Below are 126,578 nucleotides of genomic sequence, written 5' to 3'. Positions count from 1 at the left end.
GACAGTCTCCCATCGCAGCACGCCACTTGATTGGAAGATTGCAGGTTCAGACGAAAACGATGAACGTAACAAGACACCTCGATTATCGAATACCCCACATATCGAAGCGTATATCACGTGTACACTGCTGCCACCTTTGGTCAAGCGCGGAACCAAAATAAACCGGAATTTTGTAATAAAAAATGTGTATTTATTTTTAGGTGTTACAAATTTGATCTCCTTCAAAGTACTGTCCATTTGATGCACGTGTTTTCCACTATTCGAAACAGTCCTGAAACTCTTGCAAGGTGATACATTTTAATGCCTCCAGTCGTTTTTTCTTCACCTCTTCTACATCCGCAAAACGATTTCCATTGAGGATTTTTTCATTCGGAGGAATAAAAAGAAGAACGCGATAGGATGAATGTGGCTGGTGGATAAGCTGGATTATGCTGTTTTTGGTTAAAAATTGGTTCACACTCAAATTCAAATTCAAATTCTTTATTTGCGTGGGCGAGGTTCAGCCTGAGGCTGTTCTGCCACCTAACCCGTGTCATGGATTACATTTAAATTTACATGTCTTAAACATATGTTATTACAGTATTAATACAGTGTACACTATACTGTATGATTTAGTTACAAAATCTATTGATACAGTAATTGTAATAAATGTATGAATAAAATGATACAAAAATTGTGAAAATACAACAACATAGAAATAAAATAAAATGAATAAGAAATAAATTTTAGAAAAAGATTTAGACAAAATACGAGCGTACATATCATTAACATACAAGTTACATCATAGTATTTGAACACAATCTCTGCTCTGCCAAAAGAAAATTCTTTACTTCATTTCGAAAAGATTCTATTTTAGATATGCTCGACATGGTGTTAGGTAGGGCACTCCATATTTTTGCAGCAAAATATGAAAACAACGACTGATATGCCTGTGTGTTGCAGAGTGGAAGGTTAAATTAGAAATTATTTCTTGTATGGTGGCTGTGAATACTGGTGCGAGGGATCAACATGTCTGCCAGATACGACGGCTTGCCAGATGTAATAATTTTATGTATAAGACAATATGTATGTAGTAGTTGCCTACGGTACATATTGAGGATATTCTTATTATTTATTGAAGGTAAAATATGTTCACGCCTCGGGATGCAAAATATGAACCGCATGCACGCATTTTGTCATTTTTGAATTTTTGCATGTAGAGTTTTATTTATTCTACCAGAGTACACTACGTTCGAGGCTTTGTGCGTTGGAGCGTTGTCGTGGTGAAGCCACCACTCCGCATTTTGCCACAACTCTGAGCGTTTCCGTCTCACTGCGTCATGCGAAGTTTCAGAACTTGTAGGTAAAACACCTGGTTAACAATTTGACCGTTAGGAACGACTTCTGAGTGAACAATGCCGTTTGCATTTAAATATACATACATATATATATATATATATATATATATATATATATATATATATATATATATATATATATATATGTATGTATGTATATAATTCCGCATCGTCTTTACATGACGCCCTGAGCGAGGTTGATCTATAAGTAATAATTCATCATTCCTGAAGTGAAAAACCACTCGTAAACTGGTGTCTTCCCCAGAGCAGCTTCCTTGTAAGCTGTTTCAAACATTACAACTGTTTCCTGTGGCGTTTTCCCTAACATTAAACAGAATTTCACAGCCGCATTACAATGCCTTGAATAACGTAGTGTGGAAAACGGCACTGTTCTGGGCGCTCTGGCTGGTTCCACTCGAATATGATACCGCTAGAGGCGCTGGTGTCGGTACAGCTGCATGGTATTCTTCTGCTTATAATGGAAGTAAATGGAGTTTTCGCTGCAACGGCCGATTCTTTTACATGAAGCATTTCTATGAATGTGATACTTCCTATGATATTTGGTACAGTGGTCGCGAAGATATTAACGAACATTCTAGACAGTCGACGACGTCCTGTTATCGTTATACTTTCATTAATAATACGGGACAAAATACAACGCGTGAAATTCTCTTGGTAACGAAATTTTTGTGTATGAATTAGGTTCATTATTATTATCATCATCATAATTTGTTTTAAAGAAATACACACTGAAGCATTTGTATTTTTGGTCTCTTTTCTTCCGCTTTAAACTAATCGCGGCGATGATGATAATGATGATTGCACGAAACGACAAGGGAAAACCCACAAAACCAACCCACAGACCAATGGGTCAAGCGAAACGGGATGTTCACACATGTGACTAGTGACACAGACACTTCCAGACTGTAAAATAGCATTCATTGCGCATGAGGGTCCAAACAGCAAACGACACGTTCATGTGGCGTATTCGCATGCTACATGTTACTTCAGTCTGAAAGCTCCTTAAAGGAAGGGTGCTCAGACCGAGGCGACGCGCCACAGTGAGAGTTCCCAAGTGACAAGCGACATGGTACCTTTAGTCTATTAGCAAGCGTTTTCTGATAATTATGCGAACAGCAGATCTAGTCGACATGATAAACCGCATGTTACAACAACAGATCTAGGCGACACGATAAGCCACACGTGTTGCTTTGTCGCTTGCGTGTCGCTCATAGCTGGGCCCTTATCCTCAATAGCTTGCAACGTGTTGTCGTGGTTTGTTGTTCGCGCATGTGCGATGCAATGAGTGTCTTGCTTTAGGGAGATTGAACACCAAAGCGACAAGCAACACGCGACGTTTATCGTTTGGGGATTTCACCAACCGAACGCTGGCTTGTGCTGTCCGTCATGCCGCTACGATGTGAAATGTTGCTCTTGATTGGCTCGTTTCCAAGTGACATGTGTCGCTTTTCGCTTCGGTATGGAAGTTGCCTTGGACAGAAGAACCCGTGTCGCTTTGATGTGAAATCCCCGTGTCGTTTGTCGCGTGTCACTTTGATCTAAAATATCCTTGAGAAAACGGTGCAGTCAGAGCTTGTGTCCGTACGGTTCGAAATGCTCGCTTCCAAGTGATACTTGTGATTTGTCGCCTCCAATGAAATATATCTCAGGGTACTATTTATATTGTAATAACATAGAAAAATAAACTCTAGTACACAATCCAACACCTGACGTTCGGAATCACATTGCGATGTTTCTTCTTGCGTTACGCATGCTATTTATTTATTAATTTTATTTTACTTTTCTTTCCAAATTAATGCTATTTCGTGACTGCAAATCTCTCCACAAATATAACTGTTTCCATCAATTCACGTACCGCCTTTCAAGACAAACAAATCTACACAATATATTCCAAAAACGAACTAAGCTGCATTACTTGCATAAGAAAATTAGCAGTTGTGCTGATCGCACTGCCATCTATGTTGTCATCCGTCTCGGGAACAAGTTTCTTGAGTCGTTTTCCACACTACGTTATTCAAGGCGCTGTAGCCGCACGTCATTCGAACTTTTCAACCATCACAAAAATCGACAAACAACCGAGGGGCGATTAACAAGAAAATTTACTACGTGGCACCACGACTTCACTCGACGACGCCGGTCTGCAATCTGATGCAGAAGAGGCATCTAGCGGCGGAAGCATGCTACAACGAGCCTGCCCACCAGAGAACGATTCCGGTTTCGTAATTCCACGCACTTCGCGGGAGGCTGCTTCCGATTTACTCAAACCTTTTAATTGTGATTGGCTGATACCTTTTATCAAGACGGTATGACTTCCCCACGTAATTTTCCTCTATGTGGGAAGCAAGTTACGTCCGAAAATCTTACTACGCACAGGATAAACGAACTGGGCCCCCATTTTCCTACAGCCATAAAACTACGTATCTTAGTACTGAGAACCGTAGACCTCAGAAAATAATTATAAATTACAAGCAAATGTGTCTTTTCAATTTCAAGTTTATTACAACCAAAGCCGTAACTAGTAGCTAATAGCAAGAATTCTAATATGACTAACATTTAGATAAATAACCAGTAAATAACTATAACCGATGTACCAATTACCAGTTGCCATTACCATCGGTCTTCCTACGCATTCCCCCCAAGATTTCACTTTTCTGCTCTCTGAGAAAAGACAGCTGTCCCAAGAAACCAGCATTCTTTCCCATGAAGCCCCGCATATATCACCGCACCTACTTCGAGATAAAGAAACCAGAATGTTCCCGGAATAAACTCTCATATCCATCCAGTCCACACGGCTCACGTCAACATAAATTCAAGCTCAGCCTGATGGCTGAAATCTAGAGATGCAGCTAATCACGGAACTTCAGGCATTTTAAAATTTAAAACCCTAAAGGAGACTCTCGCCCTCGTCCCAAACAAGGACTCTCTGTTCTCAAGGGAGTTCACAGCTGGTCAGGCTCAGAATCGAGACAATTGCTCTACACATAGCAGGCTTGAAGGGACGTCATAACTTCTACGATCGCGCCGACCAGTCTGGCTCAGTGACAGTGAAGTGACAAGGGTAAATAATATGGAATCTTGAACTACAACCCTGCCCGAAAATATCTCTTCGTATCTCTTCGCCTCAGTGAAGTTTAGACAGCCACAGGAGGCATAACTTTAAGGAAGTGTCCGAGTTATGAGCAATAAAAAATAATTAGAAGCATGTACTTTTCGTTCTCGAGATCAGCTCTCAAACAAGGTGTTATTGTGTTTTTGTGCTACGCGATTATCACCCTCCACGCCCTTCAGAGTATGCGATTCTCACCCCTTCAGTGTAAACATGACCACGTGTGGGAGGAGTTAAAAGTTCGACGACCAATAGAGAAAAGGAACAATTCTTCCGGGAACAGGAACTCGAAGGAAAAGGAAGAAGTAAGAACTTGAGAGACACAGTTTAGAACATTCACAGTTTAGAGACACACAGTGCAACATTCACAGTTCAACATTGAGATTCAGACTCTCGTTTCAGCATCTTTGCAGGTCGGAGAGGAAATTGTTTTTCTCCTCTCTTGAAAAGTCTAGATTCTTAGCTTTGAGATTTCAACCTTAACTTTTAACTTGATAGACAATGGTGCTCGAGTAAAGTGTTTACGTGCAACGTCGACCATCAGCGGTCTGCGCTGCTAACTTGTTCCGACACAGAGACTTATGGGTCGTCGATAGTGTTTTGTCTATAATGGTGCTTGTGTAGGCGAGCGACAAGGTGTTGTAAGTATGTCAACAGCAGTGCATTAAATACTATGTCATAACATGTTTCAGTGTTCAGTGTCTTGATTTCTGATTTCTGATTCCTTCTTGTAGTAATCATTTTGGCTCGTAAATGAAGACCAATGTATTGGGAATGTATGCGTCCCAATCCATCGGCCGAACTCTTGGACCGTCGACACGACGTACAATAGCGTGTCTAATCATTGTGGTACATTTATTTTTATTTACATAACTGAACATCCATGCTTAATAATTACGTAAGACCCAATTCGAACCGGTACGCGCTCCCCATACTTTGTTTTATTTCTATTATATAACCTTGACTTGGCATGTAAATTGTCTGTACCCCTTGTATATGTTGAATAGTCATAGGACGATCTTAATTCTTTACTTTACCACACGTAACATTATCGGCCATAGAAAAGTTGGAAGTTTAATTTTTTTTTAAATAAAAAATAAACCCCCCATTTTAAGTAGGTTATTATTAGCCCTAATGGCCGATATGTAGACTAACGCTAATTAGGTAATTGATTAATTCATAGGTTAGTTAGAATACTTAACTGCAGTAAAATTTACCCAGTGTGTTTGTAACTTCGCTATCCGAGACCAAGTGGTCGAGCGATTCTCCTTGCTCGGACACTACACCTCGAGATTACGTAGTGTGACGTCAGAGCATGTAATGAGAGTCGGGCCACAATGGCCGCTACTGCGAAAGGACTAGGAAAGATGCTCTATGTCGTATGTTAACAGGCACGGCATATTGGCAATTAACGTTTTACATTTTTGTGCTTAATACCAGTTTCAAAACAGTTCGAAACGGATATCGTAGAATAACAGAACTTCCATACTACGTATGTTATTCCAGCAAAACTCATGTCCTGTGGTTTTTCACTTAAGAAAAAAATAAAGAACTTTGAAAAAAAGAAATTCAAATTTTGATTTTTAATTTTAGACTTGAATAAGGTTTCATAAATAAACGTTTTGGAAATACTTGAACAAGTTTTTAAATAAAGGAAACCTCAAGTCTTTATCATTTTCGGTTTTAGATTTATAGTGGTTTGAAAATTGCATTCTTTTTCTTGAGTAACATTTTTTACAAAATACCGTGTTTCTTGTGAGCCTTCAACATTGTAACAAATCAACAGAAAAGGAAAATATTTTATTTTTCGTCATGTGCCATTTTTGGACATGATCTGTATGATCTGAGATGAAATTAACCAACATGCTTCCTGCATATTTTTCATTCACTTTTCTTTCGCTCTAACGCGTATTAACTTTGCTATACTGTTAAAAGTGAAACTAATAAACTTTTTTTGTTTTATAAATAATGCAAATAAAAAGCTTTGTGCTTTTTTGTAACCTGAAATGAACTATGTCATTTTTCAATGCGAGTCGACGGATCAGTTCAACCCTTCACTCCCAACGTCCATGGCTTGTTCGTAGCTCTTGTAGTTTACACACGCTATAATGTTGTGTATCAGGGAAAGCCTTTTTGATCACCCTGTACTTCGAATTATTTTATGATTGTGTATTATATACATAAGGAAAGCATCACTTCAAAAGTTTTACTCACTTTAGATTTTCTTTCAAGATAATTTATTTTACAAAATACATTTACATATTTTCAAAGTATTCTACATTTATATTTTATAATAGCAACCCAACTTTTGCAGTTCTTGTATTCCTTCATTGAGGATGTGTATCTATTACATCCTAAAAGTTGAACAAAACAAATAAATCTAGCTACTGCAAAAAAGGAAACTCAACTAATTAATACATGGTGACCCAGAGATGTATACCCATTTTGGAATGAACATTACACAGTTAATTGTACACCAAACTGTATTATTTTTTGTTGTATAATATGTGTGATGTATTGCCATTTATTTTACACTTATTTATTTAATTATTGCAGTTACCATGGAGTTGTGGTCGGTGGAAAATCACGTGTTCATGTATGATGCCTATGTTGCAGCTCAGAGGTTCAGCACCTGGTGGTGCTTTTGGAGTTACAGTGCCTGTACTTCGAAACTGCTTAACCCATTTTAAGATTGTTTTGCATGTTGGAACTGATCCATGCCGCCTTACGTGGAAGTGCCGGCGGAATAACCTCTGAGCTGCAACCACTGAGTCGCCGTTCCTCACATAGGCATCATACGTGAACACGCGATGTTCCACCGACAACGACTCCATGGTGACTGTAATAAATAAATAAATAAATAAATGTAAAATAAATGGCAATATATCACACACATTATACAACAAAAATAATAGAGTTTGGTGTACAATTAACTGTGTAATGTTCATTCCAAAATGGGTATACATCTCTGGGTCACCCTGTATTATTTGTCATTGAAATAGTACAAAAATAATTCACAGTAAAACAAGCTCCTAGGATGGAAGTATATACAAGGTGGCGTCATCACCTGATTTTCTTAGCCTATAGATTGGGTTTTAAATTTAACAAAGTAGGTTTTTTTGTGTTAAATTTTTATTGACACTTGTAAGTTTTATGTCCTCAATTTTTAAAGATAACATCCAATAAATTACCACCATTCGAATTGATACAAATTTGGGCTCTTTTTATTGCGTTGGTGATGTTGGAAAGAATCTGCGGGGAAATGTTTTCAATTTCATGCTGAATATTGTCATTTAGTTGCTGTAACGTCTCTTGCTTATTCACATAAACCAATGACTTCAAATATCCCCAAAGGAAAAAATCTGGAGCGGGCAAATCGGGGGACCTGGCCGGCCATGGCAAATCACCAAAAGGGGATCTTACTCTGCCCGGAAAATTGTCACGCAAAAGAGCTAATGTTTCGCGGGCTGTGGGTGGGGTATACTTATTCATTTTCGCACACAATAAATTTCGTGAGTATCTTCTATTTAACTGACAAAACACTACTGATTTAAACAACAACATGTCAAAGTAAAGGCCAGTTCAAATATGTTGTTTCCATAACTGCTTAGAAGAGCAAAATGTATTTTGATAGCTTTACAAAATTACGAATAAGTTCGTATGATTGTTACAATATTTTCTTATGTATGCCCTATTACGTTTCACATTTATTACGTTGCACATAAATTCTGAGAGCTGCCATCCTGTTTTCAAATAAACATGTAACTGTCTTATGTACTGCTTGTGTTATCCCAGTTTAATAATTCTGCAAAGCATCCTTTCTCATTATATGTTAAAACATAGTAGTCTAAGCTGTATGGTGGATCAGCTTGGGGCAGGTTCGTACAGCGGAACGTGAAGGTGTAGATTCCAAGCAAACCTTCGTCCATGCCTGGCCCGTCGCAAATCAACGGACTCCCTAGGTCTCCCTGGAATCAAAAGAATTTCCACCGTTCACAAAACACATACACAATTAACATGTATTATTATTATAACTCGCTTTGGTAACTCTTTCTGTTCTATACACATTTAATTTAGCGTTGACATGTTTTACGTTTCATTTACATTTCTGCAACTTCAAGAATATTTCTTATCATGTAAACTTACAATCTCAAAGCAGAAAATGTAGAAGACTGTAAATGGGCATTCGCCTGTTTGTGTTCAACAAATTCATAAACAAATAAAGAAGTTCCATTTTCAGTCAATTACAGTAAAGTCTCGTTAATCCGGACTAATGACCGGTTTAACGAAAGCCCGGATTAACTGAAATAACCTAAAAGAACAGTAGAAAGTGCATTAAATCTCCGTTTATAGCAACAAAACACGTTTATTATGGTGTATTTAAAGGGCATAGGCCTAAATACACTATACAGTACAATACAAAGTCTGCGGGAAACAGAATTTCGTCAGTGGTTGATTGCCTTTTCTTCGGGAAGTTCTCTTGTTGACTTCTAGCCACATTTCAAACCTTTCATTCTTTTTTTTTTTTTTTTTTGCCTTTTGCCTGTCAAGATTAAGCGAAGCCTGGCTTATCGGGGCCCGTATTAACGAGGTTTTACTGTAAATATACTACAAGGTTAATTGCTGGATTCGAACCCGGCGTGGACTTTCATCTCGAGTCTCAACATTTAGATACAAAATTGTGAACAATATTCTTTAAAACAAAGTAAAAATATAAGTTTCTGCGTAGTAATCAACACATTTCAGTCTGACCCAAGACTCTTTGGAGCAATTCCGAGTGTAAGGGCAGAGAAGGATAGAAAGCGAGGGGGCGGGTCAAACCGGCTGGTAGCTGCAGTCGCATATTCCCCTCCATGCACTCAGTCCTCCTCTAACACCTTCATCAGTCGAGCCCCCTCTAGTCACCACCTGCGCAGAGAACTTATTTCGTTCGCTTCCTCCACAGACTTCTGGAACAGACCGTGACTTGGCTTATCTTAAGAAATCGCATAGCAAATTTTGATTATGTGCAAATTTTTCATTTTGTCTACTTGTAAAAATATTTTCTCTTAACGAGTTTATACTCTATCCCGGGAATTTGTGGAGCAAGGCCGAGCATAACGGTAGATAAGGGGAGAAAGCGAGAGGATGGTGCGTAGCAGTACACGCTTCTGCAAACGACTCGCTTCCCTTCTCATGATTTCGTTGGTCGAGCCCTCTACTTGCGGAGAGACTTACTTTCGTTCGCTCGCTCCAGAAATACCCGGGACAGAGTATAGTGACTAGGTGAACTTTTTATCCTTACCAGGCCAGCCCCTCTCCTCGGGGGTATGGGTTTGTCTTCCACGCTCGCATTGTAGATTTCAGCCAAATTTCCCACGCACAGTACGGGAGCGGCTTTGTCGTCGCAGATCGAGCAGTTAGGGAATATAGGCACGTCCACATAGTGCAAATATCGGGATATACCGTCACCTTCCTGTTAAAGAGAAACAGAATTGATAAAACCACCGTGCATCAAGTACAGAGGCCGATTATAGGCTGATGTGCCACACTACGTTCGTGTTACGACTGTGTTGCATCTAGGGATGGACGATATCGGAAATTGGATATTGATATATGTCGTCAAGAAAATATCGTCACACGATACGATACGATATTTTTTCAGTATCGTGATATCGGCGATATATCGTCTCCATGATATACATCGCCAAATATCGTGAAGAGATATCACCGACACGATATATATCGCCAAATATCGTGACGATATATCGCCGACACGATATATATCGCCAAATATCGTGACGATATATCGTCGACACGATATATATCGCAATAATATCGTGACCATATATCGTCTAGTTGATATCGCCTGGACGATATATGTTTTCAATATCGCGATATATCGTCTGGATGATAACCTATATCGCCCAGCACTAAGGTCTAAATCACCATCCCTGAGACCTTCTGTAAACAAACGGTCTCACCGATTCGATGTATCACTCCACGTCAGCTGATCCATGACCGCAATCATCTGCTGTTACACTCATAGTTCGCCGCACCTATTCGTTTTATATAAGAGCCTCTGAATGTGAGAACCCGTTCTCAAAACATCAGACGAATATGCAGCCGCATACATTGTTACTCTCCCGGTCATTCTCTCTTTCATAACCCTTAAAACTGCAGACACTGACACACCACTGCACTGGGATACCAACTTAACCACTTCATTTACTGGTTTCTCAGGATACTACTGACAGAACGTTACATAAATATTGAGTAGAATCTGTTTCTCGCCCCTTTTCAAAGGCTGTCCTTGCTGGTGTTTTGAAAACAAGCTCGGAGTAAACGGAGACTTTCCCTCAGGCATAGAACTCGGCATGTTATTTTTCTAAGGCTAAGTCAGGCAATATTACTAAGTTGCACCACTTCCTTGCTGTTCACATGATTATTTTTAGAAAATAACCAATGTTATAAAATATCATTATGTACACAAATCTCTAAGCTCATTGAAAGTTATATGACTACAAAATGTTCACACTTATCTTGCCTTGCCATGTCACCAAGTTATTTTACGAAGTGCACTATATTTGGCGGAACAAAAATCGTTATTAGGATGCTTGTCAAAGTTTCGAACCTGCGACCTCCTGGTGTCGTAGCACTCTGTGTTAACCACTGCGCAGAGCGACGTCTTGAACACCAGGGTAGGGCCCCTCCGATGGCACAGTGGTAATTTCGTCGCCTTGTAATCAAGGAGTCCCCGATTCGATACCTGGTGGAGGCACATAGCGGTTCGGATCCCACTGTAGGCCCAGTCCCGATTAACCTTACTGTGCCTAAAGTGGACTTGAAACACCAATTCAATCAAAACCACCATGGCGCATAATTTCAAAGATAACATTTATACAAAGACAAGTGAACAAGAAATATGGATTCGCTAATAGTTGTCTTACCTGAACACCTCCCCAACCTACAAGGGTGCAATTTACTAGAGTCACGTTGTCCGGAGGACTTTCGACTATTGATACATTACTTATACTTCCATCGTAAACAAATGGTGGGTCTACCTGTTAGCAAACAATTAAAAAATATATATAATTACTTCAGTCAATTTATTTTTCACATTTTGTGTCTTCCAGTTTCATTTTATAGCATTTAAATATTTTAAAATGAATTTACTTTTGCACTTTGACGTAAATCTAATACAGCTGAACAATTTTATTTACTCATTTTAGATTATAATTTAACTTTGTTTTTAGTATGTGTATAAAATCAGATTTTGGACAAATATAAGAACTCAAAAAGACATTGAAACACCAAAGACAGTTATTATTAAAATATGTATTTAAAAAAAAAGTTATTTTGTTGAATAATGAACTACTACAATGTTATAATTAAATTAACATATTTGATGTAAAACCTTACAAGTCTGTAATTTTTCAGCTCCAAATTTTTGGTTCCTCTATGGGGAGCAGAAGAATCGTATAATTTGTAATAAGCTGTCATGTTTTTGCTACGAAATTGCTACGAATTTCAATCTATCACACTTTATATGTCAAACCACACAAACGTGCGTTTATCTGTGGTCAAATTCTAGTAATGTTTGTTAGTTGCCCCTAAAATATATGACTGCTAGTATTTATTGACAATTGTTCATAATTCGCTATTGTTGTCGCTACTGCAATTATTATTTCTGGATATTATCAATTAAATCGTTGAATTTGACTGAAAATGAGAATAATTATTGAAATATGTTGGGCAAGCATGTGTTTATGATAGTAAGTGCTAGAATCAATAAAGCGGGGAAATTGTATTACTGGGACGTTTTGATTAAAATATAGAAAAATACATAAAAATAAAACTGAAGATATTTATTACCAGAGAAGTTTACTTTTAAATTCGTAGCGGATTGTTTATTTTCAAGAGTTGAATTTAAGCTGTGAAGTGTTTTTATTATCAAATCCAGCACACATTGTTGTTTTCTCCTATCTTCTACGCTTCATTAACTTTGTATAAAATGCTGTAAAAGTATCATTAATTTTCTAGTTTTGTGACTTTTGTAACAAAAGAATAACTATTTGTATTGCCATCTATGAAATAAAAATACCAGCTTGATATTTTTGCGACGTAATATAATCTCAACAAAGATCGGATTAATGGATATTTTGAACGGCAATGGTGTGTAGTATAGGAAAGGTACTCACCTTCATTAATACAATGTCAGCCATGTATTCATGTTCCAGTGGGAATGGTGGCAAACATAGTTGTAGCTCATCTATAGTAGGATATCTGAAGTTAGTTACTTTTTTTCTCTCAGCACTGGAGCCATATTCTAAATCAGTAACTCCTGCTACCACAGATAGTTTTTCCATCTCGTTTTCAAATCTATTGAAAAATTAAACATTGAAAATTCTCGGCAGCCGCCGTTGCTAGATATTTTGGCGCACTACCCCGCACTACCAAGTACCGACATTTATGACATGTTTTGCGATATTAACATCCTACAAATGTTAATGAAGAAAGAAAGAAAAACTCAATATAGGTTATATTTAAAGATTGATAGTGCGAATTTTTTTATTTTAAAAAAGTTTAGCAAATTTAAGAATATTTCACTTAGGTCTAAGTGTCTGAAGAATCCTTAAAAAAATTACTATTAAAACTACATTGAGAAACAGAAAATTCTAGCAGTGTGTTTCCAGAACATAAGCCTACTAGTAATAGAAGAAAAAAGTTAAGATTAATAATTAAAATGAATAACACATTGTACAGTATGTTCTCGGTAAAGAAATTGTAATTTAAAATTTTTCAACTATGCTTAAAAAAACATTGTTATAAACCACGTATTACATGTTATTCTAAGTAAAATTTACAAAATATTTTTGAAACCCGTCTAATATCTCAGAATAAAAATAGTTAGAATTTAACTTTTCTTCGTTTCAATGAAGCAAAATCGCCCAATTATCCTTTCAAAATTGACCATATTTGCCACTTCTTTTTCAACAGATGCAATGCTACGTGTAACCACTCGTAACTCCAGGGTATGGAGATCCGAATTGGCAACACACCGCTCCTTGCTCCGGCTGGTCAGTTGGGAGCACCAGTTCTCACCCAGGGATCGGGATTAAGACGATCCACCCTTCCTCCAGGAAGGAAACCACCGAATTGCGACACGTGACAGTAAATAAAATTCCAAATACTTTATAATTAAAATGTCCAAAATCTTTAATCACGAATCGCGCGCGTACATACTGATTCGCACAATTTAAAAGTTATAATTTGTTGGGTCATGCACGCTCGCAGGCAGTGATAAGCAATTTACTAAACACGAAAGTCCGCGCACCGCCTTCACAGTTAATAGCAAGACCTCAACTGCCTACCTCAAGCGCGAGGCGCAGCATAGCAGATTGTTCTAACTTACAATACAAATTCATAACATAAAATAACACAAGAAAAACTGATAATTTATATAACACATCAATGTTAATTAGCGATAGTAAGCTAAAGTTATGGTTGGCAACAATTAAAAATGCCAACGTGGAAGTTTTTACATCGCCAAGAACACGAAGCGTGGTTCCCCCACTTCTTACATAAACACCCAATAGGAAAACGATATTTTATTGAAAACGAGGGAGAAATACTTTGCTATAATATTACAATATTAAACTATATAGAAATAACTAAATTGATTTTATCAAATAAATCATTTGCTCTTGCACATAAAAATGATTAAATAAAGATTTAGTTTATAACGAAGGTAAATTACTTCAATCTTGTACATTGTTGAACAAAACTCGATATTAAAAGCAATGTATTTAACTTGTGCTTGAAAAACAATGAAAACGTTGCATATATTATTTGGGATAATTATTAGCCTATAAATTCTGAATGTTGCAAAAATACGCGAATAATATTATAACGTAAGATAAAACGTAAATATATACATGAATTATAAAAATAATTAAGTATAAATAATTTAATGCAAGTTCTTAACTTGAAAGTATACGAATAAGATAAATGCTAATATACGACTGAAATCTGCCTAACATGGCGGTCGTTACACAGACAATACTTAAATTTGAATTTTTGTTTTGACGAGTCCACTTTAAGCACTTTAACTTTTATATGTAACAATATCTAAAATATGTCCTAAAAGCTAATACATGTAAAATTACGAAAAATATTAAAAGTGGGTGTTTCATAAAGTGCGCAGTTTTTAAATTGCTTGTCATTTTTTTGAAGGTTGGCAACACTGTTCTTATCATTTTCGTAATCTCTGATCACTCCGATTATGTCATTTGTTCAGTTCAGTTGCCACGGAGCGGTTCACTATCGAGGAACGTGGCGTTATCTTGAAAACACATTACAGAAGTCTTATGCACAGACAGTTCGTAATCTTCGCGCGATCTTCGGACGTAACTATGCCCCCACTGTAACAACAGTTAGGAGGTTGGTGAAGAAATTCGAGATATCCCAGTCAGTTGCAACCATAAATTCGCCTGGGCGAAAACGTAGTCGTCGAACAGATGAAAACATTGTAGTAGTGCAAGACAGTGTGAATGTTAGTCCCGGGAAGTTACTCGCCGTCGTTCACAACAGTTGGGGATGTCAGTATCCTCAGTGCAAAGAATACTGAAAGAACCCTTACAAGGTTCAGTTGACGCAAGAGATCAAATCAACTGATCATGCGAAACGAAGAAATATGCCATATGGACATATGCCAGACATCCTTTTTTAACTTTTAAATCGCATACGGGCATATGCTGGACACTTTTCAAGTAGTATAAAAGTATATAGGATGAGGACACTTATAGCGTAGAAAAGAAGAGCTCATATGATTAAACAGCCCGATTTGCCCACACTTAAAATTATGCCAAGATGCCTATAAGCCCCAATTCTTCAAGTGTGATATGCTCTTAATCCTAAGAATTTTGAATCCTAGTGTAGAAAAGAAGAACCCTCCTCAGACAGATTTGCCCACACTTAAAATTATGTCAAGTACCCATATGATTTTATTGTTTATAGTGTGTTATTCTGTCAAAATCCCAAGAATCTTGAATTCTAGTGTAGAAATGAAGAACCCCCCTCAGACAGATTTGCATATGTGTGTAAAAGCTGCATCTGCCAGATTGTTGTCCATAAACTTGTCAAAAATATGCCCCCCTCTTGATATTGTTTTGGTTACACTTAAAATTAAGGCAAAAAGCTTATATTCCCATGCTCTGGAACTTACAGATCAATACAATGTTTCATGTTCTTTCTAATCTTTGATCAGTTTCATGTCCCGGCCAGCAATAAATTATGCATGCCTGGGAGATTTTATATGCTAGCATGCAAGAGATTTAATCTACACAGCTAAAAGGGGAAATTATTGTGCATGTATGGGCTTTCATGCCATTGACTCCAATTCTGTATTAGCCTCTTGCATGTTGCATGCCTGAACCCAATTCAGGTTTTGCCTTGTTCTGTTAATATATACACGAGTCAGATATTGAGAATATTTATTGCGCAGTTAAAATCCAATTTTGACTGTATTTAGCTGATATATAGCTTATAATTCCTGGGTTTGAGGCCTGGTAAAATGTGAGGTCTCCTCTGATGGCAAAGTGTTAATATTGTTGCCTTGTAAACAAGAGCTCTGGGTTTGAGCCCTGGTAAAATGTGAGGTCTCCTCTGATGGCAAAGTGTTAATATTGTTGCCTTGTAAACAAGAGCTCTGGGTTTGAGTCCTGATAAAATATGTAAGATTGAAATACATGTGGCAAAATAATATCTCCACACGTGAGATTTTGAGAATATTTACTGCTAGCTGATATACAGCTGAGGTTTGAAACCTGGTAAAGTGTGTTGTACAACAGCATAAAAGAGCAAAACTATTTTATATTGGGGATCACCAGAGCCTAGTTATTGCTGTTGTCTGGGTATAAAAGCACCAGCTCAGCCACTAGCTGCTGTTATAATTGTTTTGGCATATTGTCCATAGTTCTGTTTTTTTTGCACAAAAAAATTTATATAAATAAACAATAAAAATGCCAAATCAAAAATATTGCAATCAGTGTAATAAAAATATATCTAGTTCTAATTGGTCTAGACACCGGCATATTTGTGACCCTAAGAAATGCAGAAAGGCCACAAAAATGTGTCCAAGATGCCATAAAATATTAAGCAAGGCTTATTACAAATGGCATAAGTGTATTTGTTATGAACAGTCATCAACATTGCCCCCACAACCATCTACATCTGGTCTGAATAGGAAGCATGAAACACCTGTTAATGCTGGACCGGCAAAGCAGCCATGCTATGCACCACCTATCCATAGCAGTTTTAATGGCTAACTTAGGGATTACCGGTTTGTATCAGAGCCAAAATGTGACATTAAGAATTTTTTGAACAGTATAAATTCTGATGTGCAGGCAATTCTAAATGCACAAAATGGCTCTTATAAGCTGTCCCTCAAATTGTTTACACAATATAAGAAGCCAAATGGCACAAAATTTACACAGCACCACATAACAGAAACTGTACCTGTATATTCAAATGCAAATTCAGACAAAATAATAAGCAGTTTGATAGATCAATTGAATATTAAACACTCTGAATTTGCTGGAAAAGAGTCTGGATGGAGCCTATGCGGATCTCCACACAAGATCTATGTTAATATTTCTGAATTCAGCCCATTACAAGGATCTACATATTTGCCATTACCTGCCAATATTAAAAACAAACAAGCCGTGGTTAATATAAAAAATAATGATGAGAAATGCTTTTTGTGGTGTATTTTAGCTGCTTTGTATCCAGTTTCAAGGCATCCTGAGCGAATAAGTTATTATAAACAACATGAAAATGATTTTGATGAAGCAATGGAGGGTTTAGAATATCCAATGTCTGTTCAGAATATTGATAAATTTGAAAAAAAGGCCAGGAATATCAATGGTAAACAATTATCTATTAATGTATTTATTTGTTCTACTGGCCGTGGCAATTGCTTGATAGCACCTCTCAGAATCAGTACATTTGATGATGATTCTGCTGTTCCGATTGATCTGCTCTTAATTGAAGGGGATGATACACACCATTATACTCTGATACGCAGTCTTGAAGCTTTAGTCAGAAAACAACTAGGCAAATCCAATACAATATTCAAGTTGTGCAGAAGATGTTTAACTGTATTTGATGGTAAAAAAATAATAAATGGGGTTTGTGAAGTGAATGCAGAAATTGCTAAAAACAAGTTAATTGAGCATCTGAAATACTGTGGCAACCATAAACCTGTTCATATGGTGATGCCTAATCCAAGTGAAAATGCCAAATTCAAAAAATTTGAAGCCTTGTTGGAACACCCAGCATATATAGTCTGTGATTTTGAATCAAATCTCAAACCTCTTGCATTCTGTAGCCCAGATCCTGAGGAATCTTCAATTACACCATACCAGTTACATGAACCTTCTAGTTTTTATTATGTTGTTGTACAGGATGGTGTTGTTAGTAAAGAATATTTATACATGGGACCAGATGCCATCAAAGAATTTGCACATAGAATAGAAAATGAGTGCCATGACATAGCATCTAATATCTTATTAAAATCAAAACCCATGTTGCCTTTAACAGAGAAACAGATTAAAGATTTCAACAATGCAGAAAAATGCCCGGTATGTGATTCTGAATTTTCAGATACAAATATCAAGGTACATCACCATTCTCATACAGATGGTAAATTCTTAATGGCCCTGTGTAATAGCTGTAATATTAAGATCCAGAGACCAAAATTTGTCCCCATATTTTGCCATGGTGCATCCAATTATGATTTTCATCATTTGATCAGGTACGAGGGGTTTGACAAGCAGAATTTAAATATTTTAGCTGAAAATAATGAGAAATATATTGCCATTAGCAAAATAATTAAAGTTAATGGTGTTCCTATTCACTTAAAATTTCTTGATTCATACAGAATTCTGTCTGCTAGCCTGGCTACACTGGCCACTCAATTATCTGATGATCAATTCAAAATCACATGTGCTTTGTTTCCAAATCAGGAGCTGAAATTAATTAAGCGGAAGGGTGTATATCCATATGATTATGTTACAGATTTTTCTAAATTTGATGAGTGTTCTCTGCCACAACAACAAGAGTTTTACAGCAAAATCAGAGGATCTGGAATCACTGATGAAGATTATCACCATGCCCAATTGATGTGGAACAATTTAAAATGCCAGACATTTGGTGATTATCACAAGGCATATTTAAAACTTGATGTGACCCTCTTAGCTGATATACTTCAGGCATTTAGAAAATCTTCCATGCAAAATTATAAGCTGGATCCAATGTATTTTTACAGTGCTCCGGGCCTAGCATGGTCTGCAATGTTTTTAAACACTAAAATGCAATTGGATCTGATCCAGGATCAAGATATGTATCTGTTTATGGAACAATGTATAAGAGGAGGCATGGTGCAATGTTCTCAGAGATATGCCAGAGCAAATAACAAATATATTCCTGATTATGATCCAGCACTGCCATCAAATTATATACTGTATGTAGATGCCAATAGTCTCTATGGTTATGCTATGATGAAAAAACTGCCATATGCAGGGCTTGAGTGGGTTGAAGATTTCAATATTGAAGATCTTAAGGATTTTGATGACAGTAACTATGGCCTGTTCTTAGAGGTTGATCTGACAATTCTTGATGATTTACACAACACATTTTCTGATCTGCCCCCAATTCCTGAGGTTGAGTGCTCACCTGGCTCTAAACAAAAGAAATTGATGATGACTCTAGAGCCAAAACAGGGTTATGTCTTATATTACAAAAACCTCCAGTTCGTAATAAATCATGGTGTCCAAGTGACCAAAGTTGGAAAAGTTTTGAGGTTCAGGCACTCAAGATGGTTGAAACCATATATTGATACAAACACAGAGCTTCGAACATCTGCAATGAGCCAATTTGATAAGACTTTGTTTAAATTGATGGTCAATTCTGTGTATGGCAAAACAATAGAAAATGTCAGAAAACATACTGATGTTAAATTAATTACTGACCCCAGCCGGAGCAAAAAATTGATTGCAAAGCCCAACTTCAATTACAGAAGAATTTATGATGAAAATATGGCACTTTTCAACATGAAAAAAACAAAGATTAAGTTTGATAAGCCTATTTATGTAGGGGCTGTGATATTGGAATTGGCCAAATTACACATGTTAAAATTGTTTTATAATGTGTTGAAGCCTTTTTATAAGGATCGTGTAAAACTGATGTACATGGACACAGATAGTTTTGTTCTTGATATTCAAACAGAAGATGTTTATCAAGATATAGCACAGCCTGAATTGTTTAAATATTTTGATACCACTGAACATTCAAAAATTAAACACCACAACAAAAGGTGCCTGGCAAGTTAAAAGATGAGACACTTGGTGATGTTATTGTGGCATTTGCTGGGTTAAGGGCCAAGATGTACACTTTTGAAACATGTAGTGGCGCTGTTGCCAAAAAGGTCAAGGGCATTGGCAGAGTGACTGTAGACAAAGAGCTTGAATTTGAAGATTACAAAAATTGCCTCAAATTATGTAGCACAATCAGAACATCAGAATCCAGAATTCAGAGTGTGGATCACTTGTTGACTACAAATATTGTAAGAAAAGTGGCTCTGGATCCACACGATGATAAGAGATGCATTTTGTCATGTGGCATACATACTCTACCATGGGGTCATTGTGATTTGAAAAGTGGTAATCAATGCCCAATTACAGAGCATGATTTGAAATAAATAAACATGCCTATGAACTTATTTGGGTTCAAAAAACAGGCTATTATGGACCTGCCAACACCACAACCCTCTTCTGATATGATATCTAAACTAAGTGCTTTGTTAATTATTCATCTGAACAGCATACTTACAGATGTTGATGATGAAACAGGTAAAACATTGTACATATTTAACAATAATTTAAATCATTACCAATTACCTGTAGGTGGTCAATTGCAATTTATTATAACCCCTGAGGGTAATGTCAAGATTTCAGTAGGGAGAAATATTTATATAATTAAGCACTCAAACATGATTTCTGGCACTGTATATACTGTTTCTGCTGGTGACTGCTTATATATTGAGGTCCCGGGATCCTATGACAAGCTTATACCTTTTTTATAGAATTAAGAATTAGATATTCAATAATAAATAACCACTAAAACAAAAATGCCTAATGATATATTTGGCATGAAGATCACAGTGATGAGATTCTGATGCTTGATGTCAGAGTCAAAAAATTAAGAAGTGATTTGCAAGCTTTACAAACCACACTGAATGCCAGTCTTCAACTAGAAATTACAAATTTGCAATCACAATGCATGGACTCTCTTCTTAAAATTGATTCTGAACTCAAATTGCTGCTTCAAAAATATACTGACTTGGCCACATTGGATAATTTTCAAAGTTCTCAAATTTCTCTTAAAATATTAAGAGAGCAGTTTAGAAGAAGCTGTAGCAGCTCTTCAAACCAAATTTAAGACCCAGGCCACCAACTCTGAGCAATTGAAACAGCAATTGGAAGAGCAGATAAATAATGTCCAGACACAGCTCCAAACAATTGTCAAAAGCATAAAATCACAAGAAAATTTTGATCTAGTGATTTCCACTCTAAAGGAACAGATTCAATCACTCCAGATACCTAATCTGGACCCCTTGAACAATGCCATAGCCGAGGTTAAAGAAAAAATTGAGACACTTGAAAATTTTATGAACAACTTGCCATCTTCTGATGCTTTGAGTGCAATAACTCGGAGTGTTGCCAACATTAAGCTGCAACTTGAAACATATGAAGATTTTGGAAAAATTCAAAGTACCATAACCCATCTTGAGGGTACAATAGCAGCAGTGCAAAGTGATTTGACAAATGTACAAGAATCTCTAGAATACCGCCTGCCTGCTATTGTAGACACACTTGTCAGTGTCCAGCAACAGATCACAAAGCTTGAAAACCTCAACACTGAATCTGAGCTATCTCATTTTCATCACTTGATCGATGATATCCAAACAAAACTTGAAATTTTACAAGAATCAACACCCACTCAGGCAGATATAGCCCTGCTCCAAAATGCTATGCAAAATGTGGCTGATGCTTCTGAATTAAATAATGTGAAATTGGCACTTGAATCCTTGCAAAATACTGTAACAAATCTGCCTACATCACAGGAACTTAAAAATATTAAGAGAGCAGTGAATCGCATATTGAAATCAGAAGATATCAAGAATATCCAGACAGAGATCAAACAACTTACTCAGGCACTGGCCACTCTACCAACTAATCAACATATTAATGAACTGCATGCCCTGTTTGAGGATATCAGAAGACAGGTCCATGATCTTACTGCTCAAAATTCAAAATTGGCAGTTATTGAAAATTTGCAACAAATTGTAGCTAATATCAAGCAACAGCTAGGGACCATGGAATCCAATCAAGCAAATGCTCTGTCTGTTTTTACCACCCAGCTTCAAGAGATTGTGCAACAATACAAGAAACTTGTTGTGGACATAAAAATCAAGCCAGGCCATGATGATGTTGTTAGGACCATCAATGAGCACCTTGAATCTGTAACAAGCAGATTGCTTACAGCAGAAAAAGAAATAACAGGCATAATCGAGAATCCTAAACATACAGTAATTCTTGAATTGTACAGCATCCCCAACAAAGAATATGATTCACCATTTACACCAGGTGGCAAAATATATATGTTGTCCCCTGCACAATTTTATTACCAGTTTTTTGTTGGGGGCACACTGAGACCAATCAAGATCAAATATTGGCTTCAACCACAGGCAAACCACTACCCTACCTTATCAATAACAAATGCTGACAACAAACCAAAAATCACCAGTGTAGAGGTAGAGGATTTTACAGATCCCAATACATTAGAAACATCTTATGCTGAAGATGATGGCTCTCTGGAATTTCATATACAAATAGGAGACAAATTATATTTAGAAAATCCTGTAGTATCAGCTGCTGAACACCCCATAGTTGCAATATTCCTTTTTAAATATTATGTCTAGACAAATTATTGTTGATGAATTACACAGACAAGCCAGACATAATTATAAGAGACTGCCAGTAGTTACAAAAGGCATAGATGATTTATGGCAGAGCGACTTGATTGAGATGGCAAGTGGACAGCTGAAAAACTTAAACAAAATCAACAAGGGCTATAAGTATCTACTTACTGTAATAGACACATTTTCAAAATTTGCGTGGGCTGTGCCACTCAAATCCAAGACTGGAAAATGTGTTACAGAAGCCTTCAGGACAATCATCAATCAGAGTGGAATATCACCGCGCTATTTGCAAACAGATAATGGCAAAGAATTTTAAAATTCTGTGTTCCAACAATTTATTAAAAGCCAGTCAATACAACATTATTCGAGTTACAGTGATCTCAAGGCCTCAATTGTAGAGAGATTCAACAGAACCCTAAAAAATCTTATGTATAAACAATTTACACTTCAAGGTAATTATAAATGGCTTAATATTCTTCCAGAACTTCTACATAAATATAACAACTCGGTCCATTCCACAATCAACATGAAACCCTCTGAAGTAACTTCATCTGATGAGCAAAAATTGATCAGGACTGTTTATTATCCTAGATACCAGCCAACAACAAGAAAAGCCAAATACAAGGTGGGTGATCAAGTAAGAATCAGCAAATATAAGCACTTATTCAAAAGAGGCTTTACAAGAAACTGGAGCACTGAATTATTTACAGTGGTTCAAATTAAACCTGGGACCCTTAACACATATATAATAAAAGACCACCGAGGAGAAATTCTCAAAGGCCGGTTCTATGAAGAAGAACTCAACAAAACTAAACAGCCTGACACATATCTCATAGAAAAAATCATCCGCAGAAAAGGCAACAAGTCATTTGTCAAATGGCTAGGACTTCCAGAACACAGCTGGATCGATGCAGACAAAGTGATAATAGGAGCACCTGGGATGTTATAAAAAGGCTGCCAGAACCTGAACAGCAGATTAAGAGAAATGGCAAGTTGCTGCCTGATAATATTAGATGTCTTATTGTTGGGCCATCAGCTTGTGGTAAAACTACACTAATGATTGATAATTTTTTATTGGCACCCAACTGGTTAGACTGGAAAAACAGGCACTTGTATGTTTTCTCTAAGAGCTTGGAACAATTAAAATATCAGCAGCTGACGAAGCTATATGATGGACTGGATATTGCCACTTTTGAATCAGATGTTAAGCCACTTCATGAATGTCTCGATAATTCTGTTGTTGTGTTTGATGACATTATACTGGATAATCAAAACAAGGTTAGAAATTTCTTTACACAGGGCCGACACAAAAACATTGATTGCTTCTACCTGGCACAGACTTTTTCTAAAATACCGAAGCAGCTGATCCGAAACAACAGCAATTTTATATGTGTGTTTCATCAAGATCATACCAACCTCAAACACATACATGATGAATATGTAGGTGGGGACTTGAGCTACAATGATTTTTCCAAGTTTTGCAGTAGGTGCTGGAATCAAAACAGTTATGGGTTTGTCACAATTGATATGACAAGAAAACCCAATAGTGGCAAATACAGAAATAAAATCAACAATTTTCTAGACATTGAAACATATATAAATAACCATGAAAGGGCCAATCATTGATGATCTTAAATTAAGAGATTATCTTGTAAAAAGATTTAAGGGATGGAAATCAGAGAACCGAGGAATTTATGAACAACACAAACAAACAGAACAGCCTATTATTTATGCTATTAGTGAATTAGGTAAAAATATCAAAACTGTTACAGAGCAAAATCAAAATTTGATCACAGAGCTTGTACCTGTAGCTGCAAGGAACATATTAGATTATCCAATCACCCCACTTTCCAGTATTCATGCACCTAGTCCTGTTGCTCCTCGAAGAATTGAAGCTAGTCAGGATCCTATTGAATTGGGTCTTCTTGCTCAAAAATATTTAAGCACACCTAAAGACAACAAAGATGAGGTCTTTGGCTTATATGCTGACACAGAGCGTGATGGTAGCATCATACATAGAATTGGCAATTTCAGAGTAACATTTATGGGAGATGATATAATTGTATATTCAGAATCTCATCTTGGAGAAAGAGGTGCTTTTGTTAAATATCCCGGCACACCTGGATTGTGGGAACTGATGACTAGGAAGAGACCTGGCAACTATACAGATCAAGATTATGAGCATTACAAAGAAATATTAATAAAATCACATGCTCTATACCAGAACAATGATCCCACACAAAAAAAGAGTCAAGTCTAGCAGTGGAGCAAAATGTAACAACTTAATCAAGCCCATATGGTCACAGATCAAGACTGGCAGTGGAATCAAACAATACAACACCCTGCCTAAAGAATTTGTCTGGGTTGATGATGTCAGGAAACTTGTAGATAGGTTATTGATGATAGCTGTGGAGGAAAATGCTGGCAACCACAATTTTTACAATGAAAAGGTTGGAATTATGGACATGATAAGCACAAAATTGTCTAATTTTATAGTGAATGACACTAAGGGGATTGGATATCTTATAAAAATTATTAATACTCTACCACCTAAATTTTGGAATATTTCTGAGGGTCGGGGGTTGGTTAGTGACATTATAAACAAGCTGCCATTTGAACTACACATTCCAGGCTATCAGTATTGTGGTCCAGGCACAAAATTGGAGCATAGAGTAAACAGAGGTGATCCTGGTGTTAATCCCCTAGATGCTGCTTGTAGAGACCATGACATAGCATACAACACACATTCTGATCTTGACAAGAGACATGTTGCAGACAAAAAATTAGAAGAGGCTGCATTTGGTAGATTTGTAAGCAAAGATGCTTCTTTGAGTGAGAGAATAGCAGCATTGGGAACCACCATAGCTATGAACACCAAACAAAAACTGGGGTGGAGGTTGTGAATATATATATAATAAACCTAGGATGAAGGCCAAGGGTGTTATGTATCAAATACCTTATGCAGGTCTTAAATCTCTTAAAACTATTGATAGCCTTTTAACCAAAAAGCAGCGCAAGAAAAAAATTCTTGTATTGCCAAGGGCCATGGTATGAAATTGTTGCTTAGTACCCCCCAATTAAAAAAATTACAACAATCTAGAAAAAAATCACATGTGGGGGGTTTCATATTTACTATCCCGGCCATCTTAGCAGCACTTGGGGCTGTTGGGAGCTTGGCTGGGGGATCAGCTGCCATAGCAAAAACAGTAATAGATGCCAAGAAAAATAGGGCGGAATTAGATGAATTGAAGCGCCATAACCTGGCCATGGAGAAACAAGGCAAAGGTGTTAAGAGAGCCATGAATAAGTTTTAAAAAAACAAGAGCCGCTTACAAACCAAGATATTGAAGCTTTAATCAAGCCACTGGGCATCAAAAATTTTAGAGGTGTGTACATGTCTGATTCTTTACCAGAACAACCACTCAACAAAGAGTGTGGCATTGTTAATTTGGATAAGTACAAAAATCAGGGCACTCACTGGATTTGTTATCTTAAATATTTAAACAATGAGGCATTTGTGTTTGATTCATTTGGAGGTATTCCACCTGAAAATTTAGTAAAATATCTAAAATCAACTAATCTTTATTACAATAATGCCCGTGTTCAAAACTTCAAAGATGTTAATTGTGGACATTTGTGTTTATCTGTTCTTAGATATATGTCTCAAATAAATAAACCATAAATTGAAAATTTTCAAAAGGCCATGTGGTATTTAAAACATCATGGGGGTATTCCATCTCACCAGCCAAAATTCAAAATTGAAACTCAAATTACATGATGATATAGTGTATCCCAAAACAATAGCTCTCAGAGCATTTTATGGCATGTACTTGATCCCTAATATTACACACCACAACAACAAAATTGCAGTAGGGGATCAAAAAATTGTCATCACTCCAGGGCAATATAATCTGTCCACGCTAAATGCTCAATTACCCAGAGGTATAGTATTAACTCAAAATTCTGTCACTCACAGAGTAGAGATTGTATCTGCTACAGAAACAGTGGATCTGGGTACTATAGGAGAGCTGTTAGGCTTTGAGAACAACACAAAACTTGAACCAGCCATCAAACACACTGCTATTAATATACCTAAATTCTTAGCCATAGAGACTCTGAATATTCACTGTAATGTGGCCGAGAGTATGATCACCAAATCAAATGGCATAGGCACTCACAAACAAACTGGCATCATTGCAACATTCAAACCTAACTCTGAATTTATGGAGCCAATCATCTACACTCCATCCCCAACATTATATTTTCCTGTGTGCCATAATAGAATAGATTATATTGAGTTGATGGTCACTAATGAAAAAGAAGAATTAGTTGATTTTCCGGGAGCCACAACAACTGCTATCATAGAGATTAATATTTAAATAAAAATACATACAAAAAAAATGGAAAATATTGAGAGTTATGAGCTACAATCATTCACCCCAAACAGGAGACATTTGCAAATTTAAATCAACCCAACACAGAAATTGAGGTTGATCTTGATGTAGGGGATGGCTTTATACTCCCCTACAGAGCAGATCTATACATCAAATTTGATGTTGTAAAGCTCGATGGAACAGATTATCCGGCAAATTCAAATATAAGATTGGTAGACAATTTTGTGCCGCATCTGTTCTCTGAAATTGAGATCAGAAAACATGGTGTTGTTATAAACAGAGTGGATTATCCCGGCATTACCTCCACAGCTTTGGCCACACTAAAATTATCCAAAACCGAGGCTTCTTACTACAAAATAGGTGGATTTGAGGCTGGTGATAAAATTATATCTAAGAGCCTCACAGTGCTGTTCCCTATGCGCCTGTTGCCAGGATTCTTCTCAGATTACAAAGATATTATGTGGAAGGGTGGTTTAAGAATCACATTTATAAGAGCTGCCAATGATAATAATGCTTTGATGAGGTACAGTTCATTAAACTCTACAGAGGAAGCTCTGCCTAATACCCTACCTGATGAAGGCAAATGCTTTATTCAGACTATGGAGCTAAGAATCCCGGTTGTTGAATATGAAGCCAGTTATGCTCTTAAATACAAAGCTGATATAATAAAAAATCCACAGATTCCTTTACGATTTTATACATATCAATGTGTACAGAAGCCTGCCGCTGGTACTTATTATGAGTTTGATGCTACAAATTCATTCTCCAGTATACAATATGACATGCCAGATTTTGTGGTGGTACTGTTTCAAACTGGAAGAAACAATAATCAGGAAAAAAATTCAAGTAAATTTGATAACTGCAACATCAAGAACATATATCTTAAAAATGGCAGAAATGAGGTATTTCCTAGAGAAAATTATAATTTAGACATGTCCAAGGATGATTTTCTGAAATTATATGAAGCATTTACAGCATACAAAAGGGTCACTACTGGCAATACTGACATGTATTACACTCCAGATGAATTCAAAGCACAGAGACCCATGTTTGTCATCAACACTTCCAAAAGGAAACAAGTTGTGGTTAATGACAGGACAAACATTAAAATTATCTGTGAATTCCACGATACACTCCCTGATGACACCACATGTAGTGTTATTCTTATAGGTGAAAAATCATATGTTTATGATGTAAGAAATGAGAGAGTCACAGAGCAATTCTAGAAGATTTTTGCATATTACCGGACCGGAAATAAATATAAATGAGTGTGGGTGGGTGAGAGTGGCTTTTTGCCTTAGTTTTAAGTGTAGCCAAAACAAAATCAAGGGGGGGGATATTTTTGACAAGTTTATGGATAACAATCTGGCAGATGCAGCTTTTACACACATATGCAAATCTGTCTGAGGGGGGTTCTTCATTTCTACACTAGAATTCAAGATTCTTGGGATTTTGACAGAATAACACACTATAAACAATAAAATCATATGGGTACTTGACATAATTTTAAGTGTGGGCAAATCTGTCTGAGGGGGTTCTTCTTTTCTACACTAGGATTCAAAATTCTTAGGATTAGGAGCATATCACACTTGAAGAATTGGGGCTTATAGGCATCTTGGCATAATTTTAAGTGTGGACAAATCGGGCTGTTTAATCATATGAGCTCTTCTTTTCTACGCTATAAGTGTCCTCATCCTATATACTTTTATACTACTTTTTCACTTTTCAATTATTAAATCGTAGTGAATGTGTAAAATAATAAAAATAAAAATGTCAACTTTCATGCAATTTTGGCTTAGTTATTGCATTTTCAAAAACTGCGCACTTTATGAAACACCCTTATTTGTCGACCTTATATACCACGATTCGCAAAGATAATACCAAACTACGTTGATTTTATCATATGAAGATTTGTATTTGCATACAAATCCTTTCCCTGCTGATCGCAAACGAAACACACACCGATTAAAAAATAATTACATTTTTCATTGTGGGTAAATATATCGCCCAGCAGTCTTGTGTAACCATTATGCAACTTATGTATTTGTTCACTTACACATACCAATTAAAAACTAATGCTATTTTTCAATATTGGTAAACATATAGCCTGATATGACAGTCTTACGTAATCATTCTACAGCCAATGCGTTCTTTTACTCCCAATTATGTGTTGAAAACGAGAAATCAAAAAAGACTAATCACGAAGATACTGTTGCTCTACACCACTAAATACAAGAATAAGAGCTATTGGCTAATAGTTAGGGCTCTAAATTTTCAAGATTGGGGTAATTCACTTAACGACTTCCCTTCCTTGTCGTCTGTTGGGGAGAGCAAAGGACTCTGTGTCCCCAGTTCGTCATGTGTCGCCCTGTAAAATGACGTGGGCAAAATGACAGTGCTATCGAACATGCAGATCAAAAATCTGGAAGTTGACATGGAGTTCCCCACGTGGGTTACACACAGAACCCGAAACGTGTTCACACTGACTCCGAAAACACATTAACGTGCATAAACTGCAAATGATGCACTTTTTAGTGTCAAAATTAATGCATAAAAGGGGAATTTTATCAGATTCTGCTCCGTGTGATGCACCAAAATGCATTAATTGGAAAGATCACACACGATCTTCCAAAAGATAACAATAGATAAGATAAAGATAACAAAATAACATAGTGTCAATTGATGCAATGAAAGTACATCAACCTTAATTTGATGCAATTCGAGTTCTGTGTGTTACACCTAAAAAAAAGGGCTATTTTCTCACGGGAAGCCTCATTAAAATTACCGAAATATGCAATAATCACTGAAGATTTACGCAATAATAATAAAAATATGATGCATGTTATAGTAGTAGAAATTGATAATGATGGAGACAGCAATTTGTTTTCGGTTAAAAGACAACAAATTGAGAGAAATCAAATAGGAATGAAATATAATGAGAGCTTTCTGCCTCTATTGTCCACTCTCTCTATCTATCTATATATATATATATATATATATATATATATATATATATATATATATATATATATATATATATATATATATATATATATATATATACTCTCTTGCATATATCTATACACACACACACACACACATACATATGTATTCTTTCAAATGAAATCAATATTGTGACAGAGAAACAACTGTTACTATTACAAGAGTGAATGAAATTAAATAAAAAATATGGTGTAAGAAACCAATAACATGAATTACCTATTACAAATAAATTTAATATCAGTCTATACTTACTCAGTACCGCATCGTTTAGCAGTGATCACCGAGTTTTCATCGAGAATCGTAAGTGTACACAAATGACCCAAGACTTCATGTCGCAGCGACGCCTGCAATGTGGAAACTTATGTTGTTATTAACTATACATGCGCACAGTCCTCTAAGGACCAGGGCTTGCTTCAGCGGCTTTTTCTTTGAACACGTGGGTCAGCGCATCGAGCACCATCGCTGCTGCTTTCTGGCCTTCAAGATAGAATCCCAGTAGTAGTTGAATACGATAGTGGATGTTGCTATTTAATATTCGCAATTCATTTGTATGTACTTATAACTAATTTGCACGTACTTAGAACTAATTTGCACGTACTTAGAACTCATTTGCATGTACTTAGAGTACTTTACATTTATGTATTTGCATGTTTATAACTTTTTATGAATATATATTTATTTATTTTATGAAAAATATGTATATAGAAGGTAATTAGAGGTACTAAACGCTATGCATATGGTTTTATATTCATTACTGCAAAGTATGTAATGTATAAAATGTTAATATTAATGTTTATAATATTGAAAATAAGTTTTCTATGGTTTATGAACCGCTATGAACGGTGGTAATGGCTGTAGGTACAGGTCCAATTACGATTGGGGACGGTCCCGGTACTCGAACCCGCGATATGCAACGTTAATAATTAGTACTATGTAATAATGTATGTTATTATGGTATGAAACAGATGGTACGAGATGCTGGACACAATACTGTCTCAGAATCTCGACTCGGCGCAGGTAGAGGAGAAAGGAATTTGGGGGAAGTGCGTTCAAGGTCAAATGACGTCACAACGTCAGAACAAACAAAGAACCCGATTGACCAATCAGAACCGGTTTTTTTCAAGGTTAACCAGTACGCAAGAACAGGGGAAAGCTATGCAATACTGTAGGGCAGGGGAGGGATTCAACCAGACAACAAAGAATGTCTGGAAATGCGCAGCAAGGGTCAAATCTCTGAAGCTATGCGTCGCTTGTAGAACCGGTTTCCGCCGCCAATTAATATTCCGCTCAGGTTTGCCTTCAAGGCACAGGACGCTTTAGCGCAGGTTTTTTTTATCTGTACTATGAAGAAGGGAGAGCTATTAGGGACGGGGCCTACAGTTTTCACCATTTGCTTTTATCACGGGGTAACGAACCTAGGACCCTTTGATTATTGATTTAGGTAGTAAATGTATGTTACTGTGTGCTATTTAATTTAATTTTGAGTTTATTTTTTACCAAACTTTGACTTTATGTCAAACATTTTCACAGCTTATTTTTATTTTTACAAAAATAACACTATTTGTACTATTCAGGCAACATTTTTTATTAAATTTTGGACTCGCAAAGATATTTTTTCTACGTTTAACTTATTATTTTACAACTTTATATTAATTTTTTTACCAAAATAACACTATTTGTACTAATCAGGCAATATTTTTTATTAAATTTTGGACTCACAAAGACATTTTTTCAACTTTTAACTTATTATTTTACAACTTTATGTTAATTTTTACCAAAATAACACTATTTGTACTATTCAGGCAACATTTTTTATTAAATTTTGTATTTACAAAGAGATTTTTTCAACTTTTAATTTATTATTTACAAGTTTATGCCTATTTTTTTACTCAAATAACACAATTCTATCTGTTCAGGAAAGACTTTTAGTTACATTTTCGACACACAAAGTGTGTGTTCTCAACTTCTATCTGTTTATTTCACAAGTTTAGGCTTATTATTACCAAAATAACACAATTCAATCTGTTCAGGAAAGACTTTTAGTTATATTTTCGACACACAGAGTGTGTGATCTCAATTTCTATCTGTTTATTTCACAAGTTTAGGCTTATTATTACCAAAATAATACAATTCAATCTGTTCAGGAAAGACTTTTAGTCGCATTTTCGACACACAGAGTGTGTGATCTCAACTTCTATCTGTTTATTTCACAAGTTTAGGCTTATTATTACCAAAATAATACAATTCAATCTGTTCAGGAAAGACTTTTAGTCGCATTTTCGACACACAAAGTGTGTGTTCTCAACTTCTATCTGTTTATTTCACAAGTTTAGGCTTATTATTACTCAAATAACACAATTCTATCTGTTCAGGAAAGATTTTTAGTTACATTTTCGACACACAAAGTGTGTGTTCTCAACTTTTATTTGTTTATTTTACAAGTTTAGCCTAATATTTACTCAAATGACACTATTTATATTATTCAGGCACCATTTTTATTACATTTTGGACTCTCAAAGACACACACACACACACACACACACACACACACACACACACACACATACACACACACACACACAGAGAGAGAGAGAGAGAGAGAGAGAGAGAGAGAGAGAGAGAGAGATATTTTTTCCAAGTTTACAGGATTATTCTCTAGTTTACTCAAATAACACAATTTAGATGTGTTTTGAATTATATTTTGGATGCAAAAGTAGGTTTTGACAAGTTCTACCCTTTTATTTTACAAGTTTAGGCTTATTATTACTCAAATAACACAATTTAATCCAATCAGGAAGGATTTGTATTATATTTTGGATGCACAAAGAGAGGTTTTGAACTTTTTTATTGATTTTTTGCAGGGTATGTATTAATTTTTATTTATTTTGTTTTGTATCATATATACATTTACAAATTTTTAACTTAGAGTTTAGTATTTATTTAATTTTTTCAAAAACACTAAAAAAAAGTATATTTAGCTAAAATGTAAGCCACAGAATATATTATTATTATTATTAGGGTTTACTGATTTCTACTATGCTATTTTTGGTTCTGTATTTCTATATGTATTTATTTAGGGCAGGTTACGCCTGCCACGTAGGAAAGTTTGTTTATTTTAGAGTTTGCTGAGTATTTTGTTACTGCTATACTAGGTAAAAGTTTTCTAAATATACCAGATAGAGCTCTATATACTTTTGTTTTTGCTATTTTGGAGATGATGCGATCAGCACCACTCTCCATTTGCTTTTTATTTTATGTACCCAATATTATTTTGAGGCTTAGTGAATTCTAGAGCCTATTTATGCAGGAGAGAGGAGAGAGGACTTGAAAATTTTGATCTCAGACAACCCACAACTATTTGTCAGAGTATTTTAAAGGATATTTTATACTTATTATGTGCCACTAGAATATCAAAGCTTGCTTAATTTTTATGTCTGTAACGCATTTATTGTATTTCTAGCTAAGGCTTACTGGATAAAGTACACGAAATGTTTAACATTTCAACTATTTGCTTTTATACGAGGGAAATTTTTTAGTGTAACGAAAATTATGATGTGTCTATGAGGTCTGAAACCCCTTTACCGAGGGACGCTTACTAATATTGTTCCTTTTTTTAAAAAATATATATAACCATTTAACAATATAATTACAATACGAAGTTAACAGACGGCTTAGGGGCCTAGGTCCACTTTCCAAACTTTTTTACTATTCTAGAAGAATTATTTAGCTTTATAGCTTTTTTCAAGGTATTTTTGAAGTATTACTGGTGTTTGGGTGCATCAACATTTGGGTTATTTCCATTTGGTTTATTATACGAGGCTACAATCACTAGCTGAACACTGAAATCCTCAGATTGAAACTTAAAGCTTAGGCTGTAACTAGGGACTTAGTATGTATATCGACAATTTATAGGACAACACGAACCTTACAAAGGATTGTAGGTGACGTAGGACCAGACGCCAGAGCTTTGTTAATCTGCAAGAAGCACTTACAGCTAATATTACGAGGAAATGAGGTTGATTTTTACTGTTTCACAAGAATGCTATCTTTTATACACCCAATATTTGCTTTTTCAAGTAACTACATGTGCCAGAAGCACTTACAGGCCAACTCTAACTAGACTTCGACTTATTTTATATCAGGTGCTAAATTTATAAAGAACTATGATTGTGTATATTTCTGAGGAAGTACGCAAAAGCAGATTACCCGATTAAAGTATCTGAAAAACAGATTTTTCTATGTAAGTATATTTTAATGACTGGATTATTTAACAGATCAAACAGGAAGACTGCAAAATTCATTAAATGTAGTTCTATCGTATAGGTGGTTTCAGAGATATGAAAAGAACAAATATAAGATTTCGCTTTTTTTGCTTCTGAGGCTAATCGCGACGCTAAGGGTAAATGGCGAGGAAACGTAACGGAGGAGAAACAGTCCCAAAAGTTATGGGCTGCATGTAAGTTAATACCACAGAGATATTACAGTAGGTGTAGGTTCTACCACCAGAACATTTCTATCATAATAATACTGGTTATGCTGTACTGTTAGCTAAAGATGCTGATATTTGAGAAACTTAAAAGCTTATTTGCAAAATTTTAGATAAATAATAATCTGTTAGACTGTAAACATATTTTATATCCATTCTGCAAAAGATCCGATGACAAAATCTAAAATTGTAACAACCCTGCCAGGGACTTGAACCCTGGACAGATAGGTTAAAAGCCTAGCGCTATACAAACTAAGCTACCTGCATTTTTAAAATGTTAGTTATGTTAAGAAATATATTGAAACACCCGAGAACACTCTTGGTCTGGTTCGACAGAGAAGGAGACAACATTTCCAAATTTTTACAGACTGGGTGTATTTTTCCACTATAGAGGCCTCACTATATGTAATTCGAAACGCTAAAGTTCAGCTGGCTTCCAAAATTGAGGCAAAGATTGTGTTTGACGAGATTAACAAGTTACAATTATATCCAGTTACGGACAAATAAAGCTAAAACTCTCAGATTTACTGTACTAGCCAAGTTTTAGTAACATTTTCTTCACTTTAGTACAAATACCAAAGAAATAGGTATATTTTATTTATAATTTGACAAAATGTACTAGTATTTAATTCACAAAGTTAGGTAAAAAACAGTATTTTTTAAAAAATATTGTTACTGCCCTCAAATTTTATGTTATTTAGCCACTAACAACTGGTTTACACTGTTTGGCATCCTTTAAATAAGAAAATAAGGAATTATTTGTTTAGTATTTTTACTACTTTATATTTATTTAAGAAAACAATTCTACAGTTTAACTTAATTTTTAACAAATTGTTACTAATTTATATATCAAAGTTATGTTATTTAGAGTGTATGAAGGCGTATAAAGTTAATATTTGCACTTATCAGCGCAACTAACAATTATATTTTACACAAAAGATAATGTTTACAGTTAAATTACTTGAATCAGAGAATAATATTTTACAGTAATTGATTCATTCAGCACTAGTCAGTACTTTTATGCATCAGAAAGTTTTCTTAATTTTCTATTACGCATGCTATTTTGGGCTATTCTTAAAATGTATTTCTAAGGCAAACTGGTTTAATTTTCTGCTTATAATGCAAAGTTGACATAGTTTTCGCACAATGCATTGTACATTTGTTATATTCTCTACTTACAATCCAAATATTATGCTTATTTAATGTATAACTAACTAACTCTCTAGCCTTTATAAACCCGAATGTTCATGGCTGCAGCAACACATGCCTTTCATCTGTCCCTGTCCTGAGCAAGATCTATATACTCCTTTCCTTCCCTACCAATTTCCTTTAGGTCCATCTCTACATTATCCCTCCATCTTTGTTTTGGTCTTCCTATTGTTTTTTTTCCATCAGGTTTCTCAACAAGAATTCTGTATACTCTTCTTTCCTCTCCCATTCGTACCACATGATCTACACACCTAAGTCTTCTTGATTTAATCATTCTAATAATATCTGGACATGAATACAAATTACGTACTTCCAATTTATGTAACCTTCTCCACTTATCTGTCTCCTCATCTGTTTTAGGCCCAAATATTTTCCTAAGGATTTTATTTTCAAATACTTTCAATTTATGTTCTTTTTTCAATGTAAGGGACCAAGTTTATTTACTGTATTTAACTTTTATTTTTTGTAATTAACAAAAATTAAAAGCGTATACTGTAGTTATTATATTTTTTTCTATCAGCTTATTTTGAAATTAATATTATTAGGTATAGTCTTTGATTTATAACTATATGGCTTTTTATCAATTTATCTAAGAGTACACGCAGACAAACACATGTGTACACACTTTTATGTAAATAGATATGCCTTTTTTCAATATTTTAGTATGAAGATTGCACTTAGCTATTTAAGCAAGGGTAGGAAAAGTAGGATTTCTGAGAATTTGTTGCAGGATTTTGTTGTCCAAGTATAGATGAGAACTGAGCTGGGAGACTGTTTTGAACCTTTTCATGAGAGTTTGCATGTGAACTGTATGCAAATTGAGCACTATTGACTGTGCATGCTTCTAAGTTTTGCTGTTATTTTACATCAACTCTGTGAGACTGTAGTCAGTTTTCCCATTTCAAGTAGTTTTTATTGATTGTATTTGTATATGTTGTGGGGACTTAGCAGTTTTATGTTATGAGGCACTTTGTTGTAGAATATGTTTACATGATTGTTTTGAGATATTGTGTATCTGCTGTTTTACTTGTAATTATTTTCCTTCTTGTGTTGTGTATTTGACTATATTTTGTCCAAGTTCGTATTATTTAGAATAATTGTTATTGACTTGTAGATGTAGGGAGTAATAATCCTTTGCAAGATGCCCTATACTTTAGTCTGAACATTATTCTTAGTGTTCACTTTTGAAGCCTTAGTATTCTGGTAGTATTATTAATGTAGAGGTAAATTAGGCTGAAACGTAGGCATTTTTTCTGATAAATTATACTCACTTAGTTGTTTCAGCAGGTAGAAGTTGCATGATGGTTTACTGCTGATGATGTTTATTTGCTCTTCTTATGTACTACGTATGATGTAGCTTACTTGAGTAACTGGAATTTTCTACTGAAAAAAGGATTGTTTGTCTATTTTATTCCTATGTTGTTGAGTTTGTCCATAAGCAAGCCATGTTTTTACTCTATTCTATGCCTTGGAAGAATCTAGATATATTGTGTTTGCAGTTTTATGCTTCTCTAAGGTTTCAGCTATGTAGTTTTTTAAACTGTGCTATGGCTTAACTATTGATTTCTTTTTCTGGATGCCATGTTGGTTCTGTGTATTCCTTTTGCTGCTTGAATTTGACTTAGGTTGTTTGCTTTTTTTCTTAGATATTTATTTGTTTATTTGTTCAGTATTTTTTATTTTTTAATATTTTTTTTTACATGAAAAATTGAAAGTACATTGTTAAAGTCGAAGTGTGTTAAAATTTAATTTTTCAAAGTTAAAGTTTTAAAAATACAATTTTCTAAAATTAAAAGTTATAATAGTATATTTTTGTTAGTAGAAGTTTTTATACTAGAGCAAATTATTTTGTTGTTAATTTAAAATTTGTTAGTTAATGTAAAATTAAAGTAATTAAAAATCAATTTTTCAAAGTTAAAGTTTTAAAAATACAATTTTCTAAAATTAAAAGTTATAATAGTACATTTTTGTTAGAAGAAGTTTTTATACTAGAGTAAATTCTTTTGTTGTTAAAGTAAAATATGTTAGTTAATGTAAAATTAAAGTAATTAAAATTCAAAAGAAATAAAAAATTAAATGTAAAATTAAAGTAATTAAAATTAAAAAAAATAAAAAATACTGAACAAATAAACAAATAAATATCTAAGAAAAAAAGCAAACAACCTAAGTCAAATTCAAGCAGCAAAAGGAATACACAGAACCAACATGGCATCCAGAAAAAGAAATCAATAGTTAAGCCATAGCACAGTTTAAAAAACTACATAGCTGAAACCTTAGAGAAGCATAAAACTGCCAAACACAATATATCTAGATTCTTCCAAGGCATAGAATAGAGTAAAAACATGGCTTGCTTATGGACAAACTCAACAACATAGGAATAAAATAGACAAACAATCCTTTTTTCAGTAGAAAATTCCAGTTACTCAAGTAAGCTACATCATACGTAGTACATAAGAAGAGCAAATAAACATCATCAGCAGTAAACCATCATGCAACTTCTACCTGCTGAAACAACTAAGTGAGTATAATTTATCAGAAAAAATGCCTACGTTTCAGCCTAATTTACCTCTACATTAATAATACTACCAGAATACTAAGGCTTCAAAAGTGAACACTAAGAATAATGTTCAGACTAAAGTATAGGGCATCTTGCAAAGGATTATTACTCCCTACATCTACAAGTCAATAACAATTATTCTAAATAATACGAACTTGGACAAAATATAGTCAAATACACAACACAAGAAGGAAAATAATTACAAGTAAAACAGCAGATACACAATATCTCAAAACAATCATGTAAACATATTCTACAACAAAGTGCCTCATAACATAAAACTGCTAAGTCCCCACAACATATACAAATACAATCAATAAAAACTACTTGAAATGGGAAAACTGACTACAGTCTCACAGAGTTGATGTAAAATAACAGCAAAACTTAGAAGCATGCACAGTCAATAGTGCTCAATTTGCATACAGTTCACATGCAAACTCTCATGAAAAGGTTCAAAACAGTCTCCCAGCTCAGTTCTCATCTATACTTGGACAACAAAATCCTGCAACAAATTCTCAGAAATCCTACTTTTCCTACCCTTGCTTAAATAGCTAAGTGCAATCTTCATACTAAAATATTGAAAAAAGGCATATCTATTTACATAAAAGTGTGTACACATGTGTTTGTCTGCGTGTACTCTTAGATAAATTGATAAAAAGCCATATAGTTATAAATCAAAGACTATACCTAATAATATTAATTTCAAAATAAGCTGATAGAAAAAAATATAATAACTACAGTATACGCTTTTAATTTTTGTTAATTACAAAAAATAAAAGTTAAATACAGTAAATAAACTTGGTCCCTTACATTGAAAAAAGAACATAAATTGAAAGTATTTGAAAATAAAATCCTTAGGAAAATATTTGGGCCTAAAACAGATGAGGAGACAGATAAGTGGAGAAGGTTACATAAATTGGAAGTACGTAATTTGTATTCATGTCCAGATATTATTAGAATGATTAAATCAAGAAGACTTAGGTGTGTAGATCATGTGGTACGAATGGGAGAGGAAAGAAGAGTATACAGAATTCTTGTTGAGAAACCTGATGGAAAAAAAACAATAGGAAGACCAAAACAAAGATGGAGGGATAATGTAGAGATGGACCTAAAGGAAATTGGTAGGGAAGGAAAGGAGTATATAGATCTTGCTCAGGACAGGGACAGATGAAAGGCATGTGTTGCTGCAGCCATGAACATTCGGGTTTATAAAGGCTAGAGAGTTAGTTAGTTATACATTAAATAAGCATAATATTTGGATTGTAAGTAGAGAATATAACAAATGTACAATGCATTGTGCGAAAACTATGTCAACTTTGCATTATAAGCAGAAAATTAAACCAGTTTGCCTTAGAAATACATTTTAAGAATAGCCCAAAATAGCATGCGTAATAGAAAATTAAGAAAACTTTCTGATGCATAAAAGTACTGACTAGTGCTGAATGAATCAATTACTGTAAAATATTATTCTCTGATTCAAGTAATTTAACTGTAAACATTATCTTTTGTGTAAAATATAATTGTTAGTTGCGCTGATAAGTGCAAATATTAACTTTATACGCCTTCATACACTCTAAATAACATAACTTTGATATATAAATTAGTAACAATTTGTTAAAAATTAAGTTAAACTGTAGAATTGTTTTCTTAAATAAATATAAAGTAGTAAAAATACTAAACAAATAATTCCTTATTTTCTTATTTAAAGGATGCCAAACAGTGTAAACCAGTTGTTAGTGGCTAAATAACATAAAATTTGAAGGCAGTAACAATATTTTTTTAAAAAATACTGTTTTTTACCTAACTTTGTGAATTAAATACTAGTACATTTTGTCAAATTATAAATAAAATATACCTATTTCTTTGGTATTTGTACTAAAGTGAAGAAAATGTTACTAAAACTTGGCTAGTACAGTAAATCTGAGAGTTTTAGCTTTATTTGTCCGTAACTGGATATAATTGTAACTTGTTAATCTCGTCAAACACAATCTTTGCCTCAATTTTGGAAGCCAGCTGAACTTTAGCGTTTCGAATTACATATAGTGAGGCCTCTATAGTGGAAAAATACACCCAGTCTGTAAAAATTTGGAAATGTTGTCTCCTTCTCTGTCGAACCAGACCAAGAGTGTTCTCAGGTGTTTCAATATATTTCTTAACATAACTAACATTTTAAAAATGCAGGTAGCTTAGTTTGTATAGCGCTAGGCTTTTAACCTATCTGTCCAGGGTTCAAGTCCCTGGCAGGGTTGTTACAATTTTAGATTTTGTCATCGGATCTTTTGCAGAATGGATATAAAATATGTTTACAGTCTAACAGATTATTATTTATCTAAAATTTTGCAAATAAGCTTTTAAGTTTCTCAAATATCAGCATCTTTAGCTAACAGTACAGCATAACCAGTATTATTATGATAGAAATGTTCTGGTGGTAGAACCTACACCTACTGTAATATCTCTGTGGTATTAACTTACATGCAGCCCATAACTTTTGGGACTGTTTCTCCTCCGTTACGTTTCCTCGCCATTTACCCTTAGCGTCGCGATTAGCCTCAGAAGCAAAAAAAGCGAAATCTTATATTTGTTCTTTTCATATCTCTGAAACCACCTATACGATAGAACTACATTTAATGAATTTTGCAGTCTTCCTGTTTGATCTGTTAAATAATCCAGTCATTAAAATATACTTACATAGAAAAATCTGTTTTTCAGATACTTTAATCGGGTAATCTGCTTTTGCGTACTTCCTCAGAAATATACACAATCATAGTTCTTTATAAATTTAGCACCTGATATAAAATAAGTCGAAGTCTAGTTAGAGTTGGCCTGTAAGTGCTTCTGGCACATGTAGTTACTTGAAAAAGCAAATATTGGGTGTATAAAAGATAGCATTCTTGTGAAACAGTAAAAATCAACCTCATTTCCTCGTAAAATTAGCTGTAAGTGCTTCTTGCAGATTAACAAAGCTCTGGCGTCTGGTCCTACGTCACCTACAATCCTTTGTAAGGTTCGTGTTGTCCTATAAATTGTCGATATACATACTAAGTCCCTAGTTACAGCCTAAGCTTTAAGTTTCAATCTGAGGAATTCAGTGTTCAGCTAGTGATTGTAGCCTCGTATAATAAACCAAATGGAAATAACCCAAATGTTGATGCACCCAAACACCAGTAATACTTCAAAAATACCTTGAAAAAAGCTATAAAGCTAAATAATTCTTCTAGAATAGTAAAAAAGTTTGGAAAGTGGACCTAGGCCCCTAAGCCGTCTGTTAACTTCGTATTGTAATTATATTGTTAAATGGTTATATATATTTTTTAAAAAAAGGAATAATATTAGTAAGCGTCCCTCGGTAAAGGGGTTTCAGACCTCATAGACACATCATAATTTTCGTTACACTAAAAAATTTCCCTCGTATAAAAGCAAATAGTTGAAATGTTAAACATTTCGTGTACTTTATCCAGTAAGCCTTAGCTAGAAATACAATAAATGCGTTACAGACATAAAAATTAAGCAAGCTTTGATATTCTAGTGGCACATAATAAGTATAAAATATCCTTTAAAATACTCTGACAAATAGTTGTGGGTTGTCTGAGATCAAAATTTTCAAGTCCTCTCTCCTCTCTCCTGCATAAATAGGCTCTAGAATTCACTAAGCCTCAAAATAATATTGGGTACATAAAATAAAAAGCAAATGGAGAGTGGTGCTGATCGCATCATCTCCAAAATAGCAAAAACAAAAGTATATAGAGCTCTATCTGGTATATTTAGAAAACTTTTACCTAGTATAGCAGTAACAAAATACTCAGCAAACTCTAAAATAAACAAACTTTCCTACGTGGCAGGCGTAACCTGCCCTAAATAAATACATATAGAAATACAGAACCAAAAATAGCATAGTAGAAATCAGTAAACCCTAATAATAATAATAATATATTCTGTGGCTTACATTTTAGCTAAATATACTTTTTTTTAGTGTTTTTGAAAAAATTAAATAAATACTAAACTCTAAGTTAAAAATTTGTAAATGTATATATGATACAAAACAAAATAAATAAAAATTAATACATACCCTGCAAAAAATCAATAAAAAAGTTCAAAACCTCTCTTTGTGCATCCAAAATATAATACAAATCCTTCCTGACTGGATTAAATTGTGTTATTTGAGTAATAATAAGCCTAAACTTGTAAAATAAAAGGGTAGAACTTGTCAAAACCTACTTTTGCATCCAAAATATAATTCAAAACACATCTAAATTGTGTTATTTGAGTAAACTAGAGAATAATCCTGTAAACTTGGAAAAAATATCTCTCTCTCTCTCTCTCTCTCTCTCTCTCTCTCTCTCTCTCTGTGTGTGTGTGTGTGTGTATGTGTGTGTGTGTGTGTGTGTGTGTGTGTGTGTGTGTGTGTGTGTCTTTGAGAGTCCAAAATGTAATAAAAATGGTGCCTGAATAATATAAATAGTGTCATTTGAGTAAATATTAGGCTAAACTTGTAAAATAAACAAATAAAAGTTGAGAACACACACTTTGTGTGTCGAAAATGTAACTAAAAATCTTTCCTGAACAGATAGAATTGTGTTATTTGAGTAATAATAAGCCTAAACTTGTGAAATAAACAGATAGAAGTTGAGAACACACACTTTGTGTGTCGAAAATGCGACTAAAAGTCTTTCCTGAACAGATTGAATTGTATTATTTTGGTAATAATAAGCCTAAACTTGTGAAATAAACAGATAGAAGTTGAGATCACACACTCTGTGTGTCGAAAATGCGACTAAAAGTCTTTCCTGAACAGATTGAATTGTATTATTTTGGTAATAATAAGCCTAAACTTGTGAAATAAACAGATAGAAATCGAGATCACACACTCTGTGTGTCGAAAATATAACTAAAAGTCTTTCCTGAACAGATTGAATTGTGTTATTTTGGTAATAATAAGCCTAAACTTGTGAAATAAACAGATAGAAGTTGAGAACACACACTTTGTGTGTCGAAAATGTAACTAAAAGTCTTTCCTGAACAGATAGAATTGTGTTATTTGAGTAAAAAAATAGGCATAAACTTGTAAATAATAAATTAAAAGTTGAAAAAATCTCTTTGTAAATACAAAATTTAATAAAAAATGTTGCCTGAATAGTACAAATAGTGTTATTTTGGTAAAAATTAACATAAAGTTGTAAAATAATAAGTTAAAAGTTGAAAAAATGTCTTTGTGAGTCCAAAATTTAATAAAAAATATTGCCTGATTAGTACAAATAGTGTTATTTTGGTAAAAAAATTAATATAAAGTTGTAAAATAATATGTTAAACGTAGAAAAAATATCTTTGCGAGTCCAAAATTTAATAAAAAATGTTGCCTGAATAGTACAAATAGTGTTATTTTTGTAAAAATAAAAATAAGCTGTGAAAATGTTTGACATAAAGTCAAAGTTTGGTAAAAAATAAACTCAAAATTAAATTAAATAGCACACAGTAACATACATTTACTACCTAAATCAATAATCAAAGGGTCCTAGGTTCGTTACCCCGTGATAAAAGCAAATGGTGAAAACTGTAGGCCCCGTCCCTAATAGCTCTCCCTTCTTCATAGTACAGATAAAAAAAACCTGCGCTAAAGCGTCCTGTGCCTTGAAGGCAAACCTGAGCGGAATATTAATTGGCGGCGGAAACCGGTTCTACAAGCGACGCATAGCTTCAGAGATTTGACCCTTGCTGCGCATTTCCAGACATTCTTTGTTGTCTGGTTGAATCCCTCCCCTGCCCTACAGTATTGCATAGCTTTCCCCTGTTCTTGCGTACTGGTTAACCTTGAAAAAAACCGGTTCTGATTGGTCAATCGGGTTCTTTGTTTGTTCTGACGTTGTGACGTCATTTGACCTTGAACGCACTTCCCCCAAATTCCTTTCTCCTCTACCTGCGCCGAGTCGAGATTCTGAGACAGTATTGTGTCCAGCATCTCGTACCATCGTGTTTCATACCATAATAACATACATTATTACATAGTACTAATTATTAACGTTGCATATCGCGGGTTCGAGTACCGGGACCGTCCCCAATCGTAATTGGACCTGTACCTACAGCCATTACCACCGTTCATAGCGGTTCATAAACCATAGAAAACTTATTTTCAATATTATAAACATTAATATTAACATTTTATACATTACATACTTTGCAGTAATGAATATAAAACCATATGCATAGCGTTTAGTACCTCTAATTACCTTCTATATACATATTTTTCATAAAATAAATAAATATATATTCATAAAAAGTTATAAACATGCAAATACATAAATGTAAAGTACTCTAAGTACATGCAAATGAGTTCTAAGTACGTGCAAATTAGTTCTAAGTACGTGCAAATTAGTTATAAGTACATACAAATGAATTGCGAATATTAAATAGCAACATCCACTATCGTATTCAACTACTACTAATCCCGCTACTTCTCCTATTAAAGTTTTCCTTATTGTACGGACAATACAAACATTTAAGCCCTAGCCAGGATTCGAACCTGGCACCCCTGGCTTGGTAGCGCGCTACGCTAATCACTCCGCCACGGAGGCCGACTACCATTCGGCTACCCAGGAATCGATATGTTAATATACAGGGTGATTCAGAATCCCTATTACACACTTCTAGGGGTTGTAAAGGGGTCTTAGTAGATCAAGTTTTGATAAGGAACCCTTGTCCGGAAACGTACCGTTTTGGTACTATGCAAATGACAATATCACAGAATTTCACATCTCCCGCTTCACGGTAGGCAGCTCACATTGACGGAGGGCGACGTCTTCAGTCACCTGACGTCATGTGTGCTGCTTCCAACGTCCTCTGTTTACAATCCGGTGTGCTTCGGCCTTTACGTCAGTTGCTAGTCAGTCTTTGCGGAAGACAGTAAAGTATGGTTGAATACACGTTTGCCGAGAACACCGTCATGTTGTTAATTTACGGCGAAGCTGGAAGTAATGGTAGAACTGCGCAACGTCTGTATGCAGAGCGTTTTCCGCATCGTGTCACTCCATCACATACCATTTTTGCCCGATTAGAGCAACGGCTGCGAGAAACAGGTAACTTCAAAGTTAACTGTGGTGCTCCACGGACATGTCACACTCTCTCTCAACGTTGAAAAGGAGGTCCTTCATCGAACTGACGAGAACCCGTCGACGAGTACTCGCACCATTGCAGGTCACATGAATGTGTCTCAGAGAAGCGCGTCTGGCTTATTCTTTATAACCAGCAGCTTCACCCGTACCACCCCCAAAGGGTACAGACAATGGTCCCGGCAGATTTTGTACCACGTGTCAATTACTGTGCATGGTTTCTACACCGTTGTGTGGAAGTTCCCGAGTTCCCGAGTTCCCTCGGCTTGTTCCTTTTACGGATGAAACGCATTTCACCAGGGAAGGTGTTTTGAACAGTCGGAACAGCCACATTTGGGATGACGAAAATCCTCGTGCCTTATATTCTCATCGATTTCAGCAACGGTTTGGCATCATTGTATGGGCTGGTATAATCGATAGTCGTCTGATTGGGCCGTACCTTCTTCCGGGCCGCCTAACGGGTCCGAGGTACTTGACCTTCCTGCAAGAAGTATTGGCGCAGTTCTTGGACGATTTGCGGCTGCACATGCGGTTCCAACATGATAGCGCACCAGCACACTTTTCCCATGATGTCCGACAACATATCAATCAAACATACGGGGACAGGTGTATAAGTCGCGGTGGACCAACTCCTTGGCCACCACGATCGCAGGATCTAACTCATCTTGACTTTTTCGTATGGGGCCACATGAAGAGACACGATTCAGCACACACCAGGTATTTTTGAGCGTGTGTATTCAAACATCCTTCGGAGGTACACTGTTTACAACCAACTTCAGGGTCGCCACATCGAGCAGCTCTTGTAGTGACGCAGGTAAAGCGGGAGATGTGAAATGATGTGATCTTGTCACCTGTTTAGTACCAAAACGGTACGTTTCCGAACATGTGTACCTGATCTACTAAGTCCCCTCTACAACCTCTAGAAGTGTGTAATAGGAATTCTGAATCACTTTGTATATATGTTTCAGTCTTGCTATATATAATTGATTCTTCACATTACAACCCTCCATTATTCATATGTACACTACTAAAAACATTTTCTCAAATTTTATGGAACAGTAGAAGCTGATGTTATAGATGTTATATACAAAGCTCATCTTTATCTATATCTGCCCGAAAAGCGTGGAATGCACCACCAACCAATATTAAATCTATAATAAGTAACAATAGCTTCAAATATGAACTGAAATAAATGCTTCTGCAGGAATAGCAGCCGAACATTGGCGTATTAGTAAACTGACACTCAACAAACATCTTAACACTATATTCTATAACGTAGCTACTTTTATTTTGTTACTATCTTTATATTACGTATTTTCTTTTATTTAAAGGCAACCTTTCCCCTAAGTTCTACTCACATTTTTGCACATTTGTAATTTTTTAATTTTAAATTTTCTATTTGTTCTCTCGCATTTGTGTTATTTTGTGACTTACTATTACGATTTTGTTGTTGATTTGTTGTTTTAAGTCCACTTTATGCACAGTAAGGCTAATCGGGACTGGACCTACAGTTTAAAGTGGGATCCGAACCACTTGTGCCTCCACCGGGTATCGAACCCAGGACCCCTTGATTACAAGGCGACGACGCTACCACTGCGCCATCGGGGAGGCCCATTTACTATTACGAGAATATTTGTAATGGAGGTACATGTGAAATTCTTTATTTCTCTTTAGTTTGAGTCATTTTTTCTATCTGCATTCATGTAATATTTTATTACATTTACAGTAAAACCTCGTTAATCCGGACCCCGATAAGCTGGACTTAGCTTAATCCGGACAGACAAATGCCCCCCCAAAAAAAAGAAGCAGAATGAAAGCTTTTAAATGTGGCTAGAAGTCAACAAGAGAACTTCCCAAAGAAGAGGCAGTCAAACACTGATGAAATTCTGTTTCCCGCAGACTTTGTACTGTACTGTATGGTGCACTTAGGCCTATGCCCTTCAAATACACCATAATAAACGTGTTTTGTTGCTATAAACTGAATTTTAATGCACTTTCTACTGTTATTTTAGGTTATTTCAGTTAATCCGGGCTTTCGTTAAACCGCTCAACTTATCCCCCCCATTAGTCACGACCGGATGAAGAAAGTGTGGGGCGTTACCCCCACACCCACTATACGCCTTCATGGCGTGGTGCTAAGCACAGGGGAACACTTTACCTTTTTATCTTTTTACCCCATTAGTCCGGATTATCGGGGTTTTACTGTACTTATATCTTCTTATGTAGCTGATGACAACGATTAGGTGCTAGAGTAGCTAGCCTACCGCTGAACCTCGCCCGCTAAATAAAGGAATTATTATTATCATTATTATTATTATTTTAATTGTTACAACTGAACTATTGTCTTTGGGGTTTTATTTGAAAATAACCCATTTGCATTATATGAGAACCCCATGAAGCTGAGGTCATCGGGCGATTGCCCCAACTCCCAAAGAAGTGCTGGCTCGGATAATGTCACAGAATACTCACAACATAACGAAACTGTTCTTGTGTGGCTTCTGTTCCCTCCAATACTCTTGGATCTCTTATGGGAACGCTGTCTTTTATGGTGAGTTTTCCTGAAATAATACATGAAATTATGAACGCATATAAGGTTACACCCATTATCATTATCACCAGAATGTAGCAAATTTTACGGAGATGCGAAATTTGTATCTGTATTACGTAAGGATCAAATTAATTGGTACTCTATAAGTATGGGTATATCGATGCATCGATAAAATTGTCGATATGCCCTTAAATATTCTGTAATTTAGTTCAAAATTCTGCCATTTCGTTTTATTTCTATGAATTTATACATATAATTCATGTGCTCCAGTTATGTAAAGTACATGTCTAAGTACGCAGTAACTTTTGCAAAGCAAACCATAATGTTCTCACTCTGTTACACACATTAATTAAGGAGCTGCATAAATCATTTTTGGTCTTCAAGGAACATTTTCAATTTATTACTGGATCGGTTTAAACTATTGGTTAGTGGTATCGATATATCATTAATTCAAAGTATTCGAAGATAAAAATATTCATAAATAAAATGGCATTAAAAATTGAACATTAAATTGGTTTTGAATTTTGAGGCTTGCACATGTATGATAATGATTCATTAATATTTTCCAAACATAATTGAAATTCTTGTGTTTTAGGGTAAGGGAGCTTTCTGGAACATGCCAAATACATGGGGGTGTTATTATAGTTCCAGCAAGGGCATCGTTACTTGGAAAATAAAATGAAATTTGGCTGAAATACAGGGTTATTAAAAAAGAACGAGCAGATTTCAAATGTTCATTTCTCACGAACTATAAAATATAGAAACACTTTATTGTTGAAAGTTCTTATGTATGCATTCAACATGAGCACCGTGTGTTGCCCAACAAACTTCAAAACGGTACTCCATTTCTTGCCACACACGAATTGACTGGCCTCTAGTTATTGAATTGATAGCTACAACAATTCGATGTGTATTGAATGGAACTAATATGCAGGATTATAAAATTTTGAACCTTCATCTATCCATTGATGTATGGCACGTGTTACTATCTTTTATAGTTCGTGAGGAATAAACATTTGAAATCTGCTTTTTCTTTTTGAATAACCCTGTAAATTGATAAGATATACCGGTTTCTTCGGAAGCCATCATGAAATTGCTGTGCCTAATTACTTCATATTAGTTGATGAATGCATGTTGGTTTGCAAATGCCGCACAGTCATAATTTCATCACTGGTATCAGTGATGGAGACCACCGCAGTTTGCCGCTTCAATCAGGCACAGACAGACAATTATGAATGAAAAAAAACATGGCGTCATTTATGGAAACGTTTGCATGTAAAAGCTCTATCATTTGGTCGCTACAATAAAAGCAAGTTTCATGTAGCTACTTTTGTGAAAAATAAGAATTATCCTAATTTTTGAACTTCTCTAACAGCATTAACCCATTTACGTCATGTTTAAATACCTTCGGAGTTGACCAAGACAAACGTATTTAAATTCCGCAGTGCGGCAGTTTGGAGTGCAAAAATAAATTAAAATAAATTGCCTACATAAAAGTTGAAAGAAGTTTTCAAAGTTTTCCATAAAAACCAAACTTCGGATCAAAGGTTTGAAATGTGAGAATATATAAGCTTTATTGGCTCAGAACTGTGTAGTAATCCAATATTTTTCTGAAAATTATCTCTGGTTTGGGATGTGTAGAAAACGAGTTTGAAAGGAATATTAGCATTGAACCAGATTCCACGAAAAATCGAGTTTTGATCCTAGTGGCGAAATAAAAGATTATATGCGTTTTGAGAGGTTAAATTTGCATAAAAACTCGAAAATGACTTATACATTTAAATTGGTTACTAAACTGGGGAAAATGCGAAATGTTGATGCCATAATGGCAGCTGAGGAGAGCGGCATACGATAAAGAAATGTTCTTTTCCTTACTCAACACACATCAAGTGGCACCAAACTGAAGGAATTTCAAACATCACATATCTGGACTTCGTTTTAGAATGAATACAAGTGACATCTATGAGCTACGCACTGAATTATGTGAATTTCTATCAAGCAGTGTCGTATGGCGAGCTGAGCTCGTCATACGACTTATGTGTCATAACAGGTTCATACGAGTCCTGACGCGAATGGGTTAACGACGATAACAGAACCTCTTTGGAACAGCCCTACCCAGCGGCGGCAATTGGATTCCATAACTGGGGAGGGGACAAGGTGCCAAAACTAAAGGAGAGTTTACTTTCTCTTGGTAGATAAGGTTTAGCATAGTGCGGAAGCAAAAGTGGCAAAAAGTGGGGGACAACTGCCTCCCCTCGCCCCCCCAATCGCCGCCACTGGCCTACGTGTAAAACCTTGGTGCCGTCTTGCGAAGGAATAAAGCTCAATATTATTGATGGCTTTCGTGTGGCAGTCGGCTTCTGCTGTGTAATTTACAAGCGAGTCCCACCGGAAAATTGAACGAACGCAATTTATCATGTGAAGGTCCTTGTTTGTGAAACTATCTATACATATGAATATAATCATCAAGAGCTACTTCAATCTATATAGAATCCAGGAAGTTGTCATTAAAGTGGGTTTGTTTGTTTTGGGTACTTTTTCTAAAAAGAAAATTACTTCGCTAATTGCGAAGATGAGTATGAGTGACGATAAAATCAAAGTGATGACAATCACAAACACACATGGACAGGACAGAACGCAGATCTTACAGATGATTACACTGGCTCTAGATCAAGACGTCAGAGCCTAGTTAGCCTGCATTTTCAGTTCCAGCGGTACACTAACATGGAAGAGAGATCGGCATTTGAGTGTCCAAATACTACTACTCTACTGTGTTTCAAAGGCAACAGATCCCGTTGCGGTAGCACCCACTGGCAGAGACGATTCCACGCAGATAGAACAGCGATAGCGAAAAATCAGGCAAGGCCAGGCCGGCTCGGTAGCTCAGTGGTTAGAGCAATGGCACGGTATGCCAGAGACCAGGCTTCGAGTCCTGGTCGAGCCTGCATTTTTCGCTGAAAATTTCTACGTAATATTATTGTAGTGTATGTTATGGTCATATGAGGATCTCACAGCGAAGTTCTTTGTTTCCAGGTTGAGTCTAGGAAGGGTAAATGTTTTAATCTGCTACAAGAGGTTTGTGTGCAGTGGTAAGCACAATTATTGCTCGGCAAATTGTCCACATCTTCTTTTTCTCTTTTGAATTTAATTTCTCTGTTGCATCCTACTCGTTTTTATGGAATACATTTTTACATATGTTGGTGCAAAGGTTGTCAGCGGCTTGTTTGTAATTTTGTTTCAATTTTTGAATCTCTCAGTTTGTAAGAACAAATAGAATAAACATTGTAATGGACAATTTGCTTGGTAATATTTATACATCCCACTGTACATAGAATCGATTACGTAGACGTATGAAATAAAATTCTATGTACAGTCACGAACGCTTCTGGGTTGTAACAATCCATTGACTTGGGCTCATTATAACCCACAAGTGTCCGTGACTGTACCGGGGCCTTCGAGGTAATCGAAGACCTCGACTGTACAGTGGGATCCATGAGTATTATTGTGCAAATTGTCCATCACTATGCTCATTAATTTTTCTCTTGCATCGTATGTGTTTTAAGATATGAATTTTTATGTAAGCTGGTGCAGAAGTTGTCAACAGCTTGTTTTAAATTTTCTTTTAATTCTTGAAGCTTTCATTGGGTCAAATAAAGTACACGAACATGGTGATGGACAATTTGTACGGTGATACTCATGGATCCCACTGTACATTACTGAAGCATTGGAAGTATGGGTTTTAGACAAGACAGATTTTAAAGTGGTTCACTTCCACATTTTCCACAAACTAATGCTATAAGTATCTACATAATTGAGCTACCTTAAGGAAAAAGTTACTAAAAAAACACCTCTTGCTTCTTGTTAATTAGGGGAGTAACTTTTAATCTACGTGACTTACGAATATAGCCGAAAGTTTCGAACATACCAAGTGCCTGATTGCGTCATCCTATATACACTCGCCTTGTCGTAACAATGTAGACAGTGAAAAAGAGAACTTACCCTGTAAACCGACGGTTAAAACTCCTAAAATTAGACACTGGACAAGAACACAAGTGTTTCGAAGCGCCATGTTGTATGCACCCTGCTTTCTGCAGTTCTGAATCAGGATATGCTAGATAAGGAGCCTTATCTTCTTCCTATCAATATGACGTTCATTATTTCTAGATAAAAGATGACATATTGGAAATTGAACATTTCTGCGAAAGCTTGTTTGAATCATTGGGTGAAAAATATGTTGCAACTCAAATTATGATGTGGTAGTTGACTAATAATGTTTATATCAAGAATTTAAACAAAACACCAAATAATCTGACACCAGCAACGTGGGATACTCGAGAAATATTATTAAAATAAACCTAGGACAATTTGTACACAAATATCTTGTGGCATTTTAAAAGGGCTACCTTTCCACATTACTCAAGTTGTATTGGTTGAAATGTATGGCCTAGCAAAGAAAAAAGGGAATATAATTAAGCCTTGTTTCCATATTAAAAATACTAAAGTTGCCGACCAAGGCAGTTTATTAAAATTTGAAAACACTTTACATGTTAACGTTTCTACCCTCTATCAGGGTGTTTTTAGATTTTAATAAACTACCTTGGTCAGCAACTTTAGTGGGTTTTCTTTTAAGAAAGCTTTCTTTTTTAAAAAAGCAAAGGTGTTATTCTCGCAAAGTTAGGAAGAATTTGATCTAATAAATCTGTGTAAGATGTCGATCGATACTCTCTGCCCCGGGTGACGACTTAGGTGGGGGGTGAGAGGGCCATGACACTTTGTGCCCCCTTCTCAATAGGGATAGTTATTATATGGATATACTATACATATATACATAGAGTAGAGAAGGATAAGACTGCGCGTCGGGTAAGACTGCGAACTGTTTTTTTCTTAGGTGAAAATCTCACACGATTGGCAACACTGATCCACCGTCACTTCGCCAAGATGGAAGCTAGCCGTGGATGTTAGTCAAGACATGCTGGTAGTTCGTTGTGCTGAGAGTGGAAAGACAGAAGAATTTTAAGGTGTTTACTATTTGTTTCGATACTAAGTTTTCTTATAATTTCTTCACTGTAAATGTAGAGAATAACACGATGTTGATTCATAGAGGCAGCTGTGTTAATGCCGAGTCCACCTGTGTATTAGTTTCCATTGCATTGTGAAATGGTTCGACAGCATCACGTGCTTTGTTCCGATTGCAGCACGTGGCAAGACTGCGCAATGAATTCCAGGTGAAGAGATATTTTACAAATCTGCAGTAATTATTGGATAGGTATAAATTTCAACCATACCGTGTATTTAATATGAATGAATCTTGTATCGGCAAAGTTCCTTGGAAACCTCCGAAGGTGACAAGTGTGAAGGGGAAAGGATCGGTTAAGGAAGTTGTTAGTGGACAAACCATCATTGCTGTATGCCGTATGAGCGCGTCAGGAAGTTTCATCCCTCCTGCATTCATCTTTCCCCGGAAGAGAAAGAAAGCAGAGCTACTTGATGGGGTACCGCCATCTGCTATTGGTATGATGATGAAAACGAACATCCTCGCTGAAGAAGACGTATCAAGCTGGCAACGTCAAAAGACAAGAGTTACAGTTGCCCTGGTTGTGATGAGAAGTATAGTGAACTCCCAGTCGAAGATTGGATTCAGTGTGCCAAATGTGACGAATGGTGGCACCAAAACTGCACCTCGTATGAAACAGGAACCTTCATTTGTGATTTGCGTTAGCGATCCCCCAGCCGAGGACGTTGATTCAGTGTGCTACATGTGAGGATGGCACGACAAATGCTTCTCATAAGAAAGAGGAACTCTCTTTAGTGATGTGTGTTGTTTTTTATAGAATCTTCAAACGAATGTGACTCTGTTTAGAAAGTGTTAGTACGATGCGCATTCTAACCCGAACGTGATCGCAGTCTTACCCCGGGGTGCGGGTAAGAATGCGCACATGCATGGTCATGCTTTTCGTTTGTTTTTTGCTGAAATATTGTTTACTGGTCTTTCGGAAATTTACTGTATGTTGACAAAGGATAGTGCATTCTGTGTAACTTTTTCCGTATGTTACTATAGATTCATAACTTCAATAAAACATAATGAACATAAATTGCGCAGTCTTGCCCCATCTTACTCTACATACATACACACATACACACACACACACACACACACACATACGACCCTCGTGGTGGAGTGGTTAGCACATTGCGCTACGACACCAGGGGTCCCGGATTCGAATCGTGGCCTGGGTTTGCATGTTTGTGAGTGTCCATTCTAAATTTAATCATATCATCACTCATCCCCATCTTCGCAAATTAGCCAAAAGTGGCACAAGAATCGAAGTAAAATAAAGCAAATCAATCAAGCAGTATACACACGATTGATTGATTGATTTAGTTTATTTTACTTCGCGTTTTGTGCCTCTTGGCTAATTTGCGAAGATGGGGATGAGTGATGAAATGATGAAATTGATGAATGGACATTCACAAACAACAAGCCCGACCGGGATTCGAACCCGGGACCCTTGCCGTCGCAGCGCGATGTGCTAACCACTTTTTTTTTATTGTCTCATTCTGATATACAAGTTATGGAATTACATTGTTTTTGACATAAGTGTATTATTGCTATTACAATTTGTTTTCTATCTGGTTAACCTTTACAATTTTGTTTGGCCTAAATTAAGTATAAAGCACTAATAAGAAATTTGCATACCATTTCTTCCTTGCTTGGAGAGGAATTTTTTCATATTGTTCTTGCAAGAAGATACTGAATTGTTTCGGAAAACTGCTCTCGTCATTGTGAAATATATATAATAAGTATTCTGTTATCAACCATTGTACTGCTCGTTGTTTTGTTGGTGGAAAAAAATTGAAATCAGCAAAAACTATATCTGTATCCGTAAACTTTGTTAATGAGGTGCGGCATATACGACTGAGCATTGTTCGCAATTTGTTCCACGCCGTGGAGGAGTTGCGACACTTGGTTATCCTGTGGGCTAAAGAGTCAGGCACGTTGCATGATATACAGTTAGGAGAGTCACTGATTCCATATTGGTATGTCCTATCTCTTGTCACTATAACACGATGAACCACTTTGTACCATATTGATTGGGCAGCTTTGAAAGGTGTTTGGCGGAGACATTTTCCCATATTTGTGGCCAATTATGTGTATTGAAATCCCTGACTATTCGTGGTACTGTGTGCTTGAAACTATTGATTTCACTATATAACTTGTTAACAGATGGTGTAATTGTCTCATGTCGTAATAACTGGTAGCATACATGTAAAGCGATGTCCTTATAAAACGAAAATCTTTTGGGGATACTTTGGATATCGATGGGAGCTTCTAATGGAATGTTCCGTATTATCGTCTGTATACATGCTTGGGTCGTTGACTCGTGCAGTGAGAAAGCTGTTTGAAGGCCAGTCTGTACAAACAATGCTCTTGCCTGTGTGTTCACGTGTATTAGTGCCAACCCACCTGTCTTCTCTGATAACGTGACCTCATTTATTGCCACCCGGAAAATTGTATCGTGCCACAAAAAGCAGCCAACAGCTTTGTTGACCTTCGCTAAGTGCTGTGTTTTGAAGGGCAGGATTTTTGCTACATACCAAAGTTTAGAGAGAGCAAAAACGTTGATAAATCTTACTCGTGCTTTTAAACTCAGAGAGCGCATCTTGTTCACTCTGAGGACGTAGATTGCCCTCTCGCACGTGAGGTTACTATTGGCTTTGATCGTTTCATCGATATTTGCATAGAAGTTTATACCTAAAACTTTTATTTTCTTGTCTACAGGGATCTCCGTATTGTTTGTGAAAGGATTCTCCTTGCCAAGGGGCATCAGGAATGACTTTCGATTGTTTAGTTTTGCTCCTGATGTGAGCTCAAAAGTATGTATTTGGCTTTTAACACTGTACAGATCCCTTTCATCCTTGAGAAAAATCGTGACGTCGTCCATGAAACTGCCAACTTGTATTGTGGTGGAAGCCATAGAAATGCCCTGTAAATGATGCTGGATACTAAACAAAAAGGGGCTATTGTGAGAACGTACAATGTGCTACTCAAGGGACTACCTTGTAGTACACCTCGTCGCATTTTAAAACTTGTTGTCAAGAAACCATTTATTTTTAGTTTTAGCAGCATATGATTATATAATGTTTTTATCCAATTAATAAAAGTGTTTCCGAAACCATATGCTTTTAAGACTTTGTACAGATATTCGTGGCTCACTCTGTCATATGCTTGGGAAAAGTCTAAAGATAGAATTGCCTCTGATGCATTCTTATTTTGTTTGGTAATAATTACGTCTGTTATCGTTTGTAGCAAGTGATGTATACTTTGAGACGTATTACAAGCGAACTGTAAATTGCCAATAAGTTTAACCATATATTTTTTTAAACGCTGATTTATGCACCTACTTATAAGTTTAATGTCGCTACTCAATATATAAATTGGCCTAAAATCTGTGACGAACTTTGGATTTGCCTTTTTGAGAACTAACACTATAACTCCCGTGCTACTGGTCTTCCCTATTGTTCCTGTTGTCAACACTTCGTTGACCCATTCCGTTAATTCGTCTCCTATTAGATCCCAGAAACATTGATAGAATTCTGATGGTAATCCATCTTCGGCTGTAGTTTTATTCCTCGGAGCTTTGAATACTGCATCATGAACCTCCTTTTTACTAAACGGTTGTGTGAGCTCAGTTCTTTCATTTTCTGTCAGTGGCGCAGGGAGGTAGTTCAAAAAATTGCATTGCGTTTCTGTTGGATTAAAGGCTTGAACAAAAAGATTTTTATAGTATTGCAAAAACCTGTCGTGTATACTATGAGGGCTGGTGACAACTTCACCGGAATCTAAAGTTAATTTATGAATAACGTGACTCCTGGCGTGTTTATGTTCTTGAAGAATGTGACTTAGTGTGGCTTGCTCGTCTGGGTCTATAGGAAGAATCTTGCTCTTTATTATTGCTGCAGATTTTCGTTTCCTATGTATAGCAAGTAATTGCGCTTTTATTTCATTTGCATAGGGACGATCGAAATTACCTTGCAGTGCTAAACGATGGAGATCATTCAAGACTGCATACAAAAAATTATATTTGTTTCATTGATCTCTACTAACCTCTGCACTGAAGAATTTACTGACCTGACGAAATTTAGGCTTAACTCGAGTTTCCCACCACTCGATTAGGGTCTTTTGTACTGGCCGAGAGGCCTTGAGTTCGTTCCACGTTTCCCTGATTAGCTGGACATAACTACCATTGCGTAATAATGTGCTATTTAAAAGCCAGTATCCGCTACCTTGTCGGGGTTTGATCAAATCTAAATTTATTTTGAGAATTGGAACACTATGGTCACTAAAGCATACTGGAAAATTTTGAACACTAATTATATATTCCTGAAATCTGGGTGCGACATAAAACCTATCGATCCTTGACGCACTATTGGAGGTGATATGTGTGTAACCTTGACTTTCGCCGTTTGTGTGTATCCAAGCGTCACGCAGTTGTAACCTCTGCGTTAATTCATAGAGCGCACGTGAGAAGTTGTATCCTGGATTTTGATCTTGTGAACGAATTACGCAGTTAAAATCTCCCACTAGTATAGTGTCTAGTGTGTGGGATGTCAACTCGGGCCCTACAACCGTTGAAAAAAAAAATTCTCTTTCCCGTCTGTTTTGGCTTCCCCACGGAGCATACACATTACAGAGAAACACTGAGCCTAATTTGGCACTTATTTGTCTGCCCGTGGGATGGGGCACTACATTACGTAAATCCAAGTGTCTCCTACATGCTATGGCAGTCCCTTGTGCAAAAGGAGTAAAATTGTTGTATACTTTAAAAATGCTCAGTACAGAAAAATCGTCTATGGCTACCTCTTGTAAGAGAGCCACATCAATAGACGATTTAATGAGAAAGTCATTGAGAGCAATTAGTTTGGTCTTACTTCGCATTTGATTCAAATTTATAGATGCCAAGGTAAATGTTTGCATGATTATAACTGTCCACAAAAGAAAACTAAACTTACTTACTTTCTTCAACATTACTAAACTCTAATTTCTGCCTATAATGCATTAACTATGCTTTCCACTAAATAAATCTGGGGTAAGTTTGTTACTCGTCGAAGGTTTCTCTTTAGTTACATTTGCTGAATTACTTGTTAAACTAGCCTTTGAAACATCTTGTTTTGGGGTACCAGGTTCTACTCTAAATTCGTTATGAACTATTGTGGAACTTACGCATTCATTATTTTTCTTCTTCTTTCTACGTAGCACCATGGACTCTTCCGCCACTGACCGTAACCTTGATACAGATCTTGACCGTGATTTCCTAGGAGAGGTAACTACGGGGAATTCTGCCTCCGCGAACAAGGCACTTGGGGGTGGGGGCGGGGGTATGTGATGCATCTCCTCTGAAGTGGTCAATGTTGGCTGTTCCAGCTCTTCCCTTCCTGTTGGTGCATTCTTCACACTAACTTCCTGTCTGGTACCTGTCTCCTCGTCGGTGATTCTGGGGCTATCCGTGTTCCCTCCATTGTTATCTCCTGACGCAGGGACTTCTGCAACTGATGGAGCTGAATCTCTTGGTTTAGTCCGTACGGGTAGCACAGTTGGTTCATATACCATCGGGACATTGTCAGCGGGTATATTAACCGGCCCCCGGCGGGGCTGGTTTCCAGAGGATCGACGCTTAGGACACTGTGCGACTACGTGACCCTCTTCGGAGCACGCTATGCAGGTACGCACCTGCTCAGGGTATGTTACCCAATAGGAGTATCCATTCATGTTTACATATGAGGGTATGGGTTTACGTAGTACCATTTTCATCAAGACACGTCCAGTTCGAGTGGGGTAAATGTGATCTGCAGAGTATGTCTCATCTTCGATTTTCAACACTTCCCCATAAGACCTCATGACACGACTTATCACTTCTGCACTTAATTCAGTTGGGACTACATGGATTCTGACAATTACATGTCGCTGGTGGGCCCATTCTACTTCAACCTTATGGTCACCATCTACGTCACTTTAAATTACCTCAGCACCAAAATCATTTAGTAACCGTTCTCCTACCACTTTTGACGCAAATTTCACGTACAAACACTTACGAAAGTAATCTATTTCAAAACTGAGCACTTGGTTCGTAGGCACTTGGTAGACATCATGAAACCATCGATGAAAATCCAATGACGTAGGTCGCGTTTTGACATCACTAAAAACAAATTTCAAGGTGTTTTCTCTTTGTGTATTCATCGTGAACTATTTCATCGTATCTTCACTGGCTCACGGTAATTGTAGCCAAAACCTCGCTTGCACTCCAAGGGGGGAAAAAAAACTAACACTACACTAGCAAACCGTTTACGGCCCTAGCTAACTCGGACAGTTCGATCACTAAGCCTTCTCACGCGAAGAGCGGAGCTCGCTACGAACTGCTTCGTGCACGATTTTCAGGCAGACACCACTCGGCCACAGGGTCGGGCAATATACACACGAAATATTAATCTTGCCTCTTAACATCTTTCCTAATTTATTATTATTGCTCTTGTTATTAAGATCTTGCTAAATGGAGTTACCTCAGAATTCGTGTTTGGTAACACCAAGTCTAGTTAGAAATTTGTTGTGTGGTAAGCATGGGCAAAGCTGAATACAAACAATCCCAAAGATTTGTAGAAAATAGTATATTGCATTAAAATATACACAGGAAATACAAGTAGTGATGACATCAGGCCCCTGAAATGCTTCTGATCCAGTCCCTGTATGCGGACACTTCGGTATAAACGCCAGGGTAGCCAGATCGTGCACATCCACGACCCCAGGAGACGATTCCAGCCAAGTAGCCATTTGCAATGAGAGGTCCTCCTGAGTCTCCCTGAAAGATTTAAAGTTGTATGTATGAATACATATATGTGTGTGTGTGTGTGTGTGTGTGTGCATACGTATATATGCTTATGTATACGTATATATATAGATATATATATATAAAAACATACACATACACACACACATATATAAATTTTAATATATATATACACACACACACACACACACACACACATATATATATATATATACATATATATATAAATATATATATATATATATATATATATATATATATATATATATATATATATATATATATAAACAGAGACAGACAGACAGAGAGACATACAAGTGAACCTTATCCGAATTGCAGTCCAAGATTATATTGGAATTTTTCTTGAAGAAATGAAAAATTATCATCTTAATATAAGTTACAAATTCTTCTTCCTGCGCTAAGACGTCCCGGGTTCGAATTCCGTCCTGAACATGAGTGTTCTTTCACTAATTTCATCATGCACTCATCCTCATCATCACAATTATTCAGAACTGGCAGAAATGTGACTCGAAATAACAAAAATGCATTTACAAATAGAATCTTCTTCCTAGTTAAACGTTTAATTCTGCATAGTGACTTCCCTTGGTGATGCATATAGTGTTACCATTGATTCATACGTAATATGATAGTGCTAGTATTATTATTATTTTGCTGAAAGCTTATTTAAAATGTTTAATTGGATGCAGACTCAACCTCCACTTCTTCTTGTTACAGGAGAGAGTACTGTACAATTGAATTTATCTTAATTCCGCAACTGATGTAAAATAATGTAGAAGTTAATTTATTTATGTAAAACTATATGCACTACGTCATTTAATTGTGGTCATAACTAGAGAAGTATTCATGATAGAGATTGTTGGTTAAAAATTCTCTGAATGTTAGTGACAATGGTTCTACATTATCATGCAATGTTAATTGGGCATTATCCATTGCATAGTGCTTTAAACCCCATACAAGCTAGCAAAGAACAACTACATAAATGAAAGCGGGCAAGCTTACATAGGAGAATCAGGACGGTCTCTACACAAAAGAATAGATGAACACAAAGCAGTACACATGCAAAGGCAATACAAATAGGTTAAATTAGCCGAGCATGTACTTATGGAGCGAGTCACATAGAATTCAGTGGAGCAACGTAACAGTCTACACTAAGCAGGGTGCGAAATCCTGGGGGGAACGGGGGGATTTCCCCCCACCAACAATCTTGGCCTCAAAAATACCCCCAGCAAAAAATTCCGGGGAGAGAGTGTTTGTTATAACAAACAAAAGATAAGGAATTATTTTTAATTTCATATATATACTATACTAAGAATAATATCGAAACACACAAATTAGTGTAGTTGTGAGTATTGAATGCTTTCTCTCTCAAAAGATCATCAACAAATCTACATCAATACGCACAATGAAAGTAAAACAAGAATGCAAATCAATAATAACTATGAAATCTAATTGATTTATATTAACATAAAGCCCAAACTAAACAAAAACTTACACATAATAAAAACCACTTCAACTATTTCATAATTTATTAACATATTTAACCAGTTAGTGAAGGAATTAGTTAGCTGCTATACAATATCTGATATGTATAAAAGTAACATATTAATTTCCTTTATGTAATTAATAATAATAATATATTTTTGATTGAGTAGTTGATTTTTACTTTCAATAACATTACAAATATGTATATCATATAATTTACACATATGTTTGTGGGGAGGGGAGTTTGAAGTTTAAGAACTTTTACCCCACACCAGTTTCCAATGATTTCGCACCCTGACACTAAGAACCAATGGAAACTAAGGAAAATCAAGAAGCAGCCTTCATAGCAATGGTCCAAAACTCTGTAAGTCATCCCAGTGTAGAATTCAAACAAATATGGTCCCCTGTCCTCAAAGATTAGAAATAGTAGCATAATGGAGCAAACATTACGCTAATAAGCATAGTTTATACACTACACAATGAATAATGCCCAATTAACATTGCATGTTAGATATTGTTGTTTCCTATAGGAAGTATACTAGAATCTAACGTTCTAATTTACAACTCACGTTCCTCCTTATCGGAACAGAGTTTCTCACCTGGCAAGAATCTTTTCCTCCTCCGGGATATCCTGCACATATGGCTGTGTCTGGGATCCCTCCATATTCCACATACGCCATACTACACTCCAGTTTACTCACTATCGGAACATCTACTTTGCGTAGTAATCCGTCTGTCACATAGATACCTTCCTACAGACGATACAAATGAAACAAGATAAATATTAATAATTATAACTTTTAATTTGTACACATACTTAATTCTTATTTGTACTTCTACACAGTGGCGTCGCTAGGCCCTTTTGTGGGGGCTTCAGCCCCCCCAATCCCTCGATAAATCCCCACAATTTTTAGCTATTATTACTTACAGTATTTCGAGAAAACATATTTGAACAATTGTTAAAGCAGGAACATACCTCTAGATACATATTCTGGGAAAGAATCGTTTCGTTGTGACATAGTTTTTTTTTAAACCACGATCTTACATCTGACACTTCATGTCTTTTGCTGGCAACAGTGCAAACGATCGCCGTCATTTGTTCTATTTTCACAACGGTTGCTACGCGAGGAAACGGTAGTGGTGCGTTTTGTGTTACGGAGTTTGTGATATTGTGTGTTTGTTAACAAAGCTTTTTGTGACATTTACTGTTGTTCGTACAACAATGGATACATTTATTATTCGAATTAAGCACCTGAAATCGGAAGCTTTAAGCACAGCCACATATTGTCTCGATGAAGATAAGGTACCTCTGCTTCAACTGCACCAGCTGAATCGGAAACATGTCCTCCCACTCCAAGTTCATCTACAAAAGAAGTAGAGAGTTTCATCACTTCAGATTTAGGCAGTAAAAGCGAAGGGCCTAAACAACCGTTTCTTTCCAGATTTCCAGGTAGTGTTTTCGGTAACCAGAATAGGTGTTTTAATGAAGTATGGTACAAAAGTTTCCGGTGGATTGAGTACAGTGTTAATCACGATGCAGCCTTTTGTTTTCCCTTAGACATTTCGTAGGCCAGACAGGTAAGGCAGATCCTGCATTTACCAGTATTGGTGTTCGTAACTGGAAAAAGGCTATACACAAATTTAAAGATCACGAAAAATATGCTTCTCATGTAATAGCAACTGAAAAATGACTGACGTTCCAAAGTACAGAAAAATTGGGGACAGTAGTTAATCGTTTGACAAATGCCAGTGTGAATGAAATAAAAAACGCCGTTCTTATCTTCATCGCGTTGTTGAAGTGTTATTGCTCACAGGTAGGCAGTGCATAGCGGAATGAGGCCATGATGAAAGTGAAGAAAGTTTCAATCAAGGAAATGTGCGTGAAATTCTGAAGACATTAGGGAAGTTTGATACTGATTTTAGTGTAACATTTCAAAACGTTATGCCAAAGAATGCCACGTATCTTTCTCCAGACTCCCAGAACGTTCTGCTGGAATGTAGTGCAGCTTTGCTGAGAAAAAATATTAACGGAGGTAAATGAAAGTGGCTATTTTGCAGTTATTGCAGACGATACAAGGGACATAGGTAAGGTTGAACAAATGAGCGTGTGTCTTCGCTATTTTATTTATAACAAACTTAATGAGAGGTTTTTGTGTTTTTTTAATGTTAAAGATTTAAGTGCAATGGGACTAAAGGCACGACTGTTAAAAAAGCTGTCTGAATATGATATAAAAAATGCAATATGTGTTGGTCAGGGGTATGATGGTGCCGCTGTCATGAGTGGCCAAAATAGTGGTGTTTAGGGGAGAACATCCCTTTGCAATATATGTTCATTGCTATGCTCACAGGTTAAATTTGGTTCTAGTTAACATTTGTTCAGATATTCCTGAAGTTGGAAATTTTTTGATATCCTCAAGTGCTTGTATACCTACTTTTCTACGTCCGGAATAGCTCATACACGGTTTGTAGAAATACAGACAGAGTTAAATGTTCGTGCAGAACTAAAAAATCTAAGTAGCACTAGATGGGCTTGCCAAATAAGGTCTCTACTTGCGGTGAGAAAAACTTATGATGCTCTTTTGAAATATCTGAGGAAACCATCAGATTCAGCAGATAAATGTACAGCCCTACGCCTTTATGATTTTTTTAGAAAATTCTCAACCATGACGTCTCTATTTTCATTGAGCTTCTGTCCATAACATAAATTCTCAATAACAGGTTGCAATCACCAAGCTTTGATATTGCGGAGGCAATTGCAGGTGTTAATACAGTGCTTGATACTTTACGCGGTATGCGAAATGAAGAATATTTTAACTATGTATACAAAGAGGCAGAGTCATTTGCGAAACAGAAGGTAACTCTCAATGAAGCAAGTGTTGAATATTATTCAAAAGTTCACAAACGTGTTCACACATTACCATCATCACTGAAAGACCACGTTGTAAATGAAACCCTGGGGCACAAAACTGATACCGATAAACCTGTTGTTTGAAGAGAATCAAGAAATTTTGCGTAATAGTGGGCCAAGACAGACTTTCCTCACTTGAAATAGTGGCCATAGAAAAGGAAGTGTCATGAATTGTGTGTGGATTGTTATTAATAATTTTGCAAGAAATTCGAACCGCAGAGTACAGCTGATACATAAAGACATAGTTCACCAATATTAGAAAAACAGAACAAGAATATCCATCTGTTTTCATAAAAATTAATGCATTAAGTCTATGTTAGTTTTAATTCCTTATGCTTGTTATATATTATTGTCTTATTAATCACTTTGCTATTTTCAAACATTAAAAATATTTACAATAGTAGTAAGTCATGTATCTGGTTGCAGCCCCCCCTCCCAAAGCAGATGGCCTAGCGACGCCACTGCTGCTACAGTTACAGAAATTATGACGTACCCGTGAATTTGATAAGCAGACAAGGGAAGGTGGCGCAGTGGTTAGCACATCGCTTGGAAAATGTTAGGGAATTTGTTTTGCTCAAGTTAGCGGGAAATGGAAATCTTATATTGCTAATAGGTTCATTACCAGCACGAATCCTCTTGGGTTTGCACTGTCCACGGATTCACCGTCTCCAAAATGATATGTATGTCCATGAATTTAGTCACAATTCACCCAGAAAGGTAGAGAATTGGCTTATAATAACCACCAATAGAAATAAGTAATGGTTTTAATTTGTGTACAGTCACTAACACTTGTGATTTACACGATCCACGCGGGTCAGTGACGGTACAATGCGCTTACCATAATTGTTCCCCAACCTGTGACGGTCGCCATGGTCCCGGCTGGTGTTTGCTGGCCTTGCGATGGCAGTTGAACCGGTGCGACTTTGTTTGAAAATTTCATTGGCGTGTTCACCTGCGGAGAAGCAAACATGCACGTCACAACCTACGTTACTTGTCGAGAAGATCGTAAAAGCAACGTTTCTCAACCTTTCATTTAACACGGACATTCTTTAAATACCTTATATACTATTATTGTTTATCCCGGGATTTGAATTTAATATTTGAAAGCCTGTAATAATCTTTTGTAGCTATTCACATAAACTATGAAATACGCACGTGTGTGTTTGTATTGATTACATTTAAGAAACATTGAATTCAAGTTGTCATAAACATAAGTGCTTACTTGATTGAGATAGTAAAATTATAATGAATTACACAAAATTAGGAGTCTCTACATATTTTTATGCAACTACTCAACAACAGATAATCGAGAAGTAGTACTTGCCATGACTATAGCAATGTCGTTAACAACAGTTTCGCTATCATATCGTGGATGGGCGAAAATGAACACCACTCTGTGTTCGGTCCCGCCGAAATTTCTGAAGTTTGTTCCAACCAAGAGGCTCAGCTCGTTTTCGGGAACCCTGGAAGTACATCAAAATAAAATTTATGATCTTTGTTTTGTGCGTACATGATGCAGAAGTGCTTTCTGCTAAGTGCTAAGTGATAACACCCAGGGATGCCCACAGGGGCGCCATCCAAATTTTGGGAGGGAGGGTATTTTTAAAATTAAAATAATATAAAATTCAACATTTGCATATGTAAAAATAAAGTTTCCATCTTAGGTTTAGGGAAGGGGTGACCACAGGTGGGTTTGTGGGCACACGTTAGATCCAGGAAGGAGGCTGTGATGGAAAATTGACTGAGTGAACAGTACAGCATTGGGCACAAGTTGAGTTCTTTGAAGGAGGCACTTTATTATATTCTCGCCCCTCCCTAAGGAGTTTCTAGCTATGGGTCTGTATATGTTTTGAATCCGGTTGAGGTTTCTTGTTCTCCACCGTTTTTGGTTAGGACACGAGTCGTGACAGTACAGGTGTGCATCGGAGCAGTTTCCGTTCACGAAAGGAACCGTTCGAATGAACGGATCCATCGACGCGATATATGTTTAAAATATTATAATAGAAAGTAATATAAAAGCGAATTGGCAAACATTTTCTCCCTAGTGGTTACATTAAAGCATGCGTCTGGTAGTTCCCACGGAAAACTTACAGTATATATTACGTTCACCTAGAAATTAAGTAGCTACTATCTAAAATGTTTTAAGATTTTGTGAGAACATTTACCTGGAAACGCAGTGGGCTGCTGTGACTGCAAAGTACTGGTTTACTATAGAAGCCCCACACATATGCCGACCTTGTAATCTGAGTGAAACCTAGAAATAAATAAACTTGTACAACATATGTAAATTGCCCTGTATATGGAACACTAAAAATACAGGGTGTCCATATTGTTACTTTCTTTGGCAAAATATTTCACAAGATCCACAGTTTGTGCTTCTTTAGTCACACCACTTCAAATTTCAATCTCTTTTATGACACTCAAGATATCCAGACGAAGATCAATTTCGACCCATATACGAACTAGCATGTCGTAATATCATGTATCGGGGTTTTGTACAGGCAGTCTTTGGTGCATCCCATAACGAAATTAATGGGGTGATATCTGTGGGGACCAGACGATTGAACCAGCACCTCCGAACCATCTTCCAAGAAATGCTTGATCCAGAACATAATCTAGCATGAGGACATGCGCCATCTTGTTGGAAGTTTGTTTTTTTGCTGCCTCTCCTGTGCCTGGGGAAACACGTAATGTTCCATCATGTAACAGTATATGCTTCCGAAATGCTTCTTCTGGAAGCACCTTGTTGTGCACGAGCTCACACCAACATTTACCTTCGGATTATCATTAATGCTTTCACGTATTTAGTGTGGTTTTTAAAACCACAATATCCCTACATTATGATAATTAACATGTGACCATACACGTGAAAAGTAAATTCATCTGAGATATTTTTTTTCCAGGTAGTCATTGTCAGCGTTTAACATCACCCATTGAAATCCTGCAGTAAAGAAGTTATATTAATAGTGGAAATTTTGTGCCTAAACATTTCCCAAATCCACACCGTTCTATCATATACAATTCGTGGATAATAACAATTTGTAATGGTATTACGACTTTATGGACACCCTGTACTACTTTCATAAAATTCTTCATGATTTCAGTTGAGAATGTCCGCTGTTGTACTAAAAAAAATATGTACCTCTTTTTACATTACTTTTGATTGTTTCTGTATTTTGTGCACAAAAGATGTCTCAGAAATTTCGAGGATAATACATTATGTTGTCTTTTTGGTGCATTAATAGTTTTCAGGAAATATTTGAGTTATTTTCACCATTGCACAGTGAAGAAATGAAGGGGCAAGGACAGTTTACTTTTCCTTGGTGGATAAGGTGTAGCATAGTGAGGTGGCAAAATGTGGTGGTACAACTGTCCCCCACGCCCTCTCTAATCGCCGCCACTGATCACATGTGATTTGATTTTACTGGAATACCACCCATTTGCAGCTTGACGTGTGACCGGGACATGCAGGGAGATTACACAATATTAATATTGGATAAGTTATATTTCTCTCCTGTTTTGGCAATTTGTAATACTCATTACTATTCCGAGAGTCCCTGCCTGGTCAAGGGTGTTCTGTGTGAACGCCCCTTCATCAATTTGATCATATCATCACTCATCCTCATCGTCGCGATTTATCGAAAGTTGCAGTAAAGCGAAGTAAAATAAAGCAAACTAATCAACCATTGAATGCTTTCAAACCCGGAACTAACAAATCAAAACATCCTCTCCAGTCAATAATTTTTGCCCAAGGAATTAAGAGTGAGGCACATTTTTTCAAGCACTTATTGAATTTTAAATCAGTCCTACTCGCACTCAGCGGAGCAGCACCTATAACCAAAATATTTTATATGGATTTGAGAGTTATGAACAAAAATCTTTGTTTCTTAGCTTGAAGCACGCGCCCTAAATAGTGGCAATACTATGTGTAGTGCACTTTCGACGTGGCCTTTGGCCACATCTCGTGCGCTCGCCGACGTGGTTCGCTTATTTGAATAATTTTGAACGTAACGTTATGTGTGTAATATGATACAAATATTGTCTGTTTTCTTAATAATAAACTGGTTAAGCAAAAATAGTTTCAATATAAGTTAGTTAGATGTCTTATGTAAACGAATTCAATGGCGTCACTATATTGGAAAAGCAATATTTACGTCTTTTGTCATTTTCACATTTTTAAATGTAATTGAAAAATAATTGTTTTCCGTCATTCCCCTCAAATTCCTACCTCTCCTCTGCAATAAATTCTGATGCTCATAATTATTTTGAAATTCGAAAAGTCTAGCATAATTCCCTTACAGTGGTAAACTTTCTTTAAGTTCCCTAGCAACGTCCGTTTCCATGGACAACAACAAGCACTGCAAGCTCTAAAGAATTGCTTGCTATTATACCCCTAAACATTTAGTTGAAACAAGCACGATGTAGATATTTTCGCATTTAGTATACCAATCATTATATGCGTAATTGTACTGGACTGAATCTTCTTCTTATGTAGATGGCACCTTTTCAAAACCAGGAATTCATTCATCTGTGTGCCATTGATCTGTGAGAAATATAATGTAGCTTGACAATGAAGACATGGATCAAACAATGTGTGCAAAAGAAATGCCCGTGGAAACGGTTGAAAAGGACATGAAAAAAGGGCATTTTCACCCTTAAAAAAGGGCCGATTGAGTGATTTTTTAAAAATTTTCTCGGCCTTTTGGGACGATTTCATGGGGGGTCGTAATCGGGTATTTTTCGCCTCCGGGGCTTCCTTCATGGAGATCATTTATGTCAGTGAGTGAGTCAGTCAGTGGTGGAATTGGGGCTTAATATATATTGGATTATCAAAATATAATTATTTACCTATAAAGATGTAAGGATGGTAGTCGCATGGCTAAATGGTAAAATTTTTCTATCACATCTTTCTTGTTTCGTAACATCATAGTGTCATGATGTATTTACAGCGTAGTTTGCTGTGGTTTAAGTAATCTCTGATATATTTTTAAAGTGTATCAGACTAATTCATCTTTTTCAAAGTTTATATAACTTATGTTGAAAATATAAATACTAATTTGCACCATAAATATTTCTTCTAATTTTTCAAAATCCCACTGGCCTGGAAGGAGGGAGAGTAACTCTGAAGTTTGGCGTCTGGAGAGAGGGCCCCCAATTGCCCCCTCTCCCTGGTCAAATTTACCCCAATGGCCAATTAAACTCAGGGTAATGAAATTATGGAGCTGGTAGAATTTACGCCGTTGTCACATCACCGCTCGTAATTTAATTTGTTCCGAAGTTTTGGATATCTATTTTTTCAGTCATGTTTAATGTTTGTGATGCAAAAATGGCATCATTTGTTGGAAAGGTTAAGGGTGAAATGGTCTGTATCCCTTTAGCGAGAGGGTTGACGCTTGAAGTTGGCAACGCTGCATGGTGGACGTTGCCACATCGTGTGCGGGAACCATGGATTCTTCTTCCACTCTAGCTTCGTCTTTTTCATATATGGCATCACTACACTTTTGCCCAGATGTCTTATTTTGTGCAGCTAGTATAGTTTAACCAATAACATGAAACATCAAGGAATCAGCTATAGTTAGTTTATTACTTCGAAATGTAGAAATACAAGGAAACACATTTACCTGATACGGAAATTCTCCATCGCGGGCCAAAGTCCCTCCTACTATCCTGTTGTGATCCGTTTCATTCAATCCTATAATTTGTGTTTAGATTAGAAAATATTGTACATATAAACTATACATAGAAGAACACTCAGATTTTTTACTTACTGAATACACTACATTTTACCATTTTATAACGTTATATGGATTAATATTAACTGGGAAAATATACAGGGTGTCATAAGTAATAGCGCAAACTGACACAGTTGAAAGTACACACTAATAAAAGCAATAAGGTCTCAGTAAACATGGGTCTGCAAAGGAGCCGTTTTCGAGATAATTGCGAATGTGTGGTTACAAGCCGCCACTGACTTCATTGTTTGTAAACGTCGTCCTAGTTGGTAAAATGCTAATAATGTGTTCGAATGTGTGGTTAGAAGCCGTCACTGATTGCCTTTTGTAAACACCGAGTGCTTTACTCCTTGCGCGTTTCGAGGTTTGCTCTTTGTTTACAAAACAGAACATTTCCGAGAGGTGGCGTTCTAATCAAACAGAATGGATACAATCAGTACACAGTCTAATCGTACTTGGGAGACACGTCAGTTGTGCTGTATTGCGTAGTGAAAATGGAACCGCACAGCAACGAAGAGTATGAACACTTTGAACACATCCCTTAACAAATACGAGTGTACAGTAATTGTAATATGTAACACACTAACGTAGTACTGTAAGTAATTTAAGTAAGTAGAATGTTCAATAAAAGCAATTAGATTACCAATAACTTTTCTTACTGTATTATTAGCATTTTACCAACTAGAACGACGTTTACAAACAATGAAGTCAGTGGCGGCTTGTAACCACACATTCGCAATTATCCCGAAAACGGCTCGTTTGCAGACCCATGTTTACTGAGACCTTTTTGCTTCTATTATCGTGTACTTTCAACTGTGTCAATTTGCACTATTACTTATGATTCACCCTTTATACACCTGAATTCGAATGACGTAGATCTCTCTAGACAATTTTTTCCTAAAAATGTAGAAAATGCAGGAACAGATGGCAAAAATTATGTCTACTAAAAGGAGAGAAGAAGGTTTCGAAATTCATGGTATGACACTGCTTGAAACTCTCCATGGTTGCTATAACTCATTATTACATAACATTCCGTAGTGCGATAGTGTTGTAAAAGATAACCACAATGGTAGATAGGCCGTGCTCTTGTTCACAATTGAACTAGAACCCTTTGGTACGAAAGGATAAAATTAATCACTACTTTGGCGTGGTTACCAAAGATAGAGCACGATAAATTTGATAATCTATTTATTTTCCACGCCTCATGTAAAACAATATGAAAGATTTTCAATGAATAATGAAGTTAAGGTTGAGTAGAAAGTGGAAATCTGCAGTAGTAAGATAACTGGCGGATCAACGAATACTACTTCTTACAAGCTTTCCACTGCTACTTTCTGTCATTTGCATATCCCAATTTTATTTACATCTGGAAAATGTTATGAAGCAACCCCTTCCCTCCTCTCCGGTTAGTATCAAACCCCAAAATTCTCGAATGTTAAAGTAATATGGATTCTATAATATGTAAGCAGTAAATATGTATTAGATGCATACATAGTGATATCTTTATGGGTGGGCTAAGGTTTATTATTGTTTATTTGTTTTGTGATTCGCCCTTCTTCAATTTCTCATAATGTATCCTCATATATGAAACAAACCACGAAAACATTGTACGTATTCAGGCTTACTTTAGATGTTATGAAGAATGAAGTTCAGCTATTAATCAACACTGAACTAAACATAAATGTGTTTTTACAACAAAAAATGGAGAAAACAGAAATTAACCACTACCCTAGGGTTGCCATATTTATTTTTTATGCCAATACAAGATACACACTGAACGGAAATGTAAAAACCAACTTTTATACACTAACATAGAAGAGGAATATGTATACTAATGTCCAAAATTAAAGCAACAAACGGAAATTATTTCCCGTGTGTCCATTTGACCACATAATACGATCAGGTGATAGTAATATTTATGATGCCAGCCATAGACAAGTGGTTTAAGATAGAAAATAAACTAACCTTAATGTGCCAGGATTTATAAAACCAAAAAATCACGATAGCAACATGTTAAACTTCTCAAATTTATATATAAAAAAAATCACACGAGGAAAGGATTTATGTTTGTTGCTTTAATTTTGGACACTAGTGTAGTTCAAATATTCTAATACGCATTATATACTTTCACGTGACATAAAACAGATTGTAGAATACATGCTCTCCTGTAGTAACAAGACATCTGGCAACCTTGTCTTACCCAGAATAATGTCAAATCGAAGAACCTAAATTAACATACCTTGACCAGCTGAAATGAACAAGACCAACACAAGAAGTTGGAGCATACTTTTTCGAGACATCAAAAATTGTGAAGTAAGGAGAACCTCGTTTCTACCCCAGACTTTTATATAACAACAAACCAATCACTTCTTTTCAGTGATAAGAGAAAATCGTGTGGTGTTTACGGACTTTATTTATCTCCTAAAACATATAAACAAACGTTTTAAATCTCCGTACGTTTCAATGCGATTGGATGAAACCGGATGACTGTGTCAAGTTCACTCCTTGTTCCATTTACTTCTGTCATAGTAATGAATCGACCAATCTATTATTATAGGAAATTTAATGAACCTAACTGAACACCCAGTAGAGTTTTTACTAAGTTATTGTTTATACATTCTTAATTTTTGGAATTAGCACAAAATACTTTACATCGGTCACGCAACGTAGGGGTTTTTCCCTTGTACCTTGAAAGTCGTGAAATTACAAAGTTAATCAATGATGACCACTGGCGTATGCAGAGGAGGGCTGAAGTGCTACAGCCCCTTCCGAAATTCTGAGGAGATCAAAATTTTGAAATGAAGGCAGTAAATAACTTGGGAAAAACCATAGGGATAACTGAAAATGACTCCCGATTTTTTGTCTTTGAACAATCTTCAAGACGAAGATTAAACATGATAATTATGAAATATTTTATAGCGTATTCCCTCCCGCAGAACGCAGGCATTTTATATTAACCTTTACACTTCCACTTCCCTCCGATAAAAAATCCTGCATACACCAATGATGGTGACATTACGAGGATTAAAATAATTTACTGAGAGGGTCGTTGGAACTAATAAATTCATGTTGCGTTGGGCAGATTAAAGTTTTTCTTTCACTATTGTTCTCAGTAATAGATATATAGATAATCTTCCATTGCAACTAGAATAGAATAGAACCTTTACAGCTGCAGCTGCTGATAGGATAACTAAACGAACGGCAATGGAATTTGGTGGGTGGCAGAAGTTCGCGCTGTTGCCACGTCGGAGCACAACCCCGCGTGTTCGGAGGTTTAAAAGAATGAAAGATCTCGTTGTAGAGTTGGTCTTTATAATCCACGTGATACAAACTGACAGTATTTGCTCGAAAGGTCAGGGATGGCACAAAAGTGCCCCGAGAGAGTACTAGGCAACGCTGCCCGGTTGACGTTGCCACACAGTGGGCGGAAACCAGCGATTTTTGTCCCGCTCTTACTTTGCTTTACCCATATGTGGCACCAGCGCAACTCTGCCCAGCCGTCTAATTTCATGGCTTACTTTGTAGTAAAATATACCTAAAGAGATTTTGGTAAATTTCAACAGTCAACGCAAAGCAATCTGGCTCGAGAGCGCTTGTTGCGCGTGAGAATAGGTTTCTAGATTAAAAGATACAATCTCAAATAACTCAGATTATGGGAAATAACTTTATTGATTGAAAATTTACAACATATTTGCGAATAATAAATACAATGAAAAGTTACAGAAATGATTTATAGTCTTTGTTAAAGTCTTTTGTTTTGTGGCCTCCCCGATGGCGCAGTCGTAGCGACGTCGCCTTGTAATCAAGGGGTCCCGGGTTCGATACCCGGTGGAGGCACATAGTGGTTCGGATTCCACTTTGAACTGTAGGTTCAGTCCCGATTAGACTTACTGTGCATAAAGTGGACTTAAAACACTAAACCAGTGGCGTATGCTGGTTCTAACGAGTGGGTAATCTCCGACCCTTGATCCTCAAACTCCAAAAGTTTCCGTGCAATTTATGTCAGGATCCATATTGGATTTAGGAATATTGTGTCGGAATGTTTGCCTTATTGCTACGACCACAATCAATTAATTCTCGTTATTTGCAGTTTAATATACGTGTAGAATTTCAAATAATAAAACAAGACAGTATTATAAAGCTATAAAAAAAACAACCTGTGAAATATAAAATGAAAGACGTGCACTAGTGAAATAAAAACCCGCAATATTAATTTAAGTGCAAAATTCAACTTACTCAAGGACCCGATTACTTGTGCCGTACCACATCCAAAGTACGCTGTTTGTCCAGTTGCACGTCAATACGTGTCTGTGCGTAAGATTGCAGCTTAACAAATGAAGTTATGTGACTTTTGGATTTTTCATGTTTGGCACAAGTGTTGCAAAGATTACAGTATCCGCCACGCGTCCATACATTCTTTTCAGCCCCGAAAAGTAAGCACGGCCAACAAAAAAAGCAAAGCTTATTAACACTTATACTTCCTGTCAACCATGGTGTTTTGTCATAATTTGTTTGCGAAAATGCCTCATATATTCCCGATTTTTGTCTTTGTGTGTAGAAATAAGTTCAAGCGATGACACTGGACTACCTGTATTAACAATTTGCAACTTCTCCTGAAGAGATCTTGTTCCAAAAGGTTTCACCAGCAAATCTTGTATCACATCCATTATCCTTTAACACAGCACTATCACGACAAACACTAACACCTAAATAAATAATAAACACGAAGCACAGCACGAAGCCAACGACTACACGCATTCAGTTTCACGCGCCAAACTTCTGTTGTTGTGTTCCTGGCTCAGAATGAAATTCCCTATGAATGATAAAAAAAAATCCCTTTCCGAGCTCGAAATGACAGGTTTTAAAAGTTCGAATCATTGCAGGCCAGAGCCAGAATTTTATTTCGGGATGGGGATCATCCCTTATTAGCAGCCGCCCATAAAGTTGAAACAGTGGGGTTAGAAGTCCTGAAGATGAATTTCAGATTATTACAACGTATTATGCAAGGTGTTTAATCCTGCTAATGAAGTAAAATTAATTACCATTATACACTTTTTAAATTAGATATTTGTAGGATTTCGGGGAGGGGGGTTTCAGCCCCCCGAGTTCTCCACCTGGCTACGTGTCTGATGTGTTTTTTCGTTTTATGTTTAATTCGTTCATCTTCATCACTATTAATCTAAAGAGGCGGAATATAGCAACTTAAATTAACTAATATATATATATATATATATATAATTTATTTTTGATATATTTCCCTTTAAAAATATTCGGTTCCTTGAAAGAAGTATTCTCGCTGGTTTTGAAGATTAGAGAAACAATCACTATTTTTGTAAATACAAGGATGGGGGGAGTCAGCATATAGGTGCTTTAATTGCTTAAGCTTTGAATTTTAATTTAGTTTGCTTCATCTTCAATATTTAAGCTTTTTCCTTTTGATACATTTATGTTCAAGTAACAGAAATCAGCAAGACAGAAGCAAATGTAAAGTGAAAATTAGCGTAGAATTGGTTTGCCCATGTTATTCAATTTTCCTGTTCTTCACACTCTACCGGGTATGTTTTCCCTAGTTCAGCGGAGGGAAAGGGAAATGCTCTGAAGGTTGAGAGTGCGACCGGTGGACTCTCACAAAAAGGAGCTTACCCTGGGCACGGAATCACCGCGCCTGAGAAGCAGTGTTTCCTCCCCCTCTTTCCTCTCCTCCCTCCTCGCCAAGGGTTGTAAGGGAAGCGGGAGGGAGGAATGACGTCAGGGTGAGATTCCCTGAAGTCATTCCACCGGCTGGAGAAAGGTTCCCGGACATTCAGCGGCAAACGGTTGGAAGCATTCGCGCGCTGGAAGCAAAGAAATGTATGCATCGAAATTGGTTTGGAAGAATATTGCGAAGAAATGTATATATATATATATATATTTAAAAAAATAAATACAGCCGGGTCATCTGCGATTACCTAGATGACCCAGAGAATACGCCGCTGCACTAAACAACCATCTTTTGTTTTGTGAAAGGGCAAATGATCCAAGGAATGAGAATTTGAAGTTCCTTAGTGGACTGTTGAAGAATGCTGGTGCTACATTACAACCAATAGGTCATTTCCGATTTGAAGTAAAATTTGCTGCTCCATTGTGAAGCGCCATTCTGTTGTTACGTTGGATGGTCTTTAACTGAGGAGTTTACTTGTAGGAAATTTAGACTCCGGTCTTTCCCTTGATCCAGTCCCTGTAGGTGGACACTTGAGTGTAGACGCCAGGGTATGATGGTTCGGCACAGCCATAGCCCCAGGAAACGATTCCAACTTGGACGCCATCAGCCACCAGAGGGCCGCCAGAATCGCCCTGAAGAAACAAAACGATAAGTACAAGCATAAAAGTGAAGAGATATGCCAATGTCAAAGTTAAGACAGTTTAAGAAATATTGTATGGTTAACATCTGTGAATATTCAAATTGCAGTAATGGTTGCCAACCTTGAACACACTGTGGTTTATCAAGACCACGGCCTACTAATATTATTGAAGGAAAGAAACGACCTTCTGTCGTAAAGAAATGGATATTGAGATTCAGAAATGCTGATGTACTTATTACGCGAGTATTTATGCACCGTATCAAGTACTATGTTCCTTTTTTTGAGCGTATTCTTTACTTCAACTCAGGTGATACATTTCTGTCATTGACCAACATATTTTGCAAACAGATTTACTGCATTTGAGTGTGTTCGACAAGCAAACGTAACTAATGGCAAAGTTGTTTACGTACCTGGCAGGAATCCTTTCCCCCTTGCTCAACTCCTGCGCAGATTTCTGCGTCTGGGTCGACTTGATTATCATAGGAGTTGTTGCAACTTTCGTCATCGACAATTGGCACCTCTACCTTCTGCAGAATGTCGGAAATGTCGCCACCCTCCTGTAAAAGAACAGTGAGACACGTTTCTTAATGCGCTGTGAGTAAGGCATGTAACGCACCTAATTGGAAGATATAGAAAATCCGAGTAACAAAATGTGCACAAAAGTTTTGTTTCAAATTCAATTTATGCACAGACAGACAAAGTATGTCTGGCCTTACAACTTAAAGCAGAATCCAATCTACTAACATACGCTGTCATCAATAATTATTACTATTAGATGTACAGTCGAAGATATTGTTGAAAACAATTACTTGAAATGTGAATATATTGCTCTCACTATGTTATTCTTCATCCTACCATGTATCTTTTCCGTGTAATTTTGTACTTTTTTACTTACTTAAAGTTCAAATCACAAACCCTGAGACCTTCTGTAAACAAAACCACCTGCATGCAGAAAGCATTGCAAACTCATAGAAGTAAAATAATCCACACGAAAATCCAGCGTTTTTACAGGATTCATTACGTAAGGTAAAACAATCGCCAATTTGTAGTATGGGATACGCTGCCGCAAATGACGTCTTACTTTAAACCCAATGCTCTTTCTTTTTTTACTTATTGCTTCACCTTTATGGTTAACTCTTTTCACCAGTAATCATTTCCCATAAATTTGGCTTCTTTCTTGCATGTGAATTGAATATATTTTACTTGCATTTTTTTAGACATAATTATATAACATGGCAATGTATATTTCTAAGGATGATATAGATAGGAGTGTATTTGAAATTTGTTTGTAGATTTTATGTAAATTGTATCTTATGTAAATAAAATATATAATGGGCATAAACAGCCATATGCATTGCTGTAAGTCCAATAAATATATTGATGATGATGATCAAAACAAGACAAAGTTCGTAAATTTATTGCGGTTGGAAACTTTGACAAGCATCCTAATAACGATTTTTGTTCCGCCAAATATAGTGCACTTCGTAAAATAACTTGGTAACATGGCAAGGCAAGATAAGTGTGAACATTTTGTAGGAATATTCATTGTAACTTTCAATGAGCTTAGAGATTTGTGTACATATTGATATTTTATAACATTGGTTATTTTCTAAAAATAATCATGTGATGTGAACAGCAAGGAAGTAGTGCACTTAGTAATATTACCTGGCTTGTCCTTAGAAAAATAACATTGCGAGTTCTATGCCTGCGGGAAGGTCTCCGTGTTCTCCGAGCTTGTTTTCAAAACACCAGCAAGGACAGCCTTTGAAAAGGGGTGAGAAACAGATTCTACTCAATATTTATGTAACGTTCTGTCAGTGGTATCCTGAGAAACCAGTAAAAGAAGTGGTTAAGTTGGTATCCCAGTGCAGTGGTGTGTCAGTGTCTGCAGTTTTAAGGGTTATGAAAGAGAGAATGACCGGGAGAGTAACAATGTATGCGGCTGCATATTCGTCTGATGTTTGGAGAGCGGGTTCTCACATTCAGAGGCTCTTATATAAAATGAATAGGTGCGGCGAATTATGAGTGTAACAGCAGATGATTGCGGTCATGAATCAGCTGACGCGGAGTGATACGTCGAATCGGTGAGACTGTTTGTTTACAGAAGGTCTCAGGGTTGGTGATTTACACTTTAGTGTTGCATTAGGTTTTATATTGTGTTCAGCACTTAAATATAATAATAGTTTATTTTATCATTATCATCTAGACTCATACTAAGGAATCACTTATTATATCCAAAATGCAGTTGAACCGGGTAGTCGATCGGCCGCCCTCCATGAAAATTCGCATGGTTAATTTCCAATTTTATAATAAAACAAGAAAAATGTAATTTTGTTGGTCGATAGGAGAAATAAAGTTAATTGGTATTGAAGCCGAAAATCAAAGGTAAAAAGATCTCCGAAGAACCGAGTGTAAAATGCAGGATCTATTTTAGAACTTCAAGTTTTTACTTAATCCAACTAATAAATAATTGCATTAATTCTAAATGAAGATTTACATTGTGTGACCTCTCAAGCACAAGGAAAATTTTCACGTGAGAGGCCACACAATGTAATCTTCATAGCTAAAATTTGTCCCTAAATTTTAAAGTTTTGTCTTGATAGAAGTGCGTAAAAGTTATTAACTGTGTATTCCGGTATTATAATGGTATGAAATGCGAGAAAATAAGAAAAGAAAAAACAATTGTGTAAATTTCTCTCATCCGGTCTATCGGGTAGAAGAATCTCTCCAGGATATAATGATAATAAATTGATAACATTTTATTGTTATTATTTATTATTATTGCGGTCACGGGTTCGATTCTCGGTGGGAACTCCCAAAATTTCGGATTTTACCCAGCGTCTTGAGGAGAATTGGGAAGCTACATGAAAAGAAGGAATTGCGGGCTCAGGAAAACCAGAAAAGCAGCGCCGATGGGATCCGATGCGTTGACCACGCGTCACCCAAATGATAAACCGCTCTGGCAGGCGCTGGCCTATCGAGGGCTGTTGCGCGCGGAGAGAAAGAGATTTATTATTACTAATTAATAATAAAATTTGTATTATTGTTCTTACTTATATGAATTATTATCGACCCTCACTTGTAACAAGTAGTGATGAATAGATAATTTATTCTTGCCCATATGCAACTTTAAATTTATCCTAAGCATTATAACGCATAGCTAATTATACTATGCGACATTTTTATCAAATAATTTTCTTATCACATTTTCTGTAGATTCTTTACGTAAGCATACAAGATTTTCAAAGTGTATTTTCTTTTTAAATGGCTGTTACTTTCGTAAACTATAAAGATTAACTAAATTATTTTAACTTCTTATGCTACATTTTGAGGTGAAAGAGACTTAATTTTCGAGAAACTATATTTGATATCAGTTACAAGAAGTAATTACGAGTCAAATGATGACTTTGCAGCAATGGTATTTTGCTACAATACATGTTCTAAATAATTGTGGAATAAACAAGAATAAACAAAATATCCATGAAGTTATTTATTAATTTGTTCGTCGTGAGAAAAAAATCGTTAACTTATTATCAAGCCATTACGAGAAAATAATTTCACTGAATTCCTTCACTCTTAATTTATTTACTTCAACATCATCAACAAATTTTATTGGACTTGTATACGCCCAGTATACATTTTAAGTACATATTGTTTACTTCATGAAATTGTCAGATATTGGAAACCAAGGAACATGCATAACAGGTGAGTTAATCAGGCTTTTACTGCATTTCCAAACTTTCGACTGCGTTTCTTATTTTTATAATATACTGGATATATATTCATAATTAGCAAGTTACGAGAGTTCAGAACCTTATTTTGATACCACATTTCTCTTTTAATTCTTCGGGGTAAGTCAATTCACATGTGATAAATTTCCTAACGCATACTTCAAGGAAACATTATTTCTTGTCAGTCAATTTCCACTCACTACACTGACACACCTGTTATCTACTCACTTGGGTTCAAAGTAAAGAAATTATAAACTTACAGTTGTTGTACCCCATCCTGAGACAACGGCTGGAGTACCTCCTGCGGTTACCTGGTCTTGTTCAGGCAAATCCACTGCTGCAACATTGCCACCCAACTGGAATGGTTCGTTGACCTGAAAACAAAATGGAACTCGCTTTATTATTACACGAAAATACAGTAATATGTGGTATTACAAACAAGTCCTAAGCAATCCACTCTGTTAGTTCAAAATTTTCCATGATTTTGTTGAGATTAGCCAAACTTTATATTGAATTTAGTGTCACATTTATTTGCATTCTCGAGTTAGGATGAAGTAGAACATTTAAAACTTACATTTCCATCAGGTTATAAGGTTGGAATGTATGTTGAAAATATGGTATTACAATATTAAAGTGAATGTTTAAAGTTAACTACAATGAAATTATGGGAATATAGTTCCAAAGCTTGACTTGTGTGCTATTTGCACTTAGAATAACTACAAAATCACTAAGTTTTTTCTGATTTTATAATCACATGTATATGTATACTCACTCTGAGGACAGCTAAGTCATTGACGTTATAATAGTCTTCATGGACAATTATCTCTGCCACTGAGTGAGACGATCCTCCTTGGCCAGAGAGGTTGATGCTTCCAGCGATCACAGTCAATGAATCTGGAGAGGCTCTGTAGATTTGTGAGAATGAGAATAAATGTATGTTCCTCATAATTCTACAATTTCAATGTTAATACCTAGTATTGCTCTGTGGCAAAGTATTGCATATTCTTCGAACCTAACCAAAATGAAATCGATTGTTATTACCACAGTAAATTTTGCTGGTTCGTCTACGCTGCAGCATAATAGGCTACAAATCTATTTTATGTCCAGGTGTAATGTGTTCATTCATCTGATCAAGAGACTTATGGATGCCAAATGATAAAACTGATCTCAACTCTACGAGGGCAAATTATATTGGCTACAGTAATCGTCTCATTGTATTGTTCGGAGTATCACAATTACAGCAATCTAAGCAATATGTGCTAAACAATAACTCACCCATCGACGCAGTGAGCAGCTGTCAAAGCCCAGTTCTCGCTGATGATAGAAGCTCCACACATCAGGGAACCATAATATTGGAGTTGAAGCTACAAGAAAAAGAGAAGCTGTAAATATGGATCATAGGGACACTTATTCGACACATTTCAACTATGATAAGATTGACTATAAACTTTAACACAGCTGGTTTCACAAATGAAGAATTGTTCTTTCGAATTAATGTCCAGGGAAGTTCTACAGATGATACCAAGATTTCGCGAGTTAATGTCAAACATCAAGTTGAAATTTGTCCAGTTGGTGCTCTCGAAAGCTAAGGATCTCTTGAAAAACACAACTCGGTAATTGACCCGAGAAAATTTCTTCAGAAAATATCTAATAGTTGATCTAATATTTAACAGGGAAAATTTCTATTCAGCAACAAGTCCTCTCAATAAAAAAATCAATGAATGGATAATTTATGAATTTTCACCAGCCTTACAAATGTCATTATACAAGTAAGAAATAAGAATTCGAACTAGAATTGATTTCAAAATACTAAATTGCGAAAAAAGTTCCCCAACATACTTTTCATAACCTCCCTTTGAACAATATTTGCAAATTTCCACTTCTCCCTCTGGCCATTGCCGTTGCTGTGCTTCCAATGTCATTTTAGAGTTTTTGTTGACGTAAAAGTTACCGTTTGAGGTAATTTGTAGTAATAAAACACGAACGTACTTGGTATGGGATTTCTCCTGGTGATACATCAACGCCACCTACTATCCTGTTGTCAGTCAAGGGAAACCTGGTCCTTCCCCATTTCTTGGTATCTGGTGCGCCTGGAAGGGAAAAAAAGTACACTGATATCAGCGTCGATTGGTGGGCGGTAAATCCTAGAACTGGAGCACCAATTCCAGCATTTCCCATTGGCAAATTGTCGTTCACCATCTATGACTGATCTACCAAACTTTGCACGGTCTGAATTCTTAAGCAGACAAGACAAGATTGTCGAATCCATGTAATCCTTAGTTGAATTACTTCTTATTGTAGTTATTCAAGTAAAAGGTTTACATTCGTTTCGATACAGCAATCCACAGCGAAGAGTCCACATCTTATTGACCGGATAAGATCTGTAACCGATCATTTTACGAGTAGTATTCAGAAGTGGGAAATCAATGAGTAGGCTAAATGTGGTTTTGAAAATATAGGAAATCGCAGCTTGGGCATGGGTGTTCTATGCCAGTGTTCCTTTGTCAATAGCATATCATCACACATCGTCATCGTTGCGATTAGCTAATAGTAGCATAAAAGCGACGCTAAATAACAAATGAAAATGCAGGAAATATGTTGCATACAATTGTTGCAGAGATCAGCCGAGCGTCATTGTTCTCAAATTCTTGAACACTCACCTAGCGCACAAACAAGCAGAGCTGCAGCCACGATTTGTCTGAACATTTTTTACGGATCTTCTTCAATACTGGAGACGATACTGCAATTGAGTAATGTAGTATTTATACTTTGCACAGATCAAGATAAAATCGGGAGTGCGGTTTTCCCACGTTATCTATCACTGATTGTTGAAACGTGATATAATTCCATGATATGGGACTAGGATGTGAAACAATTGCAAAACTTTAAAATCAAAAAGATTGTTAACTTTAGTTTTCTGCATAAATGTTGTTGCAGACTTCACTGTCTCGTGGAACTTCTGTTCGAAGTTCAAGTGCAGTATGTTTGTTGTCTGGGAGCATAATAGAATCTTCGCAGAATATTTGAGAAAACGTCGTTTTCACCATATCTCTGGGCCTCCCCGATGACGTAGTGGTAACGTCAGTGGCGGCGATTGGGTTCCAAAACCGGGGAGGCAAAGACAGTAGATAAGGTTTAGCATAATGCGGAGGCAAAAGTGGAGAAAAGTGGGGGGAACTGCCCCCCTAATCGCCGGCACTGGTCATCGCCTTTCGATATCCGGTGCAGAAAATATGTACTATAGCTATCCCGGGAATCTTTGGAGCAAGGTCGCGTATAACTGTAGAGAAGGGGAGAAAGGGAGTGGGCGGAGTGAAACAGTACACGTTGCTTCGACTTGAAGTTGCTTTCCGCCCTCCAAGCAATCCCGTTTCCTCGTGCTTGCTTATGGATGACTCTCTCGAGTCACTGCTTGCGCAGACTTTCTTTCGTTCGTTTTCTCGCTCCAGAGACTCCCTGGACAGAGTAGAGTGGCCCGGATCCCGTTTTCATTTCACGTAACAAAAATAATAAAATAAAAAATAAATAATAATAATAATAAAAAAATAAATAATAATAATAATAAAACAATAATATAACAAATATTAATTTCTCTTCAGCTGCTTGATGCACGCATTTCTGAAAGCCTGCTTAGATAGATGAAAGCCTGGAGTATCGTTTAGTGTATTGTACCTTGTTTGTAGCCTATAGAGAAATGACCTTTGTTCTAGGGATAGCCTTGAGGCTTTTGAGTAAAAGAAGCATTTGCTGTTGGTACGTGGGATCCGGATGTGAAGAAGTGCCAAGAGTTCGTTAGTGAAAAGTTGTCCATTCATGATTTTGAAAAGACATGTTAGGTCTGAAACTTGACGGCGAAGGGAAGGATCGTGAATTTGAAGAGCGGATAGAATTTCATGTTTGGAAAAGTTTGCAAGGGCTGGGCATCTATGTTTGACTATTCTGATAAAGAAATTTACCACTTTGTTTGTTCTCTTTATATTTCTATCACAGGCCATTGACCAAATACAGGAACCATATTCAGAATAGGTACAACGCACGTTGTAAAGTAGGTTTTGAATTCAGAAACATGTGTGATATCTGTAAATCTGTAAATTAGCCCAAGGGTTTTCATGGCTCTCGAAGTTATGTAATCTATATGGTGTCTGAAAGTGAGTTTGCTGTCGAAAATGACTCCAAGATCTTTTGTGCTGTTGTACGAACGGGATGATTTTGTTGCATAATCTATAGGATAGTGCTGTAAAATTGGATTGAGGGTAAACCTCATAAAAACTGATTTTTCTGGATTTATTTTCAAATTCCAGTCTTGGCACCAGCGTTCAATGTGTGTGAGATTGTCTTGCATACCTAGCATTCAGTTTTAGTATGTAACTCTGTTTGAAGTTGCAGGCACTCCTTGGGCTAGTCTTTCAATGTTACTCTTTCAAGCGAATAATTGCTAAATGAACGAAACAGCATTATTCAAGATAGCCATGCTTTAGTGCGTTCCATGTAGGGATAGCACTGAGGCAGAGAAATCGAAACGAAAACGAGACCAGACTTGTCGAGACGAGACCGAGACAGGCCCGTAGCCAGACAGGGACCAGGAGAAGCTCCGTCCCCCTGACAGGGCTGCCTGTCCCCCCTGGTACTGCCCCTGGCCCCCTTGACATTCGGTAAAACTATTTTGTATTCTAATTTCTTTGAGGTGAAAAGTGAAAATATAGACAGCATATATTATTTTGTTCACAAGTTCGCGAGGGATAAATTCACAGAACATGAACAGCATCTATTGCATTTGTTCATCTTGTTTGTGAGCAGAAGTCTAAGTTGCGGCAAGTGTTTAGAAAATTCTCTAGACTTTAGAAACTTCTTTCATAGGGGAGTTGTTGTTTTTTTACTGTAACTCCTCTGCTCATGTTGCAGCCTCTTGTTTGACAAATATCTGTGACTTTAACGTCATCATCCACATTCCTTCCACAGCTGTGTCAGTAGTTGTATTGACTGTATTATAAACCCGAGAAAGTATGAACCCCCCTCAAGCAGATTTGGCTATACTTAAAACAAGCTCAACATGCCCATATGAGCTTTTTGCTCAAGTGTGGAACCCCGTCTAATCCAAGATTTTTGTGAAAATGCCCTCAAATATTTCCTGAGAAAGTATGAACCCCCCTCAAGCAGATTTGGCTATACTTAAAACAAGCTCAACATGCCCATATGAGTTTTTTGCTCAAGTGTGGAACCCCGTCTAATCCAAGATTTTTGTGAAAATGCCCTCAAATATTTCCTGAGAAAGTATGAACCCCCCTCAAGCAGATTTGGCTATACTTAAAACAAGCTCAACATGCCCATATGAGTTTTTTGCTCAAGTGTGGAACCCCGTCTAATCCAAGATTTTTGTGAAAATGCCCTCAAATATTTCCTGAGAAAGTATGAACCCCCCTCAAGCAGATTTGGCTATACTTAAAACAAGCTCAACATGCCCATATGAGTTTTTTGCTCAAGTGTGGAACCCCGTCTAATCCAAGATTTTTGTGAAAATGCTCTTCGGAAAGTATGAACCCCCCCTCAAGCAGATTTGCCCATACTTACAAAAATTGCATCAGCCGGATTTTTGTCCATAAACTTGTCAAAAATTGATATTTTTTTGGCTACACTTAAAATTAAGCAAAAACCCATACCTACCCACACATATTTACTTCAGGTTTAAGTTCAATTGGATGCCAGGTTCAATTTTTTTATCTATATGCAGAGCCCCTCTAGAATGGCAATGACCTGGCACTGTGTTATGTATTGATTTTTGCTTCCCGAGTAATGAAGCTTTGCGTGCAAACAATTGCATCAGCCACTATTGTGAGAGTGGTTGAGAAAAACAGATGTGTTGTTACAGTGCTTCTCATACTTACAGGCCTGTTTGTTTTAATATCATATTTCTGGTATGTTGAACAATATTTTGCCTGATATTTGTTACATCCAGCTTGTTTGTTGTAATCCACTCTTATTTAGGGTCAGGCTTATATCTGTCCCAGCCTGTTATACAAAAATCAATACATAACAAGGTTATTGCCATTCTAGACATGCATGTCCGTGCAGGCATTTGTGCTAGGTCAGTGTGAATGAATATTTATTCTTTTTTCCACTTGTGGGCTATTGGCTTTACAACCTGTCATAAGATAAGCATAGAGTTTTTGATTTGGACCCCAAGAAATTTTATATAAATACCAAAGCCAAAAATATTAACACACATACACATACACACACACACACACACACAAAATATACAAAGCACAGTGCTGAACCCAGCTGATATTTTTTATCCAGCGTAGAGTTTTGATTTGAAACCCAGGAAATTGTATATAATAAACAACAACAAAAATGCCAAGTCAAAAATATTGTAATCAATGCAATAAAAATATATCCAGCCCCAATTGGGCCAAGCACCAAAAGATTTGTAACCCGGACAAATACAGAACCCCCACAAAAATATGTCTCAAATGTAATAGAAAATATAGCATGGAATATTTCACATATAAACATAAAGATACTTGCTCTGCACAGTCATCAACATTGCCCCCTCAACCATCTACATCTGGTCTGAAAAGGAAGCATGAAACACCTGTTAATGCTAGAGCAGCAAAGCAGCCACGCTATGCACCACCTATCCATAGCAGTTTTAATGGCCAATTAAGGGATTACCGGTTTGTATCAGAGCCAAGATGTGGAATTAAGACTTTTTTGAACAGTGTAAATCCTGATGTGCAGGCAATTCTAAATGCACAAAATGGGTCTTATAAGCTGTCCCTCAAATTGTTTGTACAATATAAGAAACCAAATGGCACAAAATTTACACAGCCCCACATAACAGAAACTGTACCGGTATATTCAAATGCAAATTCAGACAAAATAATAAGCAGTTTGATAGATCAATTGAATATTAAACACTCTGAATTTGCAGCAAAAGAGTCAGGATGGAGCCTATGCGGTTCTCCACACAAGTTATATGTTAATATTTCTGAATTCAGCCCATTACAAGGATCTACATATTTGCCATTACCTGCCAATATTAAAAACAAAAGAGCCGTGGTCAACATTGAAAATACCGACCAGAAATGCTTTTTGTGGTGTATTTTAGCTGCTTTGTTTCCAGTTTTAAGGCATCCTGAGAGAATAACTTATTATAAACAATATGAACACAATTTTGATGAAGCAATGGAGGGTTTAGAATATCCAATGTCTGTTCAGAATATTGATAAATTTGAAAAAAAGGCCAGGGATATTAATGGTAAACAATTATCTATTAATGTATTTACTTGTTCTACTGGCCGTGGCAATTGCTTGATAGCACCTCTCAGAATCAGTACAATTGATGATGAATCTGCTGTTCCGATTGATTTGCTCTTAATTGAAGGGGATGGCACATATCATTACACTCTGATACATAATCTTGAAGCTTTAGTGAGAAAGCAAATAGACAAATCCAATACAATATTCAAGTTGTGCAGAAGATGCTTAACTGTATTTTATGGTCAAAAAATGATAAAAGGGGTTCGTGAAGAGAGTGCAGAAATTGCAAAAAATAAGTTAATTGAGCATTTAAAATACTGTAAAAATCATAAACCTGTTCATATGGTGATGCCTAATCCAAGTGAAAAAGCAAAATTCAAAAAGTTTGAAGCCTTGTTGGAACACCCAGCATATATTGTCTGTGATTTTGAATCAAATCTCAAACCTCTTGCATTCTGCAATCCAGATCCTGAAGAATCTTCAATTACACCATACCAGCTACATGAACCTTCCAGCTTTTGTTATGTGGTTGTACAGGATGGTGTTGTTACTAAAAAAGATTCATACTTGGGACCAGATGCCATCAAAGAATTTGCACATAGAATAGAAAATGAGTGCCATGACATAGCATCTAACATCTTATTAAAATCAAAACCCATGTTGCCTTTAACAGAGGAACAGATTGAAGATTTCAACAATGCAGAAAAATGCCCGGTATGTGATTCTGAATTTTCAGGTATAAATATCAAGGTGAAACACCATTCTCATACAGATGGTAAATTCTTAATGGCCCTGTGTAATAGCTGCAATATTCAGATCCAGAGACCAAAATTTGTCCCTATATTTTGCCATGGAGCATCCAATTATGATTTCCATCATTTGATCAGGTACGAGGGGTTTGAGAAGCATAATTTAAATATTTTAGCTGAAAATGATGAGAAATATATATCTATTAGCAAAATAATTAAAGTTAATGGTGTTCCTATTCACATAAGATTTCTTGATTCTTACAGAATTTTATCTGCTAGCCTGGCTACACTGGCAAATCAATTATCTGATGATCAATTCAAAATCACAAGTGCCTTGTTTCCAAATCAGGACCTGAAATTAATTAGGCGGAAGGGTGTATATCCATATGATTATGTTACAGATTTTTCTAAATTTGATGAGTGTTTTCTGCCACCACAAGAAGAGTTTTACAGCAAAATCAGAGGATCTGGAATCACTGATGAAGATTATCACCATGCCCAATTGATGTGGAACAATTTAAAATGCAAGACATTTGGTGATTATCACATGGCATATTTAAAACTTGATGTCACCCTCTTAGCTGATATACTTCAAGCATTCAGAAAATCTTCCATGCAAAATTATAAACTGGATCCAATATATTTTTTCAGTGCTTCGGGCCTAGCATGGGCCGCAATGTTTTTCAACACCAAAAAGCCATTGGATCTAATCCAAGATCAAGATACGTATCTGTTTATGGAGAAATGTATAAGAGAAGGGATGGTGCAATGTTCCCAGAGATATGCCAGAGCAAATAACAAATATATTCCTGATTATGATCCAGCACTGCCATCAAATTATATAGTGTATGTAGATGCAAACAGCCTCTATGGTCATGCCATGATGGATAAACTGCCATATGCAGGGCTTGAGTGGGTTGAAAATTTCAATATTGAAGATCTTAAGGACTTTGATGACAGTAATTATGGCCTATTCTTAGAGGTTGATCTGACAATTCCTGATGATTTGCACAATAAATTTTCTGATCTGCCCCCAATTCCCGAGGTTCAGTGCTCACCTGGCTCTAAACAGAAGAAGCTCATGATGACACTGGAGCCAAAACAGGGTTATGTTATATATTACAAAAACCTCCAGTTCCTGATGAAACATGGTGTTCAATTGACCAAAATTGGAAAAGTTTTGAGGTTCAGGCACTCAGAATGGTTGAAACCATACATTGATACAAATACAGAGCTTCGAACATCTGCAAAGAGCCAATTTGATAAGGGCTTGTTTAAATTGATGGTTAATTCTGTGTATGGCAAAACTATTGAAAATGTCAGAAAACATACCGATGTTAAAATAATTACTGACCCCAGCCTGAGCAAAAAATTGGTTGCAAAGCCTAATTTCAATTATAGAAGAATTTATGATGAAAATATGGCACTTTTCAACATGAAAAAACAAAGATTAAGTTTGATAAACCTATTTATGTAGGGGCTGTGATATTGGAATTGGCCAAATTACATATGTTAAAATTGTATTATGATGTGTTGAAACCTTTTTATGGTGATTGTGTAAAATTGATGTACATGGACACGGATAGTTTTGTTCTTGATATTCAAACAGAAGATGTTTATCAAGATATTGCACAGCCTGAATTGTTTAAATATTTTGATACCAGTGAACATACAAAAATTAAACACCACAACAAAAAGGTGCCTGGCAAGTTAAAAGATGAGACACTTGGTGATGTTATTGTGGAATTTGCTGGGTTAAGTGCCAAGATGTATAGTTTTAAAACATGTAGTGGCGCTGTTGCCAAAAAGGCCAAGGGCATTGGCAGAGTGACTGTAGACAAAGAGCTTGAATTTGAAGATTATAAAAATTGCCTCAAATCCCAGAATTTAATCAAAACATCAGAATCCAGAATTCAGAGTGTGGATCACTTGTTGACTTCAAATATTGTAAGAAAAGTGGCCCTGGACCCACATGATGATAAGAGATGCATTTTATCATGTGGCATACATACTTTACCATGGGGTCATTGTGATTTGAAAAATGGAAATCAATGCCAAATTACAGAGCATGATTTGAAATAAATAAACATGCCTATGCCTATGAACTTATTTGGGTTCAAAAAACAGGCTATTATGGAGCTGCCAACACCACAACCCTCTCCTGATATACAGTCTATGCTGTCTAAACTGAGTGGCTTGTTAATTATTCATCTGAACAGCATACTTACAGATGTTGATGATGAAACAGGTAAAACATTGTACATATTTAACAATAATTTAAATCATTATCAATTACCTGTAGGTGGGCAATTCCAATTTATTACAACCCCTGAGGGTGATGTCAAGATTTCAGTAGGGAGAAATATTTATAGAATTAAGCACTCAAACATGATTTCTGGCACTGTTTATACTGTTTCTGCTGGTGACTGCTTATATATTGAGGTCCCTGGATCATATGACAAGCTTATACCCTTTTTTATAGAATTAAGAATCAGATACTCTATAATAAATAACCACTAAAACAAAAATGCCTAATGATATATTTGGCCATACAAGGCATGAAGATCACAGTGATGAGATTCTGATGCTTGATGTCAGAGTCAAGAAATTAAGAAGTGATTTACAAGCTTTGCAAACCACACTCAATGCCAGTCTTCAATTAGAAATTACAAATTTACAATCACAATGCATGGACCCTCTTCTTAAAATTGATTCTGAACTCAAATTGCTGCTTCAAAAATATACTGACTTGGCCACATTGGATAATTTTCAAAGTTTAGAAGAGGCTGTAGCAGCTCTTCAAGCCAAATTTAAGACCCAGGCCACCAACTCTGAGCAATTGAAACAATAATTGGAAGAGCAAATAAATAATGTCCAGGCACAGCTCCAAACAATTGTCAAAAGCATAAAATCACAAGAAGATTTTGATCTAGTGATTTCCACTCTAAAAGAACAGATTCAATCACTCCAAATACCTAATCTGGATCCTCTGCACAATGCCATAGCCGAGGTTAAAGAAAAAATTGAGACACTTGAAAATTTTATGAACAATTTGCCATCTTCTGATGCTTTGAATGCAATAACTCGGAGTGTAGCAAATATTAAGCTGCAACATGAAACATATGAAGATTTTGGAAAAATTCAAAGTTCCATAACCCATCTTGAAGGTACAATAGCAGCAGTGCAAAGTGATTTGGCAAATGTACTAGAATCCCGATTGCCTGGGATTGTAGATACACTTGTTAGTGTCCAGCACCAAATCACAAAGCTTGAAAACCTCAACACTGAATCTGAACTATCTCATTTTCATCATTTGATTGATGATATTCAAACAAAACTTGAAATTTTACAACAATCAACACCCACTCAGGCAGATATAGCCCTGCTCCAAAATGCTATGCAAAATGTGGCTGATGCTTCTGAATTAAACAATGTAAAATTGGCACTTGAATTTTTGCAAAATACAGTATCAAATCTTCCTACATCACAGGAACTTAAAAATATTAAGAGGGCAGTGAATAGGATATTGAAATCAGAAGATATCAAGAATATCCAAGCAGAGATCAAACATCTCACTCAGACAGTGGCCACTCTACCAACCAATCAACATATTAATGAACTGCATGCCCTGTTTGAGGATATCAGAAGACAGGTCCATGATCTTACTGCTCAAAATTCAAAATTGGCAGTTGTTGAAAATTTGCAACAAATTGTAGCTAATATCAAGCAACAGCTAGGGACCATGGAATCCAATCAAGCAAATGCTCTGTCTGTTTTTGCCACCCAGCTTCAAGAGATTGTGCAACAATACAAGAAACTTATTGTGGACATAAAAATCAAGCCAGGCCATGATGATGTTGTTAGGACCATCAATGAGCACCTTGAATCTGTAACAAGCAGATTGCTTACAGCAGAAAAAGAAATAACAGGCATAATCGAGAATCCAAAACATACAGTAATTCTTGAATTGTACAGCATCCCCAACAAAGAATATGATTCACCATTTACACCAGGTGGCAAAATATATATGCTGTCCCCTGCACAATTTTATTACCAGTTTTTTGTTGGGGGCACACTGAAACCAATCAAGATCAAATATTGGCTTCAACCACAGGCACACCACTACCCCACCTTATCAATAACAAATGCTGATAACAAAGTGAAAATCACCAGTGTAGAATTGGAGGATTTTACAGATCCCAATACATTGGAAACAGCCTATACTGAAGATGATGGCTCTTTGGAATTTAAAATACAAATAGGGGACAAATTATATTTAGAAAATCCTGCAGTATCAGCTGCTGAACACCCTATAGTTGCAATATTCTTGTTTACATATTATGTCTAGAAAAATTATTGTTGATGAATTACACAGACAGGCCCGACATAATTTTAAGAGACTCCCAGTAGTCACAAAAGGCATAGATGATTTATGGCAGAGCGACTTGATTGAAATAGCAAGTGGACAGTTGAAAAACTTAGACAAAATCAACAAGGGCTACAAGTATCTACTCACTGTAATAGATACATTTTCAAAATTTGCCTGGGCTCTGCCACTCAAATCCAAGACTGGAAAATGTGTTACAGAAGCTTTCAGGACAATCATCAATCAGAGTGGAAGATCCCCGCGCTATTTGCAAACAGATAATGGCAAAGAATTTTATAATTCAGTGTTTCAACAATTTATTAAAAGCCAGTCAATACAACATTACTCGAGTTACAGTGACCTCAAGGCCTCAATTGTAGAGAGATTCAACAGAACCTTAAAAAATCTTATGTATAAACAATTTACCCTCCAAGGTAATTATAAATGGATTAATATTCTTCCAGAACTTCTACATAAATATAACAACTCGGTCCATTCCACAATCAACATGAAACCCTCTGAAGTAACTTCATCTGATGAGCAAAAATTGATCAGGACTGTTTATTATCCTATATACCAGCCAACAACAAGAAAGGCCAAATACAGGGTGGGTGATCAAGTAAGAATCAGCAAATATAAGCACTTATTCAAAAGAGGCTTTACAAGAAACTGGAGCACTGAATTATTTACAGTGGTTCAAGTTAAACCCGGGACCCTTAACACATATATAATAAAAGATCACCGAGGAGAAATTCTCAAAGGCAGGTTCTATGAACAAGAACTCAGCAAAACTAAACGGCCTGACACATATCTCATAGAAAAAATCATCCGCAGAAAAGGCAACAAGTTACTTGTCAAATGGCTAGGACTCCCAGAACACAGCTGGATCGATGCAAACAAAGTGATAATATGAGCACCTGGGATGTTATAAAAAGGCTGCCAGAACCTGAACAACAGAATAAGAGAAATGGCAACTTGCTGCCTGATAATATTAGGTGTCTTATTGTTGGGCCATCTGCTTGTGGTAAAACTACACTAATGGTTGATAATTTTTTATTGGCACCCAACTGGTTAGACTGGAAAAACAGGCACTTGTATGTCTTCTCTAAGAGCTTGGAACAATTAAAATATCAGCAGCTGATGAAGCTATATGATGGATTGGATATTGCCACTTTTGAATCAGATGTTAAGCCACTTCATGAATGTCTCGATAATTCTGTTGTTGTGTTTGATGACATTATACTGGATAATCAAAACAAGGTTAGAAATTTCTTTACACAGGGCCGGCACAAAAACATTGATTGCTTCTACCTGGCACAGACTTTTTCAAAAATACCCAAGCAACTGATCCGAGACAACAGCAATTTTATATGTGTGTTTCATCAGGATCATACCAACCTCAAACACATACATGATGAATATGTAGGTGGGGACTTGAGCTACAATGATTTTTCCAAGTTTTGCAGTAGGTGCTGGAACCAGGACAGTTATGGGTTTGTCACTATTGATATGACAAGAACACCCAATAGTGGCAAATACAGAAATAAAATCAACAATTTTCTAGACATTGAAATATAAATAAATAACCATGAAAAGGCCAATTATTGATGATCTTAAGTTAAGAGATTATCTTGTAAAAAGATTTAAGGGATGGAAATCACAGAACCGAGGAATTTATGAAAAACACAAACAAACAGAACAGCCTATAATTGATGCTATTGGTGAATTAGGTAAGAATATCAAAACTGTTACAGAGCAAAATCAAAATTTGATCACAGAGCTTGTACCTGTAGCTGCAAGGAACATATTAGATTATCCATTCACCCCACTTTCCAGTATTCATACACCTAGTCCTATTGCTCCTAGAAGAATTGAAGCTACTCAGGATCCTATTGAATTGGGTCTTCTTGCTCAAAAATATTTAACCACACCTAAAGACAACAAAGATGAGGTGTTTGGCTTATATGCTGACACAGAGCTTGATGGTAGCATCATACATAGAATTGGCAATTTCAGAGTAACATTTATGGGAGATGATATAATTGTATATTCAGAATCTCGTCTCGGAGAAAAAGGTGCTTTTGTTAAGTACCCCGGAACACCTGGATTGTGGGAATTGATGACTCGGAAAAGGCCTGGCAGCTATACAGATCAAGATTATGATTATTACAAAGAAATATTAATAAAATCAGATGCTCTATACCAGAACAATGATCCCACACAAAAAAGGGTTAAGTCGAGCAGTGGGGCAAAATACAATAATTTAATCAAGCCCATATGGTCACAGATCAAGACTGGCAGTGGAATCAAACAATACAACACCCTGCCTAAAGAATTTGTGTGGGTTGATGATGTCAGGAAACTTGTGGATAGGTTATTGGTGATAGCTGGGGAGGAAAATGCTGGCAACAACAATTTTTACAATGAAAAGGTTGGAATTATGGACATGATAAGCACAAAATTGTCTAATTTTATAGTGAATGACACTAAGGGGATTGGATATCTCATAAAAATTATTAATACTCTACCACCTAAATTTTGGAATATTTCTGAGGGCCGGGGGTTGGTTAATGACATTATAAACAAGCTGCCATTTGAACTACACATTCCAGGCTATCAGTATTGTGGTCCAGGCACAAAATTGGAGCATAGATTAAACAGAGGTGATCCTGGTGTAAATCCCCTAGATGCTGCTTGTAGAGACCATGACATAGCATACAACACACATACTGATCTTGACAAGAGACATGTTGCAGACAAAAAATTAGAAGAGGCTGCATTTGGTAGATTTGTAAGCAAAGATGCTTCTTTGAGTGAGAGAATAGCAGCATTGGGAACCACCATAGCTATGAGCACCAAACAAAAACTGGGGTGGGGGTTGTGAATATGTATATAATAAACCTAGGATGAAGGCCAAGGGTGTTATGTATCAAATACCTTATGCAGGTCTCAAATCTCTTAAAACTATTGACAGTCTCTTGACCAAAAAGCAGCGCAAGAAAAAAAATTCTTGTATTGCAAAGGGCCATGGTATGAAATTGTTGCTTAGCACCCCCAATTAAAAAAATTACAGCAATCAAGGAAAAAATCACATGTGGGGGGATTTATATTTACCATCCCTGCCATCTTAGCTGCTCTCGGGGCTGTTGGGAGCTTGGCTGGGGGATCAGCTGCCATAGCAAAAACAGTAATAGATGCCAAGAAAAATAAGGCAGAATTAGATGAGCAGAGGCGCCATAACCTGGCCATCGAGAAAAAAGGCAAAGGTGTTAAGAGAGCCATGAATAAGTTTAAAAAAAACAAGAGCCGCTTACAAACCAAGATATTGAAGCTTTAATCAAGCCACTGGGCATCAAAAATTTTAGAGGTGTGTACATGTCTGATTCTTTACCAGAACAACCACTCAACAAAGAGTGTGGCATTGTTAATTTGGATGAGTACAAAAATCAGGGCACTCACTGGATTTGTTATCTTAAATATTTAAAAAATGAGGCATTTGTGTTTGATTCATTTGGAGGTGTTCCACCTGAAAATTTAATAAAATATTTAAAATCAACTAATCTTTATTACAATAATGCCCGTGTTCAAAATTTCAAAGATGTTAATTGTGGACATTTGTGTTTATCTGTTCTTAGATATATGTCTCAAATAAATAAACCATCAATTGAAAATTTTCAAAAGGCCTTGTGGTATCTGAAACATCATGGGGGTATTCCATCTCACCAGCCAAAATTCAATATTGAAACTCAAATTACATGATGACATAGTGTATCCCAAAACAATAGCTCTCAGAGCATTTTACGGCATGTACTTGATCCCTAATATTACACACCACAACAACAAAATTGCAGTAGGGGATCAAAAAATTGTCATCACTCCAGGGCAATATAATCTGTCCACTCTAAATGCTCAATTACCCAGAGGTATAGTATTAACTCAAAATTCTGTCACTCACAGAGTAGAGATTGTATCTGCTACAGAAACAGTGGATCTGGGTACTATAGGAGAGCTGTTAGGCTTTGAGAACAACACAAAACTTGAACCAGCCATCAAACACACTGCTATGAATATACCCAAATTCTTAGCCATAGAGACTCTGAATATTCACTGTAATGTGGCTGAGGGTATGATCACCAAATCAAATGGCATAGGCACTCACAAACAAACTGGCATCATTGCAACATTCAAACCTAATTCCGAATTTATGGAGCCCATCATCTACAATCCATCCCCAACATTATATTTTCCTGTGTGCCATAATAGAATAGATTATATTGAATTGATGGTCACTAATGAAAAAGAAGAATTAGTTGATTTTGCTGGAGCCACAACAACTGCTATCATAGAGATTAACATTTAAATAAAAATACATACAATGGAAAATATTGAGAGTTATGAGCTACAATCATTCCCCCCAAACAGGAGGACATTTGCAAATTTAAATCAACCCAACACAGAGATTGAAGTTGATCTTGATGTAGGGGATGGATTTATACACCCTCACAGAGCAGATCTATACATCAAATTTGATGTTGTAAAGCTCGATGGAACAGATTATCCGGCAAATTCAAATATAAGATTGGTGGACAATTTTGTGCCACATCTATTCTCTGAAATTGAGATCAGAAAGCATGGCGTTGTTATAAACAGAGTGGATTATCCCGGCATTACCTCCACAGCTTTGGCCACATTAAAATTATCCAAAACCGAGGCTTCTTACTACAAAATAGGTGGATTTGAGGCTGGTGAGAAAATATTATCTAAAAATCACACAGTGCTGTTCCCCATGCGCCTGTTGCCAGGATTCTTCTCAGATTACAAAGATATTATGTGGAAGGGTGGTTTAAGAATTACATTTAGAAGAGCTGCCAATGATAATAATGCTTTGATGAGGTACAGCACATTAAACCCTACAGGGGAAGCTCTGCCTAATACCCTACCTGATGAAGGCAAATGTATTATTCAGACTATGGAGCTAAGAATCCCTGTTGTTGAATATGAGGCCAGTTATGCTCTTAAATACAAAGCAGATATAATAAAAAATCCACAGGTTCCTCTACAATTTTATACATATCAATGTGTACAGAAGCCCGCATCTGGTACTTATTATGAGTTTGATGCTACAAATTCATTCTCCAGTATACAATATGACATGCCTGATTTTGTGGTGGTACTGTTTCAGACTGGAAGACACAACAATCAGGAAAAAAATTCAAGTAGATTTGATAACTGCAACATCAAGAACATATATCTTAAAAATGGCAGAAATGAGGTCTTTCCTAGAGAAAATTATAATTTAGACATGTCCAAGGATGATTTCCTCAAATTATATGAGGCATTTTCGGCATTCAAAAGGGTCACTACTGGCAATACTGACATGTATTACACACCAGATGAATTCAAAACACAGAGACCCATGTTTGTAATCAACACTTCAAAAAGGAAACAAGTTGTGGTGAATGACAGGACAAACATTAAAATTATCTGTGAATTCCATGAGGCATTACCTGATGACACCATATGTAGTGTTATTCTCATAGGGGAAAAATCATATGTTTATGATGTAAGAAATGAGAGGGTCACAGAGCAATTCTAGAAGATATTTGCTCTTATTATGCTGTTATACAACACACAAACCTCAACTGTATTATCAGCTAGCAGTGAATATCTTATGTGTGGGCATATTATTTTGTTGTATGTATTTCAATCTTATATCAGGACTCGAACCCAAAGCCCCTGATTACAATGCAACAATATTAACACTTCTCAATATGGAATATGCCCACATTTTACTGGGTTCTGAGACCTTAATACAGACAAAATTGGATTTTGAACTGCCATAATATTTTCTAAGTCTTTGCCTAGGCTCATATTATCAGAATAGAATTGCTTTCAGCATGAAAAGCAGTTTATTGCCACTATGCCAGAAAATATGTATTTTTATCTCAATAATCTTTGTTACACTTTTACATGTCGCACAGAAAGATTAATGGCCTCTTCAGTGAATCGCACAGAAAAATCATTAATGTTCCCTTCTAGCTGTGTAGATTATATCTCTTGCGTGCCGGCAAAACATGCAAGCAATTAATTATGTTTGCCCGCTTTTCCCCTATTGTATGGCTGCGCAGGTGATCCCCAATATAAAATAATTTTGCTCTGTTGAACAACACTTTTTACCAGGTTTTCAGATCTGGGAGCTATCAACTAGCAATAATTATTCTCAAAATCTCACGTGTGGAGATATTATTTTGCAACATGTATTTCAATCTTATATATTTTATGAGAACTCAAACCCGAGCCTTTTGCTTACAAAGCAACAATATTAACATTTTGCCATCAGGGGAGGCTTTACATTTTACCAAGATTCAAACCCTCCCGATTACAAAGGCAATAAAAACCATGCACCACACTCCACTAGGTTCTAAGACCCAGTATATCAATTCAAGATTCCTGGGATTTTGACAGAAAAAACACACTATAAACAATAAAATCATATGGGAGCTTGGCATTGTTTTAACTATGGGCAAATCTGCTTGAGGGGGGGGGTTCATACTTTCCGAAGAGCATTTTCACAAAAATCTTGGATTAGACGGGGTTCCACACTTGAGCAAAAAGCTCATATGGGCATGTTGAGCTTGTTTTAAGTATAGCCAAATCTGCTTGAGGGGGGTTCATACTTTCTCGGGTTTATAATACAGTCAATACAACTACTTGTGTCAAATGACAACAGATCCAAAGTTTTGGAAACGAAGAGGAGTTTTATTGCTTCGACCGGGGTACGGTAGGCACTATGATTGAAGTGAATATTGTACATTTTTACTTGTACGATATAAATACCTGTATCATCGGAAATAGTATGGAGTGTGTATTCAGGGATGGTGTCAGCAGCAGCCAATTAACACTTGAATAGATGTTTAAAAGATATAGAAAAAGCTGTAGTATTTGCATGACATTTCTAAATTTTATGTTTTGTAATAATGACCCTCACACAATTTACCTTCATTTAATACTCTTAAACTTTTGAAAAATGGACTTGGTTTACAAAGCCCCCACTGATAATTCGTGAGCCTCCCCTGGAGATCAATTCTAGCTACGGGCCTTGACCGAGACAAACCTCTGTAAAATCGAGTCGAGACCAAGACCTAGCGTCCGAGACTTCGTCTCGTTCTAGACTTTTGCATGACGTTTGAAAAATGTACGTGAACTAAATATTTCTATGCGAGTTTTTCAGACATACCAAGTGGATATCTAGCTGATTATTTGTAGATAAGTAATATATTTTGTTTATAGTAATTACAAAGTCAACTCGTAAGTGGCAATGCGAGCCTGTGCTGTATAGTTGCATATAATTACAGGATAAACTCTATTTTCGAGCGTTCGTAGCATCGAAACTAGGCGTCACAGAAAGAAACTTAGCAAGTAGAGTTCTCTGCCTTAATGATCTCTTTGCACGGTAAAGTTTGTGTCGTCACGCGCCGTGTATGTTGTTTGTACTCTATATTTCGAGACGAGGTCAAGATGTGTCTTTCGAGATGCACACGAGAACGAGACGAATGGATGTTTACAAAGACGATACCGATATTGAGACAGACATTTACAACTTGAGGCGAAACCATAGTGCGTATTATCTGGTGCACTGGAGCTAGACTTTGTAGAGAAACTCATGGTTACTGTTGGTTTGCTGCGCATGAGACATTGTTTCTCTTTAAATATATGTTTTGAGAAACTGAGATCATCAGCTCAAAGAGCAGCACTTGTTGAAAGTATCCTGAAAATAAGCATAATTTTTTTTAAAAAAAAAATCAAAGAGGAAAAGACGTTCAACCAAGTAGACGCATACTGGTGTTGAAGTTCTGAAGATTCAACAAATGCCTGTCTGCAACGTTCATTTGATTAGTTAGCACGCACCACATGATCATACACCACACACAACACTGCTCCAGAACGTAGTGCAACGGTGCAGACACCAAACACACTACTTGACACCAAATCAACGAAGTTGTACAGCGTACTGAACTAGATGCGTGAGTGCAGAAAAAGTCAAAACGTGCAGCGAACTAGAAGAGGCTATTTACAGAATATATTTCTCCTTTGTATCAAATGAGACCATAGTTTATTTCCCTTCCTTGTCTCCGGTTAATTGGCTGCACACTCGTTCATGTGAAACTGACACTGGATTCGAGTCTGCATAATAATTCATATGTTCAATAACAATAACCTACGCCATTGATTTCCAAAGTTTCTTCATATTCTTCCTAAAAATGTCTAAAATTAACAATATGTTTTCAAGGAACACAGTAGTGAGTGATTCATACTATTGTAACGTTCGTCCACTCTACGCCAAGAGATCGTTAATCTGCCACTGAATCTGATTACAACACAAACTTCTTTATGCAATTCATTCGTAACTCATATTAAGTATAATCATAGGTACTTCGCCTAGGCATAAATCTGAGCCCGATTCTATTCATGGTTCATAATTTTTTCTGCACTTGAATGATTCGACCAGTGTGTTGTAAGGAACAAAATAATTTGTAAATTCTATATGCCTAAAAGTTCTTTACATAACATTTACTGTTAATTTACTATCAAATATTACACTTAATTTTTTAACTACCTTCTGAACTTTCATATACAATTATGCAAAATCTTTGGTACTTTTTTCTTGTTAAGTATTATCAAGTTTGATTTTTCAGAGGATATATGATAGGTTCGAGTGAAGGACATGGCAGTGTAGATTAATATACGTTGCACAAAAAAAAAGAAACAGACGGTGAACAATTAACACATTTAATATAAACTGGACGTTATGTCCGAAACATTCAAATACATTGAACCATGATACAACAAGATTACACACAGAATACATCTGCTAATGATTTCTCTTTTTCTGGCCGTGAAGACCAAGCCTTGTAGACATACGCTTAATACCTGAACCGTATCATCCCTCCAGGTGTCCCATTAACAAAAAATCAGGTAGGCTGATGACCAGATCGGTCTGGTGGGTGGCGAATCCTGGTAGACCTTCTCGGAGACGAGTGAGGTGTGCTAGGACCTGGTTCTGGGTATCCGGCTCTGCCTGGGGTAGGTTTGGTACTGTTCCACTGGGGTTGGCTGAATTTCTATTTGGTATTGTAAATTTGAAGTCGTCGCCATTTGCAGTGTCACGTGAAACACGTCTCTTCAACCACCTGGGGTGTACTACTCGTGTGACCCCATCTTCCAACATTATCTCGTAGAGGATACTATCCCCAATACGACGAATGACAACTCCTGGGATGTAATTTGGAGTACCGTGCTTAGGTTATTGAACCCAAACTGCTGAGTTGATGGAGAAGGTACCATATTTTGACGAAGAGTCGTTCCGAAACTTTGCTGACTTCCTCGGCTTGAACGGAGATCCACTCGACAGAGGTACATTGTTTGGTTCCCACCAAAATCTGGGTCGGTGTTTCAAGACCGAAAGTGCTGGCAGGCTTCCTTTTCCACCCAGTCGCGTGTTCCGAAGGATGAAAAGAAGGTTGGCGATCCCCATAGCAAGTTCAAGCGTGCTCAGGTTGGGTTTGTCAGTTATAAGCTTGACAAGAGCGGTTTTGACAGTACGAACGTATCGTTCGGCTAAGCCGTTGCTAGGGCTGTGATGAGGCGGTGAAGTAACATGTTTGATGCCATTCTTAAGGCAGAAGTTACGAAATTCGAGAGAAGTGAACGTTGGGCCGTTGTCGGATACGATGGTATTTGGTATCCCTAGCGCGGCGCAAGATTGCATAAGCCAGCGGATCGTTTCCTTTGTGTCCAAAGTATGTACAGGCCATACTTCTGTCCACTTGCTGAAGCCGTCTACTATCAGTAGGAACTTACGCCCTGCAAAGAAAAAGTGGTCTACATGCCATCTCTCGTTCACGTACGAAGCGAGAGGCCATGAAGAATCGGGTCCGTTGCGGACCTTAGGAGCATTAGCTCGCATTTATTGCAGATCGCTACAAAATCCGTAATATCTGCTGACATGCCTGGCCACCAAAAATCTGGATAGACACAACTCTCTCATTCGAGTTACCGTATGGAACTTCGTAATGTCTACGAAATAACGGTGCGGAGTTGGATCTCAGTGATATATCCACCAAATAAGGTGCAATGGGCTTGGTCAAATCAGCATCAAAGATTATCTCGTACCTGGAAGAAATTTCTCGCCTTAGGTCGTCGGCACCAGCGTTAGTAATAGTACCTTGTACGGTGTTAGTTGAAAGAACACTAGCTGTAACTAAAAATCGCCTCCAAGATGGTTGAATAATGTCCAACCATGTGCGACCGATCAATGGATATAAAAGTCTCTCCTGACAGAGAAAAACAGGTAAACTATAAGTTTTGCTAGATGGCTAGATGGACTGCCATTACTTGCTGCTTGATTGGGTTGATTGATTGAATTGTTGTTTTAAGTCCACTTTATGCACAGAAAGACTAATCGGGACTGAACTACAGTTTAAAGTGAAATCCGAACAATTGTGCCATGTGCCTCCATCGGGTATCGAACCCAGGACCCCTTGATTACAATGCGACGACGTTACCACTACGCCATCGGGGAGACCCCTTGCTTGATTGGGGTTGCCTGACAACGTTTGATTTCCCATACTTGTTCAGGTGTTAACTTTAGAAAAAGGGTACTTGAAATGCTACACGGTTTTCTACAGTTTATCCTTTGTTTTCTCAGGATTATTCTGTTGTTTCTATTGCATTTACAAGACTCTTTGAGCACCTGTCATTAACTAACTAACTCTCTATCCTTATTGAACGCGAAGGTTCATGGCTGCAGCAACACAGGCCTTCCATCTGTCCCTAGCAAGATCCATAGGCATGCGCACGGGAGGGGGGTAAGGGGGGCAATTGCCCCCCTAATCATGGACGTCCTCAGATTTTTTCCACGGAGGGACAAACAAGGTATTTTTCCTAGGGGTATTATATTACCTTGATAATATGTTGCCACCTCAAAAAACACCACTTCAATTTGAAATTATCGCATTAATGTAAATTACTATGACCGAAATCAAATTATACGTATGAAATATATACTTTTAGGTTCAGACTCAATTTCTAAGGGGAGGTGTGGCCATCCTTGCTCCCCCTTCGAGCTGTCCATGTCCCTACATTATTATACTTTGCTACGCCCCTTGGGGGTACGTACTAAAAATGTTATATTCCACGGCTACAGATATCTTTATCTCAGGGGGATAGGTTCTTTATTCGATAATTCCAAATAAAAAAGCGTTTTATAGCCAAGAGGATATAGTTAAATGCGGATCTATATTCTGATAACAAATACAAAATACAGAGAAATATATATATATATATATATATATATATATATATATATATATATATAATCGAAAAGGTATTCTTTTCTTGTATCTATTTCTTCTATAGGAAAAAGGCTTATTCTTCCTTGATTATCGAAAAGGCTTCTTCTTCTTTTATCATCAAAAAGCTTCTTCTTCTCTAATTATCGAAAAGGCATCTTCTTCTTTTATCATCAAAAGGCTTCTTCTTCTTTTATTGTCAAAACTCTTCTTCTTCTTCTTTTGATTATCGAAAGGCATCTTCTTCTTTTATCATCAAAAGGCTTCTTCTTCTTTTATTGTCAAAAGGCTTCTTCTTCTTTTGATTATCGAAAGGCATCTTCTTCTTTTATCATCAAAAGGCTTCTTCTTATTTTATTGTCAAAAGGCTTCTTCTTCTTTTGATTATCGAAAGGGCTTCTTCATTCATCAATTTCCACTTCTTTTCTTTGGTAAAAGGATAATCTTCTTTTTCTTTCTTCTACCTTTTATGACAATCTCTTTCTTCTATTTACAAAAAAATAGTCATCCCCTTTTATTCATCGCTGTTTCTTATTTCCTCTATTCATATCAATTCTTATTTCTTCTTTCAGCAGCAATTCTTATTATCTTCTATATTCCGACGAGATATTCTTATATTCTCGATAAATTCTTCTATTTATTCTTTCCACAGCAAATTCTTATTTCTTCTATTCTTCTTTGCCACTGGAAAAAGTCTTATTTATCTCATTTATCGCAAATATTTATCTTTACCATATCTCTTCTCAATAATATAGACAAATCATTATGCTGCATTCCTTGTAGAGAATTGAACCAAAGCTATAGAGGAATTTTTAGGAGCGTCTAATCTGACAATAGCGCCTCCTCCTAAAACACGACCAAAAGGGGAATAACCAGGGTCGCTAATAACAAGCGCTGCCAATGGCCCAGTGCGACTAAAAAGGAGCGCAAGCGTAAAGTGCTTCGGGCGTCTAATTTGACAACAGCGCCACCGGGGACAAAACCAAAATACTGACGATGTTCTCCTCGTCAGAAAAATAAAAAGAGATAGATTTCTGAATTCGTTCGCTTACTTAATAACTTTCCTAAACGTTTCATATGCGGCCATATTCTTAATTATTTTAATTTACTATATACACCATTCTATTTATTTCTTTTATAGTATTTGAACTCTTCTTTTATATATTTCTCAATTTACTATAATATATATAATCCTTCCTCTCCGCTCTGAGTTTTTATAATTTCCTTTGCTCCTCTTTATATAGCGTGCTGCCATCTCTCGTCGATTCCGAGAAACCATTCCTCCTTGCAACTCTCATTGTGTCATCGAAACTGGCACGTGACAACTTTCACCTAGAAATTTAGTGTAGAGGAATCTAATAGCAGTTATAAACCGATATTATACTCTTAAAGAAAAGAAAATATTTTTAAGCCAATTAAAGTTCAAAGCAACTACAGGGAAAGGGGGTGCAATGGCGCAATCACAGGGAGGCAATTGGCATTGCACCTCCAAAACCTTGGACGGAAATCAATTCTAGGGGGTCAAGGGGGGCAAACATTGAGGTAAAAGAGAGCAAGGCTAGTAGAATCTAAGAATAGCAGGACAAAAGGATACTCAAGATGGAATTATTTTTCACGTTCTCTTGCATTATTTCTTCCAGACGGCCAAGAGCACCTGCAGGGCGGCACAAAAGGAAATTGCCTCCCTCGATATCAAATTTTATACAAATAAAAATACATTTCGTAAAATTTTCTTGCTCGCTTCGCTCGTACTTTCTGCTTTTCTTACAGTCTTACAAGTTCAGAGCCTTAGCTAGGGGGCGGCGGAATGGTAAAAGATAATGCCATGCGCCCCATGAAATATCTTGTGCCATATTAAATCAATATTGTTTTCAGTTTGCAAAAATTTGGATCTAAAAATGTTCTTCCTCTCTTCGCTTGCAATTTTATTGTTTTCTGTAATGCGTTGTAAATTGCCAGAGAGAGAAGGTATAGTTACTAAGTGCTTCAGACTCTTGCTGATAAACTGTTTTGTCTTAAATGCATGAACACAATTGTTTGGAGAGAAAGGAGCGCGACACATTTCAGAGACAATTTATTAATTCGTTATGGTGCCTATATGTTGCTGCATTATATAATGTATATATATATATATATATATATATATATATACACACACATACACATACACACATATACACACACCCATCAATGCAATGGAACTAAAACAGTGAGATAAAATGAGTTTTTTTTTTCTCGACTGAGCTTTCATCGAGGCTCTTCCCCCCCCCCCTAATTAGAGGGTCTGCGCAAGCCTATGGCAGATCTATATACTCTTTTCCATCCCTACCGATTTCCTTTAGGTCCATCTCAACATTATCCCTCCATCTTCGTCTTGGTCTTCCTACTGGTCTCTTACCATCAGGTTTCCCAACATGAATACTGTAAACTCTTCTTTCCTCTCTCATTCGTACCACATGGCCTGCCTACCTAAGTCTTCTTGATTTAATTATCTGGACATGAATACAAATTATGTAGTTCTAAATTATGTAACCTTCTCCACTCACCTGTCTCCTCATCCCTTTTAGGTCCAAAGATTTTCCTAAGGATCTTATTTTCAAATACTCTCAATTTATGTTCCTCTTTCAATGTAAGGGACCAAGTTTCACACCCATATAATACTACAGGCAATATTACTGTTTTGTATATTTTAACTTTTAGTTTCTTAGATATTAAACGAGAAGACAAAAGTTTATGAGGAGAGAAGTAACATGCATTTCCTGAATTAAGCCTGCTTTTTATTTCCTCTTTAATATCATTTTCATTTGTTAGTAGTACTCCTAAGTTCTTGAATTTGGAAACTGATTCAAACGAGTTGTTATCATTAATTAGATTTTGATTATTACCTAACACTTGGTTTCGGCCTGTAAGAATATATTTTGTTTTCTCTTTGCTAACTTCCAAACCTATCTCTTTAGCTGCTTTGAAAAATATTTTAGCATTTTTCTTAATTGTATTTACATCATCCCCCAGTAAGTCTACATCATCTGCATATGCTAACAGCTGAGTCACACCGTTCAATTAAACCTGTCACTAACCAATATTTATTAAACTACCTAAGCACTGTAATTTAAAGCCTTTCTTGAAGTTTAATTTCTTCCCTTAAATTTGGGGAGCGCAAAATTTACAAAGATCATGAAAACTCCTGTTCGTAGTTATTTTCTTTCTCACTATATCCACTACGAGCACTAAGAGTTCCCGAGCATCAAGAGGGGACACGTGGTGGATATTGTGAGAAAGAAAATGGGGCAAGACATTATAGGGGAATAGGATAGTGAGAGAGAAGTGCAAGCCTTGCAAACCATTTGAGAAAATGGGTACAGCAGAGTTGATGACAAAATCATGAATATTAGTGAAGGTCTGAATATAGATTTTTGCAATGAACCCAGTGCTGGCGGTGATAATAAAAGGAGGAGGCAAGATAATTCTGTTTTGTAGATATGCGGGTGATTTGTTAGGGATATGGAAGGGAACAAAAGGGCAGCTGAGTACACTAGTTAAAGAAATAAAATATGAAAGAAAAATAATATTCCTCTAACTCGAAACGGAACAGGAAAGGAGATGAAATTTCTTGGATGTAATGATGAAAAAAGAGGAAAGAGTATTGAGGCCACATGGTATCAAAAGAAGTGTTTGGTAGGAGTGTTGTGGCGCAAAAGAAGTGATGTGAGTGGAACAACGAATCGAATTTTTATGAGGAACATGGAGTACAGAATAAAGAAAATGTACACTGAGAAAGGGGAAGAAGAAATCACAATTAAGAGCCTATGGAAGAGAACGGCTATGAAAAGAAAGACAAATATAATGTCTACAGAAGAAGGACAGAAGAAGAGGAGAAAGGATCGGAAGAGGGTGAAGAGAAAGAAAAGGAGAGATGGTTTGGCATAAGAAGTTCGGTAGAGGCCACATACAATATATGTAAAGTGCTATGAAAAGTGAGCACAAGAACTCACAGGAAGAGAGGACGCACCATTTTAAGCATAGCGAATAAAGTCAACAAGGAGGAGGACGAAAATAGAGGTAACCAACGAAATATCGAGTTGCCAGTTTTGGATTAGTATCATACCAACTGCACAGGGTAATGTAACATTGATTCCAATGATAATACAGACAATTTATGGCATAAAATGGATATTATGTAAATTTACTCTTGAAAGAAGTGGAATTCATGGAAATGGCATTGCTTATTTGGTTATAAATGCCTGATATGTCCAATCCTCGAAGTGAAGGGGGAAGCGAGGAGATGCTATCCCCGCAGCCAACAGAATTTTTGCAATGCACCCCCAGATGCCTCATTGTCACCATGTTAAACCATAGAAGCGTCCCCTCAGCTAACCCCAAGGTTCGACCAAACATCAACTGCTCTTAAATTATAAAGTTATAAATCACTCCACAAACTTATGATTTAATATTCGTTCATGCATACACCATACAGTCCAATATACAAACTACTTGGATTATGGGAAATAACTTTATTGACTTAAAATGTACATTATGTTCACGAGAATTAAACACAATGAAACATCAGTGTGTACACAAATAAATACGTTTTCAAAGATACCAGATAACCATTTTGTGTTAAAGAGTGAATTATCCAGAACATGAGTGATTCAACTGTTGGCTGAAATTTTGATATTGCAAACTATCAGGTTCTTTCCCGTTTGAAGATTTCTTTTCTGAAGTTTCGTATTTTTCTGCCTTTTTGTTACGTTGGATGGTCTGTAACTGAGGAGTTTACTTGTAGGAAATTTAGACTCCGGTGTTCCTCTGGATCCAGTCTCTGTATGTGGACACTTGAGTGTAGACGCCAGGGTATGATGGTTCGGCACAGCCGTAGCCCCAGGAAACGATACCAACTTGGACGCCATCAGCAACGAGTGGGCCGCCAGAATCTCCCTGAAGAAACAAGAAGACACATTCATAAGATTGAATGTTAGCAGGTGAACAAATGACGGGTTTTGTAACATGTGCATGATAAATTATAACTTTGCACATATCTTGGTGTGCTCAATGATCAAGTCCATATAGACACGACCTTCTAGTGTTATTGAAGATAAACTACAAACTACATTTTTATCACATGAAGTTTAATGTGGAGATTTATAACCTATATTTTGTGACTTTAAAAAACTCAAATATTTTTTCGAACAAAGAGCGAATTTCTGAGTCAAGCTGTTTCTTGAGGAGAGTCAAAAATAGAATGTTGTCTTCTTTTCGTCATGTGATGAACACATTCTGATCTGCATGTTCATTCTCAAACACGTTTAGGTAGTGGATCCCGCTTTATTCTTGGAAGGAATCCAGTAACCGAAAAAATACAAATTCGTAGAATTAAATTACATACCTGGCAGGAATCCTTTCCTCCTTGATCCAATCCTGCGCAGATTTCTGCTTCTGGGTCGACTTCATTGCCATAGTATTCGTTGCAAGTGTCGTCATCGACAATTGGCACCTCTACCTTCTGCAAGATGTCAGAAATGTCGCCACCTTCCTGCAAAATTAGAGTAATTTAATATTATTTTTTTTCATTTTAACACTTCACATCGAAAAATGGCTGATATGCTGTGAAATGAAATATCTCACGCAATATGTCAAAAGTCCATTGTACGAAGAAGACGTTTATATTCGGATTTACCAGCATTGAAGCTCTCAACCGAGAATCATTGACTCCAAGGTGACAGTATTTGGACTATTTCAAACCGTAAAAAAATATTGACAATTTCACAAACGTTCTTTATGTATTCCGAATACATATTACCGTGTAGATAACTATAGTAATTTTTAACTACTTTGGTGTCATTTCATTTTCCTTGTTAAGTTTGGAGATCATACCTCATTACCTAGGAGGCACGCATGTTTGACCATATATACACTTCATTTTTAAAACGTATTTTTATATTTAACAAACAAAGACAGTCTGATCGTTGCTGTAAATATATTATTTGACGGCGAGATGAGAGAATAACAAGAATTTTAACGAAAATTAACTTTATTTTCTACATTTTTTTCCATAAATTAAAAATCGCATGATGGGTGGTGAAGAGTTGTGTTAAATTACTTCAAGCCCATACAATCAAAACATTTTAAAAACGCGGTTGTTGATATTTGTCGTAAATGTTTGGAAAATAAACAAAATGTATTGACTTTGTTTTATATTGTATTTTAAGTGTAGTAAGAACATTTATTAATGAAGCTTTCAAAGAAATCTGAACCGACATTTCAGAACACAATCATATTATACACTAATTTTTTAATAAAAAATGTCGGTGAAAAGTAAAGTTTACAGGGTGTCTCATAAGTAATAGAGCAAACCGACACAGGTGAAAGTACACGCTAATAGAAACAAAAAAGTCTAAGTAAACATGGGTCTGCAAACGAGCCGTTTTCGAGATAATCGCGAATGTGTGATTACAAGCCGCCACTGACTTCATTGTTTGTAAACTACGTCCTAGTTGGTAAAATGCTAATAATGTGTGCGAATGTGTGTGTACAATGTGTTGCATTTTGTAAACACACAGTGCTTTACTCCTTGCGCGGACAGAGGTTTGCTCTTTGTTTACAAAACCGTGTAACCGAGGTGGCGTTGTAATCAAACAGGATGGATATAATCAGTACAAAGAATTGTACATGCTTTTGACCAATTCTAAGCACACATTCGCACACATTATTAGCATTTTACCAACTAGGACGACGTTTACAAACAATGAAGTCATTCGCGATTATCTCGAAAACGGCTCGTTTGCAGACCCATGTTGACTGAGACTTTTTTGCATTTATTATCGTGTACTTTCACCTGTGTCAGTTTCCGCTATTACTTTTGAGAGACCCTGTATAACATGGAAAGTTCAGGAGGTACTTGAAGTATACTTTTCTAAATTTTAATTTGTAGTTGAGTTTAAAAATTTAATAATAAGTTAGCAACAAAAGAGAGTTTACCATAGCGGTTCTTTTCGATTATCAGGTTTAAAATTGTTTAAGTAAACACATTTCAAGAAAATTACTCAAGTGATGAGTAACAAAGACCATATCATTGTCCAATGTCTGTCCACAGATTGTGATTGGCCATCGCCAATCTTCGTACAAAGTAAATAAGTGATATACTTACAGTTAATGCACCCCATCCTGAGACAATGGCTGCAGTTCCTCCTGCAGTTACTTGATCTTGTTCAGGCAAAGCCACTGGGCCGACGCTGTCGCTGAATTCAAATGGTTGGCTGACCTGAAAAGGTGGAAATCGATTCTCTTGTGAAACTGGAACAAGTAAACAGCAAGTAAAAATTGAAAGCAAAATCAATATGAAATTTTGAGTAGTGTGTTACATATGCAAACGTGCATGAAAATTGGTGAGTGAAAGACCTGACAAACCTTAAAAATGATGAGCTGATCTGTGTATCTTCATCTTCTAAGAGATTTATATGTTAATTGTAAAATTTGTACTGATATACTACAGAATGTAATAAACCTAATAGATTCATCACAAACGTGCACTGCCTTTGAAAACTGCCTTAATTACACATAATTTAATTTTTTCTTGTTGCAAATTAGTGACGTGTGAACAAGCAACATTTTCTTGTCTGGCGAAAATTAAACATTATTTCGGTGTAATTCTTAATTCTTTGCAATAAACGATGTTATTATTTCAAATTAATTACTTAGATATACCATTCATGTAGATTTAATAATACCGTGCGTCCATTTCGATCTGCAGCCGAGAGATCGGGAGAAGCGTGGCGGGCGGCACTGACGGAGATGCCGACATTTGCGGCCTGAAATGCCCGCTTATTTTTATGGACATTGCAGACATTTATATAAATATTGCAAAACGAGCACTAACCTGTGTTATAAGAGTATGGTTTTAATTTTAGTAGCTTAGTGACTGTATGTGCCGATGATTTTGACACGCCCACCTCTTGTGAAACACGGCGTAGAGGTTTGTTTGGAGAACGTTCTAACGCTTCACCAATATCATCGAGTTTTGCTTCGGTTAGAATCCGTCGTTTTTGCTTAGGTGTTTTAAAATTTAACGATACAGTTTCTCGTAATTTAAGGACAAGATATCTAACCGTATCTCTGTGTGGAGTTGAAACGCATGGGAATTTCTGTACAAATTACCTACACACGTCTCTACACGAGGAGTTTGTTTTCACGTAGGTACGTGTCATACATAAAAAATCTTTGTTCTAACGTGAATCTTGCGGCTGGCATTCCAATCGTCTCACTGACACGTCACACATACACACTACAATAACACAAACAAGTAACTGCAAGTAACCAAGAATAACACTCTTGCGCACAGTACGAAATTAACACGCTCTTGGTTTACATTGCTCGCCACTATATTTACAACTCTGTCTTCATCTAGTCGCGAAGGAACAAAAAACTCGAGCTCGGATATTTCGGATTGCGAGGAAGCTCACGAAAACCATTCACTTTTATCGGTTTCGTCTGCAGTGTAATCCTGATACAGTGTTGCACATTCGAAACCTCCAAACGATTCCCATCGCCACAAAACTCTTTCAAGGATATAAACTTAAGCAGGACGTTACTGATCAAAACCATGATTAAAATGCTTTTTTATCTGTGGCTCTTAACATCGTTTCTATAGCGTATTTATTTGTGTATATAAGAGCAGAACTTGGATGAATTACAGAAGAACTTTTGCGTGTTATAACACAGGTTAGTGATCGTTTTGCAATATTTATATAAATGTCTGCATATGTCTATAAAAATAAGCGGGCATTACAGGCCGCAAATGTCGGCTTCTCCGTCAGCGCCGCCCGCCACGCTTCTCCCGATCTCTCGGCTGCAGATTGAAATGGACGCACGGGATTTCAACCAAAGAATGGTACTTATTCCAACAATTGGTAGTGAACATACGTGAAGTTACTGTTAAAATGTAGTGGTGTCGAAAATAAATATGCCCATACAATGACTTGGAAATCATAAGAGTTGATTAGATTTTCATATGTTCTTTTGCACACACTAATGATAAAATTTTCAGTCATCGTTTTTGTCATGAGTTTTCAACCGTATGGATAACTCAATAATATATTTCTGTTATTTTCTATGGAATTTGTTACTTGTCTTAGTATGTACATATATACTCACCCTGAGAACAGCAACGTCATTGACAGTCCAATAATCTTCATGGATAATTATTTCTGCCACATCATGAGATGAACCTCCTTGGCCAGAAAGGTTGATGGTTCCAGCAATCAGACTCAAAGTGCCTGCTGTGATTCTGCAAAATTTTGAAAAACGGTAAGTAGAAGTACTTTTCTACGAAACGACATTCCACTATAAATATGTACTTCATAGTTCTACAGGCGCAATGTTACTACAAGTACTATTCAGTGTTGAAGAATGAGATTCACTGTTATCCTTGCATAAAATGCTGATCGATTCAATTTGGATATCTCCGTAAATATTACCATAATTATGTATGGAGGCATTAACCATGCCACGCAGTGTTCTCTGGGAGAAAATGTGGCGAACAGATTCACATGAATTAAGGGAAGCGTATAGATAAGCCTTCTTACAGACAGAAACTTTACATTCAACCACTTTACACACTTTTCCCGGTACCAGCAGGGCTTCGGGAAAGATGAAAAGTACACGTTCCTCATATGGTCACGATCATACCTTGAATCAATTCAACAAAGACAATGCTTACTCGGCATGTTTTCAACGCATGATCTGTTTGCCGGAAATATGGTGCAATTAATTCTGGGGAAAGTTGCTTAGTAAATGTCATCTATTCACGAGGTCGGAGTCTACAAAGTTTGTTTCGAAGTGTTGACTTGCGATAAGATCAGAAATAGCTCCTGCTGCAAGATGGATAAGTTTGATGTGTATTTTGGGGGTGCAAAGTACGTTTTAAACAGTACGGTTATCATAATTTGAACGGGAAAAGAAATCCTAGGAAATAATTTTCCTCGTATATAACAGAAGAAAAGAACTTACCCATCGACGCAGTGAGCAGCTGTCAAAGCCCAGTTCTCGCTGATGATAGAGGCTCCGCATCTCAGTGATCCGTAATATTGGAGTTGAAGCTAGAATGGAACAATTACAATAAAATGTCAACATCATTTCATACATCTTAACTGTAAGATCGTAGAATATTTAACTCTTATTGGAAATTGCCTCCATGTTGTAGAAATAAATAATAATATAATTGTATTAAATGTAATATTAAGTTTCTTAAAACTCACGTTTTTGGGTGAAATGATCTAAGCTATAGTAGTAATTTTATATAGTAATTATTGTGTTTCATAAACAAAAAGTTATTCTAACATTTAATAATGACAATGTCAGTACTTGCGTTGTAATTTTCCGTGAAAATAATGAGCTTTATACATACATTTTAGTTATATTTTAAGATATGATTATTTAATTAAATATCACTTAAACATTTTAGAATGCAATTTATTGAAAATCACTTGAGTACAAACTTACTTGGTATGGGATTTCTCCTGGTGCTACATCAACGCCTCCTACGATCCTGTTGTCAGTCAAGGGAAACCTGGTCCTTCCCCATTTCTTGGTTTCTGGTGCTCCTGAAAATTAGAAGAAATAACGTTCAGACGTTGGTGTCAATTGCGTATGCTTGTTGATAAATTCTAGAAGTCCACTCTCAATATTTTCCGTTCAATATCAACCTAACATCTGCCCATCGCATTGCTTTGTTATGTACATTGACGTAATCGTGGTAAAGTAATATATCAATGAATTATGAAACGACAATGTTGCAATATACCCTTATGAAAGCTTGAATAGCTACGTGTAAAGCAACCGTTAGGTAAAATCTAACATGTAAGACTGCAACAAGAAATATGTTTTGAGTATTAATATTAAATATAATGGTTTAATTACATTATTATTATCGTCTGAATTTGTGACGTTTAGTGTTTTGACTGTGTTAACTAATATTCGTAGCCTTCGTGCTAACGCTACAAATTATACATGGAAGATATAATGTACAATGAAATGTTAATTTTCCAAACCTAAATGAAAATACAGGGTGTCTCAAAAGTAATAGCGCAAACTGACTAAGTGAAAGTACACGATAATTCGCGATTAAAATTACCACCTGAGCGCTAGTGTCGCTTCCAATATGGCCGCTCTAAGTAGGATAAATCTTTGTTTACATTCAGCAGTAGTACAAAATAGCAGCGTGTTGTCATGACTGGTATGGTAGAAAACGTTTAAATTACGCATTATTTTTAAATATTGCATGCGTTGTGAATTCCAGGTACTCTAACAAACGTGAAGCTGTACTGAGAACGAAGCATTTAATTATGATAGACAAAAATAACACGGAAAATGCAGACGAAACTATGTATACGCACTGGTTATTCAATGCAGTGTTGTATTATCTGCACTTCCTGTTGAAACTGGGGTTCTCGGAAATTATTTGAAAATATTGGAATTGAAATTGACCTGTACTTGAAAAGCTTGAACAGGAGAAAATTACGAACATATCGTTGCAGTTCTTTCTCGAAAGAGAAAGGCTGGTTTAATAATAATATTCACGATTTCATGACCAGGCTATACTCACTGAAAAAGGACATTGTACTGAATGAAACAGTAACATTAACATGCCCACTTTTTTCTGGTCACATTTGACATTAATTCATTCTCAAACTATTTTCCCCGGGTTCGATACCCAGTGGAGGCACATAGTGGTTCGGATCCCACATTAAACTGTAGGTCCAGTCCCAATTAGCCTCTCTGTGCATAAAGTGGACTTAAAATACCAACTCAAACTATTTTCATCTTCTCTCTTAATCGACTTGCACCTGTTCCAAATTTCACACATACGTAATACCGGTAATACATGGACGCATTGGGTAAGACGCTTCATTTATAAAGTACAATTTAAAACTTTACTTTCATGGTAGTATATATTTATCTCTCGAGAAATAAAGTAAGCAGACTCGTACATTCTTCGTAATTTCCTTACCGGATTACAGTGTTAGCTATATCCCCCAAACCAATCTTCTGTCAATTACGTTTTCCCTGATTTATTAACAAATTTCATTTTGTTGATTCCACGGGGTGGAAACACATGAAAACTTTTAATTTGTTCTGACCCATAAAACGATTTAGAGAAAAAAAAAACCTGAACAGTAGACCTTACTCCCTCGCATATTCCCCATGCTTTAAATGACTTCAACACAACGTATCCTACTTAGAGTACTTCCTGAAAATCCCACCAGATGGCATATCGGTTAATTTTAATCGCGAATAGAAACAAAAAAGTCTCAGTAAACATGGGTCTGCAACGAGCCGTTTTCGAGATAATCGAGAATGTGTGATTACAAGCCGCCACTGACCTCATTGTTTGTAAACGTCGTCCTAGTTGGTAAAATGCTAATAATGTGTGCGAATGTGTGGGTACAAGCCGTGCCACCTCTCGGAAATGTTCTGTTTTTAAACAAAGAGCAAACCTCGGACCGCGCAAAGAGTAAAGCACTCGGTGTTTACAAAATGCAATCAATGACGGCTTTTGCATGCGCAAAACCGGTTTCAATGCGCATAGCCTGCCACCTGTGGGCGAGTGGGAAACGTACTTTCTGGATGCGCCTAATAGATGTAGGTCACGCTCCATTGTACACAACAATCTTGGTGCCTTGTCGAACACTCACCTAGCACACAGACAAGCAGAGCTGCGAAGACAATTTGCCTGAACATTTTTCCTAGAGATCTTCTACAGTACTGGAGACGATACTTTGCAATAGCCCCAAATGTGGTATTTATACCTTGCAAAGATCAAGATAAATCAGATGTGTGGATTTCCCAAGTTATCAAGCCGTGACTTTTTATTCATTATATAGTTCCTTAATCTGAGAATTTTGAAGTGGAACACAATGGCAAAGTGGAAAGAAATAATAAAATTGTAACTTCTTCATCTTTTGTAGAAATGTTGGAAAGACGTAATCCTCTTGTGGAAATATGACAAAGTTCAAGTGCGATGTCTTGTTTCAGAGTGTCGCGCAGTTTTTCAATCAGTGCACGGTAGACGTTCTTGTGGTTGCCTCCAACGGCTCTTGTAGAAGGTTTATCGTATTGTTCCTCAGTTATCTTCGCAATTGTGCTGTATCTTACGTATACATATCGTCTCTTTCTTTTATTTTGTACTTTGTTATATTTGGAATTAACAACTCTTCTGCCTGTTTAGATCATTCACAAGAAGATTAACTTACCGTGGTAGGTAAGCGACACTATATAATCAAATATTAACGAATATACGTATATTCTATAGAGTACAGTCTGAGCTCAACGCCGCGTGGGTTGTTTAAAATTATTTTTTCATATCTTTTTTTTCATCGAAAGAGCTCACTAGTGTTACGGTACTTGATTTAGTCTTTTGCACCATCAAATAATCGTGCAGTGGTTCAGGCCTTTCAAATATCTGGATGAAAAATATCCCCAAAATGGACTTTGAGATATTTTCTCTCAACTTTAACTATTTCATACAGTTATGAATGACGCTTATAAAAATAACAGCAAAAGTTTAAAGTTGTGACTTTGCGGCTGGTCGAGTAAAGATTTGATTTGGTGTTTAAGTTACAATTTTCGTAATTCGAATGATTTTTCTTATTTGGCATCGCTTTTCTGCCACTTTTTGCTAATCGCGACGATGGTAATGAGTGTTGATTTGATGAAATTGATGAAGGGACACTCATAAAGAACACCAATACCCAGGCCGGGATACAAACCCGGAACCATTCCCGTCGTAATTCGCTATTATAACCATCCGCTAAAGAGGTCGGCTCAATTTTCGTAAGTATAGAATCGTATCCAGTTCTCTTGCCCTTTTCTATACTTCATTTGATTTTCAATTCCTATTGATTCCGAAACCATTTTTAGGTTTAATATTTTTTTCGAAAAAAAAATTATGAAGCCGTTAAAAGTTATTTTGGGGTTACATTTTTTTATTTCAGAAATAAAATAAAAGATGTTCTGCAATTTTTCTTTGTTAAAATTTAACAGAAATGACATGCTGCGATATGCTACCTTGTGGTAGGTGACATTTTACAAGAACTGAGGTGTGATGTAAGAAATGACATATTAGTAGTATATCATTCTTCATCTTGCAGAAAACATAACGCACCAGACTCAGTGCAAAATTGGAAAAAGTTAAAAAGAACAGCCAGTACCAAAAGAGGAAAGGTTATGTGATTAAGACAATGAAGTATTTATTTAGGCCTTGTCCGAAAGGTGCAAGAGCGTACTTGAAGCGAACACCTTCCGAGACTGGCCTTGCAGTGCGGTCTTGAAGTTGAGAACTAGAAGTGAAAGTCTTTCGAATTACACTTCGACTGCAGCGCCAAATATGATCAGTAGATAAAACTGAGAACACGTTGTTTTCCCCGCGTTTTAAACACTTGTTTTTTTACCATAGAAGTCGCGTAGCATTTTCAAATGTTCGTACACATACATTTCCACACATTAGAAGAGCTTTAACCAACAACTTGCTGGCCCATAACGTATATTTAACCTGTGTTGCTGGTTTTCTACTTCAGTCATTTTAAACAAATGAACAACGAGTGTGGAAATCACGTGATGTAGTCAGCACCGATGTGTGCTGCGAGCTGTGCACTTGTGTACTTTTGAACTTGGCGCTTTCGAACTGTACTATGTGACGTCACTTCCGTCAAGACCATACTTCAAGTCGGTACTTTGTACCTTTCGGACACAGCCTTAGTGTTCTACATTATGTCTAGTCTTGTTGACTGGTTTAAATTAGTTGACAACAACTTGATCTAATGGTATCATTTAGTTTCCTCTGATCATTAAATATTTTCATTGGCATGTTCCATTTCGGACACCAATTTATCAGAATAGTTCCACTTCAATACATTTGTTTATGAAATCTGCTAAATTGATCTTGGTGGCTGTCTGACAGCCTCCAAATTTGGAGGTGGAAAGCAACGCGCACCCCGGTTAAATCATTTCATCCATCACCACTACTGTCGCAAAAACATTTTTTGATATCGTAGTGCAAACCCGAGAAATCAAAAATATTTCCAGGTTATTGTCAGCTCGGGCTGCAAGTTGCTTCACCCAAACTCAAGTATAGCTCATCCGTCAACCTCCAAAGCTCTCACGATCCGGTATAATTGATGACAGGGCCCGGTAGAGGGCCGCGGACCGGAGGTTGAGAATATGTTGCCAGCTATTATACTTAGCTTATGGCGTTTAAAAGGACAGAATGAATGCTTGCTTAATGAAGAAGTTTAGGTTTGAATATCTAATAGAAATTTACAAGTTCTTTCCTCCTTGACCAAAATAGGCTATTTATTGCTGTTAATTTCATTTCATATTCTACAAATGTTTATTGTTATTAATCTTAATCTCTGTTATATATACGTATTTTGTGATTCTTGTGGTATGTGATATTTAAACCTATCACTGATATCACTGATATCAATGATAATGGGAATTACGATTGTGTTTTGTCTTGACTTTGAGTTCGGGCTTTGAGTTTTAAAGAGTGGTCAAGTTGAATTGTAAGAAGCTGTTATTTCTTTGAGTGAAATGGATTTTTTGCACATAAGTATTTCTTTTGCTAAGAAGTCAAATCTACTTCTTTTTTCTTGGTGAAAACTTGACCATGATTTTTATTTGACCAACGAACGAACGGAGAGATTATTACCCAATACCCTGATAGGCATCACGTGAATGCTACGATCATGTGTGTTTTAGTTAAATAATCATGTTCTTTTGACTGAAAGAACGTGTCAAAATACTAATGTTACAGGAGATGGGGTCCCTGCCCCACCTCCCCCGTTAATTAGCACCCCGCTGTTAGTTCGCAAAGACTAGAGAACTCCCCACTTCTGAGAAGTACAACTATTTTTGTTTGTATCTGACAGACAGTTGGGCAACTTCCTACTGTATCTGTACACGTGAAAGTCCAACAGGTATCTTCATATCTTCCTAAAGTCCTTGTGACGTTGATTTTGTTTGTAACCTTGTCCTTATCACCCACTGGGAAACCTTAATAGTTTACTATCACAATAAGGCTGTATGGTGTACAGTAAATCCTTTTGTAAACGAGTTATCTAGGCAGAGATTTTACAAAGTACTTCTGTTTAGAGTGTTACTATGCTATTGTACCGCTTGGCCTTAAGTTGTTGTTTTTTTTTCTCGTCTGCTGATAAGATTCTGAATTCATGATACTTTCTGCTCATCACGTAATACAATACGTCTGTTCCACAACGAAGATAAGAATGGTCAATGATTGGGTATTTCCGGATTGTTTCTGATCATTGGACAGAAATTGTGGCGTAATTCTCTTCAAGTTTCCTATACATAGAAATGAGCTAATTTCTCATTCTTTGGGAGCACGTGGTTTTTTCGTATGAATAAAAAGGATGAGAATCTGCTCTCGCCAGGAGCTCAAGTTGTGACCACGTTCTCAGATATTGAGCAGGTACTTAGACACACATGCTCACAAGTATGTATGTCTCAAGGTCATAGAAATCTTGATATATCGGGTGATTAGAATTAAAGTTCACAAGCATCGGATTGCGATGAAACTTGGTAGAAATACTATGTAGACCATGGTGAAGTGAATGCCGACGAAAAAATAGTTCAAAATTTCACCACTAGGTTGAAATGTGGCGCTGCGAATTAAAATTTCCCTACTAAGGCCCTTCTGGAGACCGTTTTCTAGGAACAGCTTCCAGTGAAACTTGGTATAGAGGCTATGCAGACCATGGAAAAGCGATTGCAGACGAAAAAGAAAAGTTTAAATTTTCTCCACCAGGCGGAAATGTGGTACTGAAAATAACGACAACCAGAAATCGAACAATCAAAACTTTATTATCAGCTGATGTCAGTACATCATTGTTCAATATGCGAAACCTCTGCCTGAATGACCATTTGGAAAATCGAATTATTTATGTTGAGTTTTGTTGTTCGTTGATAATTTTGTTAGCGCCCATCAGCAAATGATGATTATTGTCTCCTAACATTCGTTCAAAATATTATTTGTTCAAAATATGTTTTTTGAAGATCAGTGAAATTTCTGATTCGTGGTAAATAAGATCACACTTTTTGGATTAATGTTGACGCTGTATGTCGTAATATGTGTTTCTAGTGGCATTCTCAACTTTTCTAAATAAAATAACGTTAAATGCCTGTAACGGTGACGAGTGTAGAAGTGAGTGCTTAATTTTTGGGCACTCCACTGAATGTTTCTTAATTAGTGTGCAAGAAAATAAGAATTAAGGCAATATAAACGTGAAATAGCTATTGTGAAAACGTTCGTTTTCCTTGTTTGATAATGTGTATGATCATTATGACTTACCAGCGGACAGTAACATACACTTTCCAAAGCATGGAATTCAGATTGAAGAAAGAAACGAAAGAAAGGGGCGGAAAACCCTGTCAACGTGCCCCTGCATTTTTTTTAAAGAATCAAATTGGACGAATGTTGATTCACAAGAACTTGCAGAAAATCTCGTGAAAATATATTATTAATAGCTGGAGGGAAAATTAGAACGTAAAATAATAACAAGTCTCATCCTCGCTTCAGCAGAACATGTGTACGAACATAGTCTATTCTCACATGACTTTCTTTCCATTTTTCTGAACCAGCAACCATTCTCCCTTCACTATTTTCATAACATCTAAAGCACCGAAAGGGACCAAATGTACTTAGTGCCTTCAAACTAATGAAGGAGTTATTATTCTACGATTATCGGTGAGGAAATACTCAATGCTATATTAGACATCGCAATTGAACTTTGAACATAACGTATCAACCTTTCCATACATATTATTCTACGCACTATAGGTTTATTTTTATCAGGTTTGATAAATTCTATCTCTCCCACTCTTCAATTGGAAAATTATGGAAACGCTTGTGAATTTTCAAAATAGTACTTTAGTGAATTAATATTTTCTTTGAAAATGTACGTAGTATTAGGCTACGCTTATAAAAATTATCAGACATATTGCAAGAACTAACTGCATCTTTATTAACCTAAAATGTACACACCCTTTGATTACAGTTAAGCATCTGTATGGTAGCATAACAAAACTGTAAATGCATTATTGCAGGAACAGCAATAGTACAGTGTGATCCATGAGTATTACCGTGCAAATTGTCCATCACCAAGTTCGTACACTTTATTTGACCCAATAAGAGCTTCAAGAATTAAAAGAAAACTCAAACCAAGCTGTTGACAAGTTCTGCACCAGCATACATAAAAATCCATCGCTTAAAAACACATAGGATGTAAGAGAAAAATTAATGAAATTAGTCATGGACAATTTGCACGGTAGTACTCATGGATCCCACTGTACGTACAGTGGAATGCATAAGTATTACCTAGCAAATTGTCCACCACCATATTCATGCTCTTTATATTTACCCAATGAGAACTTGAAGAATTGAAATAAAACGCCAGCCAAGCTGCTGACAGCCTGTGCAACAGCATACTTAAACAAAAATGTTCTTTAAATTGTGTAGGATACAAGAAAAAAAAATGTAAATAGTCATGGACAATTTGCCAAGTAATGCTTGTGCATCCCACTGTATGTCTTAGGTACATAAAAATATTGCAACAGCTCGTTTGTCCATTTGCATTTGTAGGCAACATGGAATTAAGCAAAACTTTCATTGTGGGAAAAATGTCTGAATGTAAACCTTCAATGAGTTAACAGAACGTCCGAGACCTATTACATCGTGCATATGAGATTACAGCAGAAATTTAAACGCCTGTCTTCTGTTTGATCCAGTCCCTGTAGGTGGACACTTGAGTGTAGACGCCAGGGTAGGAAGGTCTGGCACAGCCAAATCCCCAGGAAACTATTCCAACTTGGACACCATCAGCCACCAGAGGGCCGCCAGAATCCCCCTGAAAGAGCATAACATTTGTATTCAATTCGATATTTTACATCCAGCTTTTTAAAGGTGCAAACATTTTTTGGCCTTTTCCTTGTGACGTAGGTTAAGGATCCTTGTAAGTTGACACGTATGTGAAAAACTTGTTGCATTATACCGTTAAATTTGCAATACTATTATTCAGTGGTTTTGGGTTGGAGGAGGATTTAGTAAAAATGTTACTGTTCACTGGCAGACAAGCATTGTTCTTATGATTATTATTCTCATAGATTACAGTATACGTGAACACAATAGAGAATAATTCAATAAATATTTTAAAGCGCTGCCTGCCTAGGGAAACTTATTATGACTTTTGACTCAATGCATTTTAAAAAAACACGACTGAATTGAATATAATTCAAGCAAATGTGAGTGAGGTTGTATTTCAGAAGAGGGGATATATTTTGTGTCTATGATTTCTAATACGTTGGTTCGTAATTAAGGGTTTCTTTCCCCCTAAAATGATAAACCACAAACAATATGAGGAAAACCTATGAAGCAGCATATGTAAACGCCCATCCCTCGTGCAAGAAAACAATTAATGAAAATGGTAATGGATAATTTGTCTAGCGATACTTTTGCATTTCACTGTACTAAGCAAAGATGTTCTACGCTGGGCGAACATTATGAACTTTTCAGGACCGATATTTGAGGAAGAAATTATAGGTCTAGCAATAAGGAAATAATGCACTGTATAATTTTCGCTGTACTTGTGATCTCTATTTTACATTATATTATGCATATACAGTTATCACATGCAGTATTTTATCTACATTTGAACAATCTAAAAGTAGGCTACAGTCTGAACGCTATTATTTACCTGGCAAGAATCTTTTCCTCCTCTCGTGAATCCTGCGCAGATTTCTGCATCTGAATGAATTTCACCGTCGTAGACTTTGTTACACTCATTGTCGGACACAATGGGAACTTCCACTCTTTGTAAGACATCCGCAATAATACCATTTTCCTATAATAATAATTAATTAATGAATTGGGTAAGAATTATTCTTTCCATTGTTAACAGGTACTTTTTCTTAAAAGGTTGGCAACAATTGTTGCAGTATAATTAAATATCAGAATGACAGTATGTATAAAAAAAACCTATGTACAGTGGGATGCATAAGTATTCCTCGGAAAATTGTCCATTACTATGTTCATTGATTTTTCTCTTGCATCCTGTGTGTTTTTTTAGGAATAGATTTTTTACTTGTGCTGGTGCAGAAGTTGTCTTCGGCTTGTTTGGTGCTTTCTTTCTAATTCTTGACGCTCTCATCAGGTAAAATAAAGTTCATAAGCATGAGGATGGACAATTTGCTTGGTAATACTTATGCATCCCACTGCACTAATATTTTTTTTTATTTCCTACTCATTCATACAGAAACTAATACAAAAATATAAAAACTAAATTTACTCCACGGATAGTTTTTTTAACGCCGTGTAGTTGCATCAGTAGAGCTTTTGATGGGAAGGGAGTCAGACAAAAAAAATCTAAAATAGGAGTGAAAGTTAGAGATTCTAATAACAAGCACTTTTAAATATGATTTCGGCATTATAATAGTTACTTTGTAAATTACTACTTCCTATTTATTAATGATTCAGCCATAGTTGTTTAATTTTAATTGTTGATTTGTTAAAGTTTAATTCAGTATTGCTGACACCTTGTAACCATGGGGTTCTGGGTTCGATTCTCCGGAGAATGCACATTCCACCGTGATTCGGATTCCACATTAACAAGTACTCCAGTCCAGATTAGCCTACCTTAGCACAATGTGAATTTTAAAACAAACTTGCTTATGTTTTATATAAATTCGTTAATAATTACATGGAAGATATGTGCTAAGCTTCCAGCCTAAGTTGGACTGGTTGGAAGTACATGTACAGACTGTGAACACGTGATAATGTGACCATTTTCATGTATAGCTTGCTTGTTAAATTTGGTGATCCTAAAATAAATAGTCTCTCTTTCATTTGAAATCGAATGCTTGATGGCAGCTCGAAATATGAAATTTCGGTAAATAAGTTCCGCAACAAAACACTCCGTTGCTTTGACTTAAACATATATATATAGCTAAATTATTCTAATCTGTCTTTATAAAATGAATTTGTGTCAAAAATGGAAGATGAAGAAGAAGAAAACAAATTGGTGTAACCATTGCAGGAATAGATATGTGAAAACTGGTTAAAGCGGTAATCCCAAATAAAATTAAATAAATAATAAAAATAAAAAACATAGCAGGTGATGGAAGCTGTATGATTTCATGTGTCATGTACTTAATTATCTTTAAATACAATATATCGCTGAACTTTAAACACAGCAATACTATTTGCATTGATAATTGTCTTGTAAGATCAAGCGCAGCGGTGGTTATCACAAGTCACAACGTTTGTCTCACTTTGTTGAAAATTTGTCATTAGACTATGAAGTGTTTGATCGTTCACCCTGTTATCCTGATCTAGCCCCATCTGACTATTCCATGTTTCCCAAATGCAAAATACACCTGAAAGACGAGCATTCAAAGAGAGTGATGCTCTGGTTGATGCTCCAAATACTTGGTTTCAGGAAGAACACAAATCCTTGTATCTTCAAGGTTAAATGTGTTGCAGAGTCATTTTAAAGGGTGCATTGCTCTTCGAGGGAGTTTGTAAAAATAAACAGACGTTCCTGTTTACCTATCTGCATTCTTCCATGCTAGTCTGGTAACTTATCAAATCACCCTTCTACAACCTAGCAACATGTATCCCTCAAGTATGGCGTTACTTACCTCAATGGCTCCCCATCCAGAGACTACGCTGGTTGTTCCCGCAGGGAAATCTTCACCCTGACGAGGTAAAGATACTGGTGCTACGTTCGAATTATACTCGAAAGGTTGCACTACCTGAAATTGAAAAGTATCTCTCATTCTATTACCATTAAAACATTTTATACAGATCAGGACTGCAACAGGAACTGTGTGTTCTGATTTTCTGCTTCCAGTTTATTTGCCGATTATTGATTTCTATTGACAGACTACAATAACAGACTAAAAGCTCTATTGATTACATCTGATAACCAGTTTCTGTTTGCTTTTGGCTTGCCTCTCGTATCTGCCTCATTTACCGATTAGCGTTCACTAGCGACACTGCGGCGAAGTTCAAAATTAATGTTGTGCGTTGGGCCACTAAGCAGATACAGTCAAGTTTAAAGAAACATGTACTCAAATTGTCCACGTCGCATCATTTTGATTTCACTTTGTTTTAATGCGAGGTGAGTTTTTAAACTTGAAACAAAATCGCAACAAGGCAAAACCTACCCTCTCTAACAAAACCAGCACAAATACACTACACGTAAGCCCATATATATAACGCAAAATTTAAGTACATGTTTTTGAAAGTAGTAATGGACAATTAGTGTCCAATTAGTCGTTTCAGTATCGGCAAGCGGTTTCGGCGATCAAAGCAATGAAGAAAGTAATGTTGTACAGTGGGATCCATGAGTATTACCGTGCAAATTGTCCATGACTACTTTCATTAATTTTTCTCTTACATCCTGTGTGTTTTTAAGCGATGGATTTTTCTGTATGCTGGTGCAGAAGTTGTCAACAGCTTGTTTTGAGTTTTCTTTTAATACTGGAAGCTCTTATTGGGTCAAATAAAGTGCAAGCATGGTGATGGACAATTTGCATGGTAATACTAATGGATCCTATTGTACAACTTACAATTTGAGGGAAGTGTAAACTTCAAAGCAAAGGAAATAACTTATTTGTAACGATAACAACAGCAAGATAGATAAATGTCAGGTTAATTTTCTGCTAAATTTGCCGCTTGTATGAAAAGATTCACCTTCAATGGTTCCATTACGTGATTTTTTTTTTAAAAATGGCCAGCATTGTGACTTCAGTTAAATTTACTTACAGCGACTTACCCTCAAAACTGCAATATCATTGACTTGGTCGTACTCTTCATGGAGAATCACTTGTTCTACTTGGTGAGAAGATCCCCCGGAAGTCAGATGTACCGATCCAGCAGTGATTTTCAATCTATTCATAGCCACACTTGACCAAAATACAAACAAAAAAAATCAAATGCAATTCATGA

General features: G+C 36.5%; 4 protein-coding genes across 6 annotated transcripts; all 4 read right to left on the bottom strand.

Moving 5' to 3' along the window:
- Nucleotides 1–7,020: 7,020 nt before the first annotated feature.
- On the bottom strand, nt 7,021–51,871 carry LOC146004272 (azurocidin-like). Of its 2 annotated transcripts, XM_083142972.1 has the most exons (7): nt 51,783–51,871; nt 47,705–47,793; nt 30,136–30,227; nt 12,645–12,825; nt 11,394–11,507; nt 9,749–9,919; nt 7,021–8,432 (listed from the first exon to the last, which is right to left on the bottom strand). In XM_083142972.1, the coding sequence occupies exons 1-7, from the start codon at nt 51,850–51,852 to the stop codon at nt 8,235–8,237; spliced, it is 915 nt and encodes a 304-aa protein (XP_082999098.1). In that variant the 5' UTR covers nt 51,853–51,871; the 3' UTR covers nt 7,021–8,234. The 2 variants fall into 2 exon arrangements, with proteins under 2 accessions (XP_082999098.1, XP_082999099.1); XM_083142973.1 differs by lacking the exon at nt 11,394–11,507.
- Nucleotides 51,872–59,488: 7,617 nt separating this feature from the next.
- Nucleotides 59,489–68,328, bottom strand: LOC146004475 (trypsin-1-like). Its single transcript, XM_083143331.1, has 6 exons — nt 68,263–68,328; nt 66,200–66,288; nt 65,359–65,497; nt 64,873–64,986; nt 61,726–61,878; nt 59,489–59,635 (listed from the first exon to the last, which is right to left on the bottom strand). The coding sequence occupies exons 1-6, from the start codon at nt 68,320–68,322 to the stop codon at nt 59,489–59,491; spliced, it is 702 nt and encodes a 233-aa protein (XP_082999457.1). The 5' UTR covers nt 68,323–68,328.
- A 7,374-nt stretch (nt 68,329–75,702) lies between these two features.
- LOC146004276 (trypsin-1-like) lies at nt 75,703–82,562 on the bottom strand. 2 transcript variants are annotated; one of them, XR_014443907.1, is made up of 8 exons: nt 82,499–82,562; nt 81,828–81,928; nt 81,114–81,202; nt 80,611–80,743; nt 80,099–80,212; nt 76,518–76,664; nt 75,903–76,099; nt 75,703–75,865 (listed from the first exon to the last, which is right to left on the bottom strand). XR_014443907.1 is itself a non-coding variant. In XM_083142976.1 (7 exons), exons 1-7 carry the CDS (start codon nt 82,542–82,544, stop codon nt 75,953–75,955), a joined length of 777 nt encoding a protein of 258 aa, XP_082999102.1. In that variant the 5' UTR covers nt 82,545–82,562; the 3' UTR covers nt 75,704–75,952. The 2 variants fall into 2 exon arrangements, 1 of the variants encoding a protein (XP_082999102.1); XM_083142976.1 differs by having other exon boundaries at nt 75,704–76,099.
- A 25,501-nt stretch (nt 82,563–108,063) lies between these two features.
- On the bottom strand, nt 108,064–116,358 carry LOC146004275 (trypsin-7-like). Its single transcript, XM_083142975.1, has 7 exons — nt 116,251–116,358; nt 114,059–114,159; nt 113,567–113,655; nt 112,712–112,844; nt 110,709–110,822; nt 108,948–109,094; nt 108,064–108,499 (listed from the first exon to the last, which is right to left on the bottom strand). The coding sequence occupies exons 1-7, from the start codon at nt 116,294–116,296 to the stop codon at nt 108,353–108,355; spliced, it is 777 nt and encodes a 258-aa protein (XP_082999101.1). The 5' UTR covers nt 116,297–116,358; the 3' UTR covers nt 108,064–108,352.
- Nucleotides 116,359–126,578: the final 10,220 nt, after the last annotated feature.

This window comes from Lepisma saccharinum, chromosome 21, assembly GCF_977018435.1.
Source record: "Lepisma saccharinum chromosome 21, izLepSacc3.1, whole genome shotgun sequence".
Classification (NCBI taxonomy): Eukaryota; Metazoa; Arthropoda; class Insecta; order Zygentoma; family Lepismatidae; genus Lepisma; species Lepisma saccharinum.
This window is presented reverse-complemented; position numbering and strand designations above follow the sequence as displayed.

What these genes read in the sequence shown, in the direction of transcription:
- LOC146004272 (XM_083142972.1), bottom strand. Translation starts at nt 51,852, where the DNA reads ATGGCGCTTCGAAACACTTGTGTTCTTGTCCAGTGTCTAATTTTAGGA. An exon ending in TAGGTTGGGGAGGTGTTCAG is followed by an intron (nt 9,920 to 11,393) that starts GTAAGACAACTA and finishes TCTCTTTAACAG; the next exon opens with GAAGGTGACGGTATATCCCG. An exon ending in CGAGGAGAGGGGCTGGCCTG is followed by an intron (nt 8,433 to 9,748) that starts GTAAGGATAAAA and finishes TTTTGATTCCAG; the next exon opens with GGAGACCTAGGGAGTCCGTT.
- LOC146004475 (XM_083143331.1), bottom strand. Translation starts at nt 68,322, where the DNA reads ATGCTAGACTTTTCGAATTTCAAAATAATTATGAGCATCAGAATTTAT. An exon ending in ACGACATTGCTATAGTCATG is followed by an intron (nt 64,987 to 65,358) that starts GCAAGTACTACT and finishes GCTTCTCCGCAG; the next exon opens with GTGAACACGCCAATGAAATT. An exon ending in GAGGAAAAGATTCTTGCCAG is followed by an intron (nt 59,636 to 61,725) that starts GTGAGAAACTCT and finishes TAAATCTTTCAG; the next exon opens with GGAGACTCAGGAGGACCTCT.
- LOC146004276 (XM_083142976.1), bottom strand. Translation starts at nt 82,544, where the DNA reads ATGTTCAGACAAATCGTGGCTGCAGCTCTGCTTGTTTGTGCGCTAG. An exon ending in GCTGCTCACTGCGTCGATGG is followed by an intron (nt 80,744 to 81,113) that starts GTGAGTTATTGT and finishes ACAAATCTACAG; the next exon opens with AGCCTCTCCAGATTCATTGA. An exon ending in GGGGAAAGGATTCCTGCCAG is followed by an intron (nt 76,100 to 76,517) that starts GTACGTAAACAA and finishes TTGTTTCTTCAG; the next exon opens with GGCGATTCTGGCGGCCCTCT.
- LOC146004275 (XM_083142975.1), bottom strand. Translation starts at nt 116,296, where the DNA reads ATGTTCAGGCAAATTGTCTTCGCAGCTCTGCTTGTCTGTGTGCTAG. An exon ending in GCTGCTCACTGCGTCGATGG is followed by an intron (nt 112,845 to 113,566) that starts GTAAGTTCTTTT and finishes AAAATTTTGCAG; the next exon opens with AATCACAGCAGGCACTTTGA. An exon ending in ATGACGTTGCTGTTCTCAGG is followed by an intron (nt 110,823 to 112,711) that starts GTGAGTATATAT and finishes CCACCTTTTCAG; the next exon opens with GTCAGCCAACCATTTGAATT.